Below are 136,679 nucleotides of genomic sequence, written 5' to 3' on the forward strand. Positions count from 1 at the left end.
GAGTCTGGCCACAAAATTGCAATCCTCCTACCTCAGTCTCCTGAGATGCTAGGATTACAGCCATGTGACACTGCACACATCTTATGACAAACTTTGAGGAAGGTGAGGCAGAAAGGAAATGAGAAATGGGCATGCAGAAGAATTGCCTCTTTCCTGGACACCAGCAGCCTGTAGCCCTGAGATCCCCTCTGTGTCAAGGTCTCCCAGGAGAGCAGTTTGGGTTATTAGGAGGAAGTGTGCCCCTGGGACAATGGGGTGTGGGGTGTAGCAGAGCTTCAATGAGAACAAGTCCCTGGGCTCCATCAACTCTATTGATTTCCTAAGCCCAGAGCTGGACACAGAGAAGTGGAAGGCCCAGTCTGTGCACTTGGGTGCATCTGGTCCATGGAGAGGAGGCCCATGGCTAGACACAGGAGACCCAGCACCATGGTGCTGCTGTGTGGTGTCTGGGGGAGAAGATGTCTTGGTGGGAGCCCGCAGGTCAGGCCTCCTTGGGCTTCTGTGTGGGGTCAGAGGTGGCCCAGGAGGACTTCTCAGGTGCCTTCCGACACTGCAGATGCCAGTCATGTCAAAGAGTGAGTCTTCTGTGTATGGAGGGTGGAGGGTGGGACAGGACAGGCCACCTGGGTCTCCCATGAGACTGACAGGAAGGAGCAGGGGGGTGGGAGGGAATGCAGATCCTCAGGTCCTGGCAGCTGAGCAGGATGCCTATCCTGATGCTGAAGCCAGGGACACTCAGAAGGGATGTGGTGTCACTAGGCCTGGGGAAGGCGAGCCTGACAACTGTCAGACCCTGGCATCCTACCACAGGAGGAAGGGTCCCTGGAACCCCAGGCTGGGTCCAGTAGGCCTCCCGAGGTCAGGGCATTCCATGGACTTAGCAGAAAACCAAGGATCCTATGACTCTTTTTCCTTCTCTTCTGGATGTGGGGATGCCCAGCTCAGGGGAAATGCTCCCTGCCTTGATTCCTCTCAGAGTCCCACATGGCTCTGGAGACTGCAGGGAGGAAGGGACCTGGGTTGGCATTGACAACCATCAGGCAGGGACCTCCCTCTCTGGGAGAGCTGGGCAGACTCTAGTTCCTTCCCTGCCTCCCCCATCATGAGGCCTGGGGAGGATGCCTAGGTCTGGATAGGCAGTGGGCAGTGGTGGCCAGAGTGGAAAATCCCCTGCTGGCCAGATGCTGCCTTTGGTAGGCAGGTGTGGCCCTGGCCTTCTGCCTGGGGCCCAAAGGTATGACCAATCTGTTTGGAACCCTGAGCGCTGGGTACAAAGTGGCAGAGAGGATGCTGGCATGGGGACTTTTTCCTGGCAGTCCAGTTTCAGGTCAGCTTAGCCTTGGGAAGATTGTAGATGGGAAGACGGGGAGGTGGCAATGAGGGGTAGGGGAGGTGGGGGTATGGGTGTGGGGGGGCCCCAGATGATGGAGAGAGGGACAAGAAAAACCTGACTTGGGCCAGAGGGGGGCAGACCAGGGCTTGGTAAAGGGCAATGGGGGACACAGAGGCCTCTCAGGAGAACTAGGTCAGGACAGAGTTGCAGGGGGTATAGGGAGAGACAGTGAAAAAGGGGACAAGGACAAGGGTGGCTCTCTGCTTGTGCCCTGTTCCCGGTTTCACTCCATTCTGTTGCCCAAGGCACGGCCAATGCCCAGATGGTGTACCCTGTGAGTGTGACCTGGTCATGTGCTGAGGGTTTCTCCAAGTCCCCTGATGGATTTGAAAAGCCTGTGAAGACTCCCCCTGTCAATGACTTCTGCCAATGGTCTCCAGCCCCATCCCCAGCATCAGAACTGCCTTGTTACCAACATGTCCTCCTCACTATATACCTACTCATCCGGGACCCCCCACACATGCCCCAATTCCATCCCAAGGAGTTGGGGTGCTGGGAGCCGGTACTTGAGCCAGACCACCAGGGGCATCACTTAAGCACACAGTTCTCAATGATTTCACCCCTACTGGGGGACATTAGTTAACCCCTAGACACATTTCTGATTGTTACAGCTCAGGGACTGCTCCTGGCACCCGGTGGGCAGCCACCAGGGTGGTGTGAAGCTGCCTACAGCACACAGGAGAGAGCCCATGACAAAGATCCTGTGATCCCCCATGTCAAGACTTGCTGGCCAAGAAACCCTCCTACGTTCCTATGCCCCTCTCTCTGTCTCTGCCTCATAGACCTCACCGCAAAATGCACACACAAACCACTGGATCCTGGAGGAGGAGCAGCTCTGCCCCTCCATCTTATGGCTACTTTGTTCTGTCTTATCGCCCGTACCTCCTGGCCTCTGCTGTTGGATTCAAAAGTCAACAAGTTGAAAAGTCAGCTGTGGCCATGGTCCAGGGGAAAAACAGAGAAACAATGGCAACCTGGTGTGCAGGGGACACCCTGGTTAGGGTCATGCTTGCCCAGGGCACGGAGGGAGGGACTCGGCCACATCCAGGGGGTATAAAGAGGGAGAGCTGAAGTCCTCACTCCATTGCGACCGTGGATCTCAGAGTGGCGCTTGCTCTGTGACCAGCTGGGAATCGGCATCATGAAGTGGATGGTGGTGGCCTTGGTCTGCCTCCTGGCCTTGGAGGCGTCGACTACACTTGTCAGGTGAGTGTGGGCCTGGCTCTGGGTGCAGGGAACCTCAGGAAGCCTGCAGCCCTGTATGGAGCATCTAGTCAGGGGGCAGCAGCTGGGTCTGAGTGGGATTACCTGTTGGGCCAGGGAAGGCTGCCCCTGCTGGAGCCTCCCAGACTGAGGGTAGAAGATGGTCCTGAAGCAGAGAGTAGGGTGACTATGCCCACGCCGGCCTTTACAAGAAGGGTGTGGTTTCTTCCTACAGAAAATAACAGTCCTTTCTAGAGGAGACAGATAATCTCTCCAAAAATTTTCTGAGACCCCAAATTGGTTGGAAGAAGCCAAAGTTATTTTAGCAAAAACACTAATTCCTGTAAATCACTATAACATGAGGTGTTGAAAATTCAGGATGGAGCAGGTGATCTGGTTCAGGAGACCACAGGGCTCCCTGCCTGCCATCCTGCCTGCTGTGCCACCTGGGAAGAGTGCAGAGGGCCTTTCCTGTGTGAACTTATAGCCACACATTCAATCAGCTGCAGACTAAACATATTAGGGGATTATTGGTGCTCCTCTACTCCATGGTGTGTCTCACTAGGCAGTACCAGGTATCAGAGTGCACCACAGGAAGGGACATACTTTGGTGTGAGTTTTGCTATTTCTGAGATCTATTTTATTTCATTTCTACGTTTTCATGTTGCTGGTGACTGCACCCAGGTCAGGCACATGCTCAGCAAATGTTCTCCCACTGAGTCACATCCCAGACCTGAACCTTAAACAACAAAAGAACAAATATCAGCAGACATCCTCTGGAAGGTGTAAACTCATAGCGTCCCAAGTCCCTCTCCCCTTCATGGGAAGTATTTTCAAGGTCTCTGAGAGTAGAGGCCAGGGCAGGAGCAGGACCCCTGAGAGGGGCTGAGGGCAGACATGAGGGAAGTTCATTGTTTCCTGAGTCTTGGAGAAGTGCTGAGTGAGGTTGAAAGAAGGGGCGAAGGAAAGAAAGAAGAGGAAGAGGGAAGGAGGCGAGGGAGAACATCAGGGAGAGAAGAAATGAGAAGGTAGAGGAAGAGGGGGACCCTGCCCTGACACCCAGCCTCCCCTAGGGTCCCCCTGAGGAAAATGAAGACTATGCGTCAGACCATGAGGGAAAAGGGCTTGCTGGGGGACTTCCTGAGGACCCACAAGTACGACCCGGCTCAGAAGTACCACTTCAGCGACTTCAGCGTGCTCTATGAGCCCATGAGCTACATGGATGTGAGTCGTAGTCTCTAGGTGTCCCTGTCCCTGCTGCCAAAGCTGGGGACTCCCTGCGTTCCCACCCTGAGGCTGCTCCCTTCTCCCAGTCCTGCCAGCCTGGGCCACCCTGCTGTGAGTGGCCCATTGGGCAGAGCATGGGGAGGGCCCCAGCCAACCTGGCAGCTGACCCACAGAGACCACATGGCTGCCCTGGGCAGGCTGGGACTGAGGCCTGTGTGTCTGGGACCCGGGCTTCTGGTGGTACTGTAGGGCAGGGCTGGCCTTCCTGCTCTCCCATGGAGAAGCCTGGCCCCTGGGTCCCCCTAATGCTCACAGCCATCCCCATGGCTCCCCAGGCTGCCTACTTTGGTGAGATCAGCATCGGGACTCCACCCCAGAACTTCCTGGTCCTGTTTGACACTGGCTCCTCCAACCTGTGGGTGCCCTCGGTCTACTGCCAGAGCCAGGCCTGCAGTGAGTGCTGGGCTGGGCAGGGAGGGCCCCTGGGCAGGGCCGGGCACTGGCATCTCCAGGGATGCAGGCAGGGAAGGGTGCTCACTCCTGAGGAGGACCAGGGACTTGTTTAGGGTCTCAGGGCATCAAGAAGCCAGAGGGAGGAGGCTGGCCCTGTCCAGGGTGGCCCCTTGCCTTGCCTGGTGTCAGGATGGACCCCTTCATCTCTGCCGTCCACCTCACCCCCTCCAGTTCATTCTGCTCCACCCTCTCCTGCTCCTCGGGCAGTGCTGCTCCTCCCCTCAGGACGCTGTCCACTCTGTGCCTCGCCCTCCACTCTCCTATCCACTAGATTCTCCCTGAGCGTCTCCAGGGACTGACCACAACTCTGCTGGATGTGTTCCCTGTCCTGGAGTCATTTAGGGAGACAGAGGATCTTCAGTTTTAAGTCTGCCCTAATTCCTTCCAAAATCTTGGGGCTGGAATTCGGACATCTCTGTCCACCATTGGCACACCCCATGCCATCTCCACATCCCACTATGCCCAGCTCCTGGGTGAATCGGGGTTGGGCTGAGTGGATTCCTCTCTAGGCCTCCCTCCCACTCCTCACTGAATGAGCATTTCCCAATAGGCTTTGTGCCAATTTCTGGTGGGATAGAGATAGAGGTGGAGTCTAGGGCACCTGCTTACAGGGTGGTCATCATCCGGGCATCCAATTACCTGTGAAACATGGGCTTTCAGGCCAATGCCTTCCAACTAAGAGGATTCTGGGGCCAAAGCTGTCAGTCCCTCCTTGGTGACCAGGTGGGGGTGCTGACGCCTCAGGCTGGGAGCTTAGGCTGAGGGCCAGGCAGGGGTGCAGCCCATGAGCCTGAGAGCCAGGCAGCCCTCTGCTCACCCCTGGCCTCCATGGGTCCCTCCTGCAGCCACACACCCTCGCTTCAACCCCAGCAAGTCCTCCACCTTCTCCACCAACGGGCAGACCTTCTCCCTGCAGTATGGTACCGGCAGCCTCACTGGCTTCTTCGGCTATGACACCCTGACTGTGAGTGCTCCAGCTGCCACCCCCACCCTGGATGGGGGGTGTGAGAGGGTGGGGACCTAGATGTCCTTGTCCTTTCCTGTCCAGGATGGGGCACCAGAGTGACCAGTCAGGCATGGTGCCTTTTTTCAGGAGCTTAGAACTGGGGGGCAGAGGTGTGGGCATGGGAGGCTACAGTGGAGGAGGCCCTTGGAAGAGAAGTGACAGTTGGGATGCCTGTGGAGAAGTGGGCAAATGGGCCAAGGAGGAAGGAGGAGGGATGACCATGTAGGTTCTGTGGTGGCATGGGGCAGGAGGACATAGATGCAGTCAGAAGTGTCACCTCCACTCCAATGTGTCTTCCCCCCACAGGTCCAGAGCATCCAGGTCCCCAATCAGGAGTTTGGCCTGAGTGAGCAGGAGCCGGGTACCTTTTTTGTGTATATGCAGTTCGATGGCATCATGGGCCTGGCCTACCCTGGCCTGTCCTCGGGAGGTGCCACCACAGCCCTGCAGGGCATGCTGCGGGTGGACGCCCTGTCCAGCCCCGTGTTCAGCGTCTACCTCAGCAAGTGAGAGACTGCCCTGCGGGTCCCTAAGTCCTGCCCTGTACCAAGCCCTGATCCCTTGGGGTGTGGAGACCTCCCAGCAGGGGGTGGCTGGGCCACACTTGTTCAGAGCCTCAGCTCCTGGGCTCTGACTCTCCTGCTCCCCTGCCTCTGCCCCAGTCCACTCTCATGACCCTTTGCCTTCCCAGGCAGGATGGTCTCTCCTTCTTCAGTCTTAACTTCCCCCTGGTGTCGCTGCTCTAATTCCCCATGTCTTGGGCCTGCCTGCTGCTCTGGGCCCCGAGAGGCCCCTGCCTCGCCTGTGCTTCTCCCTGAGGCCTCTCTGTCCAGTGACCTGCTTCCTCTCCTCCTGCTTGGGTCCTTCTAGGTCTTGGAGTCTCCTGGTCTAGGCCCTCGACTGACTCCTCACCCACTGTCCTCCCAGCCCCCACAGCAGGCCAGGTCAGGAGGGGCCTGGGCTTGGCTTTTCTCTCTTGCTGTCCAGCTTTCTTCCTCTCTAAGGTCTAGAGTCAGTTCCATCTTCTTGCTGTGGCTTTGTCTCCTCATCCTGCTTTCAACACATTGACCCTGACACTAACCCTGGGGACTCCTTTGGCCTGTTCATACTTGTACCCGTAACCCCAGGTGCCTCCCCCCACTCTGCTACCACTCAGTGGAATCTTCTGAAAGAAACATGGCCTGTGTTTCCCTGCCCTCCACCAAAGCCTTCCCTTATCTATTTGCAGCAGAAAAGAAAAAGCTTGGGTTTCAGTAGGGCTCCTGGTGACAGGGTCCAGCAATGGCATGAATTCAGAGGCAGAAGGCAGCACAATGTGGGTGCTCTGTAGCATGCTTTTAGGGAAGTACCATTCAGGGAGCTGTGGGAACACACGGCCTTGTCCTCAGGACACCCCCATGTGAATCCTGGGAAGATGCTCTTTCCCAGTGAAGGTGACTTCTCAATATGTGTGTCCCCTTCCTTAACCTCTCCCTCCCTTCCCCTTCCATGTGTGTCCTGCAGCCAAGAGGGATCTGAGGACGGAGGAGCGGTCATCTTTGGAGGTGTGGACGAGAGCCTGTACACAGGGCAGATCTCCTGGGCTCCTGTCACCCGGGAGCTCTACTGGCAGATCGGCATCGAGGAGTGAGTCTGGGGTGGGGGACCCTTTGGGATGCATCTTCCTTGGAGCTGGCTTCTGGACACCGTTGGCACATGCACATCCAGGTTCCACTGATGTGGAGGCACCAAGGACTCCTGTGGCCTGTCCTCCCTAGAGCCTCAGTTGGCCTCTGCAGGGGCATCAACCCTGGGTCTGGAGAAGGGGGTAGGAGGGGGCACATGTGGAATCCCAAGTAGTGGAGGGGATTAGAACAGATTAGAACCTGAGGTGTGTGGAACAACTAATTTTTTCCTCGTCCTTACAACAAACACGACAACCCTGGTTTTCAATGATTCTCAAAACTCTCTTGAAGTTTTTAAAATATATCCCTGGATCCTTCAGGTGACCCTGCACAGACTCAGAGGGAATATGAGGAAGGGAACAAGCTGCAATGGCCCTTGGGGGGGCTCATCTTTATTGGGTGCCTGCTCCCCTGTGCCGGGAAGGTCTCCCCTGGCTGCCCTGACCTGATTGGGCTGAGGCTGCCCTCTTCTTGCCACTCAGGTTCTATGTTGGGGAAGAGGCTTCTGGCTGGTGCTCCCAGGGCTGCCAGGCCATGGTGGACACAGGAACCTCTCTGCTCACCGTGCCCCAGCAGTACCTGAGCTCCCTTCTGCAAGCTATAGGAGCCCAGGAGGACGAGTATGGACAGGTGGGTGTGGCATGGATGTGCCCTGGCCAGGAGAGGTCAGCTCAGTGTTTGTTGTTTGTGCAACGTGGGTCCCTGTGAGTAAAACTTGGGGCCAAGTGAGTAACAAGGGACAACTCTCAATCCACACCTCCCTCTCCACCACACAGCTATGCCCCCTTGCTCCTGTGTGTCCTGGCAAATGAAATGGTCACCTAATTAGCCCTCCCCACTAGGGGAGGGAGCCCTGGTCCACTTTTTGCACATGGCTCTGTAGTTTCAAAGGACACCTTTAGGAAAAGGGCATCGATTCAACCTCTCAGAGGGGCCATTCAGGCAGGAGGAGCGTCTTTGGGTGTGGGACATTCTCAGGTCTCTCCAGATGTCACCCACTCTAGTAGTGCACGTGACACCCACGCAGTACCTACATAGCATTTGTCCTGAACTGTGCCCTCTGCTCCAAAAAGAGGTCTTGGGCATCCAGGAGGCTTAGCAGGTGCTCTGGGGTGGGGAATGAGGGGACCTGGAAGAACCTGTTTCTCTGCAGTTTTTTGTGAACTGTAATGACGTCCAGAACCTGCCCACCTTCACCTTCGTCATCAACGGGATGCAGTTCCCTCTGCTGCCCTCTGCCTACATCCTCAATGTAAGTCCTGGTCCCTGGGGCTGAACCACTGGGGGGGAGGAACAGGTGCAGCCAGAACAGCTCCATCTGGCCCTGTGCCATTTCCCAACTCATGTCACCTGGAATTATCCCCACCAGAAGAGTGTCACCCATGATCAATCAGTCTCTTAACCAGTGGAGAGGGGCTCTCTCTAGGGATAGCCCGTGGTGAACCCCGGTGCCTAGGCTTCCCTTTAGGTAAAGGGAATTGTCACAGTATTGGATGGGGAGATTCTCATTCTATTTTACAAATGAAAACCTGGAGGTTCAGAGAGGTTCAATAGCTGATCCAGCTGCACAGATGATGAGGGTGAAGGCAAAGTCTGAATGCAAGCTAGCTTTACTCTAAGCTGAACCACCATTCTGCTTTTGCCAATGAGGAACAGAAGGGAGCTTTAGCAAGAAAAGATACCCAGCATGGAAATAGGTGACCCTGCAGAGGCCACTACAACCTGTGTTTACCACTGGAAAATCCCTCCCACCAGCCCCTCTTGTGAAACATCACCTTCTCTATGAGCCTTCAGGGCCAGTCCTTGCCCTGCTCATTGACCAGGGCTCAGGCTAGCAATGGCCAAGCCATGTGTGACCGAATGAATGAGTGCTGCCTTTCTCTCTTGAGCAGGAGAATGGCTACTGCTTGGTTGGACTGGAAGCCACCTACGTGTCCTCAGGAAATGGCCAGCCCTTTTGGATTCTTGGGGATGTCTTCCTCAGGTCCTACTATTCCGTCTTTGACATGGCCAACAACAGGGTGGGCTTTGCCACTGCCGCCTAGACTTTCCTCCTGGACACCTGGGCTCCCGTCCTCCTCTTGGCCCCACCTTGCCTGGGGCCCTCTGTCCTTCCTCTCTGCAATGTGCCATTCTTAGTGGACCTTCCCTAATAATAAACAGTATCCCATATTGTCAGCCTGTTGTTGTTGGAGTTTTCTTGTTTCTTGTAAGTAGTCCTGGGTCTCAGGGAATGGCAGAGTGGGAATCAGGACAGGTCTCACCCTGATAGATATTGGGGCCATGATGTTCCTTGGTGGGTCACTGAGATTGTAAGTGAAATGGGTCCTTAGCTAAGGCATGGAGATGGACTCTGTCTTCCTCAGAGATTGGAGTGTCTTCACAACTTTCCTCTAGAGAGGGTGGCAGTGGTAATGGAGCATAGGTGACGGGTAAGGGTCCCTACTCTAACAACCTGAGATGCTCTGGTGGTCCACTTTACCAGTCCCACAGCTACCACTGAATCAGGCCCCACATGCATGTCCACTGGCAGTGTGAAGTGGGGGACATAATTTCCAGATCTAGATGTCTGTCCTTTCAGCTCTTAATCAAACTTGGCCAGAATTTTCTGAAGATTCTGGACACCTATGTGAACTTGCAACCTTAATGGTGTCCTTGAGGGAGGAATTTAAGCTACGTACTATTTCTTCAAGTGTATCTGTAGGCTGGGAACTAAGTTAGTCTGACTGAACATTACCTGGACTCCTCTGTACCAGGACTTTTGTTTGGAGGAGGGCTGTCCCTTACCCACCAAGAAGGTGGATAGTTCCATGGAAATCAAGCCCACTTGCTCAACCAACTCAGGAAGAGGTTTGTCCTTCTGGGCTCATTTCTGTCATTCTCAGGTGCTTCCTAGCAAAACCCCAGAAACTGGGGTAACAGGATGTATGGAGGAGGGGCGGGGCAGGGTGGGAGGAGCAAGAAGAGTAGGGAGAGAAGTGGGGAGAAGGGAGGTGGAGGAGAAAGAAGGAATCAAATAAAAATGATGGCTTAACACCCTCAATTTCCTAAAGAGGAAGGTGATAAACGTGACAGAAGGTCACAATTTTTTTTTTTTTTTTTTTTTTTTTTACTAGCAAGAACTGGCTAGTGTAAGTGAGGGCATTCCTGGCCGGAACTTGTGGGATCCGTTCTACTCATATTTCAGCACGTTGATCCCAGACTCACCTCTTATACTTAGAGATTGGAATAAGAGGGCAAGATCCAGTTCCTGCAACCCACTCCAAACCAGGAGCGGTTTGCCTCCGAGGAGTTTCCGAGCAAGGATACACCAACCGCGACCCTATCCCTCCTAGATTCGTGGAGAACCTGCTGTAGCCCCTCTTTGGTGATCAGAAACCCACAGGATGTAATGCAGTGGGGTATGGTTCGGGACATCACCTACTAAGTGTTGAAAGAAAACTGGTGAAAGTGTAGAAGAGGAACAAAAGTTCCAAGTCCCGAAGTTCCGCTCTGCGGGACTTCAAATCCCGACATGCCTAGCGGGGCTGCAGCGGGGACGACGCTTCCTAGCGGGCGACGCCGCAGGACCGCAGGGGGTGGGGCGGGGCGGGCCGCAGGTCGGGTGCTGCCCTCTGCCGGGCGCGGCGGGAAGTGGGCGCGGAGTGACAGCCGGAGCCCGGGCGCCGGGCGCGGGGCTCGGTGACAGCAGAGGCGGCGGACGCGGGTGGGACGCAGGGAGCGGCTGCGGCGCCGACGGCGGCTGGAAGGGAGGGCGGGGCGGGCCTCCTTGGTGGCGCTTTGCTCAAGAAGTCCGGGACCAGGCGGCGAGTGCAGCTCTCAGGCCGGACACCCCAACTTGGGACAAGTTGCCGGAATCGCAGGCGGCGGACAGATTGACCTTCAGAGCGAGGTGAGCAGGGCCAGGGGGCAGGGGGCGCGTCGAGTGCGCGGGGTCTCCTCCCCCGGTTCTTCAGCCCCCATCCCGCGGGTCCAGGAGACAGGTGCGGGGGGGTGCGTGCTGGAGAGTGGAGCGGGACCGAGTAGTCTCGCCACCCCGCCCGGCAGTTCGCCCAGCCCCGGGTGTTCGGCGTGTGCCCGGAGCGACGCTGCCCACTGAGCCGAGTAGCCCCTTCAGCCCCTCCCTTCAGGCCCGGGCCGGGGGCGGCTGCTCCGCGACCTTATGTAACCGGGCGGGAGGGGCCAGGGCGGGCATGGGCCTTCCTGGCCGGAGAGTAGGGAGTCGAAGGGGCGGGAGGCGTGGGAGTGAACTTGCAAGAAGTTTGAGGGACGCCTGGGCCCTGCGCTCACCCCCCCGCCCGGCCTGGCTGGGGCGGGTGATGCGGGGGAGGTGGTCGGAGGTAGGGGAGGTGTGCGGGGGCCGAGTCCGGCGCGGCCGGGCCCTGCCTGGATGGTCCGGGGGAGTGGGAGGGTCGGAGTAGCGCCACGCCCCGGGGGCTGGGCTGCTACTGGGGGGCGGGTGGAAGTACCATCTCTCCTTCCCTTTCCGTCCCTTCCTCCCCCTTAGTCTCGAAGCCTCCCAGACCCAGTCCCCTGATGTCTCTGGGCAGTCCTTTTCTCCCCTTGCATTTTTTACCACTACCTGAGGGAACCCCAACTCCAGAGGGTACCCACCGCGCACGGCACTTTCTGCTTCCCTCGGAGCTCCCAGCTGCCCGCCCGCCTTCCTGAGCACCGCCCCCCACCCCTGCCCCCGCCCCCGCCCCCGCCCCCGCCCCGCTACCCCGGCCGCTTCTGGGTCCAGAATCCCGGAAAGCACGCCCCCTTCCCCGTACCCCAGAGTCCGCGCCGCCCACCCCAAGCTACCCCGCCCCTCGGGTCAACTCTCCCTTCTCCCCCTTCCAGTACCCCGATCAGCTCTTCCACCCAGTGCGTGCGCTTGCCTCCGCGAACCGTGCGGATAGATGCCACCTTGGTACCCGCCCCTCACCCCCTCCCGGAGCGGGTTCTGGCTTCACGCACGGCTGCCCCGAGCTGCTCTGGGCTGCGCGAGCAGGTTCGCGCCGCAGCCGCCTGGCGCACCCCGGCCCCGCGCTCTGGGGAGGAAGGGAGGGCGCCCGGGCGGGGCTCGTCTGAGCCAGTGCCTGCTCTGCGCAGGCCCCCGCCTTCCATTCTCCTTTGCTGCTCACCGCCTCGTCCTTTCCCGAACCCCTATCAGTTCCAGCCGTCGTCCTCTCGCTAGTCTGTTCTTGGGGACCGTTCAGCGCCAACAGTTTCGGGACTAAATTTGAGCGCAGATTTTTTTTTTCTTTTTCTTTTTCTTTTCTTTTTTGCTTAGCGCTCGCTCTTTGGGGAATTGTCGGTTAATTACCACCGCACCCACTCCCAACACTGAGTGAGGGAGTGCTTGATCTTGCAAGGAAGGAAAAAAAGGTCTCAGGGACTTGGCCTCAAGCCCCCGCACCCACCCTCGCCAGATTCTGCTGGCCTGAATCTGGCACTCTTAGGCAGTTGGTGTGAGGTGGAGGCTGGTCTCTGGTTTCCGCTAGGGTGGCTAGGTATAGGATGCACTGGGATCCAAGGCATAGGCCTGTCTCCTTGGCCTGTTCCCTCTGAGACAGGCTCAGTACCCCGCTTGGGAAACAGCCCCCAGGTCCTGCCCAGTCTGGGGAGAGACAGCAATAGTTATTGGCAGTGGAAGGGGAAGGGCCAGCTGCCTTGGGAGCCCTGCCTGGTAGTCTTGGAGTATGTTTTTACCATGCCTCAATTTCCCCAGTCCTAGGGAAAATAGCAACTCATTAGGCTCCTTTCTGCTTGCCTCCTGGCTGAGGAGATAGGAGAGCCGTGAACCAAAGGGTATAATGAAGGGCAGGGCTATTTGGGGTGACTCCATGCTCTGCTTCTTCTGGAGAGGAGTCAATTGTTGCTTACAGTTTACAAGACCTGTTTCAGCTGCAGTGCTATTTTCCCCTTTACTCAGATCTATTAGGTGGAGTCAAATGGAGACCCAGATCTCTTAGTTCTGGGTTCCTTGGAAGAGGTATAGGGGAAGGGGTATAGTGGATGGGGCAGGGAACATCTCAGGTGAGCCCGGAATCCAAGGGGGGGGGCCAAGGCTTTTTATAATCAGAGATTGGCAGGGGGTGGGCCAGGGCAGGCAGGATCCCATTTAGGGTCCTGGGATGGTGGAGGTACCTGATGCCCATGCCCACTGCCAGTGAGGCTCCCCTACATCCTCTTTTTGGGAAGTTGGGAAATAGGTGGAAAGGGACTCCTATCCTTCTGGCCCAGCTGCCCTTTGAGGGTATGACTTCTGGCCCTGATCCCTCCTGGGGCTCTGTTTATGGCTGTAATTGCATCATTAGCTAGAGTTTATAGAGTTACTTAGCACCTGCCCCCACAGGGAGTGGCCCAGCCACCCCCAGGCTTCTGTCTCTTCCTTTTCAAAGTCAACTCCATTTCTGCAGGCAGCAGGGGTTTCCCCAACTGAAGCTGGCATTAAAGCCAGGTTGGGCCTTTGTCCTGGGGATGGAGGGAAGTCAGCACTTGGGGCCCAGCTTGGGGCTGCCCTGGAGATGACAGTGGAAATTGGGTTGGCTCTTCTGATGGGGGGAGGGGGGCTCAGGATAGTGCTGAGGTTCCCAGAGCTGCCAGAAGTGTCCACATTTCAGAATGCAGAGAGCCTGTAGGCACAGACTGTGCACCTCCTCATCTGAGAGAAGGGACTAAAAAGGCCCCGCCTCCCAGGATTAAGGGCAGAGCAGTGAGTGAGGTGCATGGTGAGTACATGCTGTTGCCCTGGAGGTTTGTGTGGAGTTTATATAATGGATGCATGTGTATGTGTGTGGTTATGAGATTCTAGGTATTCAGTTCCCTCTGTGTAGATGAATTGTGTAGATGCCTGTGTATGAGAGTGTAACAATAACACATTTATAACATATTAAGAGGCTATTCATGTCTTTATGCTGTGCTGGAGCAATATAATAAAATTTAGTTACTAACAATAGTTGCCAACATTTATTGTGTGTTAACTCTTTAGATGAGATAGGAATTATTGTTTTTATTATACCCATTCAGAGAAGTTAGGCAAGTTACTGAAAGTCGTAACAGCCTGGGCATAGCAGGACTGTGATTCTAACCCAGGTTTAACTGACTCCAAAGGGACACTAAATCCCTAAAGGAGATCACCTTCAGGGTTTCCCAGGAGTGCTTTCTTTCTTTTTATTTTTTAGTTGTAGATGGGCACCATACCTTTATTTATTTTTATGTGGTGCTGAGGGTTGAACTCAGTGCCTCACGTGGGCAAGGCAAGCGCTCTACCACTGAGCCACAACCCCAGCCCCGCCAGGAGTGCTTTCTTCAAAGGTTTTGTCATGATGGTTTGAGGACCTTCTTTTTCCCGTCCAGGATACATTTTCCTAGGACCACACCTGTCTCCCCACTTCTCTTCTGAGCTACTGACACAGATGACCAAAGGAGCCTGATGAGATCTGTCCTGCCAGGACAGGCGAGAAGATGGTTCAGACCAAGCTCTCTGGGCCTCTTTGGAAACCTCAGATGACCCAAGAAAGGAGGGCAGCATCCCATATTGACCCTTCTGGGTGCCCAGCTTTGTGCCGTGGACTTCATGCCCATTAACCTACAGTGACGCCCTCAGAACTTTCTTGCTTAATCAGATGTGGAGGAAAGGCTGTGGGACCGTTGGAGGAGAACAGGACAGCAGCAAAAGTCATAAGGGCACTGGATTAGGAGTCAGGGACTGTAGCTCCCTCTGACTGGCTCTGTGGCTGGGGCAGATTCTGCTCTGCTCAGCCTCAGTTTCCATGCCTGGGAACCCAGATCATCTGTGGGGTTCCCGCCAATGTGAACACTACAGAATTTGCCCAGGCACCAGGTCAGGCACCAGGGTTCAGAAATGCAGGAATATAGGGTTGTTTGGGAGGCTGCTAGAGTCTATTGGATTGAAATTTAGTGAAAGATTGCCCTGGTGAGGCAGTCAGGAGGTATTTTGGGGACATAACTATAGCCACCTGGGCCAAGTGTAACCTAGTCACATGGAAGTGTTCACACTCTGGGCTCTGGGGCCCGGCTTGGAATTCCAGCTCTGCTACTTATCTCTGTGTGACCCTTGGCAAGCTGCTTAGCCCCACTGTGCCTCAGTTTCTATACCTAAAAAATGAAGATTATAGTAGCTCCTACCTAATTGTGCTGAAAGATATATTTTGTTGCATCAAGCACACTTAGTACTTAGAGTAATATTTAGCCACTCTTTTTGGGGGGGCGGGTGCTGACCCCAGAGGCATTTTACCACTGAGCTACAGCCCCAGGCCATTTCATTTTTTATTTTGAGATAGGGTCTTACTCAGTTGCTGAGAATCTCATTAAGTTGCTGAGGCTGGCCTTGAACTGTCTATCCTCCTGCCTCAGCCTCTGCAGTCTCTGGGATTACAGGTGTGTGCCACTATGCCTGGCTATGATTAACTCTTATAAATCATTTATTTCTTCATTTTTGATTTTCAAGTGAGGAAATAGAGGCATAGAGAGCTTCGGGGAGGGAATAATGGCCTGTGGGTTCAATCAGCTCTCCCTGCGTGTCTAATGCTCTTATATGTGAATGTTGTCCATGGAAATTTGCAGGCCCAGTGGCTACAGTTCCCACCACTCCCAGTGCACCACCCCAGCCCAGTTTCATTTAATCAGATGGTAGGAGACTTGGCATTGCCTGCAACATCTCTGCCACCCTTGCACTGCCCCTCAGGCTTCCTTGGGGAGCATCTGGCCTGGCTGCTTACTACCCCCTCCTAGGTGTGACTCTCCCCTGTCCTCCTGGTGCCTCCCCCTCCTCCATCTCTTTAGCTATGATGACACTGAGGGCAAAGATAAAATCCCAGTGATAGGGGAGGCTCTGGGACTTATGGTGCCCACAGGAAATGCTTTGCTGTGGGGGTGACGGGCAGCGGGTGAGATCCAAGGGCAGCAGATAGGGGCAGAAGCAACAGACAGAGTCATCAGCAACTTTCTGTCCTGGCTCATAAGTGTGAGCATAACGAGGAGAGGAAATGAGGTTTGGTCATCTCAGGCCTCTTGGGGACAGGCCACTTTGTTGAGTCTTACGCAGACAGTGGAGGTCCCAGAGTTAGATATGATGCTGTGGAGAGCTCTCCAGGAATTCCAGGTGACTCTGTCTAGAAACCCAGGTCTGCACTCCCTTCTCCCAGCCCTGTTCATGCAGGTGCCTTCTGCACACCTGCCCCTGCCCCTCCCACTAACCAAATCTTTCTCTCCATCAGGACACACCTTTCCATCCTACTGCAGCATGGCTGTATGTTATGGTCACCTGGGAGCCCTTAGAAAACACTTCTGCATCTGAACCTCAGGGGGAGGAGCCTAGGCATCACTATTTTAAAAAGTCCCAAATGATTCTGATGCCATTTCTCTAGGCAGGGATTTTCACATATGAGTGCATCAAAATCCCTGGAGGAATGTTAAATCCCAGATTGCTGTCCCCACCCCAGGGTGTCCCTTTCAGCAGGTCTGCTAGTCCAGGAGGTCTGGAATTGAAATTTCTGACAAGTTCTCAGGTGATGCCAGAGTTCCTTGTCCCCAGAGCACACTTAGAAAACCACTGCCTTTGGGGCCTCTTGTCTTGCCACTGCTCAGGGAGCTATAGTGGCCATTGAGTCCTGTGTCCATTCTGAAGGGAAGGGACCATTTTTGAGACCATTTAGTGTCCCTCCGCCCCCCCCCCACACACACACCTTTTGCACCCAGTGCTCATGTATTAGTGTGTTTCATGTTACTCTAACAAGATACCAGAGGCTGGGGAGCTTATAAAGAAAAAGTGTTTATTTAGCTCACAGTTCTGGTCAAAGGCCAAGAGGCCACATCTGATGATAGACTTCTTGCTGGTAGAGTCCTGCTTGAGGTGGTACAGGGCATCACATGGCAAGAGACACAGAGCATATGTGTGTCCCTTCTGGACTCTCTCCCTCTTATAAAAGCATCAGGATTCAATCCCGGGCCCCCCCCCCCAATGATCTTATCCTAATCACCTCCCTAGTACCCCTGTCTCAGCACAATAGTCAGATTAAGTTTCTACCCTCTTCATACCTCCGAATGAGGATTAAATATCAACATATGAACCCTTAGACAGCTCTCAACCCATATCCAAACTGCAACATCCCATTAAACTGACCGCCACTCACTTACGTGGTTCTTGGTCCCATTTTTTTTTTTTAAGACAATGCTTGAGAAACATATGCTGCTTGAGTAGACCCTCATCATTATACAAAATACATGTATGAAGATGTGAATTTGGTGTCAACATATCTTATATACAGAGATGTGATAAATTGTGGTATAAAGGTGTACTAAGAATTGTAATGCAGAAAACAATAATAATAAGAGAGCTCATGTAAAAAATAAATAAATGCACAAAAATTTTAAAAAAGAAATATATACTGATTATGAAGGCCAAGTCAGATGGACGAAGAAGGATGGTGCTATCCAGGGGGTCATCAGAACACGTGGCAGAAGCTGAAGCTGCTGCATGGGTGCTTGGGGGCTGCAGGAGCATTGTTGGAATAGGGACAAGTTCCAAAGCAACCCTTCAGATCACTGGAGGGCCTCTGCCGAAAGGCCTGTTGGGTTTCACTCTGGCCCACAGCGGGCAAATATTTTATCACTGTTTGAATTGCATTTCTTATTAATAGTAAAAATAATAAGACACACACAAAAAGAAACCATTCTCTCCTTGTCTTGGCCCCACAGAGGTCGGGAGGGTTGATGGAGAACCCCTGTTGCAGGTAGCTGTGTTTACCATCTTCCAGGGCCTGGAGGGCATTGAATGGTCAAGAGAGCCTGGGGGCTCACCCTGGGGCTTGTGGTAGCCCTTGGAAACTGGAGGGAGTTGGGGTGAAACCCCGTGTGAGGTGAGGAGGGTAGGGAGAGGAGGTTGACAGAAGAGCTTGGGGTCTGAGCCAGCACCCCTTTGTGGGCGCCCTGAGGTCAGGACTCTGGTCTGTTTTGCTCCATGCAGTATCACCTGGAGCCTGGAAGGGAGCCTTGAATAGGGTGGATACTCGGTAAATCTCTGTGGAATGAGTGAGTGAATGGAAGTCAAGGCACCATCATGTGCCCAGAAATGAGGACACAAAAAATGCTTGACCCACAATCTCCACCTTGCAGGTGCTTCCCTGTCTAATACCCAGGACTTTGTCCACAGCCCCACAAGGTCCTGAGCTCTGCCTCTGCCCTGCCCCCTTCCGCCAGGATGCAGGCCCAGCCTTCTTGGCTTGGGGTTCAGTCTGTTCCTCCCCACAGAGAGGTTGCCAGCACCCCCTCCCCCCAGTTCTCCAAGTGGGTCTGTGGGGCGGGGCTCTGGTTTGTTGGCTCCTGTTTGCCAAGGGAAGTCACAGCTTGTCCTCTGCCTTGTTTATAATTGGTTTGGGGACAACACCTGCTCAGCCCCCTCTAGTCCCTGAAGGGTGTGGAGTGGCCAGGAGGTGACACACTATACTGTCCACCCCTCTGCTGTCTCTCATCTCCGCCCAGCCCTGGCCAGGTGCATTCAGCTGCTCTGAGGGCAGCGCTAACTGGCTTTGCTCAGGGCTGATTGGAGCGGTAGAGTTGGGAGCCCTCTCAGCCAGCTGGTGTTGTCCCTGTGTGGTTGAGAGGAGGGAACCCTCAACCCCATCCCAGAACCTCCTGGCCTTCAGCACCTTTGGATCAATAAGTGTGCCCTGAGCACCTCCTGGGTACCCAGCACTATGCTGGCCAAGCCTGCGGAGTCGAGCAACAACTGGGCTCCGCCTCACCAGGGAATCTCAATCACTGCAAAGGACAGACAGGTGGAATGACAGAAGGTAGAGTTAGGAGGATGTTCCAAGGGAACAAAAACGGGTGAACATAATCGTGGTAGTAACTAGCCCTTTGCCCCAAAGAGCTTGCTTGCTCTGGGCTCTGGCCAGCACAGGACCTTGACTGAGTGTGCCTTCCTCTGTCTGGACCCCCAAAAGAGCAGCTCTCCTGCTCCCCAGTCCTCTCACCTGGGGACACCTCTGCAGGCCCTGGTCAGAGTCCTTTCTTCCAGGAGTTCTGGAGGCTGCTGAATAGGAGGGGAGGCCCTTGAGCCACCCACCTGCCACTTGGAAGCCCTGAGACAAAGGGGTTTGTGGACCTTCCCATTGCTGAGTCCTAAGACTTGGGCCTGGACCCTGCTCCCCGCACCTGCAGCACCTTCTCTGTTCTTCCTCTTTCCTTTCCCCTACCCCCAGCCTCCCCTCTGCCCCTCCATCAAGTTCCTGGAATATCCACGCATCTGGAATGTCAGTCCTTAATGTATGTTGCCTGCTCTCTGTCCTCCCTTTTCTCCATCCTCTTTTATTTCTTTTTTTGCTTCCTTCTTTTAGTGTGTTCAGAGGGTAACTGAGGTGCCTTTCCCACAGTGAGCCTCCAGGCCTCGGTCAGGGGCCCAGAGGTAGGATGAGGTGGCCTGCAGGTGCCCAGACTGACGCAGCTTCACTGCCTTTGGCCAGGAAGGGGAGTGTGGTGGCTGGGACATCCCGAGCTGGGTGGGAGATGAAAGAGGCTATGGTGGCCTGTGCCTAGGGCCCGAGGCACAGCCATTAACCTGGGCTAACTAATGGCCTCACAGACAACCCCCAAAATCCCCATTCACTACAGCCCTGTGATTGCCTATAGGTTCTTTTTTTTTTTAATAAAGAGAGAGTGAGAGACAGAGAGTAAGAGACAGAGAGAGAGACAGACAGAGAGAGAGAGAGAGAGAGAGAGAGAGAGAGAGAGAGAGAGAATTTTTAAATATTTATTTTTTAGTTTTCGGCAGGCACAACATCTTTGTTGGTATGTGGTGCTGAGGATCGAACCCGGACTGCACGCATGCCAGGCGAGCGCACCACCGCTTGAGCCACATCCCCAGCCCTCCTATAGGTTCTTGACCAGTTTGGGGGCCTAATAACAGTATTTTTCAAAAACCAGTTGTGGGAAGAAATTAGAACTTCTGTTTATTTATATCTCATCCTTTTCTCCTTTTTATTATGAACTATAACATAATTGTCAAAAAGAGCATAAATATATGTGTATGTAAAAGTGAATCCCTAGGTAACTCACCCGCCAGATGTAGAAGCGAATGCAGCTCAAACTCCAAGATCAACATTGTCCCCTTCCCTGAGATGACCACTGTTCTGACTTTTATGATAATCATCTCTGCTTCTCTTTATCATGTAACCAGCAGTAACCACTATCCTGACCTTCACGATAACCTGTTCCTTGGTTCTCTTTATCATCTGCCCTGCTGTGTCTGCAGCTCTTAGCAATAGGGCTTAGCTTTGTGTGACTTTGAATGGAATACAGACGAGTGACCCTGGATATATTCTTGCCAGTTCAGATGTTCATGCTTTTCCCACTCAGTAATGTATTTGTGAGATTCATCCGTGTGTGTCACCATAGAGTGTTCCTTTTCATTGCTACATGGTATCCATTCTGGTATCCATTGACATTTGGGTGGTTTTTCTTTCTTGGCTCCCAAGAACAATAGTGTAAGAAAATCCTTGTATGTGCTTCCTAGTGCATCAATACATAGATTTCTTCAGAGTGTATCTAACTGGGAGTGGGATTGTTCAGGCACAAGGCATGCAATGCATAGTTCAGCTTCAGTAAATATTTTAAGTGTTTGGACCAATCTGCTCCCCACTGGCAACTCCTCCTCCGAGTTCCTGTTGCTTGGGATCCTTGTCAACACTTGGTGTCGTTGGACTGTTGAATTTCTGCCATCCCGGTGAGTGGGTCGCAGTAGCTCCCCATAGTTTCATTTCCATTTCCATTGTCATCTGTTTTTGTTTATGTTTGCTCATGTGCCTAATATATTTAAACATTATATAGAGTTGGTCCTCTTTATGCATGGGTTCAGCATCTGTGGATTCGGTCAACCTCAGATAAAAAATGCTTAAGGGCTGGGGTTGTGGCTCGTTGGTTGAGCATTTGCCTAGCACGCAAGGTACTGGGTTCGATTCTCAGCACCACACAAATTAATAAATAAAGGTATTGTGTCCACCTACAACTAAAAAAAATTGTATCTGTTCTGAACCTGGATGTTCAGAGATGACATCTGATGCCATCTTTCCCTAAACAATATAGTATAACAAAGATTTACATAACATTAACATTGTATTAGGTATTATAAGTCATCTAGAGATGATTTAAAGTATACAGGACCGTGTGCATAGGTCATATGCAAATACTGGGCCACTTTATATAAGGGGCTTGAGCATCTGCATATTTTACTATCCAGGAAGAATCAGTGTATCAGGGACACCAAGGGATTGACACTAAAGAAAGAGGCATATGACAGTGCTCAATTTTTTTTTGTTTTGTTTTGTTTACTGACAGGAGTCTAGGATCAAAATAATGGAAAGACCTCCGTAATATTAACTACCAGAAAAGGGGCTGGTGTGGTGCATGGGAATGGGAGGGTAGCCTTTGGTCTTAGAAGGAGCCCCCAAGTGGCAGTGCCTCCCAGGGGACATCTTCTTCCCAGAGGTACAGAGCTCACTGAGTACCCACCACCCTTCAGGACCTCCTGCCTGAACATCTGGCAAGGAGGGCGGGGAGACTCCAGGGCTAGAGCCCTCAGCCGTGTAACCTTCCACTTAGAATTGGCAGGTGTCTGTCTTAACTGCTTCTAAGGTAATAGTTCTCAACAGGGGTGATTCGGTACCCCCAGGGAACATTTGGCAATGTCTGATGACAGTGGCTAGGGATGCTGCCAAACAGTCTAAGATTCACAGAGCATCCCCCACAACCAAGAGTCATCTGGCACAAGCGTTGTGCTGTTGAAGTTAGAAACTCGGCCACGAAAAGAGCCAGGAAGCTGACATCTGCCATAAACTTGAGGCATGGCCTCAGAGAAGTCATTTCAGTGCTTTGAGCCTCAGACTCCTTATCTGAGAAATGGGAGTAGCAAGGGTGGCCGCCTGTCCCCTTAATGGGGCTATCATCAGGATGGGGCGGTGGTGGGTGCGCTGGCAATTGGGAAGCATTCTTGTGGGGGCCCTGTCCAGGGGAGGAGGCTTCCCAACTCAGTGACTGTTTCCTTGTCTGCTGAGCCAGAGGCCTCAGGTGATGAGCTGCGAGCCTTGGCCCTGGATCTTCCTGCTCCAGGGGCTGTAGGGAACCACCCTGAGGGCCCCTGCCTTTTGATGAGGACTGCAGAAACCAAGGGCTCTCTGGGAGCCCTGGGGCCCAGGCAGAACCACTTCTGACTCTGTCCTGAGCTGGACAGGAGTCCAAGGTTGTGGGGTGATAAGAGGTGCTTATCATGTTCCTTATCTGAGGCCCCATTGCAGGTTCAGGGCCGTGAGGGGGTGGGAGTCAGGGGTCAGCGCTAGGGGCTCTGTACACCGGGGCCAGGCTCCTGCTCGTCTTTTGTGTCTTTCCAGAGTTTGCTATCCCAGGGAGGCCCCAGATTGGACCAGAGCCGGGGCTGATCCTCTCCAGGCCTCTCTGAGCTCTCTGTCTGGGGGCTTGCCTCACCTGGTTGGAACGTTTGCCTTCTCCAGGCGCCATGGCCTGCTCTTCCCCTATACCCTCTTCATTCCCGAAGCATGCCCTCCCGGAAGGGCCTAGTAAGTTCATCCACCTGGAGATGTAGGTGATTGATAATACTTTAATGGCTGCCGGCCTTCTCAACAAGGAGTAGTACCTACTAAAGGTGGGAATGCCTTCGCCACCAGAAATAGCAGTAAATGCAGTCTTTGTCACATCTCTTTGACAGGGTGTTAGAGAAATGTTTTGTGGGTTAAGGAAGCACGCAAATCACATCTGTAGCAAGAGTTTCCAACAAGCGAAAAACTCATGGTGGCTTAGATCTTCCCAAAACCTCACAGAGTGACATTTGGTCTCCCATTTCAAAGGGGGCTAGAGAAAGTCTGTGAACTGGGTGCCCAGAGGCCAAGGTGGCAGGAGTGTGGTCAGCCAGAGAGGTGGTGAACTGTGGTGTCCTCCGGGTGGGACTGGCAGGAGGCATGGGTTGGGGTTGGACTATCCTAGGCCTGGTAGGATTCTGATCCCAGTGAAATCATGGCCCCTCTGTGTCTCTCCCTCTCGGTGTCTGGGGACCTGTGGGCCCAGGCTGAGGTGGCGCAGCTGTGAGAGCCTCCATCTGGGAGGTGGGCTCGCTCTGAGGCCTGGAGCACTGGGCTGGTGAGATTGGAGCTGTTCTGCCTCGGGTAGGCTTGTGGGTGTGTGTGAGAGGCCTTGGGGCGCACGGTTCCCTCTGTGCTGTGAGTAATCCTCCACCACATTGCAGCTCCCAGGGGATTGTGCAACTTCCTCTCGGGCTGAGGTGTAGGGGGCTGGGTAAGAAACAGTGCTGGGGAAAATGAGGAAACTGGGGCTGGGGCCGGGACTGGGGTGGGGATGTGGCCCTTGGCTCCGCCCCCCCCCCTGCAAGCTGAACCTCCTTCCAGGGGCCTCCTTGCAGGACCCTGTCCTCTCCCATGTATGTGCAAGTGTGTGGTCTTCAGGGAAGTGGGTGAATGGGGACAAGGCCAGCCAGCTGCACTGGCATCAGTAAGTCTTTCGAGGCTATAGGGATGGCCCTGAGCAGGAGTAGGGCTGAGAGTAGGTAGGGGCGGATGGAAGAGCCAGAGGTCCAAGTGCCCAGCTTCAGAGAGGAGCCCAGGGTGGCGCAAAGCTCAGGAAATCAGGAATAGGCCAGAGCCTGCCTCAGTTTCCTTATCTCCCAGCTCGTTTCAAGGTTCAGGTGAAAATGTCACTTAGCATGGCACCAGCTAGGCCTCAGCAGATCCCACTTCCATCTGACACTGGGAGTGTCCCCGTTTGGAGTTGACAGTCATCGTGCCTACCTAGTGGGTTCATTCTGAGGATTAGAAGACTTAGTTTACAGGAAGTGCGTAGAACAGAGCTTGGTCTCCACTGAGTAATCGCTCTGTCCAGGTTGACATTTTACCTGTGCAGGGTATATTGGTGTACAAAAACTGACCCAGGCTCATGGCAATTACTTTTTTTTTTTTTTTTTTTTTTTTTTTTTAGTTCTGGGGGTTGAACTCAGGTAGGCAAGTGCTAGAACATGGGTAGGCAGGTGCTGTGCTGTGAGAGACATCCCCAGCCTGGAAACTGCCTTTGGTGTGGGGCTCTGAGTTGGAGCTGGGAATCACAGTAAGTGCTCACATTTAGTAGGCTCTGTGCTGTGCCAAGACCTTCACCTGTATTGGCTCACCCTCCCTCACAGTTGCACTTGAGGTAGATTCTATTACCCTCATTTTTACACATGGAGGCACAGAGGAGTCCAGGGACTTGCCCCAGGATAGTAATGTCAGTGAGGAGGGATGGTAGATGGTCCACTAGGCCCTCCTGGGGGATCCCCCATCTTGCCCCTCAATGGGTTTAGCTGGAGGTGGTAGGATGGGGAGCAGGGCTGCCAGGAGGGGAAGGAAGAGTGGCTGTGAAGCCCTGAGACCTGGCCAGCAGCCCTCTCGTGTCTTTCTCCTGTCCCCAACCAAGAGTAGGTTAATACAAGGAGTGGCTTTTCAGTAGTTGGAGCTGGAAAGGACTTCTTAGGAGCTTGAGCTTCTGCCAGTGTGTATATCTGAGAGGGGGGCTGAAGACGACTCACGTGGAGAGCACGTGGTGCAGTGGTCATGAAGACTTGGCTCTGTCCGAGCCACTTACCACGTGACCTTGAGCCTCAGTTTCCTCAGTCCCTACCTGCTAGAGTGCGGTGAGGATGATTGAGATATATGGTAAAATACCTAGCACAGACTTGGCTCCAAGTGTCTGACAGTGGATGCCATTCTTAAGCTCCTGTTGCATAGGGGCCCATGCACCAGGCAGGGGGTCAGCTACACACATATCCTTGGAAGGATGTTTTTCTGAGCTGTGGATCAAGACCATTAACTGGACCCTAATCTGGCCATGACGTCTGTGTAGTAGATCTCCATGAACTTTTTTTTTTAATGAAAAACAAATGGGCTGGGGATGTGGCTCAAGCGGTAGCGCGCTCGCCTGGCATGCATGCAGCCCGGGTTCAATCCTCAGCACCACATACAAACAAAGATGTTGTGTCCGCCAAAAACTAAAAAATAAATATTAAAAAAAAAAAAATTCTGTCTCTCTCTCTCTCCTCTCTATCTTTAAAAAAAAAAAGAAAGAAAGAAAAACTATAGTAGAGATGAGTATGGTGGTGCATGCCTGTAATCCCAGTAACTCAGGAGGCTGAAACAGGAGGATCACAAATTTGAAGCCAGCCTCAGCAATTTAGCAGGACCTTAAGCAACTTAATGAGACCCTGTCTCAAAATACAAATTAAAAGGGCTGGGGGTGTAGCTCAGTGGTAAAGCACCCTGGGATTAAATCCCCTGTACAAAAAAAAAAAAAAAAAAAGAATAGAACAGAAAATTACAGTATTGGTTAAGTGTTATTTTGTGAAGCACATTGTTTCGTGGTATGTGTGTTTGTGTCTGTTGTTTGTGTGTGTGTAGGCATGCATGCACATGCACATATCCAAGGTGAAATGAAATACGAAGTGTATCTTTCAGTGAGTCACAGTCACAAACTTTGTCTGTCTCTGCCTTGGAGACTCTCCCTCCTGTGCAGGATTCACAGGGTACCTACTGAGTACGAGACCCAGCCCCAGAGGCTGAGCCAGGCTGCCTGTCTTGGGTAAACCTAACAGTTTGGCTGGGGATTCAGGCTTCAGCTCTTAGCAAAGTGGCTGCCACACCTGTGGGTAAGTCCAGGCAGAGTGCAGGGGTGGTCACGGAGGGCTTCCTGGGGGTGCTGACGTGTTGGGTGGAGACGGTGCTTGGCATGAATGGTTGGCTTGGAGTCTGGACCAGTGAGTGGAGGGCTGCAGGGCCAGGCCTGGAGGGAGATGTCCATGTGAGTTGAGCACAGGGTTGGTTGAGGGCACTTGGTGAGGGCTGTGTCCATTTCCCCTGACTGGGTAGAGTAAGGGAAGGGAGGTTCAGGTTTATAGATGCTCCCCTCAGCTTGCAGTGAACATGGGTAGGAACCCAGGGTCCAGGGCCCAGGGCTCAGCTGTTTCCTTCTCTTGCCATGGTCCTGGGAGCCTCTTGAACTTTCCCCTCCCCTCCAGAACCCTGGCGGCTCTGGTGGGTTTGGCCTGAGAGCTGGCTCTAAGCCCTGAGCCCTGCTCCAGGAGCCAGGAGCCTTTCTACTGTATAATTCTCTGACCTGGTAAGTGCTTGCCTCAGTCAGGGCCTCAGTTTCTCCATTTGTAAAGTGGTCAACCACCCTCTGGTGGCAATGCCCAACTGTGACCTAATGTGGGTGAACTGGCTGCAGGAAGTGTGGAGAGATCTTCGTGTGTTATTATTATTGTCTCTAAGGCTGGGAGGGCTGGAGAAGGTCATGAGGACATCAGCTGCCTGACTGGAGAGCCCCCCTGCCTCCCCATCCTGTGACCTAGGGCAGTGGGAGGAGCTATAGGGAGAAGCCTGTGACCTGCCACAGGCTGGGGCTGTCCCTGGTTCTGAGCAGAGGTAGCCGAGAAAGGACTTCAGAGAGTGACAGCCAGGTCTGGCCTGGGTCTGGCCTAGGTCTGGGAACTCCCAACCTCCAGAGCCGCAGCCTGCATTGAATCTCCTACAGAACCCAGCTTGGGGGTCTGTGCTGCTTTGTGGTGGGGCTGTGCTTCAGGACTGATTGGCAGGGGCCTCTTTCCAGGAAACTGTGGGTGGCTTCCAACCCACGTAGCATAGCGCCCAGATGCTCAGGCAGGACCTCGCACCCTACAATGTGCTGCTGAATGAAAGGTCACAGTACTGAGCACCTACTGTGTGCTAGGCACTCTGCTAAGCACTTTTGTGTGTCTTCTGATTTAAAACTGAAGTCCAAGAGAGGCCAAGTTTCTCAAACAAGGTTACCTAGCTAGTGAGTGGCTTCAGAGTTCAGATCTGGGTGACTTATTAGCTAGGGGACTCTTGGGCAATGACTGAGTTCCTTAGTTTCTTCCTCTGTGCCTTCCTCAAATGTTGGTTGTGAGATGAGGTCTATCAAGTGCTTCATACACAACAAAGGCCCAAAGCATTGGACCCACTTTATTTCTCTTCTGTAGCAATAACCTGCTGTGGGGCTCTGGGCTGGTCATCTGTCTACCAGGCCCCAGCATTCTTAATTGTGTGACACTGGGTGCTGACCCTTCCTTGTCCCTCTCAGTAGGGTTATTAAGGATCAGATGCAATCAAAGTCCTGGAAGGGCCTGGGGGGGAGGCCTTCAGTAGGACAGAAGAGCTAGACTGCTCGAACCCCCCCAGGGCTGCTGGGAATTTCCAGGACTTGCAGCTCACTGCAGGTCCTGATGCTCTTTGTTTGGGCCTGTTTCAAGCTGTCCTATCTCCTGTTGACCCCTGCAGGCATTTGAATTAGTGACCCTAAATCTACTCCAGAGTTTCCTAAGAATTTTCCATGGAAGGGTTTTGTGGTCAAATAGGTATAGGAGGGTGGGAATCACCAAATCAAAACAAAAAGTGGAAAATAGGGGTGGGAGGCATGGGGAGACGATGATCAAAGCATACAAAGCCCTCCATTAGGAGAAGCAGTTCCTTTTTCTTTGGAGCTATATTGCACAGCATAGTGAATGTAATAAATAGTGCGTTGTACATCTCATAATTACTAAAAATAAATTTCAAATGTTCTAACCATCAACAATGATAAGCACTTGAGGATATGCTGGATATGTTAATTAGCTTGTATCCGACGTTAATGACATGGTATCCATATATTATAACATCTCTTTCTACCCCATAAGCATGTACAACTATTTTTAAAAAGCAAAATGAAGTCTGGGATACAGCTCAGTGGTGGGGTCCTTCCTGAGGGTTCAGTATCTTCTTTCTAGCCCCCTCCCTCTTGTTCCCTCCCTCACAGCTGAGAGGTGGAGCTATGCCCAGTGTGTGGCCCCTGGAAGACACTTCTAGGCTGATGCAGGCACTAAGCCTTCATCGGGGCAGCAGAGGGCTAATCACCTCTGTCTTCTGGGCCCGTCTCCTCACTTGTATAAAAAAGCTCATCATGATGTGCGTTTGCACTAGCCATGGGCAGTCTGGCTCCAACACCATATGTGAACATACTCTATTAAATTTTCCATCCACGGACAAGTGTCCATTAGTCTAACAATTCTGATAATTTCTGGGGATTGTGAGGACATGCAAAAATGAAGGAGGCCCCTGGCCATGGGATCGCGTGTGTTAAGACTCCTATGTCTGATTCACCCCCACGTTTGACGTTTGCCCTTCATGTATTGCTGCCCCTCTCTGGTCTCTCTTGCCCTGATCACCTTGGGAGTGGCCCAGTTAGCCTATCTCTGGGGATCTGTTTCACATGTGAGACGTGAGGCGTGCTGGTGAGCTTGTTCCCTGTTGAGAGCTGGTATTAAGAGTTGGGAGGAAACTCATGTCTCTCTGCTGAGAGCAGGTGGTCGCCAGCTTCTGCCTACTCCTTGGGTGCTCCCACTTCGCATGGAGGGGTGCTGGCCACTGGCTGTACCAAGAGTGCTTCTGACTATTCCACAGCCATCGGGGTAGGACTGTTCCAGACCCTCTGCTGCCTGTGGCTGTGGGGAGGGGGGCTCCCAGTGAAAGACCAGGAGGTGCCAGGCTTGGTGGGGAGGAGGTGATGCTTCCCTGGCAGGAACTGTCCTCTCCCGGAAGGCTGTGTGCCCACGTTATTCTTAGCACTGACTCATTATAGAGTCTATTTTTAGCTCTGTTTCTAAGTGTCACCAACATCTGGTGCAGCCAGTACCAAAGGGGATGGGGTGGCAGGGCGACCCCTTTGGGCATTTCTGGGGACTGGAGGAGAGTGGGGCAGAGTCTTGTACTTCTTGCACCTGCCACAACTTGAAGCCCGGCAGGCAAGAGGTACCCTGTCTGTGCTCTGCCCGGTGTTGATGGCTCCCTCATGAGCTCGTCACTCCAGCTCCAGGTCCAGGTCCTGGGTTGGGGATGGGGTGCCATCCAGCTGGAGAGCCTGGGCCAAAGGTGCTCACCCGATAGGCTTCCCCTGGCCTGCTTGCTTCTTTAGGTGCAAGACAGAGATTACAGCCCTTAGGCCATGGGCAGGGTGTATACTAGACCTGAACCTGTGAGATTTTGGGGGCAGAGGCCTCTTGCTGTGTCCCTTTCCCACATGTGAGCTGGGTGCCATTGCCTTGGGAGTTATCAAGAATAGCTTGGCTCAAGCCGGGCGTGGTGGTGCACACCTGTAATCCCAGTGGCTGCAGAGGCTGAGACAGGAGAATCGCGAGTTCAAAGCCTGCCTCAGCAACCATGAGGCCCTAGCAACTCAGTGAGACCCTATCTCTAAAAGAAATACAAAATAGGGCTGGGGATGTGGCTCAGTGGTCGAGTGCCCCTGAATTCAATCCCTGATACAAAAAAAAAAAAAAAAAAAAAAGAATAGCTTGGCCCGGAAGTTTGGAGGGCCAGGCTGTGGCCCTGTGCTAACTCAGCTATGCAAGCTGTGCACCGCCCCTGCTTCCTCTGGGCCTCGGTAATGCCAGAAAGCCAGAGAAAACTGTGGTCTTCGGACTGTCCCTCAGAACCCCAGGAGGTGACTTGATGGCTGACTGGGACAGGGAGAGGTGCCACCAGTGGTCTAAGTGGTCTGGCCCTCTGTTGAGCGGCTTCATTCTCATGTTTTACGTGTCAAGGCTCCCAGTACATTTTGAGAACAAGGTTCTGTTGCTGGAGTCCGCCTGGGATTCTGGTGGGTGACTTCCCAGTCTCTCTGCCATTCTGTTCTGTGTCCTCCCCCTGCACTTGACTGGATCCTGTGTGAGCACTGGGTACTCAGAGTGCCAGGCCCCCTCAGGGTGTGGGAGCTGCTCTGGGGTAAAGCTTTGAGTGTGGCCCCTTGCTTCCCTGCACCCTTGGGACTGGGCTGCCCTGAAGATAACAGTTGGTCCCAGAAGCCAGGACTTCCACGAGGAGGGGTAATACAGACACATCCAGCATGTGGGTGGTACCCAAGAATTATTTAAAGTTAATGAATGAAATGGAGCCAGGAGTGGTGGCATAACCCCAACCGTGGGAGGCTGAGGCAGGAGGATCTCTAGTTCGAGAGCCAGCCTGGACCACTTATCAAGACCCCGTCTAAAAAAAAAAAAAAATCGGGGAATGTAGCTGTAGCTCAGTGGTAGCACACCCTGGGTTCAATCTCCAGTACTGCAAAAGAAAAGGGAAAGATAAAAGGATGAGGTGACACCAGCTTAGCATCCCTGGAAAGCAGTGCCTCCGAGTGGTGGTTCCCCGCCTACCTCCTCCTCCCTCCGCACCCCTCCCTCCTCCTTTCCTGTCCTTGCTTTCTTGGACTAGCCTGAAGCTCGCTCAGCCTCGGGTTCAAAACTCAGCCTTGGTCACAACTCTGAACAACGACACTTCCCCAATCTGAGTCTCAGCTTGATCATCTGTGACATGAGCTTCCAAAGGCTCCTGCCAGCTCCCGCAGCCTCTGATCTCGGGGCACAGGGCAATTCTCAGGGTGAAGGTAGACACGGTCCTGGCCTGACTGGTCCTCTTCTCCTCTGACGAGGCAGGAGCCCTCAGAGCCAGGGCGTTCTGAGATCGCACTGTCCGGCACCCACATGATGGGGTGTGGCCCATCCTGTGGGGAGTTGGGGTTTTTGGGGTGTCAGGGGGTGGGTGGTCGTTCAACTGTGTCCACTGACCTGAAGTCACCACTATGAATCTTACGTGTGGCCTTCGGGGAGCATGGGCAACAGCCTGTAGGGACACACATTTGTATCGTTATGACTGGGTATGAGGGGGTGTGTGAAATGTCATCAAGCCAGCAAGAGAGCAAGGACAGTCAGCTCCTGTTGCCAGGTGCTTCCCCGAGCTCCGAGGAGAATGGAAAGTGATTTCAGCAAAGGGGCCTTCCCTGTCTGGGTCACCGCCCCGGGTAGGAGATGGCTCTGCTCTTCCATTCCCCGGCTGCCACAGGTGCCCTGTCCTTCCCTCCCCCTTGCCTTAGACCTACTTCTCACTCGGGATGAGGGGCTGCCTTTACCTGGAGTTGGACACCCCTCTAGGGCATTTCAGGGGGGTGGGCTGACCCCATCTGCAGCCACAGGAGTCAGCATCAAGCCCCCCAGATCCTGAGACCTGGTAATCTCTGCCCCAATGGAAGTGGCTTGCTGAGGCCAGGCTGGGACGCTGTGCTCAGCACCAGACACCAGCCCAGTGGTTTTCCAGCTTGAGAAAACCTGCCAGGGAGGGGTGAGGACAGCTCCACCTGCCCACCGTTCAGCCCGCCACCCTGGCTGCAGCCGTCTGGTGACTCATTCCCCTGGGGAGTGAGCCAGAACCCTCCTGGGGCACCCAGGCCCTGGTGCAGGCCCGCTGGCCAGAAGTCCTGGGTGCCTCAGAAAACCTGTGCTGAGCCCAGGGCCTGGCAAGCTGGGGAGAGAGAGAGAGAGAGGAGGGAGGCCCTTTCTTCAGGGGTGGGGGTGCATCTCAGCCAGACTCTTTTGCATCGTTTCCTGCCCCTGCCCTCTGCACCCTCCCTCTGGTCACCTGGGAGGCTGCAACCCCAGGTTATGTAATGGATCCATAATGCCTTGTGAGCAGCCATCAGCCACTAGACTCAGGAGTCCCCATTCCCCAGTGGTTGCCATCAAGGAAGCTCCTGTCCCCTCCTCAGGCTTAGAGGAGTGGGTAGTGCTTGCCCACCCCGGGCCTGGCTGTGCTGCCTGGGAGGGGGTGGGAGGCTCTCTCCAGGGAAATGAATTCTTGGCCTGACCCCAGATGCCAGCCTGCCCAGCCCTGCTCCAGGGTAACACTGGGTGCACACACAGCCCCATTGTGTGCCTGGGCCCTGTGCCCGCCGCAGGCCTGGCACCAGCTCTATCAACAGCAGTGGCTCCGACAACTCCTCAGCAACCCCTGCCAGGGACTGAGCCCTTGAGCCCCTGGTGAGGAGAAAGGAAGGAAGGAGACTGGTGACTGGGGGGCGTGTCCTGGGTGAGGGGCCAGGACCACTCAGATAGTTGAGAAAGTACCAGCCTGAGAGATAAGAGCAGGGAGACAGCCTCGTTCACAGAGGGAGATGCTGAAGTATCAAGGGCTTTAGGAGCTTGCCTGGGCCTTGCAGCTAGCAGAGGCGCTGCGTGGGACCCAGGCTACCTGGAGCTGGGTGCGGGGCTCTGAGCCCCATCCTGCTGCCCCTTCAGCCTGTAGGCCATGCTCCCGGGAAGGCAGGCAGGCTCCTTCTTTCCACAGCCCAACTGGGGAAGCAAGTCAGGCTTCCTTCTGGGAAGTCTGTGTCCCCGGGGCAGAAGGGGACCCGGGAATGGAAGGGTCTGAAGTCTCCAGGTGCTTGGGTAGATGAGGTAATTCATGGTCAAGGAGGGTACTGGCGACTGGGCAGGCAGGGCAGATCTCCAAAGCAGGAGGGCAGCTTCTGTGCCTCGGTTTCCCCGCTCTACCCACACTGTATATCCTCTGTGCCTTCTGGAAAGGAATATGGTAGAGGTGTGGTCAGAACTGGGGCTGGACCCCTTGCCTAAGCTCCGCAGGTTGGTCAGGAAGCCAGGAGTGTGAGGCTCCTGATGCTTCTGCTCTGAGAGCTTGGCCTGAGCTGCTCCTCCTGCTCAGTCTGAAGGGGTTTCTGGGCTGTGAGTCTGGCTGTGAGTCAGCCCAGCTACCCGCTGCAAGGATCCCACCTTTGCCTACTGCCTAGGACCTTGTCCCTCTGTGCCAAGGTGAGAGTGCCCAGACATGACTCTGATGGGGTTTGCCCTGATTTTCCACCTTCCAGGCTTGACCCACTCCATTGGCTCTGATTCTCTAGGGCCCGTGGAAGTGCAAGGGCTCCTCGTTGACAGCCTACCCTCCTTGCTGTCCTGTCCATCCTAGGCCTGAGGTCTGGCTCCCTCCTTCAGCACCACCTGAGCCCTCTTAGCAAAGGGACAGAGCATTCTGCAGAGACCACAGAATTGTGAAAGGCTGGGGCTGGGCCACAGGGAGAGATGGGGAAGATAGAAGCTGGAAGGGGACATGGAGGCTGGGTCCTTCCTAGCCCACCCTGGAGCCTCACCTCCTCCTCCATGTTACCCCGGCTCATCTGCCTCCAACGGCCGGTCAACACCTCTTCCCCAAGGCCACAGGACTGGGCATTGTGAGCCCAGAGCATGTGAATGAGGGTCACATCTGAGTGCCCTCTGCCCGAGGCTGGTGGGAGGTACGCCCAGCGACAGCTTGGGGAGCCCACGTGCTAGCTAGAAAACCAGATGGGAACTTCCTGGTGCCTCAGTTTTTCATTTGCAGAATGGGTACTCTAATTTACTTCCCTCCTTCCCAGGCTTGTTGGGAAGGCCGCATGAAGTAATCCATGGTGCCCTGAGAAACCGTTCCTGGCAAACAGCTCAGTGTTCAACGCAGGCTTCAGTGGTCACTGTACTAGGAAGAGTGGCAAGTAGTAGAAGTACAGTTGTGATATTGGTTGATGGTGTTTTTCCAAAGTAAGGCAGCGGCTGGCTGTATTCCTGTGCCAGGCACAGAGGCTGGCTTGGAGCAGAGGAAGTAACTGTTCTCAAATGGGGATCAGAGGAGGGCAAAGTCAGGGGAGCTGCTTGTTGGGGGGAGGTCCCAGAGCAGCACCTCCAGAGAGGAGGAGGCTGGAGAGCCAGGTTGGGTTGGGTGTGAGTGAGAGGGTCCCCTTGGCTGTGCCCAACGCTGCTGGGGGGCGAGAGTCCTGGTCATCTGAAAGGCCCACCCCGCCTCAGGAGCATGACCTGTATCTGGAGAGCGGTGGGGAGCTCTGGGGTGATAAAGCAGGGGATGGCCTCTCCTTGTTGCTCATTTTGTTTCTTGGTCTTCAGGGCTATTTGTTCTCCAGTTCTCCCAGGACAATACATCATTTTCTCTACTCTTCTTCCTCTTCCATCTGAGGCTCGCTCCCACCCCAAATACTCACTTCTACCCCAAATAGCCTCTCCTTGCTGGCGCGGCCTGCTCTCCCTGTCCTGCTTTCATCTGGCTGCCCTTTCCTGTCCTGAATCCCAACCCACCTTCTCTGAAGTAGGAGATTGGGTGGAGCTGATCTGGAGGGGAGAGGAGTCTGACATGACATGACCATGTGTTGGAGACGGGTGTGATGGCAGCAGGGCCAGGAGGATCCCCTCATTCTAGCATAGCCCTGTATATTTTTCAGGGAATGACCTCCCCCCAGTAGTGTGACTAAGGCTCATTAGAAGGATCTTGTTTTACGTTTGTCATGAAAATATAAGTTTCCATAACAGATGAATTAGGAAGTAGTGAGATCTCGTTGTTTTGCTTGTAAATTTAGTGGAAAGGAATATTGAGCCAGATGGGAACCCAACTATAGACAACAAATGTGTCCCTCCCTTCTCCTTTCAAACATTCAGCTATTTGTCCATCCATTATCCATCCATCCATTGTATCCAGCCCACCCATTCATTCATCTATCCATTATTTTATATCCTCAAATATTTATTGACCACCCACCCGGTGTCAGGCACTGAATTAGATAATTTACATTTAGTCATATAGAAACTCTCCAGGATGGCCATTGTTCTCATTTTACACATGAGGATACTGAGATCCTATGAATTTAAGTATGTTGTTGAAGGTCACACTTCTAGTAAGTGACAGATCCGGAGATTCAGCTCTAACCTTCAAAACACACACTCTTGGTGTTGAGTCAGAGGACCTCCATCGATGTCCCCAGTGCCTACTTCTGAGTGTGAAGCACAACAGATGTGTGAATGAGTGGGGAATGCTGGAGTTCCCTAGCTCTGCTCAGAAGCAGCCTGCGGGTGGAGGGCAAGGCGGGGCTCCTGATCCCATTAGCATTTGATTTCTTTTCCATACCACTTGCCGCCCTGGAGAGTCCTATTTCTTCTCTCCACTCCCCAACTTGGCTTCTGAGGGCAATCTTACCTCCCCACAGGTAGGAAAGTTCTAGGTGTACGTTTGGTCCCTGCATCCAGCCCCTCCACCATCTCCCCATGAATGCTCCCATGCTGCCTCTCAGCTTCCCCACAGGTGGGCCAAATCCCTTTCCCCCTGTCCCCTTTATGGGCCATTCTCTAAGCTGTTAGTGTTAGGTGCTCAACTCCAGATCAACATTGCCTACCCAGTCCCCCGTGGGCAACACAAGGATGTGAGTGCAAATAGTTTATTTGGGGGTTCCCCCAGGGAGCACCTGTAAGAGCAGAATCTGTGAAACAGGGCAGAGGAGGGACTGTTGAACTGCACATTAAGGAGCAGGTGACTGCTGTGGGCACCCTTGGCCCACACGAATTCTCCTTGGGGGCTCCATGGGACATGCTTTAGAGTTCCCTAGCAGAGGGACTGGCATCTTTGCCTGGGGGACCCAGGGGGAGGGCAGGGTGCTATTCCATCAGCCCTGGCAGGTAGAAGTACTGTGGTGGGCAGCCTTTGGACAGTGAGTGCCCAGGGGATGTGCATATGTGGGGTGGCTGATGGCTTCTGCTGTCCTTAGCAAGCCCAGGCCTTGCAATTATGTGTTCAACAGATAAAGAGAATCTATTAGGTGCCTTGGACAAAAAGAGGAAGCTAGCCGAGAACCGTGGCCCATCCCTGTAATCCCAGTGGCTCAGGAGGCCACGGGAGGAGGATTGCGGGTTCAAAGCCACCCTCACAAAAGTGAGGTGCTAAGCAACTCAGTGAGACCCTGTCTCTAAATAAAATACAAAATAGGGTTGGGGGTATGGCTCAGTGGCTGAGTGTCCTGAGTTCAATCCCCTGGTACAAAAAAAAAAAAAAAAAAAGAGGAAACTATTAGGACCTTCCTCCATGTGTGAATGTGGTTCTCCCAGCCCGCCCTTCACTGGTTGCGCTTCCAGGCCCAGCCCAGGCCAGTAGCGCCTCTGTGCTCCCTCCTCTCCTAGGAGGCACCCATGTGCCGGGTGCACAGGGCCTGGAGCTGTCAATCCCCTCCAACTCCAGCATTCTGAGACTGTGATTGCAGCGGTTTTCTGACTTCCTTTCCTTTCTCTCACTGCCCCGTCTCTTGTCTCTTCCCCGGCCCCATGGTGGCCACGTGGCTACCCATTAGCCAGCCTGGAGCTGAGCCTTCTGGTGCCCTTGCTGTGTGTCTCCATCAGAACTAGAGTAGTTCATGGCGTACTGGGGGTCATCTTAGGCTAAGGCACCCCTGTTTGTCCCCAGTGGAAGCTCTGCCAATGCCTGCTTCCTGGAGAGCAGCCTCCTCCCTCTGGCTGCACCTGCTTCCATGCAGACCTTGCAGCCTCCCAACACAGGTCTCCCACCTTATGGGGCTGAGGGAACAGCAAGAGTTAAAAAAGAGGGAAGTGGTGTAGGTAGGGCCCCTGTTGGGGGGCGGGGCAGGGCCAGGGCTGGGCCTGGCTGGTCTGGCTGCACACTCCCACTGGAAACTGCACTGGGCCAGGGGCAGGCATGCTGGGTCCCAGTTGTTATGACTTGTCACTCCAGCTGCCACCTGCAGCCCTTCCCCTTGACGTTTCTACCACCATACCAGGTTTGGGCAGGGCGTGTGTGTCAGGGCGGGCGTGTGGGTGCCTATTCTGACCAACCTCATCACTTCTGACATTCCCTCCAGCTTACTAGGAGCGTCCACTCCAAGCCAGATGCCAGGGCCAGATGCCACCCTTTGCATCTCTGTACCCCACTTGCATAGAAAAGTGGCTGCACTTCTTCCAGGCTGGGGTGTGGTGTGATGGCAGGAGGGACTGAAAGTGGAGGCTGTCCATTCTTGTCTCAGGTTTAAACTTCCTGGATCCAGGAAGGAGGTCTGAGGCACCTGCCGCCCGAGCTTCACCGCCGTGGGGGAAAGTAGAGCAGCTCTGAGCCTTGGAGCTGGGGAGGCAGAGGGCATGGAGATAAAGATAATTATAGGGGGAGAGCAGAGTTCCTGACGCTCTGCCCACACCCAGCGCGCACACTTCAACCCTCCACTCTTCTCTCTGTCCTGGTAAGGGCAAAGGTTTCTTGTAGTATTTAAGGACAAAAAAAGGGGTGGGGCTCAAGGATGGGTCAGTGGGAATTTGGGGGAAAGACCTTTATGTTCCTGTCGTACCTGTGTGTGCCCCGAGGAGACGGTGGCAAGTGGTTGGCTGGGATGGATCATTGGAATGTTGCTCTAGGAAGTCAGTTCTGGGGGGGCAGGGCGATTTTCAGGGCAGGTGTCCTCAGGCTTCTCTGGCTGGAGGGGTGGAAAAGCCAGCCGAGTGTCCCCAGCGGGGTAGGAGACAAGCAGAGCTCTGGGCCTGGGGGGCCAGCCTCGCTGGAGCTGGGTGTGCTGGGCCACGGACGGCACCCTGGCCCAGCAGCCTGTGGACATGGTGCCACTGTTGACCGCTCTCAGATCTCCTGGCAGGCAGGGCAGGGGCGCCCAGTGGGGGAGAGCAGCTCCGTGGCGGGCAGTTCTGGGTTACTGCCTGTGGTCGTCCGGTGCCTCGGCCTGCACTGGCCGCCCAGACCTGCCCCCACCAGGCGTGAGTCACATCGAAAGCAGAAGCTGCCAGACACTGTGCCGGGTGAAGTGAGGCAGAACCAACTGTGCTATTTTGGAACCTGGTTAATTCCCCTCCTGTCCCTCCGCCTCCCCTTTCTCAGTGCTCCCACCCCCTCTGATCTCCGCATTTGCCTTCCTTCGGGGACAGTTGGGATGGGACTCTTTCCCTGGCATGTATGTGGAGAGGGTGATGAAATATCCCCTCGTCAGACCCTCCTCCTTGGCCAGGGGGTGCTGGCTTCTCGGGGAGCAGCCCTGGGCAAGTTTTGGGGGGCAGGGTGCCCCCTCCTGGCAAGAGCTGGCAGGCAGGGCAGCCCTGGCAGATGACATCCTGCCTCTGAGCACTGGCCTTTGACTGGCACCACTCCTACCCCTGCCCATCTTGGGCCACCCTCCAGCCAGCTGTCAGCTGCTTCTCCCAGGGTGTGAGCTATGAGAGCTTCAGGGGCTCCCGGCAGCAAACCTCAGAGGGTTAGGAGGGATTTCCGGACCCTCGGGGAGATACTTTGGGGCCCAAGGGCCTTTCCAGAACCTGTGAAATCATACGCCCTCCAACAGCCCCAGTCGATCCCCTGGTTAGTGGCTCGCTCTTGGGCACCCTAGACCTGCCTGGGGTTCTGGCCTCACATTTTAGGGTTTCTTTGGCACCCATGTGAACCTGGGGGGCCCTGACAGTACAACCTACAGCAGTGACAGAGTGACAGAGGCCTGTGGGTGTGTGTTTCTGAGCTGGAGATAAGAGCTGTCACTTGTCCCTAGGCAGAGTGGACAAGGGTCCCTGCCTCTCTTGCAGTTGTGTGGTTGGGGACAAGGTGGGCTTTGCCATTGTTCTGTGTGAGTGTTCTTGAGAGTTGGGTGTAGCCTCTGCTGTGTGTGGCCATGTCACAGGGGACCCTAGAATCAGAGCACCACATGGCCGTTTGTACCCCAGCGATATGGTACGGTGTATATTTGTGTACTGGGAAGGAGGGTCATCAGGCAGGTGACCAATTAAAATTCAGATCCTTGCCAACCTCATGTGAGTGGGCCTTGGACTTCTCATTGCTTGGATAGAGTTGGGGTGTAGGCAGGTGGGAGGGAAGGGCAGAGCAGGATGGAGGAAACAGTGGGCTCTAGGCCTGCTGCAGGGACTTCACCGTCCCCGAGCCTCCTGTGTGCCCAGAAACACGCTGTCCTTGAGGTTGTCAGCCCTCCGTGGGAGCTGTTCTTTGGGAGGCAAGCCCTAGGAAGGTGTGCACGTGACAGGGAGCATCTCTACGTGCAAGAGGCGGTGTGTGAATGGGTGTGTCTCACATGGCGGTCGGGTGGCTTTTCCAGTGGTAGCCACCCCGACTTTTAGACTGTTCCCCATAGACATCAACTGCTTCCTCCACCTGGCAGGCCACAGCCCAGTGCCCAGTGAGGCCACCGAGCACAGAGCCAGCCTGGAGCCTAGCACTATGGTCTCCACTTAGCTCTTCTGGGGCCCGAGAGGCAGGCCTCTTTGCTCAAGTTCACTGTGAGGTTCAGGGTACCCCGTCTGTCCTGTATCTCTCTCCTCCTGGGGCCACCACTTCCCTGCTGTCTCCTCCACATATCACCCAATTTCATGCTTGAAACTAAGTCCCCAGCAGACAATAAGTAGTTTCTTGATGGTGCCCGTAAGTCTCCTGGGTGATTTGTCTTCTGACTCTGTCTGCCCAGGCTGGGGCTGGGAGACTGTGTTCCAACCAGTGGCGGGGGGGGGGGGGGGGGGGGGCTGCGATGCCCTGCAGATCAAGCTTTGAGCAGTAAGGCCCCTGCCATCGGAACTCCAGCTGGGAGGACAGGGGCCACCAGGCAGGGAGCTAACACAGGCAGACTACCCCCTCCAGGCCAGGTGTATCAGAGCTTCCGCTCCTTTTACCTCCCCTCCTACTCGGAGAAAGGTGGGTTGGCTGCCATCTGTTGTACAGAGGGGGAAACTGAGGTTCTGGGAGTTCAAGCACCTGCCCTGGTCACATCTCTGGGAAGAGGCAAAGCCAGATTGGAACTCTGTTCTACTGGGGACCACAGGGGCTAACCTACCTATCATCCATAGAAACGTAGTGCCCTTTGCTTGCTGGGGAAGGGGGCAGGCTTAGTGGGGGAGGGGTACCCACAGCTGCAGCCTCTGTGACCTTCCCCTTCCCCTTTCCTGTCTAAGGAGCCATCTGTGGGCTGGACCCTCTCCCTCCATGCTCACTGCACAGTGGTCCAGTGCCAGGTCTCTGATCCAGGTCATCAGATTTTGGTCCTACCTTGATAGAACCCCCCCCCCCCCGCCCCGCAACCCTCTCACGGTCCATGTTAACTGCCTCCGTGAAATTCAGATATATGGTTCCCAGGGCTCCTGCGCATGGATCCTTGGGCAATTTAGCAGAAAAGAGTGTCTGCAGCTGGGGATTTCCCACGTCCTGGGGCATCGGGAAGGTCTGAGGGGTGCTTGGGCTTCTCTGGGGACCTTCTGTAGGGTTCACTGAGGGTGGCATGACATGGGAGTGGGGCAGGGCTTGGAGTGCAGGAGACAGTAACCTATCTGCATGGGGGTCTTTCCTATGTCCCTGGCTTCCTCTCTGCTAGAGCCAGTGGTGGTCACACACCCACGAGAGACCTGGGCTGATATCCCCACTTCACTGTTTTTGAGGTGTGACCTTGAACATGACATTGAACCTTTCTGAGTCTCAGTTTCCCCTCTGCCATTTGAAGTGTCTGTGGGGTTGCATGAGGTCTAACATGGGCCTGGTAGGGACACAGGGCGTACTTGCTGAACTGGTGACCTGGGATGAGTGAGCGTTTGCTGGGCTATTGGTCGAGCATGGCCAATGGTCCTGTGTCTGCCCTAATGGGGGAGAGGGGTGGATGTTCCAAAGAAGAGAGGTAATTTTTCTGGAAGCTTCCTGGTACCTGGGGAGCTTAATAGGTGGCCAGTAAACAACTAGAGAACAAAGCGGAGTAGACACGGGCAGGACACTGGAGTGGACACTACAGGAGTAGGGTACAGGGGGCAAGGAAAAGGGGGGTTCCAGTCTTCTGGCCCCACTCCAACATGGGGAAAGGGGGCTGCCTGCTAAGGGGAACCTTAGACTGTGGTGAGGGATTCAGCAGCCTGTGTGTGAGAGAAGGAGAAAGAGAGACAGGGAGACAACGGACCAGCAAGAGGCAGAGACAAAGGGCATGCAGGGGGTCTTGGCTGGATCCAGGCATGTCATGTCACCTGGGTGGAGCACCCCAGGACCTTTCCAGCCCCTCCATCTTCCACCTACATGTCTCCCCACCCTCACCTCCCTGGTCTGCCACTCGTGACAGTCCTCGTGGGCTAGGCCTCATGCACCGTCCCTGTGGTATAGGATGGGCGCCTTTCTGGTCTGGAAAGGCCTTTGAAGCTGCCCCGTGAGCAGCACAGTGGTCCCGCCTTGCCCCAGGCAGACAGGCTGGTCAGGCTGAGGCGCCGGCTCCCACCCTTTCCTGTGGGATGTGAGCTGGGACTTGGGGTTGATGGGCCTGGGCTGTGGGAACTGGAGGCCACTAAGCTGCTGCCCTTCCTCCCCTCCCCTTCCTTTCCCTCCTCCCCAGTCCTGCTGGGGGCTCAGAGGTTTAAAAATAAGCCTCAGACTGCACCCGCCCCAGCCTGCAGCTCCTGCCTCCCAGCAGAGTGTGTCCGGGTCCCAGGGTTGCTCTGCTGCACTGGGGTGTGACTTGCAGGCCTCCTTCTGGAGCCTTGGCTTCCTCGTGTAACTCACTATTTTCTGATCTTTATTCATTACAAATAGGAGTTGGATCAACCAGTGCCAAGTGTTTCTACTTGGCAGAGTGATTCTTTTGCATGAAAGATACAGAAGCCCATCCCAGCCTCTACATGCTGTTGGAGATCAGTGACACTCAGCCACCGTGCTGAAGGTCGGACTACAACTGCCCTCTGGGTGGGGTCCTGGGGGCAGCCTTCTGGGGTGCTGGGGCTGCTGTCTGACTCCACTAGGTGGTCGCACAGGGGTACACACCTGTTGAAAGGCCGCCAACACACTCCTCGAATCTGTGCATTTTGCTGAGATCATGTGTATCTCAGCAAAACAGAAAAAGACCAAAAACAATGAATTAAAAATGTTGAAAGCATGTACCACTGACCTCATTTCTGCTTCCTGTACAAGAACCTTCCAAATCAAACAGTGCACACTTAACCCAGGGAAGTCAGGTTGCTGTTTTTCAATATTGGAAGTAGCCAGAGGGCCCCATGGCCACCCTTCATAACCTCTAGGGAGCCATGGCCAGATAACATAATAACTTATATTATTCAGGGTCTCCAATGTGCTAGGCACTGTGCTAGGTAGCCTGCCTACTCAATATGCCTTTAGAATCCAGAGCTGAATATAGTTCTTCACGTTTTCTCAGGTCCACTGCTGCACGTTCTATAAACACCCATGGCTTTGGGCGAGGCCTTTCTGCCCCTGTCCAGTGAAGAGAGGTAGAGATCATGCTGCAACTGCCTGGGGCCCTCAGATGGCTGTGTGGCTACCTGGGCAGATGGATGGGGTCCATTCTGAAAGGAACTTAAAAGGGGCAGAAAGCAGGGACTTGTACACGGACATTCCCAGTGGACCTGGGTAGAGTGACAGTGAACAGCAATAATACTGAAGACACATTTCTCTGCCCACACTTTCACCCTTGCAGAGGGTCCCACACCCAGGATCCCCATGCAGGGTACCACAGTCTTGTGAGAGAGGTGGACCCAGCTGTCAAGCCCTGTGGACCAATGGGGAGACAGAGGCCATGCCATGTGAACCCAAATGTTTTGATCCCAAGTCCTCTGCCCTTCTCCTGGAATCTTATGGGCAGGACTGAGGGCCCCTGGGAGTCATAGGAGACCTCCCCACCCCGGCTCTGTTTGGACTGGGGCCAAGCCAATGCCCCCGAGACCCCAGGGGGACCCATGACTGCCTCTGGGACTTGGAATGGCCTTGCCTAAGGCATGGGGATTATGTAGACATTCTTATTCCGTTTCCTGCAGTTCACCAGGCCTTCATACCACCTCCTCTGCCAGAGGGAGCTCAGAAAAAAACAGAACCAACCCTGAACCTGGAATCTTCCCCTCCTCTTTCCTTCCCAAGGCTGAGAGGCTCCCAGGAGGTCCCGGGGTCCTTTCCACCTGGGGACTATTAAGGAGGCCTCCCTTGGTGGTCAGTGAATTCCCCTGGAACTGACTGCAGCTCCTGCACAGTGGGAAATTTGGAACAGACTCAATGAGAAGGAAACTTCTTCCGACCACAAAGGCACAGAACCTAACAGGCATCCCCGCCGCTGGGATCACACGCTTTGTTGTTTCATCCGTCAGACATGCTTTTCTGGGAATACAGGAAATTATCTCTACCCTTTGAGGAAGGGTAGTTTTTTCTTCTGTGGTTGAGGGTTCCAGATAGTTCCATCATCCTGGACACCCTCTGGCCCTGGGGCTAGATAGAAGAGATCAGCCACTGAAAACTTCTGGTGGCTGGGGACTTCTTCAGAGGGAATCCCTAAAACAATATGTGCAACCTTCAGCCAGATCACAGGAGGGAAGCCAAACTCCTAGCTCAGGGTTAGGGCGGGGAGCCAGACTGCAGGACCTGATGCTCCGGGGCCTGGAGCAACAGCCTCTTGCACTTGTGTTTCCTCATCTGTGAACCGGGGACAATAATGAAACTCATATTGCAAAGGAATGTCAAAATTAAATATGGTGCTTCAATCAGAACCTGGCACATAATGAGAACTTCATTAGCATAAGCTGTTTGCAAAAAACGACACATGTGTTCACTCTTCCAAAAGATTAAAACACATACAAACACTCCTCCTAATTGCATCATCCAAGGAAGTCAGAAATAATTTTGTATATTTTCTCCCAAGAGGTTATTCTCATTTTTACAGTGATGAGCAGACTTTTTATAAAATTTTGCATGCTACTTTTTGTCACTTGATATATCCCCATGGTGTTTATTTGTAAGCATAACAACCATCAGGAGGGACCCACTGTAACTTATTTTACTACCTATTGCTGGACATGGGGATTTAAAATTTTTTTCTCTATATAATGTGAAGTGCATCTGTATGCATAAAAGCCTTTTGTGCATTTGCTAGCCTCTCTCAGGCTAGCAAATACATACAAATTGCCAGTGAGGTACATACTAGCCATCTGTTGGAGGTGCCTGGTACCAAAGGCATTGTAAAGTCGTGGACACATTTGTGTGTGGTAGAAAGTAATCTGCTTCACTCTTAAACTCTGTAAGGTCTGCCTTCACTCTTACGTGACTTCTAAAAATGAAACAAACTGCAACTGAGCTGCTGGCCAAAGATCACAAACAAGACACCAACACCTGCCACCAATTACAGAACATTCGGAGTCCCCCCACCCACCAAGCCCACCTGGTCCTCCCTCCCAGGCATTCCCCCAAGGCCAACTGAGGATCCTGACTTCTAACACAGGAGATGCATTTTGGCTGTTTTTGAACCTTACATGCACTGATCGTGCTGTGAGCATTTTTGTGTCTGGCTTCTGTTGCGACACAGTGTCTGTGAGAGCCTTCGGTGTTGTGTGTGACAACAGTGGTTCGCTCTCATTGCAGAGCAGCATTCTGCTGTGTCCCTGTGCCACTCTTCTTTATCCCTTTTTCTTTAATGACTCTTTGGGTGGATTCTAGCTTGGGCTCCCATCCACGGTGCTGCAGATGTCCTTTGGTGAACACATGAGTGCTTTTCTGGCAGGCATAGAAGTAAGAGTGGACTCTCTGGGTCACGGGGGCGTATGGGCTTCAGCTTCCCGCTCCAATTTTTAAAGGATCACGTGGAAAACAGAAAAATCCCCCAGTAGTTCAGGCTCCACAAGCGATCAAGGGGACGTTGACTCAGCTAAAAAGCAGTTTGAGAGGCACTGCATGAAGACTGTGCCCCTCTGAACCCTGAGGTTCACGTCTGGGGCTGCAGTGGAAACCCAGCTGGGCCCCGTGTCCTGGCCTTGCCGCCCCAGCTGGCACGGGGTTGCCAGCCCTGATCCCTGCCTTTGATGGCTACTCCAGTGCCCTCCCCCGGCTTCCCTGGCTGGCCTGAACAACCATTGCACTGCGCAGAGTAGGGCTTGGGCCGGACAGGGTGAGCTGGGGGTACCCCTTCTCTGAGATGTCCCTTCAGATATGATTGGTAGCAGTCGGACCCCACGCAGACCCCCAGAAGCTGTTCCTGTCTCCTTTCCCACTTTATTAAGACTCACCCAAGTCACGCATGCACACATTGGAAGTTAAGAGCTTCCTACGTGGAAAGAGAAACTGTATAAACCTATTCCCATTTGCCACCCCTTTGGGTAGCCCTCTCCCCCCCCCAGGCAAGCACTCTCAACAGTTCAGGGTGCTGGGGAGCCCAGAATAGGAACGAAAGGCTGGAGCCCCAGAGCCAGACTGCCTTGGCTACCTCTTCATTCTGCTGTCGGTCTGCTGGAGAACTTTGGACAGGTCCCTTCACCTCTCGGTGCTTCAGTTTCTTCCCTGAAAAATGGAGACAGTGGTAGAAATGTCCTCATTGGGTTGTTGTGAGGAATAAATGAGTTGATGTTTGAAAAGCACAGGGGCAGCTCCAGCCTGTGGCAAGCATTCAGTAAGCATGTTGCTCCCAGTAGGAAGAGCCTTCCAGTCTTTTCTACACATACACCCGTTTTCTGCCTAACTGGGCTCAGGCTGTCCATTTTATTCTGCAGTTCGTTTTTTTTTTTTTTCCATTCAGTGCTACAACTTTGCTCTCTTCTTCTGATGGCTGTGACGTTCCTGTTTTGAGGTCTTCTTTCTCCTTGCCTTTCCTTCCTGGGGTCCAGTGATTTTTCCCCCCATCTCCCCCACCCCTTTCCTGCCCACTTATCTGAGGACTAAGACTCTGACCAGGTTGCTCCTGCTGAGGTTTAAATGGCTGATGGGGAAGCCCCCACACAGGCTGGATGAAACCAGCTCTGGCACCCCCACCCCAGAAGACCAGAACCCTGCCCCCTCCAAGAACGCCTGAGGGCCTGCGGGCCAGTTCCCCACCCCAGGCCCCCTTGAATCCTCACAGCGGCCCCTTGAGGCAGGTGCTACCATTGGCTTCATGTATAGAGATGAGGACGGTAAGGCCCATAGAGGTTCAGCCATTTTCCAGTGTCACCCGGTCAGTGCAGGCAGTCCGTGGGCCACTTGTGGCTAAGCTGGAACTCAGAACTGGGCTGAGGCAGAGTTGCTGAGAGGTCCTGGGCGAGCAGCAGTGGGAAGCAACTGGTGGGTCTTAAGGGTGGCCACACCACGGGGCAGGGCAGGAATTCTCTGGGGTGACAAACCTCTCCCCTCAGGAGGAAGTGCCACCTGGGGTGGGGGCTGATCTGGGTGTGGTAGATCCACCAGGCCCTGGTGTCCTGAATATGTGCCTGTGGACCCTCGCCAGGCCTGGAGGTCCCGCTGGAGGGAGGGGCTCAGGAGCACAGTGACTTTCCCTGTCCCTCCTCCAGCTCTTTCTGGCTCTGCTGGGTGCTGGGGAAGGCGGTGAATGGCCCCCAAGCTTGGAGAGTGAGCAAACAGGCTTAGCATGCCTGGGGTATCCCCTGGACCACCCATCTGCGGTAGATGCCCCGCAAGTTCCCTGCCTGCATCCCGTACCTTCCCAACCAGACCACACCCACAGCGACCCAAGCTGGGAACCAGGAGAGGGAAGAAGCTGAAACTCTGTTCCCAGGGGTGTGACAGCATTGTCCAAGAGACAGGTGGAGCAGGGGAAAGCTTCGTCCAGGGCTGCTCATAACCTCTGGCATGAGGACTCCTCACTGTTCTTCCTTCTCTCACATCCTTCCCCAGGAGGGTCACACAGATCCCTGGCAGGTGGGGGAGGAAAGGGGTCAGGGATTCATGTGTCCATTTTACAGATGGGGAATTGAGGTCAACCCAGCCAGGGAGAGACTGAGCAGGGCCCAGCAGAGTTCTCACTGCAAGTCTGCTCCAGCTGGGCAGGGCCAGGCACCCGGCTCTTTGTCAGGGAAACAAGGATCTCGTTCTCCCCCAGCACCCCCAGAGCTGGCTGGCACGGCCAGGCCCGGTGCCTCCACCCCCAGGGCCAACTGAAGTCAGATTGTACTGGGGAGGGGCAGCCCAGGGCGCGTGGGTGTGTGGGGTGCAGCTGCGGGGAGCCCGCTGGGCTGGGTTCAGAGCCTGAAGGTCTGTAGGGCTAGTGTGCATAGTGTGCAGTGGGGGTGCGAGGACAGGGACACCCCTCTGTAGGAGCACAGGGAAGGGGGGGGTGAGCCCTGGTGGAGACTGCAGCTGTATGGCTGCCTCAGGATGGGGAGGGGTAAGGGGGCTCTGCTCCCTCCTCTGGGAGGACCCCTGGGCTGAGGCGGCCCTTTCATAGATTAATGGCCTAAGGGGAAGAGAAGGAAGGAGGGTGAGGGGCTGGACACTGCGTTTCAGACCTCTAGGGTGAATAGTGCAGACCTTGAGGGTGAATAGTGCTTCCCACTCGGTAGGGAAGCTGACCGTGGTGGTGGAGGGAGCTCTGGATGGCGGTCAGGTGGCTTGGGCTCCATGCCTGACCCTGGTCAACCAGCTGTGTAACTAGGGACAAGCTCCCTCCCCACCCTATAGGGAGACCCTCCCTCCCCAGCATGGACCCATAGCCCAAGTGCCTGGGACTATGTCCCAGCACTGCCCCGACTGCAAGACCAGTCCCTGGCTGTGCCTCTGTCTCTCCTTCTCTATCTCATAGGACCTTTGAGGAGCAAATGTTCAGCACCTGACCTGACCTATAATAAATGCTCATATGAACCCCAATTACTATCGTTTCCATGATCCAGTGATTTTCGTTGGGTATTTGCCAGAACTTTCTGCTGATGCTGACTTGGTACCATGTCTATGTTGCTGCTTTCCTTTGCCTCTCCCCGAGGTCGGGCTCATTCCTAGGAGCTTGAGACGCAGCTCTGGCCTTTGGTCTGCAGAGCCCAGCTCACCCTGCCAGTCTCCTGCTGATCTGTATCTCACCCATTCAGCCTGGCAGGTGTCGTGCACTGACACATTATTTTTATTTAATACTCTCCCCAATCTTCCCAACTAGAAGCTGTTTACAAATGAGGAAACTGAGGCTCCAGCCCACATCTGCCCTATTTGAAAGCCCTTGCTCAACCTCAAGGTCATTCTGCCTCTGGCAAAATCCCCAGGATAAAGACCCTCCAGCCTCTCCCGGTACCCTCCTGGGGTCTGGAGTACCCTCAAGGGCCTTGCACCTCCCAGAGAGCCTCAGCCCATGGCAGCTGAGAGGCACTTTAGAAATCATTGGGTCCAGCAGGCATGGTGGTTCACACCTGTCATCCCAGGTACTTGGGAGGCTAAGGTAGGAGGATTCACAAGTTTCAGGCCAATGTGAGTGAGACCCTGTCTCGAAATAAAGAGGGCTGGGGATGCATCCCAGTAACACACACACACACACACACACACAAATTCATTTTTAAAAAATGAAAGAAATCACTGGGTCCACCTGGCATGGTGGCGCACACCTGTAATCTTAGCAGCTTGGGAGGCTGAGGCAGGAGGATCTTGAGTTCAAAGCCAGCCTCAGCAACTTGGTGAAATCTGGCTCTAGATAGAATACAAAAAAAGCGTGTGGGGGCTGGGGTTGTGGCTCAGCAATAGAGCGCTCACCTAGCACGTGAGGGGTGCTGGGTTCATTCCTCAGCACCACATCAAAATAAAATAAAGGTATTGTGTCCAACTACAACTAAAACAAAATATTTTTTTAAAAAAAGGCCTGGGATGTGGCTCAGTGGTTAAGCACCCCCTGAGTTCAATCCCTGTTTAAAAAAAAAAAAAAAGAAAAGGAAAAAAAGGAGATCACTGTGTTCTACATCCAACTTTTTCATTTTCTGCACAAGGAGCGGAGGGCTCAGTGAGAGGAAGGCACTTGCCTAGGGTCACCAGGTGAGCTAGGGACAGAGTGCGCCCAGCTGCAGGATTCATTCTGTCCCATCCTCCTGCCTTCCAGACTAGGCTTGGGGGCCTCAGTCACATCTGCCCCACAGTAGATCAGGGCTGATGTACTAAGGGCAGGGAGCATTCTCCCGGACTTTCAGCACCTGGTGCCCTAAAGTGGCCCTTTCCTCAGGGGGTTTTATATTCTCTGTGAGCTCAGGGACCACATTTGTGTCCCCAGTGCCTGGTTCAAATATCATATTCATTGACTTAGCATCTGAGTCCCAGGCTCCAGGCTAGAGGCTGAAGGTACTGCAGTAAACAAAACAGACAAATGCCTGCCCTAGGGGCGGCTCACATTCCTAGTAAGTAAGGGACAGACAATGAATGAAATAAGTAAGCAAAAATGCATAGTATTTAAGATGGCGATAACTGATATGGAGAAAAAATAAGAGGGAAGGGCCTTGGGGAGCATGGGGGGGTGGCTGGGGTAGGGAGTTTGCAGTTTTAATAGGATGGTCAGGGAACATCACTGTTAGGTGACGTTTGAGCCTTGGAGGAGGTGAAGGAGTGAAGCATTATGGTATCTGTGGAAAGAGCATTTCAGGCAGAGGGGGCAGCAAGTGCAAAGGCCCTGAGGTGGGAACATGCCTGGGGTGTTTGAGGATTGCAGAAGCTGGAGGTGTGGCCAGAGCAGATGGAACCAGGCGGAGAACAGCGGGAGGTGACGTCCAAGGGGAATATGCAGGGGCAGCAGATCATAGATAGCCTTTCAGGCCAGGGTAAGGACTTTGCCTTTTACTCAGAACAAAGTAGGAGCCACGGAGGAGATTGCGGAGCAGAGGACCAGAAAGGAACTGCCTTCGGTTTTAACCAGATCCGTGTAATTACTGAGTTGTGAGCAGAACGCGGTAGGGAAGGATGGAAAGAGGGAGTCAACATCAGGAAGCCACTCAGGGAAGGCGTGGCGCAGGCTGGCCCAGGGGAGAGTAGCAGAGGTGTTGACAGAGGAGGAAGTGACTGAGGCCAGATCTTACAGGATCAGGACACAGACCAGAGGAAGAGGAGTCAGGGTTGACTCCAAGTTGGGGGCCAATCAGCTGCAACAGATGAAGAAGAGAGCAACTTCAGTTCCAATCTAGCAACCAGGAAACTTGGCGTCATGTCTCAGCTCGGTGGCCAGCTTGCTCAGTGGCCTTGGACAAATTCCTTCCCCTCTCTGGACTCAGTTTCTCCTCCTGTACAATGGGAACAGTCTCACTTGCCCTGGCACTGGCCCCTCTCTGAGCCCCAGGGCCATGAGGAAGACAAGTGCGTCATAGACCTGTCTCCCCTCATCTGCAGGGAGCCCGGGCCAGCAGCCACCATGGCATCGCGCATCGGGCTGCGCATGCAGCTCATGCGGGAGCAGGCGCAGCAGGAGGAGCAGCGGGAGCGCATGCAGCAGCAGGCCGTCATGCATTACATGCAGCAGCAGCAGCAGCAGCAACAACTGGGGGGGCCTCCCACTCCAGCCATCAACACCCCCGTCCACTTCCAGTCGCCGCCGCCTGTGCCCGGGGAGGTGCTAAAGGTAAGGCCTGCTCTGGCCACGCTTACCCCCTGCCCCTGGTCCCGACCCCCATGGGAACTGGCACCTCTTCTTCTCCCAGGTGCAGTCCTACCTGGAGAATCCCACCTCCTACCACCTGCAGCAGTCCCAGCACCAGAAGGTGCGGGAGTACCTGTCAGAGACCTACGGGAACAAGTTCGCTGCCCACATCAGCCCCGCCCAGGGCTCCCCAAAGCCCCCACCAGCCGCCTCCCCCGGAGTACGGGCTGGACATGTGCTGTCCACCTCAGCCAGCAACAGTGCACCCAACAGCCCCATGGCCATGCTGCACATCAGCTCCAACCCTGAGAAGGAGGTGAGTGACAGCCGGCCAGTGGCCACTGTGCTGGTAGAGCTGGTGCTGCCGGAGGCTGTGCTCTGGGGAATCCTGGTCTAATGGCAGAGGCACGCTGACTCCTCAGAGAGCCCCCATCTGAGGGAGACACAGCTCTGCTCTCGGGGCGCTCCAGTCTGAGGGCAAGCACCATCCTTACTTGTGAAAACTCAGCTATGGAAAAACATAAGACGCAGCCAGGAAAGCCCAGCACCCCCATCGAAGCCCTAGGTAGAGGTAGATCAAGAACCTCATGGGGCATGGTGCCTGAAATCCCAGCAACTCAGGGGAGGCAGGGGGATTGCCAGTTCAGGGTGGATTTAGAGAGAGAGAGAGACCTTGACTCAAAATAAAAATAATGATATCTAGGGATGTACTCAGTGGCACAGCTGGGTTTTTGGTATGGGATTCCCAGTATCAAAAAAACAAAACAAAACAAAATAAACCATCCCCTGGGTTGGCAGGGGGCTAGTAAAGAGTCCTTCCTGGCCTTGGGGTTGGTTGTGGGACCTGGACAGCTCATCCTTTCTCTGGGCCCGTTTCCTCCTCTTGTAGATGAGTGGATGAGGTGCCTCCAAGATCCTTCTTGGTCAGCACTGTCCCCTCTGCCCTTCTCCAGGTGGACCCTCTTCAGATTGACTTTTCTTTTTTTTTCCCCCCAGTTTGATGACGTCATTGACAACATTATGCGTCTGGACAATGTGCTGGGCTACATCAATCCTGAAATGCAGATGCCCAACACGGTATTCCTGGGCTGGGTGGGTGGGTTGTATGAACGGGGGAGGGTGGCTCACAGGACTCACGGAGACCCTGAGTCTGCAGAGGGCTCATCAAGGCAGAGCTGGCATCTGGGTAGAGATGGGGAGGGGGTCACTTCCTCAAATAATGTGACCAGGGGCAAGCAGAGTTACGAATCCAGAAAGATGTGCCTCAGCCTGGGTGCATGATGGGGCTTCGGAGGGGAGCAAGGGGGCTGGGCGGTTTCCGGAGGCTTCCGGGGAGGAAGAAGGGAGGCAGAGAGGACCTTCTGGGAGGGCAGTGGTGTGTCCACAGGAAGGTAGGAGCTGATGAGTTCCTTTTGGAATCTACGGCTCTACTCCTCTACCAAACCCAGGCCCCAGAGAGCAAAAGCCCATGTCCCTCACTCAGGCTGGCCTTGTCCCCCCCAACCAGAGAACCTGTCCCTCTGACAGCATCTGAAGTGTGGCCACATTTTGGATGTCCCAGACAGGGCTGAGGAGGCCGGTGGGAAGTAACTGGGCTTGGAATCCAGAGGCCTGGCTCTGCTCTGATGTTAGGAAGCCCCTCAACCATCCTGAGCCCATTTTCTCTGCTGCAGAATGGGTGTGAGGCCATCCACTCACAGGACTGTGGGAAGATTACATGAGACAAAAAAATGCAGGGCAGCTTCAGCCCAAGAGTGACAAGTGTTGAAGCTGAGTGGGTGGCACCGCAGGGGGCCGATCCCCTTGGTTTGAGATCCCAAACCTTAACTGGGTGGCCCTGCACCTTGGGCCTGAGCCTCTTATCGCCCAGAGTCCTCACCACAGAGGAAGAGTTCCTAATTCCTGCAGTGGGGAGTCAAGGAGTCAGTCCACAGTCCCTACTGCCCAGGTGACATTGCTGAGTGGCTTTGCAGGAGCTGGCCAGGACCAGTTGGGTCTAAACCTGCAGCCAGCAGGAGGGCTGAGGAGGGAGGAGGCTGAGGAGAGATGCAATCATCTGTTCCCTTCAGTAGGTCCTGCGTGCACGGCAGGGAGTCTGGGCCTGCGGTTTTGCTCTGTACTCCTATGGTGGGAGCCCTGTCAGACCCCGGCTTCAGCCTTCCCAGGGTGCCCATTCCAGAATCCAGGACCAGCTGCATGGCCTGCCCCTGCCCATCACACCGAACTCCTTGACCTTGAGCTCTTGGCAACTGCTGTCCTCAGCTCATTGGCTCGTGCCACCCCCGACCCATAGCACCTTCCCTTCCTCACCTCTGTGCTCAGGACTCAATGGAGTACCACACCCTCCAGGAAACCCTCCAAAAACTCCAGAATTCATTAGGCCCCTCCCTAGGGCTTCCGTAGACCCCACCTAATTCCATCACTGCTCAGCCACTCCAGGGCCCCTGCTCAGCTCTGACCCCAGACATCCAGCTTGAGTTGCTGGAGAAGGGGCCCAGGCGAGTTTTGACGCCCCTGGTGACCCTGACAACAGCTGCGCCTGGGACTATGGGCCCTGAAGAGGACTCTCCACAGAGAGGGGGCCTCTCCCTGAGCCTCTCTCCTGCCCTCCCCGCACAGCTGCCCCTCTCCAGCAGCCACCTGAACGTGTACAGCAGCGACCCCCAGGTCACAGCCTCCCTGGTGGGTGTCACCAGCAGCTCCTGCCCTGCGGACCTGACCCAAAAGCGAGAGCTCACAGGTATTGCCGCCCTCCCTCCTCGAGCCTCCGCCCCCTCTCCCTCCCTCCTCGAGCCTCCTTCCCAGCAACACTCTCCTCCTCTGGCCTCCAGACGCTGAGAGCCGAGCCCTGGCCAAGGAGCGGCAGAAGAAAGACAATCACAACCTGAGTAAGTCCTGTCTGCCCTGTCCAGTGCTCTCTCCAGGGCTGGCTGACCCACACGCTCTGGCCAGCCTCCCTAGCCCACGCACCTCTCCTGCTTTCCACCCCCCACGGTAGTGACTCCATGGTGGGTGTGGTCCTTACTACCTTCTTTCCAGTTCCTTTTTTAGGAGGGAGGGGGTGGGAGACCCTCCCTGGAAAGGGTAGTCATGAAATCCCAGTTGATGGGATTGTGTTCTCTAGGTCTGGAGCCTGAGGCCACCGAGGGGTGGGGGTGGGGGGCAGGTTCACCCCCACGCAGCTTGCGGACCAAGGCTGGCTGTTCCTCATAGCACCCCTTAATTGTGTCTGCTCTGTGCCCTGACCCCCTCTACCTGTAGAGTGTTGGTCACCCCTTACTTCCTAGAAGGCTAAACCTAAGCCGTAGGTTGCTCCTGGGGCGCCCCACCCTGGTAGGTTCCCCATCCATCCTTCTAATGGCTTCCTCTGCAAATCTGCTCCTGTAGTTGAACGGAGACGGAGGTTCAACATTAACGACCGCATCAAGGAGCTGGGAATGCTGATCCCCAAGGCCAACGACCTGTGAGCAGATTTCTGGAGGGTGGGAGGGAGGGAGGGGTCTGGAGCTGAGTGGCAGCCTACCAGTATCATCTGCCCCCACGCCCAGCAGGTTGCTAGTAGGCTGGTGAGGGGAGACTCCTTCCTAGGCACTCCTGTCTGTCTAAGAAGGTTCCTCCCTCTCCCAAGTCAGGAAAGCTCAAGACAGACACTCCCCTGTTGGGAAGTGAGGCTGGGAAGGAGGGAGGCTTCCTGGAGGAGGTGTCGAGTTGCAGAAATTTCTTGAGGGCGTTTTACTGGGGGAAAGGAGAAAGGTGGTAGAGATTGGGAACAGTGAGGGCCAAGGGTAGGCTTGGAAGATCTGCTCCAGATTACTTGGTTCTGTGGGATTAACCAAGTGGGCTGTGGCAACAGAAGTCACCTGGGAGGACCCTTCTGTGCAGCCTGAGACCAGCCTTCCGCCACACATAAGGAGTGGCCAGGTAGGGCGCTGATGGTCCAGACTGGGTCTGACAGGGTCTGAAACCAGCTCAGGGGCAAGCATGTGGCCGCCCCTCTGGACAAGCACCTTGACTCTGCTCGACCCACGGCTGCAGGGACGTGCGCTGGAACAAGGGCACCATCCTCAAGGCCTCCGTCGACTACATCCGGAGGATGCAGAAGGACCTGCAGAAGTCCAGGGAATTGGAGAACCACTCTCGGCGCCTGGAGATGACCAACAAGCAGCTCTGGCTCCGCATCCAGGTCTGGCCCCGAAAGTGGACGTCTTGGGCAGCTCTGACCCCTGACCCTGGGCAAGGTTCACACTCCTAAAATTGGAGACGGAGGAATGATGTGCCTGAGGAGGGAAGCCCTTGGGAGTCAGGTTGTTCTGCTGCGTTAACAAACAGACCCCAGGATGGTGAAGCAGCAGATGCCAACTGCAGGCTCTGCTCTGTGAGACCCTCATTCTGGGGCTCAGGTGGGTGGTGAGGCGCATCTAGAGTGGGCTGTTAGAGCTGTGTGTCCTTCTTAAGGTGCCACATGTCCATTCTGCTCACATGTGCTTGGTAATTCAAGTATACTCTGCACCTAACCTGAGGGGACAGGAAAGGGCAGACCCACCGAGTGCCTGGGAGGCAGAGGGGTGGTAGCATTTGGTGGAAGTACTAGGAATCACCACAGGGGAACTAGGGAACACGGCTGGACAGAGAACCCAGCTGCTGGGACCCCGAGTTCCAGTCCTGTCCTGACTCTATTGAGGTTCTCTTGTCCCCTTTGGACCTGAGACTGGTCCTCTGTATGTACAAGGGATGATCTGGCAGCAGCTTCTAGTTCTCACGGTGGGTAATACAATCTACGTTAAAATCCAGCACACACACAGACATGCTCAGAGTGAAAAATTGACGTTTCATGAAAGAAAACTCATCCTTAATAGATGCCATGCATTCTGATAATTTCTATTCCGGTCTAGTTTAGACAAGTCTATTTCAATTTAAAAAATGGAAAGGAGCTGGTCAAGACTCACCACAGTGGTTTCACAACCCACTAATGAGTTACGACTTGTAGTTTGAAAAAACACTGGTCTAGACTCTAGAGCCACACTCTGCTTTCCTCCAGCCGAGACGTCCCCAGGTGGAGGTGCAGAGACGGGGGAGGTCTGGCAGTGGGTGCCATGGGTGTGTGCCCCAGCCTTCTGTCTGCTTCCCCACCCTGCAGGAGCTGGAGATGCAGGCCCGAGTCCACGGCCTCCCCACCACCTCTCCATCAGGCGTGAACATGGCTGAGCTGGCCCAGCAGGTGGTGAAGCAGGAGCTCCCCAGCGAGGAGGGCCCAGGGGAGGCTCTGATGCTGGGGGCAGAGGTCCCCGACCCCGAGGCGCTGCCAGCTCTGCCCCCCCAGGCCCCGCTGCCCCCTCCTGCCCAGCCACCGTCCCCATTCCATCACCTGGACTTCAGCCACAGCCTGGGCTTTGGGGGTGGGAGTGACGAGGGCACCGCAGGCTACTCCGACCCCCTGGGCCCAGAGCATGGCTCCCCATTCCCCAACCTGTCCAAGAAGGATTTGGACCTCATGCTCCTGGACGACTCCCTGCTACCGCTGGCCTCTGACCCCCTCTTCTCCACCATGTCCCCTGAGGCCTCCAAGGCCAGCAGCCGCCGGAGCAGCTTCAGCATGGAGGAGGGCGACGTGCTGTGACGCCGGCTGCCCCTGTGCCAGGGAACAGGGGCAGGCCTGGGGGCTGGGGGGATTCCTCCCTCCCACCCTTCAGGCTGCACTTGTGTGTGAAGTAGCCACCTGCCCTGCCTCACTCCTCCCTGTTGGCCCCGTTTGGACTTAGTGCCAGCCTGGCAGCCTGTGGGGTCGGGAGAAGCTCCCGCCTGTCCCAGTGCCCCCGCCAGAGGCAGCCCTCTTGATGGGGCTGGAAGGGAATGGGCTCCGGGGGTGAGATCATGAGGGGGAACAGAGGGGACAGGGTGGACTAGAGGCAAGAAGAGCGCCTGGCAGGGGAGGTCCTACCTTCTGAGGCTGAGTGCCCCCCTCCAATGGAGGACACCCTGGAGCAGGGGTTCAGGAAACTCCTCTGTGGAAGGAACTGGCCAGGGTGCCCAGGCCTGCCTTTCTGGGACTTGAATGGCAACAAGCCCAACCCCCAGCCTGGTACTCCCCCCACAGGAGGGGCACCCACCCCCCTTTGGTGCTAACAACTCCCCCCAGGGTGGTATGACGGTGGGGTGGCCAGAAGAGGGGGCTGGGTTCAGGGTGGAGCGCGGGGTCCCTGCTGGAAGAACAGCTCCCCTCCGGACCTCCCACTGTGTGCCTTTAGTAAACACTGTGCTTTGTACCTGCTTGTCCCATCTCTTTGGCGCGGCCTAGGCTGACAACAGAGGGAGTCAGAAATGGGTACAGAGGGGAGGAAGCGGCCTGGATTCTCCCAGCGCCTCCGCCCTGCCCCAGGGGAACCTGGAGAAGCAAGCTAACTTACTGCAATTTAGTGCTGATGGGGGCGCTGTGCCTCCTTAAGGCCACGAGGTGGCAGTGCAGCCACACGGGTCCCACACCTCCAGCTGTGGCCTGAGATCCAGGAGCCACAGTTGTGGCGACTGCCTTGCAGAGAAGCCAGTGTACCATCCTCAGCTGCTTCCCTGGGGCACCTCAGCCCTGGACTGCCCGCCCCTGGCCTAGTGAGGCCCTCTCCAGCTTTTCCCCCTTCCTGGTGCCAGAGACCCAGCTCGAGACCCCTAACAGGACACTCTGGAGACAAGGCTGGCCCCTCTTCTCTGTTTCCCTTGCAGGACAGGCTTCTAGAAACTGTGGGGCTGTGTCCTTCTATGGGTTTAGGGAAAGGAACCCTCGTGAGTTATTTTGAGAGGGGACAGGCGCACAGCACACTGGGTGTGAGTCAAGAATATGGTTCTGCTCCCACTCTGCCCTGGCGCTTCCTGGAGACTAGGTTTCTGCAAATCCTCTCCTCTGTCTGGGCCCCAGCCCTCCCACCCTGCAGTGGTTCCCTAAGGCCTTTCTTGGAGGTTCCAGGAGGTTGAGATCCCGTCCAGGATGAAGAAATGGGCTGGGGACAGTGAGGGGTCCAAGGTATCTTGGGAGGAGAGAAGAGCGGGTCTTCTCGAGCTTCACCCAGCTCCTTCCCACTTTACACAGTCTCTGCAGGCAGAGGCCAAAGCGGCCGAAGACACCTAATTTAAAAAAAAATTCTACGATGAAAATGGCTAAGAGGGCAATTTCCTCTGTGTGGAATGGGAGATCAAATCAGCGCTGGAGCAATTAACATGCGAGGGAAAAGGGGGAAAAAGAGGCCAGGCGGCCCGGGCGCTAGGGTGGCTGAGCTGGCGCTGAGCTGGCGGAGGTTGCAGGATTAATCTCAAGGTCAGATGGAGCCGGGGATGACCTTGCAGAATCTGTGCCAGCCTGGGCACTGGCACCTCCTTCCAGTTCCTGGTCCCACCCAGTGACCTGAATCTAGTCTGTGCCCTGGGAACCCCACTCTGAACCCCCAGGGTGAGCCCTGGGTTCCAGCTGGGGTACACCTGAAGACATAGGCTTGGCTTCCTTGGCACTGGAGAGCTAAAATCTAGGAAGTCTAGGGGCCGGTCCTCCGGGTGATTAAGAAATGTCTCCCTGCCCTACGTGGTCTTCCCCTTCCCCCAGGGATTCTTTCAGTGGAGTGGAAACCTATTCCCCTGCTTCCTCACAGAGCCCCCTTAAAACCACCGTAACCCCCTTCCCCATCTACCTGCTGGCCTTCTGGTCCCTGGGCTCCTGCACCTTGGCCACCATCTGCATCCTGGATAGGTGGGTCTGGTGTTGGACAGGATCCAGGGTGTGGGTGGGGTTCTTTCCACAAGAGGGCGCTCTGAGCCAGGCCAGGCCTCTGCCTACCAGGGACTGGTGGGGGTGGAGGAGTCTCATCTGAACTGAACATTCCAGGCTGTCTGCTTGGGTGGCTTCCACTGTGCCCAGGGGTCCTGTCTGCCTACTAGCTTCCTTAAGAGTTGCCCAGGTCATCTCAACAAGCCACCAGAAGGTGTATCTGAAACCGGCCTGTGCAGCCTTCACCTGCCAATGGAATGGAGCCAGGCAGTCAGTTTTAGCTGGTGGTTCTGAATGTCCCCGATTAAATAAGGGGAATGTACTCCCCATCCTTGCTCTTTGCAGCTGACTACACCTTTCCAGGTGTGGGGTACACAGAGGGAACATTTATTTTAAAAAGGCAGACAGGGAAATGGGCTGTGAAGGCCGGGTGACCTGGTAGGCCCTTTTCCCTTCCTATCATGGAGGAAGTGACCCCCCCCCCCCCACACACACACCTTGAGAACAAACTGAAGTGTGATGTGGGGTCTGGGGAGGGGGTCCAAGTTAGGTAGGAAAGGACAAGTAGCTGTAGCTCCCTTGGGTTCCCTGGGGTCCCAATGCTGGAGCTGGCACACTTCCCAAAGATGGGAAGGAGGATCCCCCTGTCCTCAGCTCCGGGTCCTGTGTCTGCCTGTCTGTCCACACCCACGGCTCTCTTCCACAGTACCTACCTGGTCTATGTTAGGCAGCTCTGGATTTCTGCATGTGCCGTGCCAGCTGGCGGGCAGCCTGGGAAAGAAAGAGCAGACGCTCAGAATGTCCTGCTTGGAATTCTACACACACGATTCTTTTAAATCAGAGATTGTTGCTTTATTATTTGGAGCCATTAACTTGGATGAGGCTGATACATGCTATGGATCTCCTCTCCACATACACACACAGCCTCCTAACAACTACCCCCAAGTTCAACACCCCTTCTCCCTCTGCAACCGGTCTCCTTGCCCCACCTCAAAGCCTGTTCCCCTCCCCCCACCCCTCCAAGTCACCTGCCTGGTCAGCTAAGGCAGTGGAGAGAGCCCCTTTGATGCCCCTCCTGACCCCACCACCCAGGCTAACCCCCAGCTCCTGGGGCCCAGCCCCCATCCCCCTCTCTGTCTCCTCCAGCCTCATCCTTTTTCTTTGCGCTCCCTTTTCTGAGGGGGCAGTGGAATTTATACAATATTTAAGCAGCCAGAGCCGAGTCCGGGAAGATATTATTAATGTAAAAGGGACGGGCTGCAAATGCTTTTGGACCTGGTTACAATTAGAGGGTGATTTTTCTAAAGGTCAATGAATTCAGATAATATCCACAGGGGGGAGAGAAATTTAATACCTTTTTAGTGAATTAATTAATTATAATATTATATCGGCTTGGGGTTCTTTTCCAGAGTGATTAAGGGAGCGATCTGTCTTCTGCGAGGCCGGGGAGCGGCGCTTGCTGCCGGTGGGGACCCCGTCTCAGGGCTCTGGGCTGGGGGCCCTGCCTTCTCTTTTCACCCTGGCGGTGGCCAGTGGGGGCAGGAGGCCCCGGGTGGGGTGACAGGCACTGTGATTTGTCACGCCCTTTCTCCTCAGCCTGTGCGCACCCCCAGTCCTAGCCGTCCTCCTGCTGCCAGGTCACCAAACCTCACACCACGGTGGCCTGAGGATCATAAGGGACATGGCCTCCTTCTTTACACTTGGAGAATCTAAGGCCCGTGGGCTTCAGGGTCTTTTTTGAACTCCATTGTGAATTAGGACAAATGGCAGAGCTGACCTGAAATACTGAGAAATTGAGGAGGAACCCCACGTACCCCTCTCAAACTGGACTTTCCAAAACCCCAAAGACCAGCCAGAGGCCTATGGGGATGCCTGTGAGGTTTCACTCACTCAGAAAGAGGTGACTTTAGGGTGTAGAATGTGCCCAGCCTCTGCTTTGTCCACCAACACTGATGTGTCAAGTCACTACAAGGCCCGGGGAGGAACTCGCCAAGATTTCTGTTGCTGCAGGGACCTGAACAAGGCCCGGGGGGAGGTTTTTCCATCACTGATTCATTTGTTCGTGAACTCAGTCAGTTATACATTCACTCAACAAACATTCATGCACACCTGCTCCTGTCATCAAGAGCCTGAAATAGTCCTTCCTGAGCTCTCACAGAACCGCAGATGCTCATCTAAACAATGGAGGGAGAGATTGGAGTCTCCACTCCTTGTGGTTCCTCTGTGCCCCAGACAAGGGGGGCACAGAGGAACCTGGGGGCAGAAACACTAGTGAGCTGGCGTGGCATTCCCTTGACAAATGCCAAGCACCCACTGGGAGCTGGCCCAGTGCTGGCTTCTGGAGAATTCTTGGATGGATAAGGGCCAGTCCAGGTGTCCAAGAGCTAGAGTGGGCACGGGGGACACAAGCAAGTCAGCCTGTGGCAGTGAGTCAGCATGGGTTTGGAGAAAGGGGCAGAGGTGGTGGTAAGCTGAGTCCTGAGGCTGGGGAGGAGAGGAGCATGGGGGCGGGGGAGGAGAGGAGCATGGGGGCGGGGGAGGAGAGGAGCATGGGGGGGGGGACATTCCAGGCCTGGGATACCCAATGTCCAAAGGCCTGATGAAGGGGGGACAGACCCGCTGCAGATGAGAGGCATTTGGGGACCAGTGTCAGGGAGGCTGGGTGGCTGCCCCACCCACAGGCTCGGGCTGTTGATTGGGAGGCTATTCCACAGGCCAGGGGTGCTGAGTACCGGAAGGCAGGGGGCCTCAAAGCCCGGGAGTCCTGGATTTACAGGTGGGCCCCCCTTGGCTGGCTGTGTGGTGGGGGCCTCCGGCCTCGGTTGCCCATCTGTCATGGGGATTGCAATCCACACCTCTCAAGGTGGTTGTGGGAGTCACAGGAATGACCGAAGGGAAGAGCCAAGCCCTGCATTTCACTCCATGCGTGTGGCCGCAGACATCCACCTCCTATGGCCCTGGGGGGGGGTCCGGTCCCCCCTGTGCCCTCCCGGGGTGCCAGTGGAGGATCTAGCCTGGGGTCCTTTTCCTTTCTTGGGAAGGAGAGGGACGTTTCCTCCCGCCTCGCTCCTCCCCCACCTCTCCCGCTCCCCTCTGTCCCCTCCGCCTCGGTCCCCTCCGCCCCCGCCCCCGGTGGCGCCCCGCGCCCCTCCCCCACCCCTCCGTGTGCGGCGGCCCGGGGAGGGCCTTCCCATTGTACTATCTTTGGGCCCTAAATTAAAATTGATGACATCTTGAAATGAGCAGTGAGGGTAATTTTGCTTCTGAGCCGGGATGCTAATGAGGCCCCTTAATGGCGCAAACGCCGAGCTGATGGGTCGTGTGTCACGCGCAGCGGCGAGGGGGGTAATGGCCGCGGTAAGTGCCGGTAATTACACCCTGTCTCGCTGTATTTTGGCAGGCCTGGTGGGAGAGCTGGGGCTCAATCACCGCCGGTGGGGGCGCCCCCCACCCACCACGGGACTGACAGCCAGAGATACCCCCGGGCCAGCGGGGCTCAACTCCAGCCCCACCTAGAGTGGGTCGAGGCCCAGCCCCCACCGCCCCAGACACCGTGTGCAACACACAGAGTCACACACACCCCAGTGACACTACTGTGCACCCCTCACCCCATATATAAGGCACCTCCATGGCCCAGCACACCCCCTGCATGTGCACAGAGTGTGCACAACGCACATATACACCGCCTGCAGCTCACTCCTGTGCTCCCCTGAGCGCCTGGAGCTCCAGGCCTGCCTGGTCATGCAAGCGCACGGACACGTACATGCAAATACATTCTCACAGTGGACACATTCATCCAGGGCCCACCGAGTGTCACATCTACAGGCTCTAATCCTCCTGGCTCTCTTCTGAGACTGGTTAACATTTTACCATGCAGAAACCCAGAAACTTGTCCTAGATCACACAGCTGGGTAGTGACAGGGGCAGGACTGGAATTCAGATCTGTTTTACTTTGCAGTTCCCCCCACCCCACACTTCCTATTCTGTTTGCCTATATATATACACGGCTCATTGTACCACAGGCACACACATGAGCACACATTTGCTACGCATGTCACATATATCCTCTATACACCCAAAGACACATGTAAACATACTGCGCAAATATTCGTCTGCATAATATTCACACACATCTGCAACATGTGTGTACAGACACATGTGCACCTGTAGGGCTTTGCTCAGGTAATATATATGTTCCCACTCCAAGCACACACAGTGTGCGGTGTGTCGTGGAGAAGATGCCTGGTGACACTGGTGTGGTCAGGTAGCCTCTTCAGGATTTTTTATTTTTGTTTTTTCAGAGCTGGGATGGAAGCCAGCGCTTCACCCATGGTAAACAAGTGCTCTACCCCTGAGCTATACCCATGCCTTCAACTCATTTTCATTCTTATTTATTATTATTATTTTGTGTGTTTGATACTGGGGGTCAAACCAAAGCATACGGAGTTCACTCTGCACCACTGAGCCACAGCCGCATCCCTCCCTTGTGAAGGCAGAACGACACAGCCACACACAAGAGCATGTTGTGCCTCCTGCAAACCCCTGCACAGTCACACCCTGGCTGCACCTGCGCACATCATACGTCTGAGCACATATGCCCATGTGGTGTCCAGGCTCTCGGTACAACATGCAACATGGTCTTTTTTTTTTTCTTCCTTTCAGTATTGGGGGTTGAGCTAGGAGCGTTTTATCACTAGGCTGTACCCCAGCCTCTTATTTCTTTTCAATATTTATTTATTTATTTTTGAGACAGGGTCTGGCTAAGTTTCTGGGGCTGGTCTTGAAATTGCGATCCTCCTGCCTCAGTTTCCCGAGCTATTGGGAGGACAGGCGTGCACCACGCACCCAGCACTGCCTGCATCTCTACATACACACACTGACCATGTGCTATAAACACATACCATAGCGATAGTGTGGAGCCCAGGCCTGCCTGCCAGCGACACTGCGAGCCCCACAAAGCCATGGGTGTTGGTTACGTGTGTTTCCCGCAAGCGTTGATCAATCCTACATCTGCAGAAGGGGTGCAAAGCCTGGACCCTGGAGTTAAACTCCCCAGCCTCTCAGTCTAGGCCCATCACTATTTGCTGTGCTATTAACCCCTCTGCCTCCTTTTCCTTCTCTGAGATGTCGGGAGGGTTAAATGAGCTAACAGATGTGAAACATTTAGTGCCTGGCACATAAGAAGCCTAATAAATGTGGGGGCAAGCTGTATGTCACAGCATGGGACGCCCCTCAAGGGGTGACATGTAGTAGGAGGCACAGAAGAGAATGGCCACCTAAGGCTAGAGTGGTGCTGGAGAGCTTTCTGGAGGAAGAGGGCTTTGGGCGAGGCCTTGGAGGACTGTGGCCAGTGTTCACTGAGCACCTCTGTGTACCAGGCCCTGTGCTTAGAGTTTTGTATGAATTATCCCAGAGAGCTTCTGTGAGCCCCAGGAGGAGAGACTGATAAGTCCACGTTACGGATGAGAAGGGCTGAGAAGCTTGTAACTTGTCCAAGGTCAGGAAGAGCCTGGATCAGAGCAGGAGGGGAGGACTTTGGAATTCTAGGGGGCATGTCCAGCAATTGTCAGGAATAGAACAGGAGGCTAAGGCTTATAATCCCAGGAGTTCAGGAGGCTGAGGCAGGAGGATCAGGAGTTCAAAGCCAGCCTCAGTGACTCAGCAACTTATAGAGGCCCTAAGCAACTCAGCAAGACCCTGTCTCTCAATAAAATAAAATATAAAAAAGGGCTGGGGATGTGGCTCAGTGGTTCAGTGGTTAACTGCTCCTGGGTTCAGGTTCAATCCTCTGAACAAACCAACCAACGACAGCAACAACAAAATTAGCGCAAGAGCTAGGAGAGCACACCCAGAGGGCCTGTCCCCAGGTACTGGTACCTTCCCGAGATGCCAGTGTCTCGGCTTGGCACAGAATCACGAACCACCACACACCTTGTAGATTCAAACAGCAGTTCTTTATTCCCGAACTCACACCGGCCTCCAACAAACACGTTCTGGTGAAATCTCCAATATGCTGCCACCCCCAAATCCTACTCCACGAGGCTTTTTCCAAATCCCATTTGAATCTCACGAGAACTCAATGGGAACAAGCAGCAGGAACACCCTAATCCCAGCAGCAATAATCTTCAACCTCCAACTTCCCTAAAACCCCTATTGTCTTAAACCGGGAAGGACCGGGATACTTCCTCAAACCTGCAGGATACTTCCTCAAACCTGGATCCACCCTCAATCACCTTGAGCAGGGTCATCTTTCTCAAACACACATGCAAGGTCGCAGCAAATTTCCAAGACAAGTCCATTTAACATGGGGTACGCTGGCAAGGAAATATCGATGCGTCATACCTACTTGGCAATGGCCCTCAGCACCGAGATGAGCAGGTTAAGTGTCTGGATGGGCTGATGTAATTGCTGCACCTCTTGCAGTGAAATCAGGGACCTGGTGGGGTCAGGGGCTGGCCTGCCCATAGTATGCTGGAGGTAGGGCCAGAGCTGGGTCTTTGCCTCCCCTGTCTCCCATCAAGAGTGGGGGGCTAGACCCAGTGTGTAGGGGAGGTGCGTCCTGCTCAGGCACCTCTGCCCTGGAGCCCAGCCTGGCTCTCAGGAAGGGACCTGAAGAGGGCTGGGGGCGGGGGGTGTGGGAGGAGGTGGCAAGAGGACCTCCCCCTACAAATCCCTCTCCCCACCACCTGGAGCCACCATTGCCACCTCTGGCTGGGTCCCCAGACCCCTGCATCAGGAGTAAACTGAGCCAGGACACCAAGGCTCTCTTCAAACCAGACATGACGTTCCTGGGGCCTCATGTTCATGATCTGCCCCGGGACCTGGCACTGATCAGCTCTGTCCTCCTGGACCAGAGCTTCCCCCTCGTGTTTCTGGCGTGGGCTGCTCCCCCTGCAGGGAATTTTCCAATATTCAACCAACGTGAACACCCCACCACATCACCTCCTGTCTCCCCCGCCCCAGGTACCTCTAGCCTCTCGTCCCCCAGTTCTTCATGGTCCCTCTCTCTGTCAGAGGCGGGGCATGATCGGGCAAGCAGAGGGACAGTCTCTTGAGACCCTGGATATGGGTCAGCACCCCAGCTCCCACTTTGCCAGTATTGGAAACCTGGGGAAGTCCTTCACCCATATCTCCATGCCTTTGTTTTCCCCTCTGGGTCTGGTGGGGACAACACCCCAACCTCCCAGGCTGAGGATTCTCTGGGACAAGAAGGTATTATTCCAGTTTATCAATCCCATTTAACAGAGGAGGAAACCAAGTCACAGAGAGGTTGAGGAACTCACCTGGTACCACACAGCCCAGGGAAGGGTAGCCCAGGGATCTGAACTCAGATGGCCCGCCCCTTTCCCTGGGGGGCCTTGCTCCAGGTTCTACAGAGAAGTTGAATTGTGTTGTTTGGGGCGGCAAATGGCTCCATGGGAAGGGGTAAGTCCCTTTCCAGCCCATGTCCCAGTTTGGAGCACTGTGGGGTCTGGGGACTTTTTTCAAGAGGCAGTGGGGAGCAACTTGGCTTTGAAGTGAGAGTCAGGCTCCTGGTTATTTCCCACCTCCATGAACCTCAGGCTCTCTTCTGGCAAAGGCCTGGTCTGTTGGGTATCGGTAAGTTCAGCATCCTAAGCTGCAGGAGGCGAGTGGCACAGGGGGCATTTTGCAAAGTCTGGTTCCCTCTCCCTCTGCACCCCTGGCCTGCAGAGGAGCTCAGAGCTCAGAGCACACACTCCAGGCCTGACTTGGGCAGGGGTTTTCGAGGAGGCAGGCTGCAGAACTTGGATGTCAGGGACTCAGAACAGTACAAGCTGTTATTACAGCCACTCTTGACTTCGGCCGTGGTCACGTTCCTCCAGATAAATCCATCATATGGGGAAAATATCAAAGTGGAAAAGCACTTAATTCACCTAACATATGGAGCATCATAGTTAAGCCCAACCTGTCTAAATACGCTCAGAACTTTACATTAGGCTGCAGCTGGGCAAAACCTTCTAACACGGAGCCTGTTTCAGGTTTTGTGTGCACGTGTGGTGCTAGGGATCAAACCAGGGCCTTGTTCATGCCACACAAGCAAACAGGGCCCCATTTATACTAAAAACACAATATCCAAAAACACACCAGCATCGCTCTAGCACACGAGTGTCTCAGAGGCTGACTGGGAACTGCCATTCCTTGTGGCTAACTCAGCATTCAGCAGGGTATCCAACTGCCTGTCACAGCTCGGGAAAGGATCAGAATTCCAAATTCAAAGGGTGGTTTCTACTAAATGCATTTCACTTTTTTGGTGGGGCAGGGGGGGTACTGGGGATTGAACTCAAGGCACTTGACCACAGAGCCACATCCCAGCCCTATTTTATATTTTATTTAGAGACAGGTTGTCTCTGATTTGCCTAGCACCTTGCCAGTGCTGAGGCTGACTTTGAACTCGTCATCCTCTGGTCTCAGCCTCCCTAGCTGCTGGGATCACAGGCATGCGCCACCATACCCAGCTGCATTTCACTTTTGTACCAACTCAGAGACAAAAAAGAATCATAAGTGAGTCCAGGTGTGTTGGCCCACGTCTTGAGTTCCAGGTACCCAGAAGGAATGAAACAGAAGGGTTGCTAGAGCCCATGAGCTTGAGCTGGGGGCTGTCTGTATGTATGTTATCACCAGGGAAGGTCACCTAGCTTCAGGCCAGGACAGCATGCTATGCCAGATGAGTCTCTAGGGTCAAGCTGGGTGCAGGGCTGGGTGCAGGGCTGGGCTGGGGGGTGGGCTGCTGCCTATCATGGCCCCTCAGCTGCCTTAGCCAGGAAGTCCTGGGAAAGGGAGGGAGAGAGCAGAACTGCTTTCTAATGAATGACTGGTGTCTACTGCCTGGCTAATCATGTGGTTCCATGTAATTAAGAAGTTAATTAGTGCTGTGTCAATTAAGGTTTAATTAGTCCTCTCTTCCGAGGAGCCTAGAAGACCCTCATGATAGAAGCTTCTGGAATGGAAGATGGAACAACAGGAAGGTAGATGCAAGGACAACCTGTATGGGGGTGGGTAGCCCCACTTCCTCTTGGGGTCCCTCCAGTTCTGGGATCAGTGACTTACTGCTCCTCTAGCCCCACCCCACTGACCCTGGTCATGGAGACTTTGGGGTTCCCTGAGACTCTCCCCCATCTCCAGGTTTGCTTATCCCAGAGCGATGATACCAGGCATAGCTCCCATGGAGGGGTGCCCTTACATCGTTACACCCCATCTTCTACACCTGCGTCAGGGTAACTTGTGAAAGACGAGCAAACTGGGACCCAGAGAGGTTAAGTAATTCACTCAGGTCGCATAGTCAGTTAAGCAACAAATCTGGGATTCAACCCCAGGACTGTCAGACCCCCTGACCTGCTATGAAAATCTAAGCCAGAGAAAGCAAATGGTCTTCACAGAGGGAGCCAAGCATGAGCCTCAGGACTTTGCTCTTGCTGGTCCATATGGAATGCTCCCCCTTCCCCCAGCCTCTGTGAGGACTCTTCTCCAGTTCATTCAGGTCTCTGCCCCAATGTCACCTCATATTAAAGAGGCCTTCTGTGATCTGCGTAAGAAACAGCAGCACCACACTCCCTGTCGCCTCCTGCCCGCAGCAGTGAACGCTGTCTGACATATTGTGTTAGCACCTATTTGCTTGTGACTTGAGAATGAAAGCCCCCTGTGGGCAGGGACTGCGCTGCTGCTTTGTCTCCAGTGCTGCTGTTGACTAGGTGCACAGTTCACGTGAGGTGAACACATACAGATGAGTGAGTGGGTGGACAGGCCTGCTGTCGCACCTGGACATGTATACAGCTCTTGAAGAGGGTGCACAGGTGAAGGAGGAGCATTTCTTTCTTTCTCTTTCCCTTGGGACTCCCTGGCCCCCAGCCCTGGGGACGTAGGACCTAAGCCCAAGGGAACTGGGCTGCACTCACTCTGTCTGGTGAACTCCTGGCCCCACTTTACAGAGCCCTCTGTCCTCCATCGGGGCTCCTGCCACCTACCCGTAACCTCCTTTCTTGCTCAGCCAGGGCCCTGCTTCAAGGCTACCCATGGAGCAGTGCCCTCCTGATATCAGGCGACTGTAGGCGGAGAAGTCTGTGCCACAGTGGACCTGTGGCTCCGTCAGCTTCTGCAAAGAAGACACCTGGGTGGGCTAGGTGCCCATCAGTGGTAGCAAGCATGAGGCCTTGGCTCCTACCCCCTGCCCCCCCAAGAAAATAAAGTAAAATAAAATACTAAGGCACTCAAGATGACAGTGTCATCTCCCGCCCCCCCCCCGCCCCGTGGGGTTCCCTTGCCCCGAGCTCCCTTTCTGTGGGGTCCAGGACTGTCTCAGCGTCCTGCAGAGACCACCTTCCTTCCAATGCACAGATTTTTCTCCCTTGTTTAAAACTGTTCACAGCTTTATTGACAGACAATTTGCAAACTGTAAATTTCACCCTTTTACTGTATTTCACCCTTGCCATCACGTGAACATGTAGAGATGAGTATTCTCTGCACCCTAATCTTGCACCAAGGATGGTTTAGTGATAAATGACTTTTAAGTAGTACTGGCACAATTAAAAAAAAGAAGCAGCTTCAGATAATGGGTGCATTCCTTTTTTTTTGCAAAATATATATGTGTGTGTGTGTGTGTGTGTGTGTATGTGTGTGTGTATGTGTGTAAAATCTGCAATGAAATATGGCAACTGCTCCATGTCTGGTTTTTTAGTATAATTACAGAGTTGTGCAACCATCGTCATAATGTAATTTTACTTTTATTGATTGATTTTTAGGGTGGTCCTGGGGATTGAACACAGGGGTACTCTATCATAAAGCTATACCCCCAGCCCTTTTTATATTTTACTTTGTGAGGGTCTCACTAAGTTGCTAAGGCCGGCCTTGAACTTGGGATCTTCCTGCCAAAGCCTCCAGACTCCTTGGGATTATAGGTTTGCACCTCTGTACCTGCCTCCATAATCTAATTTTAGTGAATTTTGATCACACCCAACAATTCCCCCAACCCAGAAGCAGCCACTCCCTCCTCCACCCCCACCCTTTACCCCTGCCCCAGGCAAACCCCCCTCTGAGGTCCTTCATAGAGAGTTGCCTATTATCTGTGCAATTCCCATAGCGGGATCTACACTTTGAGGTCTTTTGGGAAAGGCATCCTTCACATGCCAGGATGTCTTTCTACTCTTTTCCTTACTCTCTGCTCCATGCGGACCTCTTTGACCTCTTTGGATGATTTCTTAGACAAAAGACAGGTATTGGTTTGACCTACTTCTAACACCTCCTGCCTGCACTACCGGCCTCCTTTCTGCAGCCTCGCCAACCCCCTGCAGCCACCCTATGCCTCCCTTCTCTGCCTCTCCTCCCTGCATGCATCACCTCCTACCCGGATGGTTCCCTCCTGCTCAGAGGATGAAGCCCAGGGTCCTCTATGGGCCTTACAGTTTATCACAGCCCCCACCTCATCTGCCTGCGACACTGTGTTCTCCCAACAACTCCACCCTCGCCAGTCTGGGCCTGGTGGGTGGCATTTCGGTGTTCTGACAGGGTGTGGTGAGGGTCCTGCTGGAAGCCCCCGGCTCTGCATGACGGAGTCACCATCCCTCAGACCCAGAGTCACCCTGGCAGTTCAATCATTTCTAAGTATTTTCTGGATGCCAGGTCCCAGCCTCCAGAGTCCAGGGGACTCCTGAGAACTGAGGAGAAGCTCTGGGTGGCACCCCCTCGGGGTGGCCTGGTGCTGGTGCTGGTGACAGAAGCAGGCCTCTGCCTTCCCCTTCCTCCCAGAAGGAGAAGCTGGGAAGTCCAGCGGGGGAGGGAAGCAGAGCGATTTGGCTTGAGGAGGGGAGGAAATGAAATGGAGAACAGAGATAATTGTTCCCGTTTGACAACTTTTTCTAATTAGAGACCAATTATGTCTTCAGGTACCTAATTGGGGTCCTGGTAGATTCTCTAATTTGCTAGGTAATTACTGGCCAGTAATTCTACCAGCATGAAATTTGGAGAAGAACTGTGTTATCACAACATTTAGGTTTTCTCTTGGGGGAGGGGGCTTTGCCCAGAAAACAAGATGGGTGCTCCAGGTCCTCACCGGCCCACCCCCAGCCTGTTCCTCCTCATTCTTCTCTACTCTGCAGCCCCTTCCTGGTTCCTGAGTAATCTCCATGGAAACCATGGGCCATCATCACAGGCACATGGGAACATATGTGTTTTTGCCTCCTTAACACCCTACCCAGCTTTTGGTAACCTAGAATTACTACGTGCTGGGAAACCAGTCTAGGTAGCGCACGCACACACACACACACACACACACACACACACAACACACTCACACGCAGACATACACACTCACACGCAGACATACACACTCACACGCAGACATACACACCGATTTAATTCTGTAACTCGGTGATATGGATGACATTATTATCCCCATTTTACAGATGAGAAAACTGAGCTGCTGAGAAGTTAAATAACATAGAAGGACGTATGTTCAAGGATGCCCATCCCGGTGTTGTCTATAATGCCCTGCACATCTAGTAAGTGGTAGAGCCAGAGCAGGACCCCAATAGGCTGGCCCTCAAAGTCAAAGTGCTCAGGCACTACCCTGTACTGGCCCCTGCTTGCTCTGCCTCAGTTTTCCTCTGCAAAATCATTTCTTTTCCCTTTATTAAAATGGATTTATTGAGATACAGCTGACAGTGATTTGAACTGCGCAACCTGGAAACTTTGACATCTGGATCCACCTATGGAGCTATGAAGGTGTATCCATCACCTCCAAAAGGCCCTTGTGATACTGTAGCTCCTCCCTCGTGCTCCCTGTCCACCCCCCTGCATCCCCAGACAAACACTAATTGCTCTCTGGGCTAGAGATTAGTTTGCACTCTCTAGAATTTTACAGAAACGGAATCAGAGAGTCTACATCCTTTTTTCCCTAGCTTCTTTCCGTGGGCATGATTAGATTCACCTGTGAAGCTAATGAGATTCGTAATCGAGATCTGTCCACATTGTTGCATGTATCAGTATTTTGTACCTTTTTATGGCTGAGTAATATTTTATTGTATGGATGTATTACAAGTTGTTTATCCATTCAACTGTTGATAGACAGTGGGTTCTTTAGAAGTTTGGCTATTGTGAGCCTGATGTGTTGGCACATGCCTGTAACCCCAGCAGCTTGGGAGGCTGAGGCAAGAGGATCACAAGTTCAAAGCCAGCCTCAGCAACTTAGTGAGACCCTGTCTCTAAATAAAATACAAAAAGGGTTGGGGACATGGCTGAGTGATTAAGTGTTCCTGTTCAATCCCTGGTGCCAAAATTAGTAATAATAATAATAATAATATAAATAAAAAGGGCTGAGAATGTAGTTCCGTGATAAAGCACTCCTGGCTTCACTTCCCAGTACCAAATGAATAAATAAATAATGTCATTAATATATCTTTGTAGGAATATGTGCTTTCATTTCTCTTGGGTAAATACCTCGACATAGAATGATTAGGTCATGTGGTAGGTGAATGTTGAACTTTTTAAGAAATTGCCAAACTGTCCCAAGTGGTTGTAACATTTTACCTTCTCACCAGCACCACATGAGAACACCGGCTTCTTTTTTTTTGGAACTGGGGATGATCTTGAGTGCCTTCCCACTGGGGCTACATTGCTGGCCTTTTTATTTTTTGAAACAGGGTCTCAATAAGTTGCTGAGGGTGACCTTGAATTTGAGATCTTCCTGCCTTAACCCCCTGAGTCACTGAGATTACAGGTGTGTGCCACCATGTGGGGCTAAGAATTCCAATTCTTTCCAAGCTTCAATAATATTTGCAACAGTCAGTCTTTTAAAATTTTTTTTTAATTGTAGAGGGACACACAACATCTTTGTTTATTAATTTTATTTTTTATGGGGTGCTGAGGATCGAACCAGTGCCTCACACATGCTAGGCAAGCACTCTGCCACTGAGCCCCAGCCCCGCCCCAGCCCCAGCCCCAGCCCCAGAATAGTCAAGTCTTTGATTCTGGCATTCTAATATAGGTGTAGTAACACTTCATTGTAGTTTTAATTTTAATTTCCCTAATGACTACATTTTTTTCATGTTTATTTGCCATCTCTTTTTTCCCCCTTTGGTGAAGTATTTGTTTAAATCTTTTGTCCATTTTTATTGGGTTTCTTGTTTTCTTTACTGCATTTTGAGAGTTCCTTATATATGCTACATACAAGTCCTTTATTACCTATGTTATTATTTTTTTTTAATTTATTTTTTTGTGGTGCTGGGGATTGAGCCCAGGCCCTTGTGCATGTGAGGCAAGCACTCAACTAACTAAGCTATATCCCCAGCCCACCTATGTTATTGGTAAATATATACCAGTCTGTGACTTGTTTTTTTATTGTTTTAACAGTATCTTGGGGGGGAAAAGAAGTTTTTAATTTTAACTAAAGTTGAATTTATTGATTTTTTTCTTTTATGATTTGTGCTTTTTGTACACTGAGAACTATATATCAAACCCAAAGTCACAAAGATTTTTCTCTTACATTTTCTTCTAGAGCTTTTATAGTTTTAGGTTTTATGTATAGGGGCCTGTGATTCATTGTGTTAATTTTTGCATATGGTGCAAGTGTGGTTCAAAGTTCATTTTTTATAGATAGGCCGCTAATTGTTCCATAACCATGGGAAGGTGCAGGCTCTACTGAATTGCCTTGGTGCTTTGGTTAAGGATAAATTAATTATATGTGTTTGGGTCTACAACTAGATTTTCCATTCTGTTGACCTATTTGTCTTGACTATGGCAGGTTTATTAGTCAGGCAGTATAAGTTTTCCAAACTTTTCCTTCATTTTAAAAATTGCTTTGGCTATTCTAGGCACTTTTTCTCTCTGTATGAATTATAGAATCAGCTTGATTTCCACATAACAGCCTTTGGGAATTTTGACTGGCACTGCATTGAATCTATACATAAATTTTAGAGAGAAATAACATTTTAACAATATTGAGCTTTCTTATCTATGAGTATAGTATGTCTTTTTATTTACTCTTTAATTTCTCCCAGCAATGTGCTTTGATTTAAAAAAAATTTTTTTAGATGTCGATGGACCTTTATTTTATTCATTTATTTATATGTGGTGCTGAAAATCAAACCCAGTGCCTCACACAGGCTAGGCAAGTGCTCTACACACAGCCGCAAACCCCAGCCCCTGACTTTTTTTTTACTGTGCCAGACTTACACATCTTTTGTCAGGTTTATTGTTAAGAATGTAACAGTTTTCCATGTTATTGTAAAAATTTTTTACTGGTAAGGTTGTATTGACAAGAGGTTTTTGACTTTATTAATTTTTCACAGAGAATTGACTTTTAGTTTCATCATTTTTTTCTATTGCTTTTGTATAAACTATTTTATTGATTTCTGATGGATCTTTGCAATATTCATTTTTCTGCCAATTTTAGGCTTTATCTCCTTTTCTTTTCTAGTTCTGTTAGGTGGAAATTTTTGTTTGTTTTTGCAGTACTAGGGGTACCGGGAATTGAACCCAGGAGTGCTTAACCACTGAGCCACATCCTCAGCCCTTTGTTATATTTATTTTAGAAACAGGGCCTTGCTAAGCTGCTTAGGGCCTTGGCAAGTTGCTAAAGCTGCCTTTGAACTTGTGATCTTCCTGCCTTAGCCTCCGGAGCTGCTGGGATTAGAGGCATGTACCATAGCGCCTGGCCCTGCAGTACTGGAGAATTGAACCCAGGGGCACTCTACATTGATATATATCCCCAGTTAATTTTATTCTATTTTATTTTTATTATTTAAAACAGTGTCTCTCTAAGTTGCCCATTCTGGCCTTGAACTTCCTGCCTCAGCTTTCTGAGTAGCTGGGATTATAGGCATGTGCCACCATGTCCCACTTAGGTAAAAGTTTTGATCACTGATTTGACATTTATCTTCTTTTCTAATAAAGTCTTTAGCAGTATACATTTTTCTTTTGGTCAGATGTGGTGGTCCAGGCTGCTGAGAGCCACAGCTGAGTCGGAATGACGCAAGGCATTTTTGCCAGAAGGGAGTGGTTGAGAGCCATTGAGATGATAATGGTATGTTAAACTGTGTATTCAATTGCATATTAAACCCCTGCTGTCCACCTAGGCACCCGCACTTTGGTGTTCTCCCAGAGGGATTTCTGGTTGGTGGGTTCCTGGAAGGGCCATGTGAGTGGCGTTCAAGGGAGTTCGGATAATAAAGGAGTTCCTGTTTTGAACCTAAAAGTGCCTCGTGGTAGCTCGGTTATTTTGTGCCCAGCCAGACTGCAGCACCAGGCCTGTAATCCCAATTGGGAGGCTGAGGCAGGAAGATCTTAAATTCAAGGCCAGCCTCAGCAATTTAGCAAGGCCCTAAAGCAACTCAGAAAGACCCTGTCTCCAGGGTTGGGGTTGTGGCTCAGTGGTGGAGTGCTTGCCTCACATGACTGAGGGACTGGGTGGATCCTCAGCACCACATAAAAATAAAATAAAGATATCGTGTCTAAAACTAAAAAATAAATATTAAAAAAATAAAGATATTATGTCTATGTACAGCTAAAAAAAATCTTAAAATAGACCCTGTTTCCAAATAAAAAATTTAAAAGTGCTGGAGGGGGGGGGGTAGCTCAGTTGCAAAGCTTCCCTGTGTTCAATACCCAGTACCAAAAAATAAAATTAAATTAATAAATTTCCCTCCCATTTCTGTTTTAGCCGCATCCTACAAATTTTAATAAGTTGTGTTTTCATTTTCATTCTGTTCAAAATAACCCCTGGGGTGTGGCAGGGGCTAGGGGGTAGGATGTCCTGAAGGGTTCACCGGGCTGAGAAGGTGAATGGTTGGACCCTTCGGAGGCGGGGGCTTCCCCATGGGACTGTCAGTAGTGTGGGAACACAGTGGTAGTTTCTCAGGGGCCCAGGGCTTCCAGAACTGCGATGTCAACAGGCTGCATGAACATGATTCTGGTGGCTCCCCTCTTCCCCAGAGAGAGTCTGAGGGGTCCACATCTTAGTTCAGACATATAACAAAGTACCGTAGACAGGGTGGCTTATAAACAACAGAAATATATTCCCCATCGTTCTGGAGACTGGAAGCCCAAGCTCATGGTCAGGTCCTGGTGAGGACCCTTTTCCAGGTTGCATATGGTCCTCTCCTGTATCCCCACGTGGTGGAAAGCAGGGAGAAAGCTCTCTTCCTCTACATACGGGGACTCCAGGCCCATCACAGGTGCTGTCCCTATGACCTAATCACCTTCCAAAGGTCCCTCCCAAGGCAGTCCTACTGTGGGTTAAGTGTTTAGCTTATGAAGGGGGTCCACAAACAGGAGCTCCATAACGGGTCAGTTGGTCACTGTATCTGTCTTTTGTCCTCAGATTCCTTTTTGCCGTTGCTCTGCTCTGAATCAGGGGGAAATGGCCCTTGTGGCCTGCATTCCTTGGGCTCCTTTTTCAGCTGGTTTCCGTCAGTAGGGTGACTGGAAGGAGATGGTCAGCTGGAAGAGGACCCAGGGCATTTGCCTCCCTCTTTCTGCATTGGGTGGCCTTTCTAGAAGCAACAGTGTCTCCTCTGTGGCTCCAGCTCATCCCACTGGCTTCTCAGCTCTTCTATCGCCCATGTAACCTACTCCCCGACATAGCAACCTCCTCCCTGCAATTTGGAATACTCCTAACTGACCCCCGCTATAGAGCCATAATCCAATTGGAGTGTCCCCTTAAGTTAGAGTTTTAGGATAAGATCCCCATGAGTCTTCCTTCATGGCTCAGATACTCATCTCTGGTCCAAATTCAGGTGATGGTCAAGTTCAGCACTGCCACATTGTCCAACTTCAAGGGGCAACACTTACACTGTGGCCCCTGGAGGTTTCATTGGGAAAACCTCTTGGTAGCAGGATTGATTTCATTCAATATCCTGGCAGGATGCATGGCAACTTTCTTTTTTATAATATCATTATTTTGTTTATTTATTTTTATGTGGTGCTAAGGATGAAACCCAGTGCCTCACATGTGTGGGGTAAGCGCTCTACCACTGAGCCACAACCTCAGCCCAACTTTTTTTTTTTTTTTTAAGTGGTTCTGGGGATGGAACCCAGGGCCTTGTGCATGCGAGGCAAGTGCTTTGCCACTAAGCTACACCTCCACCCCTCAGTCTTTGTTTTGTCTTCCCAGCAATGTTTCCCCACTTCTGAAACCCTAGCCCCTGTACTTTGGGGAACTTCTCTTCTTCTCTATGTCAAGGAGCTTTGGAGGAAGTTCTCATTATCATTATACCTTCTCCAATCTGGGGTAAGCAGACAGCCCAGGTTTGACCAATCACGGTGTCCAGTCCTCCTGGCAATCGGGAATCATCCTCAGGATGGGTATTTGATTCAAGAGAACCACCCAATTTCCTGTCCTGGGATTAAAAAATATGCAAAGGATCCTTTTCCCACTGGGGTTGCCAGTACATCTGATTCCTGTTCACCTTGCTCTCTCCCCGTTACCTATGTGGAAAGATCTGCCCACAATAGGAGACATTGAGGCCACCATTCAGAGAGTTTCAGAGCTGGGGTGGAAGAAAGGGAAGAGAGAATTCTGGTGGCATTGGGTTCCCACTCCTAACTCAATCACTGAAGCCTTTTCTTTAATTTTGCAACTACCAGAGTGTCCCTTCCAGCTATGAGAGCTAATAAATTCCTTTTTTGCTTAAGTCAGTTTGCACAGGATTTCTGTCACCAACATGGTAGATGCAGAGCTCTCTGAATTCCTTACCAGGAAAGAGAGACTTTGAGGTGACCCATCCATTCCTCCCAAAGAGAAACTAATGTCAAGAGCTGTCAGTGTGTTTTTAGCTATAAAAGGTAGAAATCCAATTAAGAATGGCTCAGGAATCATCCGATATCAGGAAACGCACAGGCAGTGTGGTTCCAGGGTTGGTTAATCCCCTGATGGACATGTCATTAGGAGCAGATGTTTCTCTTCTTTCCATCCTTGGGGAGTCGTCTTAACCTCCTGGATGGGCTCCCCTCATAGTCTCAAGGTGGCTCCTTTGTTTAGAAAACAACTACTAAGGGCAAAAGTGATACTATCCCTGTCTTATGTCCTAGAAGCCTCTGGAGAGTTACCCTCACGCTTCATAGACCAGAATGGTGTCACATGGCCATTCCTGAAACAATCACCAGCCAGGCATGCAACCACCAGGACTGGCTTAGAGGAACCATGATTCATGCTCTGGAGATGAAACCTGCTCTCCTAGAAGTTCATGGCTGCCTGGAAGACAGTGACGTTCATCAGAGGTCTGCTGAGGAGAAGGAAGAGGTAAACGGCTCTTGGGTAGAGTAGCTGAGACAGCCAGCTACCCCCTAATATCTATTCTTCACTTTCCCCACAAGAATAGGAATTTTAGATGAGCGTAGGACCACCCAGAAAAAAAATATTACACTTCCCAGCCTCCTTCGCAGCTGAATGTAACCATGAGAGTGAGTTCCAGGTATCGGGAAAGTTAGCAGATGCTTCAGCAGCTTCCGGGAGTCTCCTTTAAGAGACACCTGGCAGGATCCCTTTGCTCTGTTTTTCCTTTTCCCCTCCATTTGCTGTCTGAAATGTAGTTGCCACCATATCTTATGGCAGGGCAGTGAGCTGGAAGGAAACTGGAGCTCTGAGATCTCAGGGAGCAGAGCCCTTTCCCCATTTGCTACTGGACCCCATTGGAGATGGTAGCTGGAAAGAGTAAGTGCACTTCTCCAGGCCAATTTTCTCATCTGTAAAATGGAGATGGTTCCTACCACACAGGTACTGAGCACTTAGAAGCACACAGCATGATATCAAAACTTCATACAGCCAGGCATGGCGGTGCACACCTCTAATCCCAGAGACTCAGGAAGCTGAGACAGGAGGATCACAAGTTCAAGGCCAGCCTTAGTGACTTAGCAAGACCCTGTCTCGAAAAAAAAAAAAAAAAAGTTGGGGATGTAGCTCTGGGTTCAATTCCCAGTACCAAAAAGAAATGAAGAAACTTAAAACAAATTTCTAACACAAATGTGTGAAGAAGAAGTAGGCTATGGAGTCTGGCTCATAATAAATATGGTAGCCAGCTTCCAAGATGGTTCCCAATGATCCTGGCTTCCTATATTCAAGTCTTCCCACCTTGCATCCCTTCCACACTGAGCACAGTGAACTGGGGTGGGACTCCATGGCTCGGTCATAACACACATGGGGGCTCCTGCTTTGCTGTCTTGGCTCACTTGTTTAGGGGGAAAGTCAGCTACAATGTGTGAAGTCACTCAGGCCTGTGGCAAGGTATTCATGTCCAGAGATTGAGACCTCTGCTACTGGCCAGCATGGACTTGCCTGCCATGCAAATGAGCCACTTTGGAAGCAGGTTCCCCCAGTCCCATCAACCACAGCACTGCCTGATCCCCAGACTGCATTCTTGTGACAGATCCCAAACCAGACCCATTGGCTCCGCTGTGTTCAAATTCCTGACCACGGAGATGATATGGAATAACTCATTGTTTCTTGAAGCTGTCAGGCTTGGGTATAGATTAAAACACAGTGTCAGTAGATGACAAGATGTGAGTTCCTTTTTTTCCCGGCAAGACCTTTCTCTTCTGCATGACCCTCACCTGTCGTGTGACCTTACTTTCCAGAAGAGCGGCAGGGAGATCTTAGGATACAGGAGTATATCCACCTGTGGATTGAAAAGACTCCGTAGGATCCAAAGAATGGAAAAATACACAGGTGAGGCTCGTCCTGGGAGGCCCTACCCACGGGGCAAAGGAGATTCTGAGCTCACCACCACAGATGGTGCCATGGTCTTTGTGCATGCTCTCCTTGGTGCCTGTCTTCTTGGAATGGATTCCAGTCTGTGAGATTTATCTAGGTTGCTGTGAGCACTTCATGATCTTTCATGCTCACTGCTGGGTGGGATCCCCTTGGGTGAACGTACCACAACTGGTGTATCTGTTCTGCCATTAATGGACAGCTGGGCTTTCCACTTGGGGTGTTGCTGTGAATGTTTTGGTGCGTGCATGTTCAGCCTGTTCCTATGGTACATGGATAGCCACTCTAGTAGGTGCTATCTGAAAGAGGCACCAATTCACACTCCCAGTAGGTGTTCAAGGGTTCCAAGGGCACGCCAGGCTCATGGGGTAGGCAGTCACCTGAAACCAAAGAGTGGGCACCTGGATAGAAGAAACTGGACTCTTCCATCCTCAGGGCAGGGGCAGTGGGGAGGCAGGATCCTGACACCCCACAGGTGGAGCCCGAGGAGGGCTTTACTGCCTGTGGGGGAGGGTCTGGAAGGGATCTTGCCTTGCACTTAGCAGGCAGAGGACGGCAACTGGGCCTGGGACTGGCCTTCTCTGTGTGGGATTTTTTCCCACCTTCTCCTCATGCTGAAGTGGAAACTGCTCACCCCCTGAGGCCAGCCATCATGGCAGAGGGTAGAAGCCTGCCCTGAGAGGAGGCTTGGAAGGGCTCCAGGCCAGATCCTGGGGGTGGCTCCCTTTTCCTGTGCCCTATAGGAGTCAGGATTGTTCTGGCTCTCAGTAATTTTTCCCCTTGGCAAGTGACAGGGAAGGTTCTGTGTTGGCCACCTTTTTCCCTGCTCCTTCCCAGCAGGGAGCACCCTGGCCACGGCTTCTGAGAGCTTTTTCCAGAGCTGGTGAAGAGCCAGCAGACAATCACTGCCTGGGAACCGTCCTCTCCTGGCCCACAGCGGCGACCCATTTGATCATACACCCTTTACTGTCCCCCCACCTTCTAGTCTCACACCCCCCACCCAGCGTTAACTGGAGAGCCCTCCCCCCAACAAACTATTTGCACTTTCTTTTTTTTTTTTTTTTAAGATGGGTAGCATGCCTTTATTTTATTTGTTTATTTTTATGCGGTGCTGAGGATCGAACCCAGTGCCCACATGTGCTAGGCAAGCGCTCTGCCACTGAGCCCCAGTCCCAGCCTCTGAACTTGAATCCTTGTCTGCAGTCTGTGTCTCAGGAAACTTTACTAACCGAAGACCAAATTTGGCAAAGATTTAGGTAGAAGCCTGCTAGGAGCTTCCAGAAATGATTCCCTCCTGGCTCTCATAAAAGGTTCAGGAAGGGAAGGTCCTTTTTCCCTACGTGCCCTTTTCGTTCTTTGTGGGATGCTATATGTGACCAGGAGGGGAGATGTGGACCACATTCTGAGCATGACAGATGGAAGTCAGGCCCTCTGATGGTGCCTTTGAGTCTCCTGATCAGCCTGGGGGTCCCCTAACTCTACTTAAGGAGACAATAAATGTCCTTATGGATTAAGCCCCGTGTATTTGGATTTGCTGCTGCTTGCCAAACACATCCATTACTGATGCAGACTTTGCCTCCTTTGGAACCAGATCCACCCTCAGCTATCTTGAGCCCCCCAGTCGGTGGCTTCTGAGAAGAGCTGAGATCGGCTTAGGGTGGGGTGGCAGGCAGAGAGGGGTCACAGGCTTGAACCGTGTTCCACGGGTGGGTGAGGACCTAGAGCTGTGAACCAGAGTCCAGAAGGGAGAGGGACTTGGGGACAGCAGGTATCTGGGATCCCAAGGACAGGGATGAAGAGGGCAAGAAGGCAAATCCTCCATTAATCTGGCCAGGGTGTGTGTTATTATTGTTATTCTTATGAAGCATCTCAAGGCTGACACTCGCTGTGGCCTGGCTGGGCCCCCCTAATGGTCCCATAAATCCTGGCCATAAAGAGTAATGGGGGGAGACAAATGAGATAATTAGGAATAAATCTCACCGAGGTCTCTATTCATCAGAGTCCCTAGAACTGGCCAATCTTCCGAGCCATTAGCTGGGCCCCTAATTAATGCTGAGCTGCCCAGCTCTGCAGAGGCTCCATGTCTGGGTGGGACCCAGGCTGAGGGGCACCCACGGAGGGCGACCTTGGGAGAAGCCAAGGGACAAGTGCCCACAGCCCGCCTGCTCCACTTGTCCCCAGGACCTTTCTCTGCACCATGCTGTGTGGCTTGCTCCCTCTGCTCCCTTTTCTTCATCTCACACCACTGCCCTGTCCACCTTCCGTCCCTGTGTTTCTCTCTGATCATGTGGCCACTGTCCATGTGGCTGAACCATGGAAGGTCTGGGCTAGAAGGGATGGTGGTGGCCCCCGTGTGACAACTCACCCCCTTCTGTGCTCCATGCCACACAGTCAAAAACCATCAACATCTCTGAGACCCAGAACAGTCCTTGGAACGGGGAGGACCACACCCACTGACATGGCTTTCCATTCCATTTGGGGCTGTCCTTGCTGTTGGAGTGTGCCCTCTCACCTGGAGCTAGAACATCTGCCTGTCTGTCCGCTTCTTGGTCTTACCTCCTTCTGCTGGAGCCTGAGACTGAGCCTGGCTCTCCTCCCTAAGCTCTGGGTGCTGGGAGATCTGCTCCTTGACTGACTCCTCCAGTCTCATGCCCTGAGTAGCATTTTGAGGTTTCCAGTCAGGCTTCCTCCATGAAAGCACCTCTTCTGAACCCACCTATGGTATTCTGATCCTACAATGATTTCAAAAAAAAAATTTTTTTTTTGGTACCAGGAATTGAATCCAGGGGTGTTTAACCACTGAGCCTCATCCCCAGCCCTTACAATATTTTATTTAGAAATAGAGTCTTGCCGAGTTGCTGAAGCTGGCTTTGAACTCACGATCCTCCTGCTTTAGCCTCCTGAGTCACTGGGATTATAGGCGTGTGCCACTGTGTGCAGTTTCCAGGTTTAACTGGACAGCCTTCCCCACTTTTTTGTTACAGCACCCCCACTTCTTAGGGGAGCTTCCCCCCTTCCTATCTGGTTCTGGAGGAGAGACTAAGTCACTCCTTCCTGGCCACAAAGGTTGTCACATGACTTTGGCCTGGCCAATCATAGCCCTCCACCCCCTGGCACAGTGATTGGCTCAGTGATGAATCTTAAGGCATGCTGGGCCAATCAGAGTCCTTCCCTGGCCTTTTATATAGGGTGCCCTGAGGGGCCCATCTGAGACCTGTCCAGTAGACACAGCATGTGGATGGACCTTCCCTTCTCACCCCATTCCCTGTCTACCTGCAGGAATGAGGCCATTACCCACAAAAAAGCAGATCTAGCAGGAACTGTGGGGTAGAGAGAGGAGGCAGGGTGGGGAGAAGGCAGAAAAGTCACCGAGGGCCTGTGGCTATGGCCACCATCCCATTCTTCATCCTAGAACACAGCAAGGAGCACCCATGTAAGATGGCAGCCCTGTGGTCTCTGTGCCCTCCTGCTCCCATCTGTGGCCTGAGGCCGCTGTCCCTGCTTCTCCCATATCTTTGCACAAGGTCCCTTCTGAGGGTGGCCATACTGCTTTTGTAGCTGTTGTAAAGACCTGTTGCCCAAAGCCTGGCAGGGTCTGCAGTGGTTCTGAGAGACTCAGCCACCAGCCCGGGGTCCTCCACTACTGGCTCATCTCTTGGGGGACTGTTGAAGGCCCTAGGACATACCTGTCTAGGGGCAGGGGCCAGCAGCTTCAAATGGAGCCAGGACGGTTGTGTCCTGAAACTCAGTATGCCCAGGTCTGGGCACAGGAACAGAGGGCACCAGTGTTGGGTTTAGCCATGAAATGTTCCCCAGAAGCTCACGAGTGAGACAGTGCAAGAAAGGTCACAGTAAAACGTTTGGGTAAAGAGATCCTTAACCAAATTAGAGCATTGATCCCCTGATGCTGGGATTAACCAGGTGGTAACTGTAGGGTGTGGCTGGAGGAGCCAGGTCACTGAGGGCATGTCATGGGTGTATATTTTGTCCTTGGTGAGAGGAGAAATCTCTCTCTCTCTGCTTCCTGGTGGCCATGTCTTGAGCCACTTTCCTCCACCACACTCCTCCGTTATGATGTACTGCCACAGAGCAATGGCGTTGGCCATCTATGGACTGAGATCTCTGAAATCGTGAGCCCCCCCAGACTTCCCCTCAGGAAGTCTCCTGGGCAAGTGACCCATCTGTTGCTCCAAAGATGAGTGAAAACAGAGGGGCAGAGTATTCCTCCGGACACTTGGCCACCATTAGATTCCCAGCATTGTGTGCTGTTCTAGTGTGCAACAAGGAAACTGAGGCCTTGTCCCTGGGGCCCACAGCAGAGCCAGCTGAGATCTGTCACCTGGTCCAGCCTACCTGGCTGCAGAAGCAGAGACAGGAGCTGACAGAGGACGACTGTGGAAAAGAGAAAGAGTCCAAAACAAGGGCTTCCCCTGGAGGATGGCTAGGCAGGGTAGGTGGGTGGTATCCAGGTGAAAGCCACCTGTTTCCTGGTGGGGATGAGACTCACCTGGGCAAGGTGGCAGGGCAGGTGTGGGGCCAAGGGAGGCGGACATGGCTCTTGCAGCTGGGCCCTAGGATCTGCGATGTGCTTATGTGTGTGCAAATTTGTGTGGATGCGATGTGCGTGTGGTGTGGGGGGGTGTAGGTGTGTGACTATGGAATGTGCGTGTGAAGGGGGTGTGGTTCAATTCAGTTTGGGTGTGAAGTTGTATTTGTGTTGTAGGGAGGTGTGCGTGGCTGTGGGCCTGTGTGTAGGCAGGAAGGGGTATGCGTAGGCAGGAAGGGGTACGTGCGTGCGTGTTGGGGGCTGGCTCCATCCTTCCCCATCCTACCCACAACCAGCTCAGCTTCTCTGGTTTCAGCCACTGTCCTAAAGAAAACAGCCCAGGGCCTGCGGCAGGAAATCAGTGTTTGGATTGCAGGGGCGCCTCTTCCTGCCCCTGCTGGCTGTGCTGGGGGGGCGGGGGGCTTCCTACCCACCTGGACCAGACACCAAATTGGTCAGGAGGCCCTCATTCCACCCCATCCTCCTGGCCTCCCTCATCTCCTTCAGAGCTGAGGCTGAGCAGAACCAGAGAACCCTGGGAGTTTCCCTCCACTGTCTTTCCTCCTCAGACCCAGAGAGCTAGGGATGTGGGAGAGATGGACACCCCAAGGCCACATGGGTGGGGGCTGGTCCATCCTTATGGAGGATGACTGGGCAGACCTGCCACGGTTACAAATGCAGACACCCATAAGCCCAGCAATGTCACCTTCAGGAATGTTCTCGAAACAGCTTATTCATGCAAAAGGGTATGTTCACAGTCTTGTGATAACTGAGTGGCTGAGAGCAGAGCTCAGTCACTGGGCAGTGGCTTGGCCACCTACTGAACCCCAGGTAGCTCTGCAGCGTGCTGAGAAGGACACTCCCAGTGGAGCTTGTCAAGTGGGAAGTGTTCCAATAAAGGGGACAACGTAACGTGCAAATTGTCCTCACATTTTTGTGGAAAAAGAAAACGTGTAAATGCTTATATCTACACAGGGTGGGCTTTTGAAACTTTTATACCTTGGGCATGCAGTAGCTAAATAAAATTGAACAAAAGGACACAGAGAGACATATGAATGAACATTGGGGCCTAGGGGCTTCCGTCCTGGCCCGCCTGTGAGACCCAGGGCAGGTCCCTTCCTACCTACTTATTTCCAGTGAGCCCTCCATGGGGCCTGTTACAACCCCCTCTGCCACCACCCCTGAAACCCACTCCCAAGGTATGGGTCGCTCCCCTACATGACGTTCCTTCTGAAGTTTCAATTTCGTCTGATTTTTCTTTCTTTTCCCCCATCCAGGGGATTGGATCCAGGGCCTCTCACATGCTGCAGGCACTCCACTATTGAGCTTCACCACTGAGTCAGGCCTCAAACTTGAGATCCTCCTGCTTCAGCCTCCTGAGTTGTGTGCTGTGTCACCCGGCTTGGCTGGCCCTTTCTCCGAGGGCCTTCCAACCCTTCCAGAGTCCCTCCAGCCAACACATCTGGAGGCAGCACTCACTGGTGTCCCTGTGTGCCCACTTTCCAAGACCTTCCACAGTTGGGTCCTCCTAGTGGCACCCAAATCTCCTACCATAGTGACATTCTTTCCTTTTCCCGGACCTCCTGGCTTCCTCCAGGTCCAAGGTCAGGGGAGGCGCCACACATCAGAGTCCACAATCCCCGGGTGCCATCCTGCAGTTCCCAGACCTGGCTGCTGGCCAGGCCTCCTGTCTGCACACCAACAGCACTGGACAGACGGCCTCTGCGCTCCTCTGTGTTTCCTCTTCCTCTAGCCCCGGGCGACTGGGGCCAACTGAACTCCCACTCAAGTCCTAGCCGGCCTCCCAGTGAGAGGCTCAGGTACAGGCTCAGAGTGGGTTGGGCCTGGGGTGACCCTCTCCTGGGCACCCTCTGCTGCCGACATGGATGTCACCCCATGCCTGGGACTAACTCATGGGGAAGAGCTTGGAGAAGCTGGAGTCAGCAGGAGATTGATTAATCAAAACCTGAACACATCTGTGGTCAATTAATCCTGTGCCAAAGTTAACTCTTCCCTGTCTGGACTTCCCCTGCCCTTTGGTGGGAAGAGGGAATAGGGTAAAAAGTGGGCACCCCCTCCCTCCCTCCCTGGGGGTAGCATGAATGGGTGGGGGGCAGGAAAGGGTTACCCAATGGGGTGCTTGTTAGGGGGTTACAGGGAGCGTTTGCTTTGGAGCATTATGGTCCTTGGAAATCAGTCACAAGCCCGAACAGAGCAGAGACGGACAAATATCTGTATTTACAGCCATAAACCAAACAGACCCTCCCCCACCCCTTCCAGTCTTTTCTGTACTGTTCCCCCTCCCGTCAGACCCTGGGCCCAGGCCTGGCTTCTTGGGTCACTGCATAGGCTAGGCCCCCACAAAGTCCAGGAAAGGACTCTGGGGAGGGGCTTGGCTGGGGCGGGGCAGGTGTCTCTTCACATTTTGCTGTCCTCGAGGCCTGGGGGGGGCAGGGGAGATGGGCACCAGGACGAGAGAGGTAGAGAAGCACACGCCCCCCCTCCACCGCCCCCTCCTCTAACTTTCACAGTGTTCCGCAGCCCTGGTGACTGGTCCCAGAGTGGCCCCCACCCTTGTCCCATCCCACCAGATCCTTGGCGCTGGGGTCCCTGGTCACCAGCTGGGAGGGCAGGATTGTCTGTCATGGGCCCAGCTCCCTGGCTGAGGTGTCCCCACAGAGCACCCACCAGGTCTGCTCTTGGGGCTGGTGCTCTGGGAGGGCCCCCGAGGCTGGGAGCGGAGGGGTTATCAAGCTTCGTGGGGCAGCCCTGGGGCTGGGGCGGGTCAGGAGGAGAAGCAGAGCCCGCAGCACTCCATGCAGATCTCCAGGCAGTCGGCCGACTCACAGCAGGCGTCCAGGATGCCGCAGTCCAGGTCGCAGGGCAGGTCGCAGTCTGCGCACTCGCCGGAGCCACAGCAGCAGCAGCAGAGGCACGAGTCCTCGGAGCTGCAGGAGCCGCAGGTGGCGCAGTCCAGGACGATGTTGCACAGCGTCAGGAACTCACAGAACAGGCAGGACAGGACGCAGTGGACACAGCAGTCTGCGGGGAGGTGGAGGGAGCGGGTGTCAACGGCCAGGGGCGAGGGACAGCCAGCAACAGCGGCCACAGCAGGGCTCCTGCTGTCAGTCCCCACAGCTCTGGGAAGGGGTGACTGTGAGGAAGCCAGTTTCTTCCAAAGCAATGACCTAGGGCATAGCACACTGAGCACCTCAAGAGTGGGGGCAGGAGCCCAGGCAGCCTGGAGTGGGAATCCCTGTGCCCAATCCCTCTTGGTTTATTTAGTGACACCCAGAGAGAGTGCTAACATGTCCCGGGCACTGTGCTATGCGAGGGATTAAATTAAGCTTCCAACAGCTCTATGATGTGGCAACTGTTATTAGCCCCACTCTACAGATGAGGAAACCGAGGCACTGAGAAGCTGTCACTTCCAAAATACATCCAGAATCCTACCGCCCTGCTCACCCCTTTCCTGGGCAATTGCCAGAGTTCCACTTCCTGCCCTTGGCCACCCCTGCCCGAACCTGCTGTCCATTCAGAGCCAGACTTTAAAGACCATCTTCTGTTCCCAAGAATTAAATGGCTCCCTCATCCGGAGCAAAAGCCATCTCCTTCTTTCCCCAAAGCCACCTTTTGGTGAGCGCTTCTACCACCCTGTTCCATAGCACTCCAGCACTGCCCGGCCCTGCCCCAGAGGACCCAGGCCCCACACGATGGCTGTACCCTGATGGTCGCCTCAGGCAGGCGTCTTGGAGTGTTCTGTTCACTGTGTATGACAAATTCTTAGAACAGCTCCTGGCACACAGCCAGTGCTCGGGAATATGTGATAATCAATAAAGGCAGAACCCTGTCTGAGGGCACCCGGCAGCTGGAGTGGTGGAGCTGGGAGTCCTGCAGCTATAGCCCTCGGTGGGCTGCTGGATGCTGAGCTGGCAGCCCTCTTGGAGAGCAGGCCAGTGGGCAGAGGACCCAGGTCCCCAGACCTGAGAGTCTCACTCTGATATGGAGGAGCTGACCCTGTCCTGAGTTCCTGTGCAGAGCAGGAGAGTCTTCTGCAGGGCCTTGAAGCTATCTCCAAACTGGGTAGGGTAGTTTCCTTCAAATGCAAATCTAGTGAGCCAACACCCTGTTTAAAACCCTCAATGGCTCCCTATGGCCCTCCAGATACAGTCTAAGTCCAAGGAAGGTTGACCAGGCCCTCCCAGAGCCCCTGCCTGCCCGGAACCTCCCTCTCCCTTTGCACTTCATTCTTCAGCCTAACTGCACTAGCCACTTCTCACCTCTGTGCCAAACTCCCTGGCTAGATCCTCCAATTCAGCCTCCAAGACTTGCTCAGACTCCTTCAGAGCCTGCCTGGGCCCCCCTCCCCAGCATTCTGGGCCGGTGTGGGTGCCCTTGTTAACATGATCCTCCGTGCATGGCTTTATGGCTGCATCTGTTGCATCGTGTGAGATGATCCATCTGTGTCTCTCATGAACACTGTGTGAGGACACGGGCTGGGTACCCAGCACATAGCAGATGCCCAGGCCACGTTAAATACGACCATGGGCAGAGCCTGCTCCACGGGGCAGGAAGGTTTCCAAATATGTGCCAATGTGCACGCTGAATCCTGTTTGCAGATGAAGGGGCCAGGGCCCCCCAACATGTGCAAGGTGAAGGTCAGGCAGCCACTGAGTTATAGGCAGTTGTCCCCCATGTTGAATGGGTGCCTGGAGGGGCAGGGGAGCTGGCTGGCCAGGGTGGCCCTGCAGGATCAGCAGGGGGGTGGTGGATCCGGGTCCTCTGACCCACCACCCCCTGCACCCTGCAGCCCTGCCCCACGCCTCAGTCAAGTTTTATTATATTATATGCTTTTCACTGGGTCCACTCCTTGGGGAAAAATCTCTTTTCCTTTTCTATTTTTGTGGTGCTAGGGATTGAACCCAGGGCCGGTGCACAAGTGCTTTACCACTGAGCTCCACCCTGCCCCTGGAGGAAAATTTCTGATTCCAGGAAGGAGGGGGCTTAGTGGATCAGCCCAGGCGGCTCCATTCCTCATTCTAGAGAGCAGGAGAGGCAGGGATTGGCTTTGAGAATGCAGGGGTGCCTCCCGGGACCCAGCAGGTATGCTTCGCCCAAGGTTCACTGTCAGGAGCAGGCTTCAAGGAGTTCTACGCAGAGATGGAGGAGGAGGTCGGAGGTTCTGTTCTGACCAGTAACCACCAGGCGAAGATGCGGCCTCTGGCTGTGGATGGAGTTTGCAGGTCTCCTGGGGGGTGGGATGGGGCACTCACCTTCCTGTGCCTGGAGGGGGATCTGGGAGGTGGATGATTTGGTGCTGCCCTTGCTCCTCTTGCTGCCCTGGCTGGCCAGAGATGGGTGTGTCTGCAACTTCCGGTGGGCCTTGGGGCCACCTAGGGCACCATTCCCAGCACGCCTGGCATGGCCCAGCTCTGAGGGGTGGCCGGAGCCATTCGATAATAAAGGGGTGCAGCCCAAGGGGTTCCCCTGAGGCTGGCCTGGAGAGATGAGAAAAAAGGATGATGAGCAAGAGGTGGGGGCCACCCAGCTCCCCTCCCACACCAAGCTCTGCTCTAATCCTGACTGCCTCGTTCTCAGACAGACCCCAGGGGACTTGGTCAGACTTATCTTCTGAAGATGAACAAACCGAGGAGGGCCAGAGAGCACAGCTTGACCAGCCCAGAGCCACACCATGAAACAGCAGCAGACTGAAGCCCAGGTCCACACTCCTTCCTAGTCCTGGGCCTATTCCAGAAAGACAGGGGTGCAAGACCAGGGGCGGGGCTCAGAGCCTGGACCCCAGCTTCTTGGCCACATGAAATCCACCCTCTTGCTCTTGGAGCCCTGGGATTTTGTCTGGTTTGGTGGTAGTGGGTGGGGGGTGGGGGGGAACAGCAGTGAAGCAGTTAACCTTCACCTTGGCCTCTGCCAAGCCCCCAGCTGTTTTTGCCCTTGGTGCGCTGGGTGATTTATTGGAAACATCTGTTTGGAGATGAACGCCCGGCCTGGAATCCAGGGGCTCCTCACAGCAGCCCCTCTATCTGCTGCTCCTTCCTCCTGAGCTCTCCGGCTCAAGCCTCAGACCCTGACACCCTGCCCCGCCCTGCCTCTGTGGGCAGCTGGGAGAATTTGGGGAGGGGGTTCTTGGGGTCTGGGTGGGAGAAGGGAAGAGGAAACTGGCAGGGAAACCCCCAAGGCCAGGACCCCATGCCCCCGTCGAAGGCCAAACTTGAGCTTTATCAATGGGGTGCAAGGAAGCTGACCCCCAAGACTCTGCCACGTCCCCAGTCCTTCCTGGGCCTCTCTCAGGGGATCCTCAACTGGAGGGCTCCATTGGGGGTGAATAGAGGGGTGTGTGTGTGTGTGTGTGTGTGTGTGTCGTGGGGAGGGCACTGAGAGGGGTCAGGAGAGCTCTGGGACCCCCAGCAGGGTTCTCTGTAAATGTGGGGCACTTCAGTCCCTCGGAGATGGGTCTGAATCCCCAGCTCCCTCCATGCTCTCCTGAGTGGTTGAGCTATACGGAAGGGAGATGTATGAGGACCCCAGATGCCAAGGGAATGTGACCTTAGTGATCCCCTTGACTAAAGGGGCTGGGCCTTCTCCTAACACTGGAGGTCACAACACTGAGCACTGACTGAGCACTTGCTGCATGCCAACCACTCCTCTAAGCACTGGCTGAATATTCTCTCGCTGAAATCTTTTCTATAGATTTTTATTGATGAGGAAACTGAATCCCAGAGAGGTACAGTAAGTTGCTGAAGGTCACCCAGCTAGTAAGTCTCTGATGTGGGGTCAGCCTGGAGATTAGGGGCTGGGGCTTAGAAGGCAAGGAGTGGGCAGAGGATGGGAGACAAGGGGTTGGGGAACAAGCTGCTAGGGTCACACAATAACTACTCTTAAGTTATTGTGTATGAGGTCCACTACAAAGGGCTTTACCTAAAGGTGACCTGCTTTAACCATTATTCGAAATCTGTCACTGGCCCCCTTTCACAGATGGGAAAAGTGAGGCCAGACATGGTAAAACTCACCAAAGTTCCCACAGCTAAGGAGTGGGGAGCAGGGGGGGGAAGGCAGGAGGCGGGCTCCGCAGAGGTTCCAGGCCAGGAGCCTCTGGCCAACCGTGGGGCAGGAGCCGGCATCTGGGTAAACAGCTCAAGGCCATGGGAAGTGGCTGGTCTGAATCATCCTGGCCTCACAGCGGGTGGCTGGGATGAGTCCTTGGCCAGCTTCGGTGCCCCTTGCCCTGCTGCCTAAACATGGGCACAGTGGCCAGAGGGCGGGAGAGTGGTGAGCCGAGGGCTCTGGGAGGTGTGGGCAGACAGAGCCTGCCTGTGGCCTCAGCTGGGGGGTGGCCATGGGGGCGGGAGTGGGGGCTGAGTCACAGAGCAAATACTGGGGCCACAGACACAGGAGTATCTGTCCCACTCCCACCCAGGCCCCCTCCTCTGTGGCCTCAGCCCTGACCTCCTTCTCTCAATCCTGCCAGGGGGTGTGTCTGGAAGAGGCTGAGGGCGCTGTGGTAGCAGGACTTAGCGACCTGCCTTCCAGGGAGTCCAGCTTAGCCCCAGATGCCCTGGCTGGAGGCAGCTCCTGCCTCGGCTATGCCAGCCGGGCGGGCAGCACAGCAAAGAGCACAGGCCAGACAACCTCAGTCCCCCAGCTCATGACCAGGGTGAGCAGCTTCTCTGTGCCTCACTTTCCCCATCTGTAAAATGGGCTTGGCAACGGCGGTCCTCCTGCCTGGATACAGGTTGATGGGGAGAGCGCGTGAGCTCCTTCGAGGGAGGACAGTTGGAAAGTAAAAATGGATGTTGGGCATTTGTTTTAGCCCCTTCCCCTGCTCTTGAAGGTGAGGGGAAGAGTTCTCTCCCTCCCAGGATGTCCATAGAGACCTTGAGCCAGGCCTGGGAATGGAGCTGAATGAGTCCCTTTCTCTCCAGAGCAGTGGGGTGCGTCTCTCCTTCCTTTTGGCCCTGGGTCCCCTGAAGGGCGGGGCTGCATCATGCTCCAGCTCCCCCCCCCAACGGCCCCCCGGCCCCCCTAGGACTCACACGTCACAGCTTCTGTGGGTACATCGAGGTCAGTGCTGTTCAGGACCTGGGGAGCCCCAGGGCTACTGCCTTGGGGCATGGGGGGTGCCTCCTCCTCCAGGGAGCCCTCCTCTGACGCTGCCTCCGCAGGATGAGCAGGTCCTGCTACTACCTCCAGCCCGGGTAGGAGGGACAGGGTATGGGCTAGGAAAAAAGCAGATGACTGAGGTACAAGTCCCTGGTTCCTGTCTGCCCAGCCTGAGGCCTAGCTCACTGCCCCCGCAGGCACAGGAAGTCCACATCTTGGTCCCAGTTTACCAACCCGTGAGTGAGCAAGGGTGTGTGCCCAGGTGTGTGCGGTATGTCCACGTGTGTGTGTGGCATCAGGAGGAGGGGCCAGGGATCGAGGTATAAAGGGAGGGAGGGAGGGGCAGGAACAGTGCAGGAGGGAACAGTCAGCCACCCATGGGCAGACAGGGACAGGCAAAGGGGGTGGCCGGGAGAGAGCAAGAAGGGACGGAGAGAGGTGGAAGCAAGTGAGCATCGAAGGCGAGAGACTGGCACAGAAGGCCAGAGCCCTGGAGACCCCAGGAAATGTCAACAGCATGAAAGTCAGTGACAGAAAGATAAAGACAGGGGCAGGGGCCGAGCTGAAGGAAGAGAGAACGTGACAGGTCACGAGAAACTGGGTCAGAGAGAGGCGGATGGCGGTGCAGGAGGAGTGAGAGGAACCTGGGGGGTGAGGAGCAGGGAGGGGCAGCAGGCAGGAAGAGTCAAGGACGCGGCCCAGGAGCGCTGGGGAAGAGGCGAACCGCAGCCACAAGTAATTATAGTGGCTCTGGGCAGGGTGGCTGGAATGCAGAAATGGAGCCACCTTCAAACCCACAACCCCCCAGCTGGCAGGACCAGGGTCCCTGGGCCTAGAGGGAGAAGAAGGGGAGAGAAGGGGGAGGGAGGCAGAGAGCAGTCTGAGCTCCCAGTGCCTCAGCCACTGCTAGGGAGGCCTGAGAAGCAAAGTCATGGAGCAGGACCCAGGCTGCAGCCAGGACAGGGCCGGGCTCAGCGGACCCAGCTGTGCCGCGCTGTCAGGAGGACAGGGCCTCCAGCCTACCTCTGCACTCACACCTACCCCAGGTGGGAAGAAAGAGGAGACAGAGAAACAAGAGACTTGGAGAAATGCAGAGATCAAAAGGGCTTGGGGGAGCCACAGCCAAGAGAGTGGGCAGAGGAAGATGAAGGGAACCAGCAGCGAAGCCCCGAGTGCAAGACACACCCTTCCATACACGCCCTCGAAGAGGCCACAAGATGCCCAGACAGAGATACAGAGAAGAATGGCCTCGCGGATTGCGATGAAATCAGTCACAGAAAACAGAGGGGTTGACATGGGTGTCTTTCTCTGAGCTATCTCCAAATGAGAAAGAGAAAGAGGAGAGGAGAGGAGAACAGAGGAAGGAAACCAATTAGAAGGATCAATTAAGGTTGGGGCATGCCAACATGGGGGATGGGAGCTGGAGGGAAGCTGGGGGGACAATCCAATGGCCAACCTTCCTCCCTAGGCCTTGAGCCTCAGGGACCTCTGAGGAATCCTTGTTCCAAAGACTGTGGTCCCTCTTGGTCGGGGGGACCAAAGTTCCAGAGGCCCATGTGGGTAGCACAAAGGACAGCAGGCCCGGGTGGGCATGCTTGTGCCTGCCCAGGGTAAACCACAGGCCCTGCCTGGAGCTGGGGAAGGTAGGAGGGAAGGGCCTGGCTCCTGCAACTTCTGAGAGCTGCACAGTTATGTATTGAGGGCCTTCCTGGAGCTCCAGGGGGGCAAGGTTAGATTCTCTCCAGCCTCATCTGCTCCTTGGGCCTGTTGAGAGCGCCCCTTGCCATCTGGATTAACTATCCTGTAGCCAAATGGCTTTTGGAAGATTACAGGGCTGGGACAAGAGGGAACAGGCAAGCAGGGACGAGAGTTGAGGGAAAAAAATACTGTGTGCTAGATGGATCCTCCTCTAGCCACGAGCCTGGTCTATACCCGTGAGCCTGGTCTATACCCGCAGAGACACCATTCTGGAGGGCCAGGACCAAGCCTCCATGAAGAGGGAAACCTAGACTTGGGTCCTAATTTTCAGGAAAGGAGGGCCCTGCCCAGCTCCAAACCCTGGCCCCTAGAGGATTTTGCCATGGCCCCATGCCCTGAACTGGTCTCCCACGTGGTGCATGGAAAGACCTGAGCAAGGAGCTAGAAAGTCCAAGTCCTGCTTTTAAACCAGTTACCAGTTTGGACAAGTTATCAGAATTTAAATTACCCTGCACAGAAAGGGTGCAAAGAGCAAATGAAATGCACAGCAGCACCCCATCATGCAGGGTGGTTCAAAAATACCTCTACCACCTCCTCCCTGGCCGCCACCTTCTTTCCTTCCCTCCTATTCTCCCTCTTTTTTCCGCCCTTCCTCCCTTCTCCCCTCCCTCCCTTCCTGCCATGCTGTTTGGTTTAACATTTATTAAGCATCCACAAGATGTCTAGCAATATCAAGCACTAGGTGTCCCAGAATGAGAAGTACCAGGTCACAGCCACAAGAGACTCTATCAGGCTGGGGCAGGGCTGTCACAAACACTGAGGGGCAAGAGTTGCAGTAAGGGCATTGATTAGAACTGAAGAAGCACAAAAAAATGGGCACCTAGTCCAGGTGTGTGTGCCCAGGGGGTTTCCTAAAAGCCAAGTCTCAAAACAATCGTCGGTATAGAAGGGGGATTTGGAGAAAAGAAGCAGGAACCCAGATCCCAGAAGGAACAGCCACAGCAGGAATGAGAGAGAGAGAGAGAGAGAGAGAGAGAGAGAGAGGGCTGGTAAGCCTAGAATGACAGCTGGGGACAGCAGGCCTGTGTCAATTCCCAGGTTTTCTCCTGGGGTCACCAGGGCACATAGGGGGTGATACTGTTATTGGCCCTCAGAGTTAGGGAGGAAGAAAAGAGAGAGTTCAAGGAGACTGGAGTCCCCAGGTCCATCTTCCTCACTTTACCCAAAGTGCCCAGCTCCCTCTACTCTTCCTATCAGCACCCATAAGACTGGGGACCTTGAATCTGGTGGGAACAGGAAATTATCAAGAACCCAGATCAAGGTCTCCGGTGGCCAGTCCTGCAGGAAGCCTGCCCCACTCCATGCTGGCGTGGTCCTTAAACCTGGGAGGGCAAAGGAAGTAGAGAAGACAGTCACATCCAGTGGTCTTGACCTGGTCACACAGAGAGACAGACTTGGAGCCAGGAAGGTGACAAGGACTGAACTCCCTTCAGCACATGAAGAGAGGAAGAGGGGATTAAACCACATGTCCAGCAACAGACAAAAAGAACCAGAAGGAAGAAGAAGCTGCAAGAAGGCCCAGTCTGCCAAGAGGACTCTGTCCCTGAGGTCCAGACACTGTGCTTGCTTGGAGCAGGCAGAGGAGAAAAGCCAGACCACAGGTGGAGTCGTGGTTCGCACATCAAGAGGCCAAAGAGACCCGTTTTCCTTTTATGACCATGAGGCAACCCTGTCTAGTCACAGAGGGGAGACAGCTCTGTCCTGCAGGGTGTAAGTGCGGAGTGGATGGAGGGAAGGCGTGGCCAGCAGAGGCCAAAAGGAGCCAGTGTGTGGACTTGCAGGAAGACACCTGCCAAAGGGGTACGTGGAGGGTGCCGAGGTCCCTGGTTGCAGCCCCATCCTCCTAGAACGTGCCATCTGCTTCCCCACCTGTGTTCCTGCTCCACCTGCCTACAGGGCCATCGTTTTCCAACTTGCACAGGGGGCTCAAACATGCAATTGGCATCTTTGAACAGAAGTCCCCAACCCTGCACCTCTCCTCTCAGGAGTCTCTATCCACAATGGGGAACAAAGAAAGGCAACAGCCCCTTTGACAGAGTACTGCCACCCCCAACATGGGATGCCTTGGGCAATGCCCTGAGTTCTGTAAAAGACAGCCAACCCCCAAAGCAGGGGGAAGTGCAATGTTTAAATCCATAAACCCAAGAGGAAGGCTGAGGGGCTCCCTCTGCCTGCTGTCCCTCACGTCGAGGGGGTGGTCCTGGGCCAAGAAAGAATAGGGGGACCTCTTCCAGTTGGGATGGACTCACTTCAAATCTGAACAGTACCCAGGGGGACTGGTGTGGGGAGCAGCCCTTGTTCCAGAGCTCCTACACCTGGTCCCTCAAGTCCAGACCCCTCCATTGTCTTTGTGGACAGTGGATCTGGGCTTCTTCCTTGGAGCTCTGACCATATCTGGAGAGAGAAGACTAGGACCTCTTCTGATCAAAGTGGTGACTGGAACTCCACGCTGCAGTCTCTCCTTGGTCTACCACTCAAGACTTCAATTGATGCCTTCAGTGGAATCAATGTTCAAGGGTCCTGTGTTCCAAGCAGACTGAACTGTCCACGGCCTTGGGCCATCCCCTGGCCTTGTGACCAATCCAGCTGTGCTTGTATTGTTCCTCCAGACACTCTCCAAATCTAGGCCAGCCTTCCTGCCCCCGTTGGAGCTCCATCTCTTCCTCCAGACAGCCTCTCTCACCCCTGAGCCAGGAGTCCCTCCTCCAAATGGTCTGGTTGGTAAGAAGTTGGCACCTGCGTCCCCTCTTGTGAATTATAACTTGTTAGTCTTATAGACACTGAGCCTTCCCTGCCTCCCTCCCTTGGGGTGGTGTCTACTCCTTCGCCTGACATCCTCCGCACATGCCTGATCTGAAATTCAGGATGCCCCAACTCAGGGGAAGGAGAGAGAAAGACACAGCACGGAGGATTTGGGGAGGCATCAGTCCTTGAACCCCAAGAAGTCTGGAGAAGATGGACTCCATTGATGCGCACATGGTAAATGTGAATGCCCTAGTCATAGTCTCGGGTCACCCAGCTGAGACTGGAGGGGGCCTGAGCTGCCAGTTAGGCTGGGTCTGGTTGGTTTTATTTTAGGTTCAAAGGCTCCAATTCCCCAGGAAATTCAATTTAGAAGCCTGTACAGGAATGTGACGCCCCAGTGCTGGGCAGAAATCTGCTTGTGAGTTAGGGAGCCAGGCTCCAGAGACTGTCAAGGATGGGTGGGGAGGAGGCCACTGGGGAAGCCAAGGGTGTGAGGGCTTGGCCACCTGCCCCAACCAGAGCTGCCCTGCGTGTCCCTTGTGCCCTGTCTGCATCTTGGGCGGCTGAAGAACGGGGCCAACTTGTTCCCTGGTTGTGCCGCCCATAGGGCCCCTAGGGGTAGTGCTATGGCCTTGCTGTTCTGTGGGTGCATGGGGAGCAGGGGCAAGGGCAGGGAGCTTAGCGGGTCCTGGTCTCAGATCCAGGCACGGTGCGGTGGGGTTTTGGCTGGGTGTCCTGTGGTTTGGGCTTCCTGGGCAGCAAGCTCATTCTCCCAAGGCAGCAGCCCAGCAAGGCCTCTTGTTATGAAAGCCACATTGTCTGGCTCAGTCGAGGCTGGGGAGGGGGCTTCCTGGGGCACTGGGGGGCCTCAAATTACAGCCCAGAGTTTAACCCTTCCAGTTTCCCACCCTGGACCGGGGTCCTGTCTTGAGCACACAGCCCCCACTTCAGCTGCTGAGCTCAGGTCAGGTGGGATGAGGAAGGGGGTCTTGGAGGGGGAAGTAGAGGAGACAAGCAGAGAATGGACAGGGGAGGAAGAAGCAAGGGATGGGAGGAGGCAGGAGGCTGAGGAAGAGAAGGGAGCCAGAGGCTGAGAGAGACAGAGAAGGCTCCAGGCACAAAGACTTCCCGGCCTCTGCCCCCAGTTCTTCCTCCAGGTTGAGGAAGCCCAGTTCTTCTCTCTCTCTCTCTCTGTGTGTGTGTGTGTGTGTGTGTGTGTGTGTGTGTGTGTGTGAATGAGAGAGAAACAGAGAGAGAGAGAGAGAGAGAGAGAGAGAGAGAGAGAGAGAGAAACAGAGAGACAAAGAGACAGAGAGAGGAGAGAGAAATTTAGTGGAAATTGAACCCAGGGGTACTTTACCACTGAGTTACATCCCCAGCCCTTTTTATTTTGATACAGGGTCTCACTAAGTTGCTGAGGCTGGCCTTGAATTTGTGATCCTTCTGCCCCAGACTCTCAAGTGGCTGGGATTAGGCATGAGCCACCCCACCCAGCAAGAACCCAGTTCTTGACCTGGTTTATTCCCCAGAAGTCAACGTTCCTGATCCAGGGGCCTCATAGAAAGAGCAGGGACTCAGGGTTAGTGAAAAAGGGTGGCAGACACAGTGGTCTCATCTATGTGCTGCTAGATGCTGGCCAGTCATTTCCCAAGTGTCCTCACTCTGGTTTAGGAGATCCCCATCTCCCCAGCTGTGGGGGTCCACACTAGGCAGTAAACTGAGATTCACTTTCCAAACAGGCAGACAAGCCCCTGTGGGTAGATATGGAGGCTGAGATCACAGAAGATCACCACAGGAAGTTAGGGCTGGAGGCAGGAGCAGACCCTCATTATTCAGAGTCAAAGAGGAAAAGAAAGGCTGGGTAGGGGGAAGGCAGAGCATCAGACTAACAGAGGAGGGGCTCAAGTCATGAAATCCGCGCTATACTTCTGCACCCCACACTCTGTCCCTGAAATCCATAAGTTCCTGGCTTCTTCGCGACCCTGACTTCCATTGGGAGCCTCAGGGACACATCTGTACAGGAAAGGGAAGGAACTGGGAGCCACCGTCTGCAGGACCCCTAGCTCAGACCCTCTCGGGGAGTCGCAAACCCTTCCTGCGTTAGGAGGCTCAGAAGGGAATGGGATGGGTAGGTTGGACTCCCTGGGGGGGAGGGGCATTTCACGAGGTTGCTGACACTGTGTGTGTGTGTGTGTGTGTGTGTGTGTGTGTGTGTATTTGTGCCTGCAGGGTAGAGGCGGTGGGGACTGGCCAGTGGGGAGGTAAGGAAAGCGAGAGAGGAGATGGCAAGGAGGGGAGGGGCCCGGTCCTGCAGCCGCTCGTGGCAGACAAAAGTTTTCGGGAAGCGCTCGGCGCTGGTTGGGCTGGGGGAAGGGAAGGAGAGAAGAACTCAGACACCACCCCGCCGCGCGCCCGCCCAAGGCCCCCATAAATATTTACACACTGGGCAGAAACGGTCGGGCCACAAATCCCAGACGGACGGACAGACAGCACGGTGTGTGTGTCTGTGTCTGGTGGTGGGGCCGCGAGAGTTAGAGCCAACTTGGCGCAGCCGCCGCCTCTGTTAGGGGCCCTGCCTCTTCGCCCCAGCCCTCTACTGTCCTTGGACCAGGTCCCCAGCACCCAGACTTCTCGCCCCACCCCCACCCAAACCCCCCAGAACCGTCTCCCGGGGTCTTGGGGAGGCGGAAGAGAACTGCGCCCCAATAACTGCTCCCCACCAGCCCGCCCAGTTCCCGTCCAGCTTCGCTCAACATTCCAGGTCCTACCTGGGTCCGGAGCTGCGCTAGGGGCTCCATGGGGCGCGTCGCAGCGAGAGGTGTGCTGGCCGCTCACCTGGGACATTGGCCCGGGACCTGAGGAAAACAGGGCTCAGCAGATAGGGTCGACCGACCTTTTCCCGATCGTGCGGGAGGAATGGGGGACAAGCACGTATGATCAGCTCGGATGCGCGCCTCCACGCCAATCCGCTCGGCCACCGACTCACTTGTGCGCTACTCTTGCCCAGCAGGGTCAGCGCGCCCCGCCCGCCATGCGCGCCTGCAGCTGGCGCCGGGTTAGGGGCCACTCGGCTCCACGGTCTCGCCCGGCGCCCCCTCCCCTCTCACTCTCTGCTTTCTCTCATTTCGGCGCCAGCTCGCGCCGTTCGCCCCCTTCCTTCTTCCTTCTCTCGCTCCAGCCCCCTCGCTCCTCCCCTGTTCTCTTCTTCCCCTCCCCTCTTCCCTGGCCCACCCTGTCCCCGCCCCCTCCTCGCCTTAGCAGCCGCACCCCCCCTACACCAGGTCCCTCCCCCGCACGGAGTTCGGCGCTGCCCGGCCGGACACGTCTGTCCGCGGGGAGTCCGAGGCCCGAGCCCCCACAGGAAGCCGACTCAGCTCGTTTCCTCCCTGCACTCAGAGCCGGGCCCCAGTCTCCCCAAATCTCCGCCTCCCGAGGCCCAGGGCCCTGTTGGCTGCACAAGGGGCTGCGTTTTCCTTTGGTCCCAAATTCTGTAAAAGTTTGCACAAAATCAGGAGAGAGAGAGAGAGAGAGAGAGAGAGAGAGAGAGAGAGAGAGAGAGAAAAGAGAGACACCCCACCTCGAGCCAATTGTTTGAATAATTTCAGTCCCCAAATTTTATCGTCCCAAAGATGGGAATGATCAGTTCCTCGGGTACCCTTTGGCCGCTCGCTTCGGTCTCAGCTCTGGGTCCAAAGCTGGGTGCTTTGGGTCTGGGGCTCAGGGACCACAAACTCAACTCGCTAGAAGTTCCCCCTCCGGGAAATCCGGCCAGTGACTACCCCACCTCCCCTGTCCTACAGCAGCCTTGAGTTGGCATCGCTTATCCCCCACCCCTAGCAGCTGGGCGTGGGAATTCGTGTCAGAAAACCGACTTTGGAAGCAAAAAGGAGGTTCTCGGAATTCAGCCTTTCTTTGGGGTCCAGGCTGAAATTCCAGGCCTTCTAAGACGAAGGTACGTGCAGAAAGGAGGGAGCCCCTTCCAGCAGGGCCAGCCGTGAGCACATCTGGAATTGTAAGCCCTGGTGGTTGGAAGGAGCCGCGGTCAGTCAAGTCGGAGAAGGTGCAGGGACTCTCCTGGTGACCCCGGGACCAGATCCCTGAGATCCCGGGCTTGTGGCCTGCCAGGTGGGGCTGGGTGGGCCCATGGGATGATCCTCAGGTAGGACAGCCCACTGGGGTGACAGAGTCTCAGCCACACTGGATGGGCTGCCTGGGAGCCGCGATTGGGCTCCCAACCACAAGGGCCAGTGAGCAATTAGGAAGGAGGCGGCGGCGCCAGGCCGCCTCTCGGGTCGGGCTTTACAGCCAGGATTGGAAGGGTGGAGCTGGACTGAGAGAGCCGGGCGAGGGACTCGGGGGCTTCTCTTTGGTCTCCCCACCGTCCTTGAAGTCGCTACTTACGGCGCTCGCAGGTCTTCGCGGCGCCGTCGGGGCCAGAACCGAAGCGGCCCCCACGGCGCCAGCAGCGCTCTCGCCACCCGCGGCCACGTCCCCGCGATGGGCCCGGGTGCTGCGGCCGGGAGGGAGGCGGGGCGGGCGGGGAGGCGGGGTCCCGCCCTCCCGGACTGGCTGCTCTCTGCGGGGACCTGGCCTGGCTCGGGATCGGGACGCTGGAGAGCTGGAGAGGTGCATTCCCCTTTCCTGGCACGAGCTGAGTCACGGCCCCGCCCGCGCTAGGGCTTGGCAGCCGCAGCATTCTTACCGGCTTACCTGGGCCCCCGGGCAGGCCCCTCCTGCCTCCAAGAACAGGCCCACGATCTCGCTCTGCCCTCTCCCCAACCACAGACCTCAATCCTACCCTTCCCTCCCTTAGTTTCTCGAAGTCCCATTTCAGGGCCCCTAAACTCCGTGTCAGCCCAGACCTGGAGCCTTATTGTTCCGAAGTTGCCTGCGTGATCTCAAAAGCCCTCTGAATCTGACCCAGTAATAATGTCTGTTTTTGTGTTGGAAATGTAAAATGCACTTTCAATTTAATCCCACATGCTGGCTACACAGGTGTGCTCAGTGTGTAAGGATTCAGCAAGCTGAGTTTTAAAGTTACATGAACTTTTGTGTGTGAATAAAAGTCTTTTTTTTTTTTTTTAATGAACACTCATGAAAATCAGCATTTCAGGACAGCACAGAGCATGGAACTTGGCATAGGGCTTTGACATGGAACTAGAGTTCAAATCCCAGCGTCTCCCCATTCACCTTGTTTCTCTGGGTAAGTTCCTTTCTCGAAAACCTCAGGAGGGATGATCAAGGTGCCCTTACTTGGTAACCCAGTCTTCATGTCACCCAGGGCCAAGATTAGGGCAATGTAAGTGAGCTACTCTCCTGGGGTGCAAAACTTACAGGGTGTCAAGATGCATAACATTTTATTTATATTTTAATTTTTATTTTTTGTACCAGAGGTTGAATCTAGGGACACTTAACCACTGAGCTACATCTCCAGCCCTTTTTTATTTTGAGACAGGGTCTCCCTAAATTGCTTAGAGCCTCACTAAATTGCTGAGGCCGCCCTGGAATTTGGAATCCTCCTGCCTCAGCTTCCCAAATTGCTGGGATTACAGGTGTGGACCACCATGCCCGGCAAGATAGATAATATCTTAAAGCAATATATTTTTTTAAATGCATACAACAATAGGGCCAAATGATGTGTGGTGGCCCACACATGTAATCCCAGGGACTCAGGAGGCTAAGGCAGGAGGATGGCAAGTTTGAGGCCAACCTTGGCAATTTAATGAGACCCTGTTTCAATATAAAAAAATTAAAAGGTTTGGGGATGTGGTTCATTGGTAGGGCAGTCCTGGGTTCAATTCCCACCCAAAACCTAGCATTTCGTTCATCATGAACTTTTTTGCATTGATTTTGTTTTTAAATATATTGCAGAAAAATACTATTGTTGTTGCTTTTTCTTAATGATTGAGGTTTTTGACCTTAAGTTTTGTGCCTGAGCCAAGTGCCTCCTTTACTTCTGATTTTATATGCTTCACTAGTCCCTGCCCTGTTATTGTCTCTTCCTGAGGGACCTAGCCAGATGCCTGGGTAAAGGAGAGGAGGTCAAAGGTGCGTGCCTCTGGCACCTTTTCCCTCTGCAAGCACCAGCAGGGTTCTGCACCCACACCCAGGTGCCCTGGAGCCCACTGAGCAGTTCAGAGTAAAATGCAGAGTCTTTATAGGGGTTTTCAGCCACATTGTGCAGGCCATACCTGCCCTCGCCTCCATCTCCCCTACTTTTCTATTACAGCCAGTCTGCCTTCCTGCCTTCTTTCCTTCCTTCCTTCCTTCCTTCCTTCCTTCCTTCCTTCCTTCCTTCCTTCCTTCTCTCTCTCTCTCCTTCTCAAGCATGGGCTCACCTCAGGGCTTTTGCACATGCTCTTCTCTCTGCCCAAAATATGCTCTCATGGCCCCTTTCCTCATTTCTTCTGCTTCTGTCACCTTGTAAGTGAGACCATCTCGGATCCCTCACTCTCTGCCTGTCACACCACTTTATTGTTCATAGATTTTTTTCACTACTTGACCTATGGTACCTGTGCTCCTTTACTGGTACATAAGCTTCCTGAGAGCAAGAACTTTGCCTTGTCCCCAGAATGGTGTCTGCCCCAGGGAGCTCAATGCACACTTCAGATGGACCTGTGGGAAAACAGGCCAGAGAGGGCAAGGGTGCAAGTCAGTGGCAAAGCCTTATTACCTTCAGACTCCCACCTCAGTGCTCATTCCTATTCCCAGGCTCTTGCCCACGCTCCAGAACCCTCCAGGCAACCAAGATGACAGTAACGCCTGGCGTGGTCTCTGCCCCTCATACAGTCCCGGGTCTCCCCTCGGGCTTTTCCGTGCGAGGTACTCTAGTGCACACCCCTCAGTGTCCAGCCGCAAGCACAGTTCTCCCCCCACTTCCTGTCCTGGCAGAGGCCAGTCAGTGGGCTGGGTGCTGCAGCTGGACCCCAGCTGTGGTCCCAGCACTCCGGAGAATGGGCGACAGGACACTGTGCCTGGGAGGCAGGACCTTCCCAGAAGAGGGGTAGGCAGAAGGATGTGGGCGTGTCTTTGTTTTGTTTTATATGTTTGTTTGAGACAGGGTCTTACTATTGCCCAGTCTGGCCTTGAACTCCTGACCTCACGCTATCCTCCAAACTGGGCCTGTGAGTAGCTGTAACTTCAAGCACACCATACCATGCTAGGGGAAGGGGGTGTTGCCTGTGGTGGAAAGAGGCTTCTGAGTAGGGATGGAGGACCCCCACTCCCATCCCAGACCCCTCTCTGATGGGCACTGAGTAGTCCATGGGGCTTCTTCCTCCCACCTCCATTCCTGAAGGAAAGGGCGTGTTATGGGGTAAGGGGAGCTCTGGGCCCTGGCCCTGGTTCCACCCTTCTCTTTGACTCCTCCTAGAGGGGGATGAGAGTGGTATGTCTCATTCAGCAAATGTGAGCCAGGCCATTGCTAGGTCCTTCTAGATTTGTGGCTTCCTTTAATGGCCACTTAATTTATATTCTGGAGGAAGCACTTCTACCTTGCTGTGTGATTTAGGACAAATTGCTTGAGTTCTCTGAGCTTCCAGGGTTATTTTACCACAGAGCTATATCCCAGCCTATTTTTTTTTTAAATTTTGAGATAAGGTCTCACAAAGTTGCTTAGAATCTCACTAAATTTCTAAGACTGGCCCCAAACTTGCAATCCTCCTGCCTCGGCCTCCAGAGTCACTGGGATTACAGGCATGTGTCATAGATCCTATTAGCTCCCCCTTTCAATTGTGAGGAGTATGACATTGACTCTCATCCTGGTTGGACATTGACTTTCAGGAACTGTGACTCTTATGCCCAAGGCTTCCCTCCCCAGGGCTTGCCCTGCAGCAGAGGGGGACCAAGCTTTAGGGGCAACATTTCTGGGTACCAAGTTTTATTCATAACACTTACATATGTACTGATGTTAGCAGGCACAGTTCATAGCACTTCACATGAATTCACCTATTCAATATTCACAATATTAAATGCCAGTATTTCTTCATTTTGCAGATGGGAAAACAGACGCACAGAGAGGTTAAGCAATTCACTCAAGCTTCTCAGCCTTTCACCTACCTGTTGCCTCTGGAACTTCCCATCTTCCCTGTGGCCACATGAGATGAGGAAGATGACTCTGTCCCATGAACCTCTGATCCTCCACTCCATGTTAGGGTTTCTTCCCCTTCATCACCAGGATCAGCAAGCAACTCCCAAGGTGTTAACCACATAGAATCCCTTACACAGCAGCCTTCAAAGTTTATATATATATATATATATATATATATATATATATATATATATATAACAATTTAAACTTTATAACAATTATAAATGAGCCTTTCAAAAACTTCAGGACAGTGGCAGCATGACTTTTTTATTTGACAGATTTTATTTTTTAAAAAAATTCTAGGTTGACAGCAAATTTTAATGTAAAGTACAGAGTCACCATGTGCCCTCTGACTTCCTCCATGTCTACCAACAGAGGGGTACCTGTTACAGTCAATGAGCCTACACTGATACATCATCATCATCCAAAGTCTGTAGTTGACATTAGGATTTATACTTAACATTATACGGTCTGTGGATTTTGACAAATGTATAGTGACATGTGTTCACCATTATAGTATCACACAGAATAGTCTCACGGCTCCACAAAATTCTGTGCTCCACCTATTCATCTCCTTGTCCCCGTAACCCCTGCATCCTCTGATCCTTTTACTGTCTCCATAGTTTTATGTTTTTCTAGAATGTCATATGGAACCTTTTCACACTGGCTTCTTTTACTTAGTAATATGCATTTAAATTTCTTCCATGAGCTGGGCGCGGTGATGCACACCTATAATCCCAGCAGCTTTGGAGACTGAGGGAGGAGGATCGCAAGTTCAAAGCCAGCCAGAGAATAAGTGAGGTCCTAAGCAATTTGGCAAGACCCTGTCTCAAAAGAAAAAAAAAAGGCTGGGGATGTGGCTTAGTGGCTAAGCATCCCTGGTTTCAACCCCAGGCATAAAAAAAAAAATTTCCTCCATGAATTTTTATGGGTGTGATAGTTTAATTAAGTTTAACCCTGAATAATATTCCATTTTCTGCATGTACCCTGGTTTATTTATCCACTCACCTGTTGAAGAACATCACAGTTGTTTCCAGATTTTGGCAATTGTAAATAAAGCTGCTATCAATATCTGAGTGCAGGTTTTTGTGTGGCATAAGTTTTCAGCCATTTGGGTTAATACCAACGGGCACCGTTGCTGGATTGTACGTCAAGAGCGTGTTTAGTTTTGTAAGTTTTCCAAGGTGACTGTACCATTTTGCTTTCCCACTAGCAGCAACTGAGAGTTCGGTTTGCCTCACATTCTTGCAAACATGGTGATGTCAGCATTTGGACTTTCGCCATTTTAATAGGTGAGGCTCACTGTTATTTTAGTTCATTTTTTTCTAATGACATATGATGTCATTACATATGCACATTTGCCACTTATATATCTTTTTAGCAATGTGTCTGCTCAGGTCTTCTGACTATAAGCATGTGGTTCACATTTACATTGTTGAGTGTTAGGGGCTTTTTGTTTGTTTGGGATAACAGTTCTTTAGCAGATATATTTGCTGCCAATACCTTCTTTCTATCTCTTGCTTGTCTTCTCATGCTTTTGACAGAAGTTTTAAATTTGAATAAATTTTTTTCCTTTCATGGAACACGTCTTTGGGGTTGGTGTATCTGAAAAGTCATCACCAAATCCAGGGCCCACTAGATTTCTTCCTATGCGCTTTTTGATGGGTTTTATAGTTCTGCATTTTACATTTAGGTCTATGATCCATTTTAAATTATTTTTTGTGAAGATTCTAAGATTTGTATCTAGTTTATTTGTATTATTTTTTCTAAGTTTTTTTTTTTAGTTGTAGTTGGACACAACTTTATTTTACTTATTTATTTTTATGTGGTGCTGAGGATCGAACCCAGCACCTTGCAGGTGCTAGGTGATCCCTCTACCACTGAGCTACAACCCCAGCCCTATTGTTATATGTGAATGTTCACTTGTTCCAGCATCATTTGTTGAAAAAGACTATCATAACATGATATGTATGACCATATAACTATATATATTTTGGGGGGGGCGCTATTGGGGATTTAACCCAGGGCACTTAATCACTGAGCCACATCCCAGGCACTCCCCTTTTTAAAATTTTGAGATAGGGTCTGGCTAAGTTGCTGAGGCTGGCTTTGAAGTGGCAATTCTCCTGCCTTAGCCTCCCGAGTTGCTGGGATTACAGGCATGTGCCTCTGTGCCCAGCCAGTTGATTATATTTACGGGCATGTATTTCTAGGCTCTTTATTCTGTTCCCTTATCCTGTCTATTCTTTTGCCAATGTGATGTGGTCTTCATTACTGTAGTTTTATAGGAAGTCTTGAAGTTGGATAGAGTTAGTCCGCAACTTTGTTCTTCTTCAGTATCATGTTAGCTATTCAGGTTTTTGTTTCTCCATTACACAAACCACTTTTTAAATAGTTTTATTGAGATATTATTCATTTACCGTATTGTTTACCCACATAGAGTGTATAATTTGGCTGGGCACAGTGGCATACACCTATAATCCCAGAGACTCTGGAGGCTGAGGCAAGAGGAGGATCACAAGTCCAAGGCCAACAGCCTTAGCAACGTAGTGAGACCTTGTCCCAAAATTAAATATATATATACACATATATATATGACTGAGGATGCAGCTCAGAAGGAAAGTGCCCCTTGGTTCAATCCCCAATACCAAAACAAATAAAAAGTGTACGACTCAAAGTTTTTAAAAATTACATTATTACTTGTTTTACAGTGTGGTGAAATATATGTAACATCAAATTTTTCATTTCAACAATTGGTAAGTGTACAACTCGGTGGGAATAATCACATCCACGCTGTTGTGCAACCAGCACCACCGTCTCTTTCCAGAAGATTTCATCGCCCCAAACAGAAACTCTGCGGCTATTGAGCAACAGCTCCCTGTGTGCAACCCTCCGGCTGCTGGGCCAAGGCACCAGAGCTGCCTGGTGTGAAGCCACAGCAACCACTGTCTCAGAGTTTCGAAGACTAGAAGTTCAAAATCAAGACGTTGGCAGTGCCACGCTCGGTGACTGCTGTAGGTGAGACTGGTTCCCTCCCTCGTGGCCTCTGGTGCTGCCCGGAAGCCTGGCAGTTCCTTGGCTTCATGGTGCATCACCCCAGCCAGGTGCCTGTCTTTCCCTGTGTCTTCACGTCATGGCCCTCTGCACAGGCCTGTTTCTAAGTCCTAAGCCCTGAGGGGACTGACCCCAGGAATATTCTACCACTGAGTTGCATTCCCAGCCCTTTCGGTTCTTTTTCATTTAGAGACAGGCTCTGGCTAAGTCTCCCAGGCTGCCCTCGGACTTTCCACCTTCCTGCCTCAACCTCTAGAGTTGCTGGGACCACACCTGGCTGTAGATTCCCTCTTTTTATAAAGAGGGAATTAAGGCTCATTCTAAACGACCTCACCTTAACCTGGTGAAATCTGCAAAGACCCTATTTACAATAAAAGGTCATATTCATATATCTTTTTTGGAGGACACAATCCAACTTGTTACATCCCCCATTCCTTCTCCGCCCATCACCTCTAACATACCTTTTGTCTCTATGAATTGCCTATTCTAGACATTTCCTGTATGTGAAACACACTATCTGTCCTTTTGTCTCTCACATTTCATTTAGCATAAGTTTTCAAGCCTGCTTTCTCCAAATTATTTTGATAGAACATCTACATTGGTTTTTAAAAGAACATTGAGCCGGGCACAGTGGCGCCTGCCTGTAATCCCAGCAGCTTGGGAGGTTGAGGCAGGAGGATCACGAGTTCAAAGCCAGCCTCAGCAAAAGCGAGGCACTAAGCAACTCAGTGAGACCCTGTCTCTAAATAAAATACAAAATAGGACTGGGGATGTGGCTCAGTGGTGGAGTGCCCCTGAGTTCAATCCCTGGTATCTCCTCCCCACCACCCACAAAAAAAGAGTTGAACAGTGATACTAATATGTATCATCGATATTATTTGTTTATAAATCATATACAATACACATGCTATTGAGCTAATGTTCAATATTAGCACATGTATCAAAGTAGGAATGTGATGAGGTAAGACAAAAAGCCAGTGTTAGGGAGGCGATAACACTGTATCTCCCTGAACTCCACCATGGGGATGGGGATGGACTGACTGCTCTTGCCTTACTCTCTCGGTTCTAGGTTTCTCTGGATCCCATGTTTATTTGATGATTTGATGAAAACTGTGAGCACCTTCTCCAGAAATCTCCCCTCAAGTAAATATAGCATTTCCAGTATGAGTTTGGGAAACTCACGGAATCCAGAAAGCCCCACTGGAGATGATCCACCTCCACTTGAAGGGCTGCTCAGGGTGGAAATTCAGGCCTGTATGTGTCCTGGTGTTTGGGGCTTTAGAGAAAGAATTGTGTCCACCTCTGTGGCCTTGTTCCTAGTTTGCTTTTGTTTGTTTGTTTGACTACTAGGATTGAACTCAGGAGAACTTTAGCACTGAACTACACCCCTAGTTCTTTTTATTTTTTATTCTGAGATGGAATCTCCCCAAGTTGCTGAGGGTCTTGCTAAATTGCTGAGGGTGGCCTTGAACGTGTAATCCTCCTGCCTTTTTTTTAGGGCATTCTGACATTATTGAAGAGAATAAGCAAAGCAAAAATAGATGGAAAAGAGCCAGCACAGTGGTACATGCCTGTAATCCCAGCTACTTGGGAGGCTGAGGCAGAGGAATCACAAGTTTGAGGCCAGCCTTGGCAATTTAACAAGATCCTGCTTTAAAAGCGGGGATCAGAGGCTGGGGATTTAGCTCAGGGCTAGAGTGTTCCTGGGTTCAATCCTCAGTACAAAACATCGGAGAAAAGATGGAAAGTAGAGAAAGTGAGTTGGGTCTGATGATGAGAAATCACTCTCTAATAGCCAAGAGAGTAAGACAGGACCTCAGGAGAGTGGGAGGCGGTAGAAATAGGAGGAGAGACATGTGGGGCTATGTATCCTGGTATTTGAAGATGCCCTTGGACTTGAGTGTGGATGACAGATGGTCTGGCGCAAGCCGCCAAGTTGATGGGTGGGATGATGTAAGGTTTCCTCTGTCATGGTTTAGACATGTGTGTCCCCTAAAGCTCATGTGTGAGACAATGTGAGAAAGTTCAGAAGTGAAATGTTCGGGTTATGAGAGCCTTAATCTCATCAGTGCCTTAATGCACTTGTAGTTACGAGGTGGTAACCGCGGGCAGGTAGGATGTGGGTGGCTGGAGGTGTGCCTTTGGGGTATGTATTTTGTCCCTGTTGAGCCAAGTTTAGTCTCCGCTTCTCCGCTTCTTGATGTTATGTCCTGAGCTGCTTTCCTCCACCACACCCTTCCGCCATGATGTTCTGTCTCCCCTTGGGCCCAAAGCAATGGAGTAGGCTTTCTATAGACTGAGACCGCTAAGCCTGTGAGCCCCAAAGAAACTTTTCTTCCTCTAAAATTGTTCTTGTCAGGTGTTTTGGTTACAGAGGTGAAAAGCTGACTTACACACCTCATAAGGAGAAAGTCACTGAGTTTGGGCTTTTGGGTTTTCTTTCTGCTGTGGCCCTTGCCATAATATGACCATTTATATTAATTAGAGTCCAATTAGGAAAACAGAAACCGTTCTAGGTACTTCCAAGAGAAGGCCAATACAGAGAATTGGTTGCAAATGTCTCTGAAGGACAAATGAGCGAAAGGGAGAGGGTGACACTTCATGTCTCAGAAGCTGCTGCCATCCCTGGGCTGGGACACGCAGCTGTCTGTCATCTGCTGGTGAGCAGCTGGAAGACACCACTGTCATTGCTGCCACTGCAACTGGACGGCTGCCACTGAGCTGCAGCCAAGGAGCCCAGGGTCCTGGGGACACTGCTGAAGGCCTGCCTCGGGTGCCGGCGACTGCTGCTGCTACTTCAGAAGTCACCTGCCGAATCAGAGAAAGCTGCTTCTCCTCCCGCATGCCTTCCAATCTCTCGCCAGTTCTTCCCGTTGGCAGAGCTTAATTTGTAGTTGAAGAAATGTAGTTTGCCCCTAAAAAAGTACAGAAGGGAGGGAGCCCACAGCAGGGCACCAGCAGGCCACAGTAGCTAAGGGTATCCCAGCCCCTTTCCTTCTCCCTCCCCCAGATTACCCAGTTTTAACTTTGACTTGCTTCCCAGTCTTCCACAAGACACGGATTCATTACTTACAAGTCTCTGTTGTGTCTCCCCTCACTATAATGTGACTTCCCCCAGGACAGGGTGCTCTCTTGTCCTCTGTGCTTCCTCCCACACCTAGATCTGGTGCCAATCAATGGTATCAATCGCCCCCCCCCCACTACTTGGTCCTGTCTCCAATAGAGAGGGTGAGTGTTCTCCACCTTTACCGCACAAAGCAACCAGGTCCAGCGTCACGACTTGCCCAGATGGACCAGGCTGCTGGGACATGCCTTCCTGGCTGGTCTCTGGAAGGCTCTGGGCAAGGACAGGGCTGACTAGGCGGCTGCTCACTCCCTGCCACACCTCCCCAGCCTGGTGCCTTGGCTCTGAGCCATGATGTGGATGTCTCTTTCATGTTTCCATGTGCCCTGGAAGCGGAGGCCAAGACAGGCTGACTCAGCCGTGACCTCCTCAGGGCTGGCAACTTGCTCCTGTCCCAGGAAGTAGGGCCTCCTAGTAGCTCTGCCAAAAGGACCAGGATGGAGGTCAAGGAGTCGATCAACTGAGGCCAGGGACGGGGGATGAGGCATAACCCTGGCCACCCTCTCCCTCCTCTATTCCCCAGGGTGGAGCTCTCAATCCCAGAATCACTGTTATACTTACAGTGATCGTATTTCTCAAACCAAGAATTCGTACACGTGGTTAGATGCATATGGTTGTCCTTATGAGGAAAATGGGAGAGAGCATTGGAAATAGGGACTGGGAGGGCAAGGGGAGGTGTAGGGACCGAAACGGATCCAAGCAGGTTATATGCATGTAGTCTATGTCACAATAAACCCCACTAATCCATGTAAGTGTGGGTTTTTTAAAAAAATATTTTTTAGTTATTGATGAACCTTTATTTTATTTATTTGTATATGGTGCTGAGAATTGAACCCAGTGCCTCATGCATGCAAGATAAGCGCTCTATCACTGAGCCACAACCCCAGCCCCCATGTGATTGTTACATACCAATTTAAAAATGAAAATACAAATAGAGTTTGCCCTGGGGTTTCTCACTGATGTTTTGGGGCAGGATAATTCTTTGTTGTTGGGACTTTTCTATAGAACATCAAATGTTTAATAGTAGTCATGGCCTCTACCCATTAGATACCATAGCTTCTGCCCCATGCCCCTGAGTCATGACAATCAAAGCTGCCTCCAGACATTGCCAGATGTCCCTTGGAGTGAGGGAGAAGCTCTTCTGGTTGAAAAGTACTGGTCTATGCCCCACATGCAGGACATATCTCTATATTGGACATGCTCAGCAGCCAGAAGATGGGAGCCAGTCTAGCAGATAAATATAGCCCTTGCACCTCAAAGGAGAGAGGTACAATCCTGTCTGAGAAAAGAGGGAGAGTCCTGCCCTGGGAAACTCCACAGTCCCTAGGGAGGCTGGAAAACATGGACTTTGGAGCCAGAATGCCTAGATTTGAACCCTGCCTTGGCCATTGGTAGGATAAGCTTTCTCTTGATGCCCCAGTTTCCTTGTCTATAAATTGAGGATGACAATAGCATCTATATGGTAGATATTCATTAAATGTTAAAATCATTTTATAATGGACTTTATTTTTAGAAGCTTTAGATATACAGAAAAATTGAGAAGTATAGTTTCCATATATGTCCCAGTCAGTTTCCCCTATTATTGATATTTATTACAATTGATGAACCAATGTTGATACATTATCATTAACCAAAGCCCCTAGTTAGCTCAGATTCATTTAATTTTTATCTAATATCCCTTTTCTGTGCCAGGATCCCATCCAAGATACCACATTGCAGTTAGTTGTCATGTCTCGTAGGTTTCTCTGGGCTGTGATCTTGGCTGTGACAATTTCTTAGACTATTTTTTTTCCTTGGTACTGGAGATTAAACCCAGGGCTATTCTACCATGGTTACACCCTGGCTCTTTTTATTGTTTTGTTTTGAGACAGAGCCTCACTAAGATGCCCAGACTGGCCTTGAACTTGCAATTCTCCTGTCTCAGCCTCCTGAATAGCTGGGATTACAGACATGAGCCACTGCACCCAGACTTTTCTTGTTTCGGATGTCTCTGAAAAGATTGAGAGGCTGAAAATGCAACTCAGTTAGATAGTACATACCTAATGTGTGAGGACCTGGGTTTGAATCCCAATACTGAAAAAAAAATTTTTTTTAATTGAGGAATACTGGTGAGCTATATTGTATAAATTACCTCTTTTTTAAATATTTTATTTTAGTTTTCGATGGACGCAACATCTTTGTTTGTACGTGGTGCTGAGGATCGAACCCGGGCCGCATGCATGCCAGGCGAGCGTGCTACCGCTTGAGCCACATCCCCAGCCCTAAATTACCTCTTATTAGAATTTGTCTGATGTCTTGATCATGATGAGACTGGGATTATGGGTTTGGGGGAGGATAAACACAGAGGTCAAGTGCAGTTCTCATCATATGCTATCAACACTGAATACTATGATCATGATTTAAGAACATTGCTGTTGACCTTGATCCCTTTCCGAGATAGTATTTTTCAAGTTTCTCCACTGTATAGTACCCCCCTTCCCCTCTTGACCATACTGTTTGGAAGAAAGTCACCTATGTGCAACCCACACTTAGTGGGAGGGAACCTCACAGGGTTTTCATGAAGACTGAATATGTGAAGACATAGACAGTCCTCAGGACAGCGTCTGGCATGGGGCAAACCCTAGACAAGGCATTACCATTGTTAGGATGAAGAGGGGCTGCGGATGGGGAGATGGGACAGTCTTCACAGACAGGACCTTACATGGCCAATGAGACGTCGCAGATGTGATGAAGGACACCAACCTTGAAACGGAAGGTCACCCTGATGATCCAGGTGGGCCAATCTAATTGTATAAGTTCTTAAAAGTAGAGATGCTTTCCCAGCTGTGATCAGAGAGAGCACAATAGGATGACAGAAGGTCAGAGACACATAGCATGAGAAGGACTTGACCTTCCCTTGCCAAACGGATCCCAGAAAGGCACACGGGCTTGCTGACACCTTAGAAAGTTAGTCTCGTGGGCCTTGGGCTAAACCTCTTACTCTGACGTAAGAACTGTACAATAGCGAATTGTGTACGCTTGCTGACGTCGGGGTGATTACAGCACCAATGGGAAATGTGAATACACGTGCTGGCAAAGGAGCCGAGTCCTCCAGCAAAAACCACTTCTCACTGACCGCACACGGGTCAGCGCTCTTTCCTTGTAAGCTTGGTTCTTTTAACAACAATAACCACCGCCAAACAGCACGGATGATGATTCTGCTGTTTCTTGAGCCAACTTCATGTCAAGCCCTCAGCTAGGCCTTTAGAAGTTGTGCCATGTAACCTTCACAGCCACATACCCTGTCCTGTCCACAGCATGGGCAGAGGGAAAGACCCTCTGCCCTTCATCTGTGCTCCTTGTTCATCATTAACTCCCAATCAGCCAAACTAAGCTCAGCAGCAGCCAGAGACTTAATAGAAGAAGCTGTATTTGCTATCCTGGAGGCCTCAGTTCAAGACTCAGTAAAATTTATACTTTATAGATTATCAGAACATTGTTGTAGCATCTGGAATATCCTGTGACCACTCATTCATTCATTCATTCATTCAGTATCCATGAAGCACCAGTGTGTTAGCTGGTTTTCTGTTGCTGTGACAAAATACCTGAGAAAATTGTTTTTAGAAAAGGAAAGATCTATTTTGGCTCATGGTTTCAGATATTTCAGTCTGTGGTTAGCTGGCTCCATCGTTTCTGGGCTGTGGTGAGGAAGAGCATTATGGTGCAAGGGTGTGGAGGAGCATAAATGCTCACTTCATGGCAGTGGGGAAGGAGAGAGAGAGAAGGGTGGGTGGCTGGACAAGATGTACACTTCCAGAGCACACGCACAGTAAGTGACCTATTTCCTTCTACAAGGGCCCACCTACTACAGTTTCCATCCCCTCCCAATAGTTCATTCAATTATGAAACCATTGATGGATTAACCAATCGAGGAGAGCTGAGCCTTCATGATCCAATCATTTCCCCAAAGCCCCGCCTCTGAACATTTCTGTCTTGGGTCCAAAGCTTCAACACCTGAGTCTTTGGAGGATACTTCAGCTCTAAGCTATACCAACCAGCTACAGCTCCATCAAAAAGCTCAGATTCTGAGCCAGGCACAGTGGCACATGCCTGTAATCCCAGTGGTTCAGGAGGCTGAGGCAGGAGGATCACGAGTTCAAAGCCAGCCTCAGCAATTTAGCGAGGCCCTAAACAACTCAGCGAGACCCTGTCTGGAAATACAAAATAGGGCTGGAGATGTGATTCAGCAGTCAAGCACACCTGGGTTCACTCCCTATCACCAAAACAAACAAAAAATCTCAGACTCCCTGGGGAGGGTGAGGCACAGACAGGCATGGACATGGCTTGGGGCAGGAAGCAGGTCATAATTGTTGGTAGGAAGGAGGCAGCAGGCTGTGGAATTCTGGAAGGCTTCATGGAAGTGTGCCACTTCTCCACGTGGATGATGCCAGTGGCTTTCCAGGTAGGACAAAAAGCACCAGCAAAGTCCCAGAGGAAGGGAAGCGGAGGCCCGTGGAGGATCTCTTACTCCCCAGGGATCCTCCTTGAGCAGGTACTCTTACTACCCACAGAAGAATGAACGGAGGCACAGAGCAGGTGACTGACACTCAGGAGCACACCCCGTGCGGCCACAGTGAACGAGTGTGACCCCAGAGCTCCTGCTCTTCATCTTTCCCTCCCAGCCACTAGGGACATGCAAACTTAGCAGGGTGAGTTCAGACCACAGGAGCAAGCTAGTGACACACAGGTGTCGTTATCACCGAACAAATATTGATGAAGCCCCACTGGGTGCCAGTGCTGTGCTCAGGGAAACCAAGGCGACTCGGGGGAGCTCAGCCTGGAGGAGGAGGTGGATGTGTGCCTGTGAACTGCCCTAGTGTCCTGGAAGTGCCCTGAGAGGTGGGACAGAGGAGGGGGTGTGGAGGCCATCGTCTGGCTTGCTGGGAAGGAGGATGAACAAGAGAACTGAGTCAGTGAAGGAGGTAGGGGAAAGGGGACAGAGGCCCAGGAGGGGAGCCAAGAGGGCAGAATCAAGCCCACCCTAACACTTGCAGGGCCCAAGGACCCCATGACCTGTCTCCTGGCCTGCATCTTCCTGTTCACACACTTGGCATGTCCTGCAGAGAGAAGGGGCATCAGTAATGGTCCAGCACACTCCAGCCGCACCTTCAAGCTCTGGACACATTCTCCACCTCTTCACCTACAAGCCTGGGAGACCAGCTGCGTGGTCCTGGAGAGCATGCATCTTTGTCCCTGTGAGCTCTTTGCTCTCAGGGGCCCTGGCCATCCACGTCTGAAGCCCCAAGAAGAGGTTTCCTTCAAGGTGGAATTCTCTAGGAGGCTGCATGGAGCCAGCAGAGGCCTGGGCTGTACAGCGTGGGGCGGCGAGGGGGAAGGAGAAGTGAGGGGTGGGAGGTGGCACAGAGGACTCTCAGGACCTTTAGCAGCCAGGAGAAATAAAGCAGGAGGAAGGGAGCTGGGGCAGGGGAGGAAAAAAGGGGAAAGGGTTTTTGTGTGTGGTTGGAAGGCAATAGACAGGCGCAGGCTTTGGGCCTGAGGGAAGAGTCTAGACAGAGAGGGAGATTGAGAAATTAGGAAAGGAAAAAATAGGACAAACAGAAACTCTGACCCAAAAGAAGGGTTCTGCCTTGTCAACCAAGGGACCTGATGACCTTTAAAAAAAGAAAAGAAGGGCTGGGGAGGTAGCTCAGTGGTACAGCAGTTGTCTAGCATGTGTGAGGCCCTGGGGTCAATCCCCAAGGCTGCCAAAAAATAAAAATAAAATAAAATAAAAACAAGGAGAGACCCCTATTTCTCTCCCTGAAGGTGGGTATAAACTGAAGGAGCCCGAGTTGGGTGGTCTGTAATAAAATAATTACATTTATTGGACACTCACTACCTGCCAGGATGGACATGAAACACCTTTGCTCATTTCTCATGATGACCCTTAAGGTCAATACCACTATTGTCCCTTCCATTGGACACTCAGGAAAACCGAGGCACAGGCAGGGTCAGTAACTGACCCGAAGTGACATATCTAGTTAGCACTGCTCTTAAACGTAGGCAGAGGGACCTCTGGCCCAGGAACTGAGACCAGATTCACTCTCCTGCCTTAAAAAATGTAGAACTCCAGACAAAATATGTGAAACAATGATTTTCAGACTCTGGGCAAAGGCAACTCAGGACTCTGATCTCTGAGAAAAGGGAAATAAATGAGGTGAGCCCTGTGATGATCCCAGCTCACTGCCTTGGGCAGTTTCCCCAGCTCTGGTGCAAGGAATTGGGGAATCCAAACAGAGCTTGGGTGTCTTGCTGATTGAGAAGACAGGTTTAGAGTTCAAGAGGTCAGAGTGCTAGAATTTGCAGGGCAGAATAAGATCGAGGAGGGCACTGAGCATATATATATGTATCTCCAAAGATCTGCAGAAGGGCCAGAGATCTGTCTCCTTGAATCTTTGGCTGAGTTCTGATTTGCACATGCTTGAAAGGGAAAGTCAGGGAAAGAACCGCTGAGGGCAACGCCATGCCTGGAGCTCCTGCAGGCTTGGGGTTAGTTTGTGTTCCCAACAGGCAGAGTGGAAAGACCTCGTAATACGCACGCAGGATATTGGATACAATCCTCAGAAGGCCATTGCCTTAGTTGAGGTCTAAATTAACCTTGGGCTAACACCTGCTCTGGATCCATCCTAATAAAAGCAAAGCATCACCAGAGGAATCTGATTCCAAGTATATTAACTGCGTGCCAGAACAGAGTCCAACAACACTGAAAGGAATGCAGAAGAATCCAGCACCAAGCCATGGAATGATCACAATGTGGGGCGGCTAGTCAAGTTACAGATCGATAATTCTCAACAAAATGTCAGCACGTCAACTCCAACAATACACAGAAAGGACAATACATCCGGAGCAAGGGGGAAGCAAAACAGGTTTCACGTTTGAAAATCCATCAACTTTATTTGCTTGATTAACAAACTCAAAGATGGAAACCATATGGTCATTTCAACAGATGACCCCAAAGCATTTGGCAAAATCCAATCAAAATCCATTCCTGATAAAAACTCTCAGAGAACTAGGAATAGAAATCAAGTTCCTCCATCTGATAAAGGGCATCTAAAGACAAACAAAAGGCAAGCAAAGAAGCCAACTGGGAGAAAACAATCAGGAGAAGGTGAAGGAGTTAGCAGAGAAGGGCCTGGAAAGAGGGTATATGATAGGCTAGCTGTTCGAGGAGGTAGAGCAAAGCATGAAGATGGTGAGCAGGGAAATGGTATCCATAGGAAATACCCAAACAGGATTTCCAGAGGTGGAAACTACAGTACCTTAAAAAATGAATGAATGAATGAATAAATAAATAAATGACTGGGCTGGATAAAGAGCAGATTCAATTAGGTCACTATAGAAAAAAAGATCAATGATTTTGAAGATACATCAATTTAAAAAATATCTAAAATGAAACTCAGAGAGAAAATGAGAAGGGGAAAAATAGAACATAACTGATATTTGAGGTTATATCAAACAATCTAATAGATGTAGTTGGAGATACAGACTGGGCAAGAGGCTAAAAAATCATATGTGAAGGCACTGGGGATGTAGATGTGGTAGAGTGTTTGCTTAGCCCAGCACCACAAAAGTAAATTATAGTTGAAGAAATACCGGTTCAGATTTTTTCCAAATTTTATGAAAACTAAAAGAAAGAAAAAAAAAAAGAAAATCACATAAAGACACATCACCAAATTGCTGAAAATCAGTGATAAAAGAAAATTGTGCCACTAGGCATGGTCATGCATGCCTGTTATCCCAGTGACTCAGGAGGCTGAGGCAGGAGGATTGAAAGTTTGAGGCCAGAGTCAGCAATTTAGCAAAACCCTGTCTGGAAATGTAGTTCAGTGATAAAGCACCTCTGGATTCAAACCTCGCTGCTGCAAAAAAATTAAAAATTAAGTTAAGGCAACTGAAACACTTTTTCAGACATAGAAAAACTGAGAGCTAGACTGGCCAAAGCAAATTTGAAAAGAAGTACAAAGTAAAAGGATTAATACAAACTGAATTCCAGACTTATTATAAAATTATGGTGTGATATTTACATACAGATAAATTGATTGCTATTCATTAACTATAATTTGTGTTTTTTCTTTTTCTCATAAAAATGTTGAATATTTTAAAATTTAAAAATATCACATATTTTTAAAATTAAAATTTAAAAGTATCTAAATGATTTGAATTTGTTAACTTTTTATCTTTACTTTAAAATGCATGTATAATAATACATTTACACATTGGATACTTTTTAAAATTACATTTTACTTTTAATTTTTATGGCATTAACATAACAATCACATGAAAATCTTGATCATAAAACCATAATTGATGATTTTACTGAAAGAACACAAAAAAGAAATGTTGCAGAATACATATATAATAGTTTATGAATTATGGACTTTTTTGATTATCCATCCAAACTTTACTGCTTTCAGACGTATACAATATTAATAAAATTCAGTGATTTCTATATTTTGCTGTCTTTTATGAAATTACAGCTCTGTGTGTGCACACATAGATATTTTCAGTTATAAGAAAGGCATATTTTTTTTTCAACATGCACACAAGTCATAGTGTTCTTTTTGATGGATTTTTTTTTTTTTTTGAGACAGGGTCATTTTGTGTTGCCTAGGCTGGCCTTGAACTCCTGATCTTCCTGTCTCAGCCTCCTGAGAAGCTGGGATTACAGGTATGAGCCTCCATGCCCACCAGATACTCTTCTTAATAAACATAAAATGGAGATTCTAATCAAAGAATTGCTTGTCAATTTAATTGCATATTTTTTCTTCTTTGAACATAAATAATGGCACATTTTATGATCAATAAGGTTTTAGATGTTACAGATACATTATATTGTTGAGGAATAGATAGGTGAAAAAACAAACTAGGTATATATTCTTCTTTTCTTTTCCTTTTTTTTTGTTATTTTTTCTTTTTGAGTCTATGTTTTTAAATAAAATTTTTATTTGACCCAGAAGAAACCTATCTAGAATTGTCTTTGACATTTAAAATTCACTTAATTTAAATGAGGGGGATCAATAACTTGAAGCATCATAAATTATTCAGCCTCAAGAAACTTTCTTTAAATATCTTTCTCTTCTTTGGCAAAAAGAAAAAAAATAAGTCGCAAGGCCATGCTCGCCTGCTGCCTGCTGATCAATCTCTTCCCCTTCCTTTCCTTCTCATTCTCTTCCATCTCCTCCTCCTCCTCCTCATCATCATTATTACTATTATTATTATTTTGCAGCCCTGGGGACTGAGGACAAATCTCTTGGAACACTCCCCACACTAATGGTTTGTTAGGTTTATTTGTAAACTGTAACTCCCAAGATACAGATTGGGGGGGGTGCTCCTTTACATTTTTTTAACTTTCTCTCTGTTGGTGTATTATAATTATACATGATAGTGGGATTCATGATGCCATGCTCATAAATGCATTTGATCAACCTCCTTCTCCATCCAGTGCCTTCTCTTTCCCTCCCCCTCCCTCTCCCTTCTCCTTTGCATGCTTGCCCTGGGCTGCCAATGTGAGGGGTGGGGTGTGTCTGGCAGGTGACACATCCAGAACCTCACTCAGGTGGTCTGGCCCCAGGACCCAGGACCCAGCTGCCTGAGAGGAGACAGTGGGCAGGGGGTCAGCAAGAGCACAGCATGGAGAACTTTCTAGAAGAGAGATATGATGATACCAGGGGACCTCTTTGGGGGAGGGGAAGGTAACATTAAAGAGGAAAACTTTGTTGGGCAAAGGAGTAAGGAAGACAGATTAAGGATGGGGGGCACTGGGATCATCAACTTTTCCTCTGGGGACAACTGTCTCGCCAGAAGAGATGTTGGCAGGAACTGCACCTTCAGGAGATGTTGGCTTGAAGCTTGGAACTGAGGAGTGTGTGGACTCCGACTCCTCTGTTGAGATGGCTCCTTTACTTCAGCCAACTCCCTGTCATCCTCAGAATGGAAACCAGTGTCACTTGGCAATCCTAAAATAAATGCAGGAGGGACGAGCAAGGTACAGACGTCTTGTCAGATCCTGTTGTACTGCTGCCTCTGACCTAGAGGCCAGCCAGTGTTGGAGAAGGGTTACCCACTGGCTGCGCTGAGTTGGGTCGCTCTCTTTGACGGCATCCAAAGAATTCAGAATGTGACGTTACTCCTCACCATGCCCAAATCATCTGCAGGACCCCAGTGATACAGTCCCCATGGTCTGGGAAACACCAGGATGACCCAGACTCCAAAAGGGTGCTAACCCAACAGGTCAAGCCCAAGTTCTACCATCCCCATCTACCACTTCTGGAAATCTATGTGGTGGGTCCACTGTTGCCAGAGGCGGCCCCCACCAATTTCTCTTATCCCTGTGTCATGTCACTCCTCCTGCCAGAAGGTGGAGGCCGCTTCCCTTCCCTTTGACTGCACTAGCCTTGGGATGTGCTTTGACCAACAGAATACACCAAAAATGATACCGAGTCAGCTCCGCCAGGCTTTAAGAGGCCCAGCCACTTTTGCCTGGGTTCTTTGGACCCTGGGCCACCATACAAGAAATCCATCCTGCCAGGCAGGGTGGCGCACGCCTGTAATCCCAGGGGCTCGAGAGGCTGAGACAGGAGGATTGCAAGTTCAAAGCCAGCCTCAGTAAAAACTGAAGTGCTAAATAAAATACAAAATATAGGGCTGGGGATGTGGCTCAGGGGTGGAGCACCCCTGAGTTCGATCCCCGGTACCCCCTCCCCCAGAAGAAAAAGAAGTCCATCCTGATGCAAGAAGAGGTCCAGCCAGCCTCCACCTGTTCTGACCTCCCCAACAGAAAACAGCTAAATGAGTAGCCACAGCCACACCACGAGGAGTAGGACTGCCCAGCTGAGCCCCCGGGGTCATAAGGAATGCAGAACTGTTTTTTTAAGTTGCAAAGTTTTGGAGTGGTTTTAGCACAGCAATAGGCAACTGAAATTCATTCCAAGAACTGCTAAAAGCCTTACCAGCTATGAACTCAATCCTCACAACGTCCCTGTGTTACCTTTAGCTCCGTTTTACAGGTGAGAAAGTCAAAGCTCAGAGGGTGACGTGGCTTGCGTTGGGTCTCCTGGTGGAGATCAGCTTTGGACTTAAGTCTATATGACTTCAAGGTGGGCAGGTAGAGACTGGCTAGGAGGTAAGTCAGGGAAGGGCTTGTGTCCCCATGACAGGAGAGAGGGTGCATTAGCATGACATTGCTGTGACCAAAACACCTGACAAGAACAACTTAGAGGAGGTGGCCCAAAGTTTACTTGGGGCTCATGGTTTCAGTGGTCTTAGTCTGTGGTCGGCTGACTCCATCGCTCTGGGCCCTAGATGAGACGGAGCCTGATGGCTGAAGTGCATGAGGAGGGCTACTCATGTCATGGTAGCCGGGAGGCAGAGAGAGCAGAAGGAGTCAGGGACAAAATATATAATCCCCAAGGCACACCCCCAGGAACCCCCTTCCTCCAGCCACGCCCCACCTGCACACAGTTACCTTCCCATAACCCATTCAAAAGTATTAATCCACCAAATGGATTAATCCACTGATTAGGTTACAGCTCTGATAATATCATCATTTTACTTTCTTTATCAACACGGGAACTTTCCAGTGACACCTCATATCCAAAGCATACGGAGGGTAAAGTATGTGGTCCATCTCTCTCATCCATAGAAGATTGTCCTGTGCTGCAGCAGGAACAGGGTGGCAGAGGCAGCTGAGTGCACCAGGGCAAACTCCGGAGCTCTGGAAGGAAGGGTCTTCAAGGCGGCGGCTCCTTGATCCCTGCTGGAACCTGCCCTCCCTGCCGGAACCTGCTCTCCCTGCCCCTACCTGTCTGCAGAGGATCCTAACAGACAGGCAGGTGGGCAGGCGCCAGGCTCTTCTTTGGAGTATTGGGAGGAGAAGGGAAGTTTTGGGTGCAGTCTCCTGGACAGAGCAGAGGAGGAGGACAGGGGCCAGGTGTGGCGGAATCTGTGAAGCACCGTCTCAGCTCAGGTCCCTCTTTCTCAGACAATGTCAGAAAGCTGAAAATCACATTTCTCAAAACTCTCTTGCAAGACGGATCCAAGTGGAAGTCAAAGTCATTGCACTTGGTGATATTTGGAAGGCAGGGGGTGAGGCAGCTCTGGGATCTGCACTTGCCCCCAGGCCACGTGGTGGGAATATGGAGTGTTCCTGCAGATTCCAACTGACCAGCCGTCCCAGGGCCCCTTCTGGAGCTTCCTGGCTGTTGAGAGGCACATTTAGCAGCAGCAGCTTCTTGATCCCTGGATCACAGCTGTGGGCTGTGTTCTTGAACTCCTGGTTTCTGCTGGGTGTCACAGGGAGTAGCTCCTGGTGGGTCCGGATGGCCACCTCCTCCTCTGTGAATTGCTGCTCTCTCTGTTTGGGCAAAGTCACACAATTCTGGTAGGAGCCACGCCCACCTCTCCCACACCTCCTTCTTCTCTTGGATGGCTTCCCATCTTCTCTCTTCTTTCTTTCTTTAGTTTTTGCCTTGCCGGGATGGAACCCAGGGCCTTGTGGGTGACTGTTAGGCAAGCCTCTACCATCGAGCCGCACCCCGAGCCCTGTCTTTCTCTTCTTGTTCAATCTGCTCATTTTTCCTTTATTTTTTTGTGGTGCTGGGGATTGAACCCAGGGGCTCTTTACCGCTGAGTTACATCCCAGCCCTTCGTATTTGATTTTGAGACAGGTCTTGCTAAGTTGCCTAGATTGGCCTCGAACTTGGGATCCTCCTGCCTCTCTCTGGAATGACAGGTGTGTACCACTATACCCAGGCTTCAGGCTTCTGTTCCTTCTTTAAATCCTGTCCCCAGGAGAGCTGCTAGCCTCTTGTGACTGTCACTGCTCATTACAGGAGCTCTGGACAGAGAATCCAGAAGCTGCCACCATAGCCGCCGATCTGCCACTCACCACCTGAGCACTGTCATTTCTTCTGTAAAAATCATGGGGTTGAAAACAAAAGTTCCCTCCCTGATTGAACCTACAGTGACTCGTTCTGCAAACATGTAATTGAGGGCCTGCTGCCTGACAGGTACAGGGCCTGGTGCTGGGGTAACAAGATGGATGGGGCCAGGCCCACAGGTCTGCACAGAGGGCTGGTACGGTGGTTGGAGCATCAACCGGTTCTACCACCCTTGCTGAGGGAAGCAAGTGTCCCTGTCTCTCTTCCCTTTTCCTCCGATTCCTGGGACACAGCCACTTTCAACTCTAGAAAGAGGATCTTTTGGCTTTCAGCCTCCCCTCTGTAGAAAAGAGACTTCCCTTGCTACCTTTTGATTGTCTGCTTTTAAGTGCCAACTAACTTCTCCCTCTGTATGATGGGGACTAAGCTCTTTCACCCACCCTCCCTGTCGTGACCTCTCCCAGCAGCCCTGCGCGTCTCTCCCCATATGGCTACCCTATCGTCCTCCTGGTTAGGTTTGGATTCAGGACTAGATGTCATTTACAGCTAAGCTATATGTTATTTACGGTTCTTTGTTCAACACTTTTTGCTCTCTGGATTTAATCCATACTCTCCCCACCCCCTTTTTTTTTTTTTGCTTAGGATTTTTTTATTACAGATTAGTGACTCATCTCCCATATCTTCTCCAGTGATGGAGATCACATAGAAAATGTCCAAACATTAGCTTTCTGGAAGACTCTCTGAAACTTTGACTGCTCAGGTCCGAGCTGGTGGCTCTCTCCTGGAACCCATCCTCCACCCTCCCACTGTGAGGAAGCGTGATCGTGGTTGTGATTTGAGACCCTGCGTGTCTCCCCGTCTTCCCGTGTGTTCCCTGTGCTCCATTCAGTGTTCAGCAGGGTCAATATTTTTCCTTAGAACATCAAGGCCATGGCACACTATTGTCTATGATGCTGTGGTTGAACCATCTGATGCTGCTTTGAGTCTTCATCCTTTAATGTGACTTAGTTTTCTCTCTGTGAGTTTCTGAGATTTGCTCTTTGTCTCCAGGGTTCTGAGATTCTGTGACAATGTTCTCTGGGGAGAGTACATTTTTATAGGCTGTTTGGCATAGACATGCTCTTTGGAAACTCATATCTGTGAATTCTGGGGAAAGTTCTTGAACTACTTCCTTTCCTTTCTTTTTTCTCCTCCTCTTCCTTCTTCTTTTTTATTTTTATTCTTTATTTTGAGATAGGGTCTCACTATGTTGCCCAGGCTGGCCTTGCATGCCTAGGCTCAAGAGATCCTCCTGCCTCAGCCTCCCGGGTTCTGGGGCTAAGCTGTGCACCACCACTCCTGGCTTGAATTACATCTTCAGAGATTTTCTTTTTCTTAGTTTCTGTGTTTCTTTCTAAATCTCCTGTTGTTTAGCTATTGGGCCTCTTAAATTGGGCCTCGATTTTGTCTTTTTGTTTCGCTTTGTTGTTCTTCCAAGAGGTCTTTAACTTCAAAGCCTGTTTTCATTTCTGCTGTCCTATTTCTTGTTTCTAAGACCTCATTTTGTTCTCCAAATGCTCATTTTTCTAGCAACTCATTCTTATTTCGTAAGTGGGTAGTATCAGCTCTCTCTGAGAATAAATGACTTAAAAAAATTTTTTTTTAGTTGTTGTTGGATCTTTCTTTTATTCATTTGTTTGTATGTAGTGCCCGAGAATCAATCCCAGTGCCTCACCCATGTGAGGCAAGCGCTCTAGCACTGAGCCACGACCCCAGCCCAATAAATGACTTTTTAAAAAAGTTTTCCTTGGGGATGGGATATAGCTCAGTTGGTAGAGTGCTTGCCTCTGCATGCACAAGGCCTGGGATTCAATCCCTGGCACTAAAAAAAAAAAAAAAAAAAAAAAAAATGTTTTCCACTATCCGAGTAGAAGTGTCCTCCAAGTTGCTTTCTGTTTTTTGTTTTTTTTAAATTTTTTTAGATGTATAGACCTTTATTTTATCCATTTATTTATATGTGGTGCTGAGAATCAAACCCAGTGCCTCACACACGCTAAGCAAGTGCTCTACCACTGAGCCACAACCCCAGCCCCTTTCTGTCTGTTTTGATCTCTGCTTTTCATAGTAGATAGTTTCTTCCTTTGTCTGGTGATCTTAGATAAAAATCAAAGAACACAACTCAAAAGCCCTGTCCTCTCGGATGGCCTTGATGACCATGGCCTTTGGGAACCCTGATATCTGTATCCTTTCCTTAAGCCCCCTAGAGTGCCCCCGAGTATCCCCCGAATCTCCCAGCCCAGGAGCCCTCTGTTTACCACTACAGAAGAGCCATCGCCATCATCTGCTTTAAATCTTCTGTGCTCTGTGTGATTGGCAGTTCCTCCCTTCAAGTCCACGGTAGCCAGTTATTTTTTGCTTTTTAAAAAATACTGGTCTTTAGCCAGGCAGGGTGGTGCACGCCTGTGATCCCAGCAGCTCAGGAGGCCGAGGCAGGAGGATCACAAGTTCAAAGCCAGCCTCAGCAAAAGTGAGGTGCTAAGCAACTCAGGGAGACCCTGTCTCTAAATAAAATACAAAATAGGGCTGGGGATGTGGCTCAGTGGTCAAGAGCCCTTGAGTTCAATTCCTGAATGTATATATATCTATCTATCTTCACTCCTAGAGGTCACCAGCCCCAGCCAATACCAAGACCCAATGTGGGGTCCACCATGCAGGGCAGACTGCCTCTCAGTTCTTAGTGCTAGTTTAGGACCCCACTCTCTCTGCCCTTTCCTCTCCAGCTTCCCTAACTTGTTGATGATGTCCCTGATCCTGTTTTGTTTGTCTCCCGGAGTCTAATCCTTAAAATAAAGTTCCCCACTGTAGTTTTAGCAGGGCTTCAGACAGCACCAAGGGAAGGGCCTGGGTTCCATCTGCCATCTTTAATTAGAAGTTGGATTTTCTGTTCTCACCTCAAATTCAACTTGACCCAGACCAATCCTCTCATCTTCCACCACAAAATGAGCTCCTTCTTCATATATCCTGATTTCTGCCACTGGCTTCCGCTACTCGGTTACCTAAAGTTTAAAACCATAGGTGCTTTTTGTGTCTTTGTTTTCCTGGCTTCCTATTTGCGGAACCAGTTCACCTTCCCCCACCCCACCCCCTCTTTTTTTGTTGTTGTTTTTTGGTACTGGGGATTGAACTCAGGGACACTTGACCACTGAGCCACATCCCCAGCCCTTTTTGTATTCTATTTAGAGACAGAGTCTCACTGAGTTGCTGAGGCTGGCTTTGAACTCACGATCCTCCTGCCTCAGCCCCTGGAGCTGCTGGGTTTACAGGCATGGGTTACCCAGCCTGGCTCGGTGTGTCCCTCCTGAGTGTGTCCCTCCCACTTTCCTTCATCTCAGCTCACAGCTGTCTCCTCCAGCCAGCTTTTCACACCAGAGCCTTGGCCCGTTACTGATCTTTAAGCTCTCCCCCTCTCCTGCGTCTCTAGTCCCCTGCCACACACAAAAATTGTTATGGATTGAGATGCAGCTCACTGACATGGCCATCATCTAGCATTCGGGAGACCTAAGGTCAATACCCAGCAACCAGAAAAAAAAAAAAAAAGTAATGTGACTGTGAAGTCAGCAGCAGAGAAAGAAATGGAAATGGACAAAAATAATGCAGAAAAACTACTAAAGATGACTCACTCACATGCTCAAGTTTTATTGAGAACATACTGGGTACAAGGCACCACACTAAGACCTGAAAATGAGAAATGGATGAGACACAGTCCCTCTCCCCCAAGAACCTCAAAGACAGCTAGATATGGAGGCCGAAGAAGGACAACAGCATTCCATTTGGGAAAAAATAAAATGTCTGTTTTCCCCCCAAGATGTCAAGATCGTGTCATTTCCTTGATCAAAAAGATTTTATTTTGTCGAGAGTACAATGTCCACATTTCTATACTGGACAGGCAGCTTCCCACCATGGGACTCTCTCAGGCCCAGTTCCCCCGATGCTGTGGAGGGACACAGTCCTTCTGAATGCTGGCCCCTTGCAGACTGAGCCTGGCTCACGCTCTTCTCTCCACCTACTCGCTTTCCCACACCCAGCTCAAAGAAGCCCCAGGAAGCTGCACACACCCTCTCGCAGGTTCCCACCCCCAGTGGAATGTGGTTTATTTCTCATTTTTCAGGTTGCTGGGTATTGAACCTAGGCCTTGTGCATGCTGGGTGATCACCGTGCCAGTGAGCTGCATCCCCGGTCCATAACAATTTTTTTTGAGGGGGGTGGGGTGCCAGGGATTGAACTCAGAGGTACTGGTCCACTGAGTCACATCCCCAGCCCTATTTTGTATTTTATTTAGAGGCAGGGTCTCATTGAGTTGCTTAATGGCCTTGCTAAGTTACTGAGGCTGGCTTTGAACTCACAATCCTCCTGTCTCAGCCACCCGAGCCGCTGGGATTTCAGGCATGTGCCACTGCGCGCAGCTTCCATAACAATTTTTGGGGTGTGTGTGTGTGTGTGTGTGTGTGTGTGTGATTGAGCCCAGAGGTGCTTCACCACTTGAGCTACATCCCTGCCCCCCCTCTTTTCTCCCCAATTTTATTTTGAGTTTCCCAGGCTGGCCTAAAACTTTCTATCCTCTTGCCTCAGTCTCCCAAATTGCTGGGATTGCAAGGGTACGCCACTCTGCCCGGCTTCATAACAATTTTTATAGGAAGGTTTTTTTAAATGATTAAACTCCCTGGAAGTGTTGTAAGTAGGACCTTTTCTATATTTAGAATTGTTTAGCTCAAAAGGGAATGGACCATGTTCTTTTGAACATTGCCTTAACTTGATGTCACCATCATCATCATCATCATCATCATCATCATTATTGTTATTGGTGGAGGTACTGGGGATTGAACCCAGGTGCACTACTGAGCTATCTCCCAGCCCTTTATTGTTATTTTTTGAGACAGGATCTTACTAAGTTGCCCAGGTTGGGCTTCGAACTTTTTATACTCCTGCCTCAGCCTACTGAGTTGCTGGCATTATTGGCTTCTTTATGGATCAGTGTTTGTATTGTTTTTATTTTTACTTTTTCTCAAACTACTTTGCTAGTTCATGAGGACAGAGTCTGAGCCTCATAAATGCCTTCAGTATCCCCCACGACCCCCAGCACCAGGCTGGGCAGAGAGTAGATGCTTAATAAACATTTGCAGGTTTACTGTGCCCTCTAGGTAGGAAGAGAAACTGTCTGGTTTGGAAGCCAAAGCTGGGCCTGGGTCAGTCCTGGTGGAAGTGGGACGTCTGAGGTCCAGGGCAGTTCAAAATCACAGACAAGTACTGCAGGAAGCAGTCAGATGGCGGGAGTCGAAGAGAAATTTGAGTGAATGGGTTGGCAGTTGGGGGGGCTGGCAGGTGCCGACTGGGAGGGGTTCGGGCTGGTGGCAGGGCCCCGGATGGAGGCTCAGGAGCCTTCCTCACTCTGGACCAGGCCCTGGTTCCCTCACTCCCCAGCTGCCTGCTCTCTCCAGCGTCCTGTTCACACAGGGCCTCTGTGAGGTGGGTCGTGTGTCAGAGCCCAGCTTCCCCCGGCCAGGCCCAGGCCCAGGCCCAGGCCCAGGAGTATTTCCAGAGCAGTAGAGCTCCACTCGAGTCCTGGGGGGAGGACACCCTCCCATGTGCACTTGGAGATCCTGTTCTGGCCCGTCCTTACTCTCCCTAAAAATCCAAACAACATCATCACAGCTGACAATTTCATAATAAAACCTCTTCCTGCTCTTCCATGGCTGGGCAGCCTGGTGGAGAGAGCAGGCTCTAGCTGAGCCTGTTTCCTCCTTGCCTTAGGACCCCCTAGCCCCCCATCTCCCCAGGTGGGCCTCCTGGGAAGCTCTTCTGTCCGGGGGCACCAGGAGCCTCCAATTCCCAGAACCCTGTGCGCTGTGTCATTGCAGATCCTCCGCCCGGGCCCAGGGACCTCCCCCTCTCCTGGTTCTCCATCCTCATCATCCTACAACCTGCTCCCACTTCCTTAACCGCCACGGCCATGCCTCTTGCCCACAAGCAGTTGTGGGCCCTGGCCAGCACCCCTGGCCAGCTTCATCAATGCGATCTCTCTCCACGGCCTCTGCACCAGCAGCTCGATGTCCTGCAAGTCCAGTTCCACATTTTATCCTCTCCTCTGTCCAGTCTGGAGTGGAGAGTTGCTGAACAGGTAAGGAGTCTTCCTTTGGCACAGGCTCCAGACCTTAGCACCAGTCTCCTTTTGTTTTTTAATAAAGTATTCCAGCCACACAAAAGGTACAGGGAACAAGAGAATGAACCCCTGGGTGCCCACCACCCTGCTCCTGAATTGGTTGTTTATCAGTCCTTCAAATTCTTTTGTGGTTGTTGTGGGGGTTACTGGGGATAGAACTCAGGGGCACTCGACCACTTAGCAACATCCCCAGTCCAATTTTTCATTTTGTTTAGAGACAGGGTCTCACTGGGTTACTAAGTGCTTCACTTTTGCTGAGGCTGGCTTTGAACTCGCAATCCTCCTGCCTCAGCCTCCCAGGCTGCTGGGATGACAGACGTGTGCCATCGTGCCTGGCTAGTCCTACAAATTCTTTAAATGTGTGCGCTATGTGGGCATAGACTTCCTTATATGATATGCATGTTTTCAGACATTATGTAAATTGAAACACTTTTTCTGTTCCACTGGTTTTTGTTTGTTTGTTTTTAATGGCTTACTTATCCCCTGCTGGTGGAGAGTACTTGTTTATACCTTTTCTTTGCAGAATAATATTCCACCACAAAATGTGCCACGCTTGCCATCCTCCTCTCAACGTGGACATTTACCTTAGCTATCCCCAGGTGAGCTCAGGCAGCCGCCCAGTCCCCCCTTTACTCAGTTGTTATGCAGAGTGCCTCCTAATTTCATTCTCCAAAGCAATCCCATAATTAGGACTTTGTCACTTGTCACCTGGAGGACCCCAGTAGTAGTCTCATTGGCTCCACAGTTCCAGCATTCTACTTAGCCCGTCTTCCCATAGTGCTCCAACCCAGAACCCCCAATCAATCCTGTTACTCCTCTGCTCAAATCCTTCTGGGGGCACTGTGGCCCCTGCTGTCCTTCGGGTGGTTTGAGCATGTCCCTCAAGGCATCATGTGCTGAACTTTAAGGTATTAAGAAGGTGGAAGCAGGGCATGGTGGTGAGTACCTGTAATCCCAGTGTCTCAGGAGGCTGAGGCAGGAGGATCCAAGTTCAAGGCCAGCCTCAGCCATTTAGCAAGTTGCCCTTGGCAACTCAGCAAGACCCTGTCTCAAAATAAAAAATAAATTGTGCTGCTATAAACATTGATGTGGCTGTGTCCCTGTAGTACGCTGTTTTTAAGTCCTTTGGGTATAGACCAGGGAGAGGGATAGCTGGGTCAAATGGTGGTTCCATTCCCAGTTTTCCAAGGAATCTCCAAACTGCTTTCCATATTGGCTGCACCAATTTGCAGTCCCACCAGCAATGTAGGAGTGTGCCTTTCCCCCCACATCCTCGCCAACACTTATTGTTGTTTGTCTTCATAATAGCTGCCATTCTGACTGGAGTGAGATGGTATCTTAGAATAGTTTTGATTTGCATTTCTCTAGTTGCTAGAGATGGTGAGCATTTTTTCATGTATTTGTTGATTGATTGTATATCCTCTTCTGAGAAGTGTCTGTTCAGGTCCTTGGCCCATTTGTTGATTAGATTAGTTGTTTTTTTGGTGTTTAGCTTTTTAAGTTCTTTATATACCCTAGAGATTAGTGCTCTATCTGATGTGTAAGGGGTAAAAATTTGCTCCCAAGGTGTAGGCTCTCTATTCACCTCACAGATTGTTTCTTTTGCTGAGAAGAAACTTTTTCATTTGAGTCCATCCCATTCATTGATTCTTGGTTTTAATTCTTGTGCTATAGGAGTCTTATTAAGGAAGTTGGGGCCTGATCCCATATGGTGAAGATTAGGGCCTAGTTTTTCTATACACACAATGGAATATTACTCAGCAATAAAAGAGGATAAAATCATGGCATTTGCAGGTAAATGGATGGAGTTGGAGAAGATAATGCTAAGTGAAGTTAGCCAGTCCCCCCAAAATAAATGGCAAATGTTTTCTCTGATATAAGGTGACTGACTCATAGTGGGGTAGGGAGAGAGGGAGTGTGGGAGGAATAGATGAACTCTAGATAGGGCAGAGGGGTGGGAGGGGAAGGGACGAGGCGTGGGGTTAGCCAGGATGGTGGAAGGGATAGACATCATTATTCAAAGAACATGTATGAAGACATGAAGTGGTGTGAACATACTTTATATACAGAGATGAAAAATTGTGTTCTATATGTGTAATAAGAATTGGGATGCATTCTGCTGTCATGTATTTAAAAAATAAAAGCAATTCTAAAAAAGGCAGGGGGCTGGGGATGTAACTCAGTGGTAAAGCACCTCTGGGTTCCATCCCCCGTACCAAAACAAAACAAAACACAAAGACGTAAACCAGGAGGATAGAGACTTACTTGGAAAATGCTCTTCAGAGATGGAGTCCTAGGAGGTGATTAGCCTTAGATGAGGTCACTAGGGGACCCCATGATTGATTGGTGATAAAAAGAGGGAGAGACTAGAAGAGATACATGCATACAGCTCTCTCTCTGTCTCTCTCTCTGTCTCTCTCTCTCTCTCTGCTCTTTGCCCCCTTGGGACCCTGTCAGCAAGAAGACCATCATTGGATGCAGCCCCTTGACTTTGGACCTCCAGAACTGTGGACCAAAATAATAAACCTTTTTTCTTTATGAAGTTACCCGGCCTGTGGCATTCAGTTATTTGCAGTTAAAAAAAGGAGCAAGACACCCGAGTCACCCACTTGACTCCCCAGTGTGATCCTCACAGCCCTCCGCAGTCTGACTCTATCTTCCCAGTGTCACTTCTCAGGGCTCCAGTCCCCCTGGTCCCCTTGTGGTTCCCCAACATGCTACCCAGTCCTACCCTGGCCTCCTCTGGTTTTTTTTCCCACCACTTCTTGGGGTGCTCTCCTGCCAGGTCTAATCTTCCCATTGAGGTTCCCCGTCTCCTCCAGGAAGCCCACTCTGAATACCTCAGAAGGCCACAGAGCATGGTGATGGGCCACTGATGTGCCCCCTGCCCCACTCCTATGTACTAAAGGACAGGATAGCCAGCCCCCTCTGGATGCAGACTCCTCAATGACCCAGGCCAGATCTTGTAGTTATTAACAGCATCATCAGTACCTCCACTTCCACTTAATTTTCCCCTTAAATCTTCTGAGTAGTCAGAGATTCTTTTCATTTTTTGGTAGAGGAACTTGAACCCAGGGATTTTTAACCCCTGAGCCACATCCCCAGCCCCTTTTATTTTTTATTTTGAGACAGGGCCTCGCTAAGTTGCTTAGGGCCTTGCTAAATTTCTGAGGCTGGCCTCCAATTTGCAATCCTCCTGCCTCAGCCTCCTGAGCTGCTAGGAACACAGGTGTGCGCCACCCTACCCAGCTAGCAGTGAGAGATTCTTACCACTGCTTTTTAGATAAGGAAATGGACTCTATTCACTTGCTCAAGACCCGAGTGCAAGGATGCAAGTGTGTGTTGGTAAGGCCAGAGAGAGGCCAGGTTTAGGGCACCCATAGGCCTCCCTGCCTCTGCCTCTCCTGCTTGGATTCTGCCCCTTGCTCTCTGCCACATTAACTTCCCTAGGCTCAGCCTCAGCCCCTCTGCAGCCTCTCCCCTTTCCCTACCTAAATTTTCCCTCCTTAGCTCCAGGGCTCTTTCTAAGAGTCTGCTGGACACTTGGGTCCCGGGTGAGCACTCCGTCTCCGGGCCTGTATGGTGATGGACGTTCAAGACGACATGCTATCAGTGGCCATTACAGAAGCTTCCCAAGAGGCTTCCCCAAGGCTCCCCCAGAGCTGGCTGGTGGGGACGGAGGCAGGGCTGGAACCCTGGCAGGGGCCTGGCCAACCCCCACAGGGCCTGCACTGACTCTCTTATGGACCCTGGACTCCAGATCTCCCTCCGTTTCCTGTCCAGAGAACTGGCTCTTGAGACCAGAGGCCTGTGCTGTATCCTCTGGTGGCCACCAGCCCCTTCCTGAGCAGAGGCGGCTCTCTGATGTAATGGGGCACGGAGTCTACGTCCCAGAAGGAGCCTGATGGCTGTGCCAGACACCCCTGGGGTACTGAGTGCCATCCCACCTCAGCACTGTCACCCACCCCGGGTTCCCTTGGCTGCCTTCTGAAGGTGGCCAGCCCTCCACGGTCCACCTGGCAGGACAGAGGGCCTGTGGGCCTGGCTGCCTCCTTGGCAGGGGCTGTTTTTCTGAACTTTTGGTCGGGGATGGAAAACTATAGTCAGTGGAGGGGTCCCAGGGCCTGAGTGACGGGCGTCACTGTGGTCTCTGTGAGGCGTGTGTACCCCCAGGCTGTCCACAGACTCATCACCTGAAGATGGCTACAGATGGGAGGGGCCTCTTGGCATAAATTCACCTGAGTAGTGGCCTGGGTGTGTCGCCGGCGTGCTCAGGAGTGTGCCCGTGTGAGCGTGAGTGTGGGGGGTGGTCCTAGTGAATTCCCACCTTGGACAAGGACCTCTCTGTCTTCCTGGCCTGGCTCCCCGTCCCATCCCAAGGGCCCTGTGTGATTATTTTTTAGGGTGTTTCGGTCTCTTTCTCCGGTTCATTCTGTCCTTTGGTGATTATTCCAAGCCCAAATGAACCCCATGCTACCTAGAGAAGAACAGAGACCGGGGAACTCGGAAGCCAGGGCTGAATTTCTAGAAGCAGTGGATGTGGAGGGTCACTCGGAAGTTGGGACTAAGCCACAGAGCCCGGAGCTTCCCTCTTCCCTGTCCCACTGCAAACCGGATTCCTCCTTCTTAATGCTTTACCTGTCACCCTCTTTGACTTCCATCTGTAAAATGGGGATAATCATGGTATCTAATTCAGAGTTGCTGTTGTAGTAAGTGAAATACAAGCCTTCTGGAGGAGTGTTGGGCATCTAAGAAGAGCTCATTAAGTGTTAATATTTATTGCTACTATCAAAAATATTGGAATCCTTCATTGTGCTAGTTTCCAGAGATCTCTTCGTGTCCACTCCCTCTCTTCCTCCCTCTTGTATTCTCCCATTGCTATTTAAGATGTTTCACAGGTCACAGTTGGAAGGGTCTGGCCGGTTCCAACAGCAAAACCAACCCTTTTCAGCCTTAGGCCAAGGCACGGGGCTGTGCCGGGCGGGAGTTCTCCCAGGATGTTGAGCGCAAGTTCGTCCCGAGGAGCAGGTCCGCTTTGTCTAAAGCGCCCTCTGCTGGCCATTGGCAAAAGGCCTTTGGCAAGGGTGGCCTGCGAAGAGCCTTGACTGCAAGGGCGAGATCTATCTGCTCAGAGCCCGGGGGTATTGACCTACCCTTAAAATGTCCAGCTCGGAGTAATATTCATATTCTCTCTCTCTCTCTCTCTCTCTCTCTCTCTCTCTCTCTCTCTCTCTCTCTCTCTCTCTCTCTCTCTCTCTCTCTCTCTCTCTCTCTCTCTCTCTCTCTCTCTCTCTCTCTCTCTCTCCAGCCTAAGAACATATTCCAAATATAGCTCCCCCTTTAGGGGATAAGGATAAGACACAAGCCACAGTTAACAACTGCCCTCAAGATTCGGTAAGGAGAGAAGCTAGACAGCATGCAGGACTTCCTGAGAACAAAGTGTGATTGAGGGGCAGGCAGAGGAGTTGATTCCTACTTAGAAGGTAAAAATGGGGTGTGTGTGTGGGGGGGGGGAGTGCTGCCCCATGTGGGGGTCTGTCAGATCAGTAGGAAAATTAGTTATTGAGTCTATAAGCTCCATGCACCCTGAAGGTGGAGATCCAGGGCAGCCTCTCATTTCCTTTTTCTTATTTTTAAAATGTAATGAATATTTTTTGTGGAACTAGGGATTGAACCCAGTTTGCTGTACCATGGAGCTACATCCCCAGCCCTTTTTATTTTTTATTTTGAGACAGAGTCTCACTAACTTACCTAGGATGGACTTGAACTTGCTTGCAATCTTCCTGCCTTGGTTTCCTGATTAGCTGAGTTTACAGGGATAGGACACCAGGTCTGGCAATCTCCTGTTTCTCTCATTTATTGTCTTTCTTTCTTTCCTTTTCTTTATTTTTTCTTTTTTGTACCGGGGATTAACCACTGAGCTACATCCCCAGTCCTTTTTATTTTATTCTTTTTTATTTCCAAACAAGATCTCAGTAAGTTGCTGAGGCTGGCTTTGAACTTGTGATCCTCCTGTTTCAGTCTCCCAAATTTCTGGGATTACAGGTGTGTGCTAGAGTCTAGCTTCCTGTTTCTTTCTTCCTCCCTCACCCCACCCACTTACTAGGAATTGAATCCAGGGCTGACTTATCCTGGACAAATGCTCTACCACTGAGACACACTTCGTCTTTTTCTTTCTTTCTTTTTAAATTTTAAGACAGGATCTCACTGATTTGCTGAGGCTGGCCTTGAACTTGGGATCCTCCTGCCTCAGCCTCCCAAGTCACCGGGATTACAGGTGTGTGCCAGCCTGTTTCTTATGTTGTAAGACCGTCTTCTCTGCCAGTGCCTGAGATAGTTCTTGGCCTCACCTCCCACAGAGGTGAACTGACCAAACTTTTACTATAGTTCTGTTGAAAGGATAAAAGGAAAAGGACTGTGGTTGAAACTGAAGCTCTGCTGGGGGAACTGTCCTGCCAGTGAAGCTGGGTGCCACCTCTTCTGGAGTCTGGAGTAGGAAGAAGTCCCCTGGGACCAGCCTGCAGAACAGACTCTGCTTCCAAGGGCAGGGTAAGGGAGTTAGTTGGGTGCTTGGCAGCCAACACCCCTGGATCCTCTGGGGCTTTTGGAGCCAGAGGTGCCCAGTGGGTCTCAGCTGGGAGGGGGAGGGGAAGCGGCTGCAGCAAAGTCAAGGGTAATTGTTTTATTGCGTTAGAGAATGCCTTGTCCACGGATTACACACAGCTAAATTCTACTGTGCAGGGCCCTGTGGTCTCCAGGGAGGACCAGGAGGGCAGATTACAATACACAGCAGTACTGCCCCTTATAGTGTCTGGGGGGACAGACTGTGGGCAGAGGGCAGGGAAACTCCAAGACTCCAAGCTGAGCACCCCTGCCCCCCACCCAGCCCCTCTCAAGGTACGGATGAGGGAGCAGGAGTTCACTAGGGTGGGGAGGAGGCAGGCCAGGGAGCCAGACAGGAGGAAATGACGATGGTGGAGGACACAGGCAGCCCTGAGCAGTACAGAAGCCAGCAGACCCCACCTCTGGTCCTACCCCCTTTCCTGCCCCACCTTCTCCTTAAATGTAGCTTCTGGAAAGTTCCAGCAGTTTGGGAGAAATCTGGGGGAAGGGTAATGAATCCCAGTTCTGCTGCTTTCTCAACAACCTCCCCCCATACACCTCCTTCTGGGGCCCTGCCCCAGGGACTGGAGGGGCCCACCCAGCCTGAGGAGGGACGGCTTGGGAAGGGGCACTGGTGTCTGAGAAGGTGGGAGGAACTAGGCTTTGACATGGAATGAGACCCGGGCAGGGACAATGGGGCTGAGAGGTGTCGCCCGCCTGGTGTGCCAGCTTGGACGACCTCCTCTCTCCTTTTCCTCTCCTGGCTGTCCAGGGTCCCTCTGGGTGGGTTTGAATAGTTCCTTTTCCAAACACCAGTACTGTGGTCACCAGCGTCCTGCAGGGGCATGCGTGCATCCCCCTGGAGCCCTGTCACAGGTGTCAGGATGCCACCCCACAGTGCATGAGCCTATCCAGCTGGCCCCTCAGACACATGGACCGTGGGCCCTGAAGGGACCCAAGGCATGGGGAGGGGGTACCTGCAGGAGTGGAGGCCAGGGGAAAAGAGCCCTGCAGCCACCCCCACTCCGCTCACCCCAGGAACAGACCAAGTCTCTGGCTGA

General features: G+C 52.2%; 3 protein-coding genes across 8 annotated transcripts; 2 read left to right on the forward strand and 1 right to left on the reverse strand.

Annotated features, from left to right (window-relative positions):
• The first annotated feature begins 2,534 nt into the window (after positions 1-2,534).
• On the forward strand, positions 2,535-9,051 carry LOC144256605 (gastricsin-like). The gene is made up of 9 exons (XM_077801917.1): positions 2,535-2,599; positions 3,670-3,820; positions 4,159-4,276; positions 5,182-5,300; positions 5,649-5,848; positions 6,846-6,968; positions 7,489-7,636; positions 8,160-8,258; positions 8,899-9,051. Exons 1-9 carry the CDS (start codon positions 2,535-2,537, stop codon positions 9,049-9,051), a joined length of 1,176 nt encoding a protein of 391 aa, XP_077658043.1.
• Positions 9,052-10,639: 1,588 nt separating this feature from the next.
• Positions 10,640-56,258, forward strand: Tfeb (transcription factor EB). Of its 4 annotated transcripts, none has more exons than XM_026383477.2 (10): positions 10,812-10,898; positions 41,260-41,386; positions 49,762-49,990; positions 50,070-50,324; positions 51,005-51,085; positions 52,628-52,748; positions 52,840-52,896; positions 53,396-53,471; positions 54,044-54,191; positions 55,146-56,258. In XM_026383477.2, the coding sequence occupies exons 3-10, from the start codon at positions 49,784-49,786 to the stop codon at positions 55,623-55,625; spliced, it is 1,425 nt and encodes a 474-aa protein (XP_026239262.1). In that variant the 5' UTR covers positions 10,812-10,898; positions 41,260-41,386; positions 49,762-49,783; the 3' UTR covers positions 55,626-56,258. The 4 variants fall into 4 exon arrangements, with proteins under 4 accessions (XP_026239265.1, XP_026239262.1, XP_026239263.1 ...); XM_026383478.2 differs by lacking the exon at positions 10,812-10,898 and adding an exon at positions 18,524-18,810; XM_026383480.2 differs by lacking the exon at positions 41,260-41,386 and having other exon boundaries at positions 10,640-10,898.
• Positions 56,259-85,799: 29,541 nt separating this feature from the next.
• On the reverse strand, positions 85,800-98,479 carry Mdfi (MyoD family inhibitor). Of its 3 annotated transcripts, XM_026383712.2 has the most exons (4): positions 98,404-98,479; positions 91,066-91,248; positions 88,288-88,512; positions 85,800-86,056 (listed from the first exon to the last, which is right to left on the reverse strand). In XM_026383712.2, exons 1-4 carry the CDS (start codon positions 98,477-98,479, stop codon positions 85,800-85,802), a joined length of 741 nt encoding a protein of 246 aa, XP_026239497.2. The 3 variants fall into 3 exon arrangements, with proteins under 3 accessions (XP_026239497.2, XP_026239498.1, XP_077658262.1); XM_026383713.2 differs by lacking the exon at positions 91,066-91,248; XM_077802136.1 differs by lacking the exon at positions 88,288-88,512.
• Positions 98,480-136,679: the final 38,200 nt, after the last annotated feature.

This window comes from Urocitellus parryii, chromosome 8, assembly GCF_045843805.1.
Source record: "Urocitellus parryii isolate mUroPar1 chromosome 8, mUroPar1.hap1, whole genome shotgun sequence".
Taxonomy (NCBI): domain Eukaryota; kingdom Metazoa; phylum Chordata; class Mammalia; order Rodentia; family Sciuridae; genus Urocitellus; species Urocitellus parryii.

Bases quoted from the DNA above. Each gene is read 5' to 3' on its own strand.
- LOC144256605 (XM_077801917.1), top strand. From the start codon at position 2,535: ATGAAGTGGATGGTGGTGGCCTTGGTCTGCCTCCTGGCCTTGGAGGCG. The intron at 5,301-5,648 runs GTGAGTGCTCCA...TTCCCCCCACAG, and splicing joins TCGGCTATGACACCCTGACT to GTCCAGAGCATCCAGGTCCC. The intron at 5,849-6,845 runs GTGAGAGACTGC...TGTGTCCTGCAG, and splicing joins TTCAGCGTCTACCTCAGCAA to CCAAGAGGGATCTGAGGACG.
- Tfeb (XM_026383480.2), top strand. From the start codon at position 49,784: ATGGCATCGCGCATCGGGCTGCGCATGCAGCTCATGCGGGAGCAGGCG. The intron at 49,991-50,069 runs GTAAGGCCTGCT...TTCTTCTCCCAG, and splicing joins TGCCCGGGGAGGTGCTAAAG to GTGCAGTCCTACCTGGAGAA. The intron at 54,192-55,145 runs GTCTGGCCCCGA...CCCACCCTGCAG, and splicing joins AGCTCTGGCTCCGCATCCAG to GAGCTGGAGATGCAGGCCCG.
- Mdfi (XM_026383712.2), bottom strand. From the start codon at position 98,479: ATGTCCCAGGTGAGCGGCCAGCACACCTCTCGCTGCGACGCGCCCCAT. The intron at 91,249-98,403 runs GTAGGACCTGGA...CTTTTTTCCTAG, and splicing joins TAGCGCAGCTCCGGACCCAG to CCCATACCCTGTCCCTCCTA. The intron at 88,513-91,065 runs GTGAGTCCTAGG...TCATCTCTCCAG, and splicing joins ACCCACAGAAGCTGTGACGT to GCCAGCCTCAGGGGAACCCC.